Source organism: Tenrec ecaudatus, chromosome 6, assembly GCF_050624435.1.
Source record: "Tenrec ecaudatus isolate mTenEca1 chromosome 6, mTenEca1.hap1, whole genome shotgun sequence".
In the NCBI taxonomy this organism is placed as follows: Eukaryota; Metazoa; Chordata; class Mammalia; order Afrosoricida; family Tenrecidae; genus Tenrec; species Tenrec ecaudatus.
Window position 1 is genome coordinate 99,762,666 of NC_134535.1, and position 144,179 is coordinate 99,906,844.

A 144,179-nucleotide genomic window follows, 5' to 3' on the forward strand; every position below is an offset into this window, starting at 1 on the left:
AAGTCTGAAAGATCAGTTGAAACCTGTTCATCACGGTGACTCTACTGGTATTTGAAGTACCTGTGACATGGCTTCCAGCATCAGGATAACATATAAGCCATCACAGTACCACAAACTGACAGAGGGGTGGTGGATTGGGTCTGGCATCTTCATAATTATAGCCAGTCCTTTCACATGTATCTTTTGATGTGGACAAATTACATTTTCCAATCTTTCATGAAGAACTAGAACAAAAACAAATCCCCTAGTCTGGTATTATTCGCATATTTCCAACCAAATTGCTTTATCTAAACTTCCGTAGTATTGCTTCTCGGCCTTTTGGCTAATTTCAAGTGTAGTATATTTGAACTTCAGTATTGTAGCTGTCAAAGGGAAAACAAAAAGGTTTTCTTGAAATGTCCTTGGGTTGCATAGTAAAATTACTGTCTTTCATTACTTATATTATGTATAATAGATTAATGCATATAATACAACTTATAAAGGAAGATATTATTTATTTATTTTAAAATCATTTGGGGATGCTCTTATAGCTCTTATGACATTCCATACATCAATTGTATCAAGCATATTTGTTCATATGTTGCCATAATCATTTTCTAGACATTAACTTCCTATTTGAGCCCTTGGTATCAGCTCCTCTTTTTTCCCCTCCCAAAGGAGGATTTTATTTACATGTTTCATAGATTTGAGAAAATATCGATTGTTGATCATAGGGATGACAACTATGAGGTGTGAAGTAGAGGGTCACATTTCCCATAGAAATTACGGAAGAGGGGGAATCTCACAAGTCACAGTTGAACCTTACTCATTCCATGGATTGGAACAAATCATTCCAATTATTGTGAATCAGTGTTCTTGTGAATCAGTGACAATTCATTGTTGCATAAAGGTGTTTTGTTTATTGCACATTACTCAAAGATTTTGAAAGGTGGGTGAGGGAATTGCGTCATCAAAACTTTTTGAAAAGGAATTTTTTCCAGAGGTCAAGATTTTAAAGACTTTATTATTTAAAGTCTAGCAGGTGGATAGACAGTATGTCCCACCGCTCGATTACATATGCAACTGACTTTTTCTTTTATGTTTATTGTTTTAGTACAAGTGAGTCACATTTCATTTTGCTCCACTATATTCTGTGACAAATGAAAAGAGTATTATTGCTTTTACAATTTAAAAGATCATTATTAAAAGAAAAATACATGGCATGTAGAATCTGCATGCTGTTGAGTAAATGAGAAGGTAGACTAAAAGATAAAAAAGAATTCTGAGAAGAGAATAGTGTTCGCAGACACTGCCGCAGCCTCCTTGCTCTCTGACACCTCTAGCCCTCCTAGCTCCAGCTGAAAGAGAAGGGGGGTATGGGAGTACATGAAGGGGTGTCGCTACCATGGCTCCTCCAAATCAGACTGCCTGCAAATCAACCGGGGATAAAGCACCCAGAAAGCAGCTGGCTACAAAAGCCAGTGCGCCCTGAACCACAGGGGGAAAAAAACCTAATCGTTACAGGCCTGGTGCTGTGACACTTCATGAAATTAGACTTTATCAGAAGTCCATCCAATTTCTGATTCGCAAACTTCCCTTCCGGCGTCTGCGTGATAAATTGTTCAGGACTTCAAATAGATCTGTGTTCCCAGCGCACATCTATTGGGCCTTCGCAGGAGACAGGTGAGGCCTGTCTGGTTGGCCTTTTTGAAGACACCAACCTGTGTGCTATCCATGCCAAACATGTAACAAGTATGCCAGAAGACATCCAGCTAGTGTGCACCATACGTGGAGAATGTGCTTAAGAACCCACTGTGATAGGAAACATTTCACTCTTTAAAAAAAAAAAAATTCTCGTCTTCCTGTTATTGGTAGTTCTGAACATTAGACTTTTGCTTGTTTTTTCCCCATGGGATCAAAAAGGGCCTAGTATATGGTTGCTAATAGAAAAATAGGGGGCAGAAATCAGATATTGGCAGTTTTTCCATTTACATTTGTGTGTGAATTTTTAATATAAATGAAGGGACATAAAGCATTAATGCAAGTCAAAAGGTTTCTATGAACACATTTCTGCAGTTCAACTTTATAACAATTATAAATAAACCTGATACATTTTTCTGGACATTGCCAGCATGGGATTTTTTTAAAACAATTAAATTTCTTATTGATGGCAACTAAATGGTGTTTGTAGCATTTTTTTTGTTTGTAGCATTTTTATCATATAGTAGATACCATCTATTCACTATACTTTTCTAAGTTGTCCTACATGCAAGTACATGTTTTTAATGTTGTCTGTCTTCTGTGTTGTTCCTGTAAGTTCGCTATTAAAATACATGAAACTAAAAAAAAAAAAAGGATAAAAAATTACCAGGGTTAAAGAATGGTTCTTGAGGGAGGTAGGATTGTGTAAGACTTGAGGAATGGCTATCATGTAGTAAGGAGGAGAGAATACAGGTATGGCAGGGGGATGGCACAAAAAAACGTGAAATGTTCACAGTTCTGTTATGTTAAGGTGAGAATAAGGCAGTTTATCTCATGGGTAATAAACAGAAAAAAAGTAGAATATTCAAGGGGACTCTTAAAAGTGGATGGAAAGTTGCATTATCTTTCAATTCCATTTTCCAGGAAGTTTTTGAAGCTCCCTTATAATGTCGATATTGTAAAGAACTTAGAATTATGATTCAAGGAATCTTAGGCTTCATTCTGCAACATTCATAGACAAGTATGGGAACTGACTAGAATATCAACCTGCATTCACAAGAAGACAAGTTAGTGCAGAACTGGGTAGCTAAAATCAGGACAATAAGTAATATGTGATGTCTAAAATCCACAAAGTCAGATATGGTAGTTGACTATTCTAATTGGATAACTTATGATTAAAATAGCCATTTTGTTTAAAAGAAAAACATGATGTTTCTTTCCTTTGACTAAAAAAACAAACTGTATTATCTTATTTTAGAATTCAAGGCTTTTAGAATCTTTGTTTTTCATAGCTTATCATAGAGCACAGAACTTTTTAGCGGCCTAGCACACAGTTCCCAATGTCACCAGGGATCCTCAGTACAAACTTTTTGGAATATCAGACTTTTCAAGGCCATGATAAAACTAAAAATGAAAAACAAAAAAACCTCAATGACATCCCCCAAAAGGTCATTCTCCCCCATGGGAACCCTTTAGGGCAGAGTAGAAGTGCCCTGTGTGTTTCAAGTAACCCACTCTGCCACCAGGGCACCCTCAGCCATTCTATAGGATGAGCTCAATTAGTCCTTATGGTGACTAACAGACAGCAAGTTTCTTTCTCGTTGTATTATGCAGAGCACAGGATAAAACCTCAAACACCCCCAGTTTCACCTAACTCTCAGCAGATCCTCTGAGTGGCACTGTATACTGAATGGACACTGCTCAATTCTAGTAAGGGTGTGCGGTGCTGTGTGCACAGTGATTTGTAAGGAGAATTGTACAGTGCAAAATCTGCTCGTGCATACTTGGAAGTAGACAGCACAAAACTATGAAGCATGTTCCATCTAAAAGACGCTAGCTAATTAAGTTCAGAACACTGTGGAATTCTAATAAATCCAGCCTCATTGCTCTAGTTTGTGTCTTTGGCTGTAGCATATGAGGGGGATTATTTTTCAAAGTTATGTGTTTAAATTTTTTTACAAAGCAACCTTATCATCTGATTAGTACTCTCCATTACATTAATGTATTTGCCAAATCTGTGATTCCATACTTGGAAACATTGTTCAAACTCATCCATTTGGATGGCTAACAGAACCTCCCTCACCTTTTTCTTCACGTCTTCTGTGTCATCAAATCACTGTCCTTTCATGTCTCTCTGCCTCCAAGGAAACAAAAATAGGTCACAGGGAGTGAGCTCATGTGAGTGAGGTACATGAGGCAAGAGAGGCATGCTGTTTTTGCCAAAACCGGCATGTTGAGATGGCTGCGTGAGCAGGTGCATTGTCTGCTGGCAAAACCACTCAGCCATCTGCCACAAATCAGGCCTTTTGGTGGTAGACTGTCATGCAATCTTTTAGAACTCCTGAATAGAAAGCCTGATTAACAGTCTGACCTGGTGGAACAAACTCCAAACGCACTAGGAGTCGACATTTTCATCCACTCAGGAAGTTGACAGACGTCCAGAATGAGGCTTGTCAATGATCAACATTTAACCTGTTGTTGAAATGAGGAAACTGCTCATACACTCGAGTTTTCCCCATCCTGCTGTCCTTATAAACTGTCTTCAGCATCACAACAGTTTCTGCAGCACTTTTCCCGAACAGGAAACAAAATTTCACAGCCGCACATTATTCTCTTAAATCAGCATCACAAAAAAACGAGGTTCAAGCAAAACTACTTTCACAAAAAAATTCATTGTGACCAGAGAGAACCTTCCCAGGTGATACTAGTGGGTGCACTAATTCAGAGCAAGTTGCTTAATGCTCACCTAGTAGGGAAAAATATGAAAACTCCATTTTTTTTGGGGGGGGGTACCACCTCATAAAAAATCAGTCAGTATTTATGGCATCAAATTGCTTAGGACACATTGTGACCCCATAGGACAGAGTAGAACTGCTCCTTAGAGTTTCCAAGACTTATAAGACTACTTGTATATAGCATTATATAAATAGATAGCCTCATCTTCCTCCTGTGGAACAGCTAGTGGTTTTGAACTGCTAGCCTTGAGGATAGCAGCCTAATGCCTAAGCCTCAGTACTAGACCAGAACTCCTTAATAATGAACCAAAGTCACATCTAACATAGTCATATGCAATATGGAGAAGAGTCTATAAAGAAGGAGACCAGTCAGAAAACTACATCTACCTTCGGTTGAGGAACTAGGGGCATAACCTAAAGTCATGGTAAATTAATAGAAAAGAAAGAATTGACAGGATTCAGTGACTTGATTTTCCATAAGAAAAAAAGGGAAGGAGTATGCAGGGATACAAGTCTGAGCTTAATAAAATATCTGGAAGAAAAAAAATTAGCTGATCTTGGAAGACATTCATATTTTTAAGAGGTTATTTTAGAATATAATAGTAAGATCAACAAAATAACAATCTATAAATTATTAAGGGCTCATGAGGGAGGGGAGAGCAGGGAGGGAGGGGGAAAAAAAGAGGACCTGATACAAAGGGCTTAAGTGGAGAGCAAATGCTTTGAAAATGATTAGGGCAAAGAATGTAAAGATGTGCTTTATACAATTGATGTATGTATACGTGTGGATTGTGATAAGAGTTATATGAGCCCCTAATAAAATGTAAAAAAAAATAGTAAGATCATGAATTAAAAGATTACATAATGCCATAGTTTGTCACATATGTGGGGCAAAGCAAGAAGGAGAAGAAATTGAAAAATTATACTAACATTAACACTATTTATTTATAAATTATGTTACTATGAGTTATAATCATTTTCTTTATATATGTAGAGTTTCCACATTTACAACTATGAATATGTTATAATAAAAACTAGAAAAATATTTTTAGGAACCTTCAAACTCAAACTTACTGCCTTTCAATCTATCCCAACTCATAGTCACCCCATAGGACAGAGTAGAGCTTTTCATGTTTCTGAGCCTTTTCTTTTTTTTATTTTATTTATTTATTTATTTATTTTTTGAGCCTTTTCTTTTTAATCATTTTATTAGGGGCTCATACAAATCTTATCATAATTCATACATATATCCATGTGTCAAGCACATTTGTACATTTGTTGCCATCATCATTCTCATAACATTTTCTTTTTACTTGAGCCCTTGGTATCAGCTCCTCATTTCTTACCCTCCTTCCCCACCCTCCCTCCCTCCCAAACTCCTGATAATTTATAAATTATTATTTTGTCATGTCTTATACTTTCACCCACTTTTCTGTTGTCCGTCCCCCTGGGAGATGGTTATATGTAGATCCTTGTGATTAGTGCCCCCCTTCTTCCCTACCTTCCCCTTCCCCTCCTGGTATCACTACTCTCATTATTGGTCCTGCGGGGTTTATCTGTCCTGGATTCCCTGTGTTTCTAGTTCTTATCTGTACCAGTGTACATCCTCTGGTCTAGCCAGATTTGTAAGGTAGAATTGGGGTAATGATAGTGGGGGAGAGGAAGCATTAAAGAACTAGAGGAAAGTTGTATGTTTCATTGGTGCTACCCTGCACCCTGACTAGCTCATCTCCTCCCTGTGACCCTTCTGTAAGAGAATGTCCAGTTGAGGCTGTAAGTCTTTACAGGAGTAGAAAGCCTCATCTTGCTCCCTCGAATTTGCTGGTGGTTTCAAACTGCTGAATTTGCAGTTAGCAGACCAATGCATAGTCCACTGTGTCACCAGGCCTACTTTTATAAGCCTTAAGCACATGATCTTGCACAATCCATAAAGTCCCAATAATCTCTGTCAAAACATTGATAATTATCTATGCTAATGAGCTGGACTGTGATGGACAGAGAAATAGGGACTGTTTTAGGGTGCTAGACAAAAAGTTCATGAAAATCTTAAGGACATAAAGATATAATGTATTTCAGACTTGTTTTAGACAGTATTCCTAATTCCAAAACTAATTTCAAATGTGTTAGTGATTTTTTAAGAGGAGATACAAGTGCTCTGTTTATGTTTTAGCATTAATGATTATCCTGTCTCAAGTTGTGTTCAAACCTCAAGGACTGTTATGTTGTGTCCCCAAAATGATAATGTCAAAGCCTTAGCATCTGATATCTGTGAATATAACATTGCGTGGAAATAGGGTAACATAGGGTTGTGTCGTAACGCAGACATTCCTTATCGCTTGCACCGTCCCCGCAATGAATCAGAAGGCCAGCAGCTCCGCTGGAGGTGACCAAGAGGAGTCATATAAATGCAATCTTTCACTCAGCCAAGCATTTATTCCAAAAAAGAACAAGTTCCAAAATGAGAACAAGTCATTCGCCGCAGGATGGAGGAGACTTAGGGATATTACAATGCAATAGGGTTTTCATTGTTTTTCCATTTAAATCAGTTTATTGGGGGCTCTTACAGATATTAGAACAGGCCATTAATCAATTATATCAAGCAAACTTGTAGATGTTGCCATCGTCATTTTCAAAACATTATCTTTCCTACCATGATAGCCCTTATTCCACATTTTAGGGATCTGATATGGGGGTTCTGCCAGTTACTAAGTATGTCTATTCCAATGATGCATCTGGAACTGGGGAAATAACCACAGGATGGGTCCGGGGGCCCACTGGACCCACAGTGAGGCATACTTGAGCTAAAACTCCATTGATAACTTGACCTCCATAAGCCCCCACTCTGATTGGTGGGCCTTCGAAACATTTTGGGTCTCCTGGAATTAGTGTCAGTTCTGAGCCAGTGTCTAGTAATCCCTTATTATCACTTCTTTTCACCCCTTCTACCACCTTCCCACTCTTGTGAACCCTTGATAAATATATATACATACATAGATTTTTTTTTTCATATCTCACATGGTCTGCTGTATCCCTTCACCCACGTTTCTCTAGTTCGCCCCCTGGTGGGGGAGGAGGCATTAAAGAACCAGAGGAATGTTTTGTATTTTGTCAGAGCTATGCTGCACCCTGGCTGAATCGTCCCTTCTGTGTTACCCTTCTTTGAGAGGACGTCCAATTGTCTACAGATGGGCTTTGGGTCTTCACTCTGAGCCCTCTCCTTCACATTGATATAATGGTTTGTTTTTGAGCTTCTGATACCTGATCCACTTCTTCCATGTGGGCTTTGTTGCTTCCCTGCTAGATGGCTATTTATTTAATTGTGAGTATCAAGCAATGCCAGGTTATTAGAACAAAATGGTCTTGTGTTGAGGGAAGACTTAAGTAGAGGCTCAAAGTCCGTCTGCTACCTATGCACATAGTTTAACCTATGTACATTGACCAATACCCCTATCCTTACATATGAGTTTATTTATATATTTTCATGCTTACACTTATACCTCTAGATGTAGCTTTTACCTCCCAAGTTCTTTCCTCTATTTCTTTTTACTTTCTTCCTGCCCCACTATCATGTTCACCCTTCATTCGGCTCTCAGTAATTCCTCTCGGTTATTACATCTGATCAAATCCCAACTGGCACTCCACACCCTCCTAGCTGACGACTTTAGGTCCCTTGTTTTTCCCTTGTCCCTAAGTTTGTTGGCCTCCCACTCCCTCACCACCACCACTCCCCTTCTCCTCGTCTCCCATGCCCCCCCAACCCCTGGAACCATGGATCCTGGTGCTTTCTCCTTGGGATTGTTATCCTGCCTATCTCATTATAGATAGACATATACAATCAATTTTTAAATTTTAAATAATTTTATTGGGTAATTGTACAACTCTTAGCACGATCCATACAGACATCCATTGTCAAGCACATTTGTACATTTGTTACTATCACCATTCTCAAAATATTTGCTTTCAACTTGAGCCCTTGATATAAGCACCTCATTTCCCCCCTTTCTCCCCATTTCTCCCTCCCTCATGAACCCTTGTTAATTTATAAATTATTATTATTTTGTCATATCTTACATTGTCTGATGTCTCCCTTCACCTACTTTTCTGTTGTCCATACCCCAGGGAAGAGGTTATATGTAGATCCTTGTAATCGGTTACCCCTTTCTACCCCACCCTCCCGGTATAGCCACTCTCACCACTAGTCCTGAAGGGATCATCTGTTCTGGATTCTCTGTGTTTCCAGTTCCTATCTGTACCAGTGTACATCTTCTGGTCTAGCCAGATTTGTAAGGTAGAATTGGGATAATGATAGTGGAGGAGAGGAAGAACTAGAGGAAAATTGTATGTTTAATTGTTACTACACTGTATCCTGACTGCCTCGTCTCCTCCCCAAGACCATTCTGTAAGGGAATGTCCAGTTGCCTACAGATGGGCGTTGGGTCTCCACTCTGCATGCCCCCTCATTTACAATGATATGATTTTTTGTTCTTTGATGCCTGATACCTGATCCCTTCGACACCTTGTGGTCACACAGGCCTTTTGTGCTTGGCTAACTTTGCTTAGCATAACTTCCTCCAACTCTTCCCATGAGATGATATATGTCACGTGTTCATCGCTGCTTTTTTGGGATGTGTAGTACTCCATTATGTGTACATACCAGAGATTTCTCATTCATTTGTCAATTGATGGAAATTTAGGTTTGTTTCCAATTCTTTGCAAATGTGAACTGCACTGTGATGAACACGAGCGCAGATGTCTGGTGGTAGTCTGTTCTTACTTCTTCTAGGTATATGCCCAATAGGGGGATTGCTGGACCATATGGTAGCTCAATTTCTATTTGTTATAGGTATCGCCAAATTGATTTCCATAACCGCTGCGCCTACCTAACAGGACCACCAGCAGTGGATGAGTTCCTATCTCACCACACTCCCTCCAACATTTGTTGCTTTCTGATTTTTTTTAATTGGACTATCTTTGAATTTATTAGGTGGTATCTCATAGTTCTTTTAATTTGCATTTCCCTTATGACTAAAGATCAGGAACATTTTCTCATATGTTTACTGGTCATTTGGGTTTCCACCCTTGCAAAACTTCTATTCAGATCTTTTGCCCACCTCCTTAATGGGATTTTTTTTCTTCTTGTAAGCTAGCACAGTATTGCAGACTTTGGTAATAAGCCCTTTGTCTGATGTGTCATTACTACAGATGCTTTCCCAGTCTGTGGGCTCTCTCGCCCTATCTCTTTACATCATTTTATTGAGCGGGCTCTTACAAATCTTATGACAATCCATCATTCAAATGTTTTCAGCACACTTGTACATATATTGCCATCAACATTTCCAAAACATTTTCTTTCACCTTGAGTCCTTGGAATAAACACCTCTTTCCCCCTCCCTCCCCCATGCTCCACCCTCATGAATCCTTGACCAATTATAGATTATTGTTGTTATTTCATGTTTTACACTGTCCGTTGTCTCCCTTCACCCACATTTCTGTTATTTGTCCCACTTGGGGGAGGGGTTAATATATCCAATCTTGTGATGGGTTCCCCCTTTCCGGTCCTCCCCTCCCCCGCCCCTCATGCTATCGCTACTCTTTTCCTGAGAATTTATCTGTCCTGAATTCCATGTGTGGAGAGCTCCTATGTGTACCAAGGTGTGTACTATGGTCTAGCCAGATTTGTAAGGTAGAATTGGGTGGGGGTGGGGGGGAGGGAGGAAGCATTCCAGAACTAGAGGAATGATGTGTGTTTCATAGGAGCTATACTGCACCCTGGTTAAATTGTCCCTTCCTTGTAACCCTTCTGTGGGGGGCATGTCCAATTGATGGCCTTTGGGTCTCCATTCCAACCCCCCTGATTTACATCAATTTGTTTTGGATCTTTTGATACCTGATACCTAATCCTGTTGACACCTTACTATAACACAGGCTGGTATGCTTCTTCCATGTGGGCTTCTTTGCTTTCCTGCTACATGGCTGCTTGTTTAACTTGAAGCCTTTAAGAGCCCAGATGCCATATCTTTTGATAGCCAGGCACCATCCACTTTCTTCACCACATTTGCTTATGCACACATTTTTGTCTTCAGTGATCATGTCGTAAAGGTGATTATCAAAGAGTGCCAGGTTATTAGAACAAAGTGTTCTTGTGTTTAGGGAGGCCTTGAGTAGAGGTCCAAAGTCCATCTGCTATATTAATACTTTAACATATAAATATATGTACATTGGCCTCTATCCTTTTCATTATAAATCAATATACATACACACACAAGCCTGTAGCTATACGTCTATAAATAGCTGTTGCTTCTGACTTCTTTCCTCTATTTCCTTTCACCTTCCTCCTGTCCCACTATCATGCTCATCCTCCACTTTCAGTAATTCTTCTTGGATACACTTGACTTGATCAAACCCCACCAGGTCCCCTTGCCATCAATTTTAGATCTCTTGTTGTTTCCTCATCCTGTGGATTCTCTTATTACTCTCTTGGTGAAGTCTTTCGATGTACACAGATATTTTATCTTAAGTATATCCCACTGTTAATTTGTGCTTCCTCTGTGTTTATCCTTCCCAATTTCCTGTAGCCTATGTATTCCCTGTGCTAAGGTTCTTAGGTTTATCCCAATGTCCTCATTGATGGCCCTAATAGTTTGGGGTTGTTCCTCAAAGTCTGCTATACACCTTGAATTTATTCTTGTGTATGGAGTAAGGTATTGCTTTATTTTTCTATAGGCAGATATCCCTTTTTTCCAGCACCATTTGTTAAAGAGGGAGTCCACTTCCCATTTAATACTTTTTGGGTCCTTTTCAAAGATCAGTTGTCTGTATGCTGATGGTTGTATTTCTGAGTTTTCTGTTCTTTTCCATTGATCTAAGTATCTGTCATTATACCAGTACCATGCTGTTTTGACCACTGTGGCTGTATAACAGGTGTTTAAGTCAGGTAAAGCAAGCCATCCGACTTTGTCCTTCTGCTAATTCTGGGCTTCTTCCCTCTCCAAATGAAGTCAGTTTTTCCAATTCTTTGAAGAAAGGTGTTGGTATTTGTATCAGGATAGGTTTAAACTTATATAGTGCCTTGAGTAAGATTCACATCTTTAGTATATTGAGTCTTCCAATCCACGAGCATGGGATATTCTTCCATTTGTGGAGGTCAATTTTGGTTTCTTGTAATAGTGTTCTGTAGTTTTTCTTGTACAAATCTTTTGTTTTGGGGGTTAGGCGTATCCCCAGATATTTCAATTTGTGTTTGGCTAGTGTGAAGAGTATTGCCTTTTTAATCTCCTCTTCTGAAATCTTATCTGATGTATACAGCAATCCAGTAGACTTCTGTTTGCTGCTCTTATATCCTGCCACTCTACCATTTTCCTCTACAGCTGTGGTTCTCAACCTTCCTAATGTCACGACCCTTTAATACAGTTCTTCATGTTATGATGATCCCCCAACCATAAAATTATTTTTGTTGCTACTTCATAACTGTAATTTTGCTACTGTTATGAATCAGGTGACCCCTGTGAAAGGCCGTGACCCCCAGGTTGAGAACCGCTGCTCTATCACTTCCAGTGTGCCTATTGTGGAGCTTTGCAATATATAGAATCATGTCATCTGCAAATAACAATACTTTTACCTCTCCTTTCCTTAGAGGAATACATTTAATGTCTTTCCTTTGCCCTATGTTGTTAGCCAGGACCTCCAGTATGATGTTTAATAAAAGTGGGGACAAGGGGCATCCTTGTCTGAAACCCTTTTCCAGTGGGATTACTTTAGTCTTTTCTCCATTGACTATAACACTGGCTGTTTGTTTTTCATATATGGCTTGTATTATATTGATGAATTTTCCTTCCATTCCTAGTTTATGGAGTGTCTTAAACAGGAATGAGGTGTTGGATGTTGGCAAATGTTTTTTTCTGCATTTATTTTTATTTATTTATTTATTTTCTGCATTTATTGATATTCTGAATTTATTGATATTATCCTTTTTCTTGTCAATGTGGTGAATAATGTTGATGGACTATTGGATGTTAAATCATCCTTGCATCCCTGGAATGAATCCCACTTGGTCATGATGGATTAAACATTTTATATACTTTTATATTCTATTGGCCAATATTTTGTTATGGATTTTTGCATTGATGTTCATTAGAGATTTCAGTCTATAGTTCTCAATTCTTGTGGGATCCTTTGCCAATGCAAGAGTTTTCATTTTGTGCTAACAAATACATCTTAACTAGGGGAAGGATAGTCTTTTTCTGGAAATAAGGGTATTTCTTAGAATTAGGGTGCTTCCCCTTTTCAGCTCTTATTTAGTCTTACTTGAATCTGCCATGGCTTTAAGGTGTGTGTGATTTATTATGTTAATAAAGCAAGAAGTATCTTTAGGTAACTTAAGATTCCTATAATGCATGCCCAGATTTAAGAAGGCCCCTCACCTCAGTTTCCGACTTTGTGGTTTTAATTCTTTTTGTTTTTAATTGGTTAGACCCATGGAAAGTTATTTCTGGACAGAACAGCAGGTCCCAGAATTTCAATGCTCTGTACCTACCAGGGTGAATCCGAAGCTAATCAAAATGGTGTCCTTATAAACAAGAACAAGATAGATGAAGGAAGGTCAACCAGGTAAAGATGCAGCTATAAGCCAAGGAATGCCTACAGTTATCAGAAACTGGGGAAGACAAGAAAGGATCTTCCCCCTGGAAACATCAGAGGGAATTTGATCTGACTGACACTTGGCCTTGAGCCTCCTATTTTTTATGAGACAAGAAAATTGTTCTTAAAAGCCACTTAATTGTATCATGTTTTTATAGCAGTCCTAGAGATTAACCAATATGGCTAGACCAATATGGACCGAGGGGACCAGTCCTGCCACGTGACGTCAAAGACAAAGTTGAATGACGCCTGGCCCAGCTTCAAAGAAGCTGGACGGTGGGAGTTGGCTGCCCAAACCCGCTCTCGACATGTATTTGGACTTGTTTGATTGGCCTTGCCATAATTATTTGGAGTGCTTTTGTGCAAGATTCTAAAAAAGTTTATTGTCCTCTTCCCACGGTTTTTCCCTTTCCTAATCTTGGTTACCACATAGGGGGCAGAATACGGCATCCCCCTCCAGGAAATAACCCAAAGAGAAACAGAGTTCCTGACCCTGATTTACCTTATACAGGGACTTATAAAGAAAATGGCATAAGAATAGTTAACAAAGAAGGTGTACAAGTTCCTTTTAGTAGTTTAAGTTTTATGGAACGGTTAGCAAGAAGAGCGCCTCCGTGATGTTTGAAGTCCACTCAAGCAAAGCTACCTATTGTGAGGCAACTCATACCTTGGTGCAGAAAGACTTTTGGGAATTTAATTTATGGGAACTTAGTGGAAAAGTAAGAACAAGAAATGAAAGCCCTAGAGGAACAGCCTAAGAAAGAACAGAAAGAACAGCCAAAGCCTGTCAAGTAATTTTTGATAATGAAATGTATTAATGCTTTATTGATTTCATAGTTAGAACAATGCGCCCTAGTTGGATGAAGTATGCTCAGTTATTGTTAGAAGGTTTATGTCTATCACCCGTGTATGAGAAAGTTTTAGTTTCAAAATTTACTAATTTTTAACCAAGAATCATGATGTGATTGATGTAACTTGTTACGGTCTTGTGGCCTGAGAATTTCCTAATGTATGACCTCAGGCCATAAACGTTAAGCCCAGAAAAAGAATGTATAAGTTGAAGCTTTGCATGAATAAAATTGGAACAGTCACCCGCAACCTTTGAGTCGTGTGGTTTCTGTCTCCCACTCGCGTCGATGCCTTACCCACCTAGCAGGGGACCCCGACCTCATGCAGCTGGACCGCTGCAATGGACTTTTACCAAAATTATTCAAAGAAATGTTCAAGAAAAGAAAAAAGAAGTATCAATAATAAAAAATAGGAATATATGTTGTGGTGGTTACATAATCTGTTGTCAATGTTGATAGGATTAAGAGTGAAGGGGTGGAGTCTAGCCTGTCAATCAGGTCGTAGTTTGATGACCACATGTGGAGGCACTAAGGGGATAAATAGCTTCCTGGATACGAGACACACATTCAGTCCCTGTCAGACCTCCTCCTTGACAAGCCACATGGAGGCAGGCTGATGGCACCCAGAGCATCGGAGCACTCCCCCATGTGGAGACTCCTGCCAGTGCTGAAATGCTTAAAATACCACTCAATACCCAATACTCCCTACCCACTGACCTGTGATCATCCTATATTTGACATCATTGCATGTGTTTCATATGTCTGAAAAGGACTTTATAGATTGCTATGGGACATATGAGCTAATATTGGACTTATGGACTTACTCTGGACTGGGCTAGGATATTTTCTCAATACTCAATTGTTCTTGTATGTAACGCTCTTTCTTAAGCACATGAGTGTCCATGAATTTGTTTCTCTAGTCTACCCAGACTAATGCATATGTATAGTATTTTAAAAGCTTAAATAGAGTCCTATGAGATGTAATCAACTTGATGACACATAAAACAGAATTTTAAAAATAGATTTCATGTATGTTTTAGGATTATTTTATATTTAAGAAAAACATGGAGCACAATAATGGCAGGTTTTAAAACTCTGTAGTTGAGACATGGAGATTTAAAGAGGTAAAGCCTCTTGCTCAGGATCACACAGACCAGAATTCATATAAAAGTTTTCTGAGTGCTATGCTTTTTTTCTTATAGATTATTACTGGAAAAACCACAGAAATTGTACTTTGTCTATCAGATTAGACCTTCTTTCTACACTTACAGTTAGTCTGGTAAATATCCTTGCCACCTTTTCCAACATAATGACCAGACAAGCTACAAACACTTGCTGCTGTCCATCCTGTTTTAACCTAATAAACTCAGAATGTATGGAGTATAAAATATGAGGGGAAAAATAATTACTTTAAAGCACATTTGGTGTTCTAAATTATACACAATGGTTTGCCCATAAGTGTTTTCTAAAACAGAGTGCAAGAATAAAAATGTGTTAGGCTGGGTTATTTAGAAAAGCAAAGCCAGTGATAGAGATAGAGATACACAGAGAGAAACTTATATCAAGACGATGACTAATACAGCTTCAAAAATGGGTTAAGGTCAGTCCAGCCTTAAGTCCATGGATTAGATGGTAAGCATGAGGCTTCTCCTGACTTGAGTAGCTTCAGAGGCTGCTGAACCCAGGATTCTGTAATTGGAGGATTCTATTGGGTCACTTTTATTTAGAATGGGTATAAATAAGAATCTCTTCTAATCAGTTGTCCAAGTAACCGTCTTCCAAATTTCTTGGCATAGATGAGTGAGTGCTTCCAGATCTTCTTCAGCTTGTTTAAACCATTCAATTGCTATTCCATTAATTCCTTGAGCCTTGTTTTTGCCTAATGCTTTCAGTTCACCTTGAACTTCTTCTTTCAGCACCATTGGTTCATTATCATATATGCTCTCTCCTGAGATGGTGGAATGTCTTCCCACAGATGTAGTCAATTTGATTTCTATGTATTCCATCTGAACAATTCCATATGTATCATCAACTTTGGTTGAAAAGAGGTATTTGCTATAATGATGCTATTGGTTTTGCAAAATTCTACCATGTGATCTCCAGTTTCATTTCTATCAACAAATTCATATTTCCCAAGTACTGTTCCTTTCTAACTTGTTTCCAACTTCTGTATTCAAATTTCCAATAATCAATGCACCTTGATTGCAGGTTTGATCCATTTCAGACTGAAGATGTTTGTAGAATTCTTTGAGTTCTTCATCATTAACTTTTGTGGTTGGTGCATAAATCCGAATAATAGTTGTATTGATTGTCTTTCCTTGAAGGCAGATAGATAAAATCCTACCCCAGACAGCAATGTACTTCAAGATCGATCTTCAAACGTCCTTTTTGACAATGAATGCAATGGCATTCCTCTTGATTGTACCATTTTCAGAGTAGTAGACCATATGATCTTCTAAAAGGCCAATGCTAGTCAAGGTCAGCTCACTAAGGTCATGGGTATCGATCTTTATGCATGCCATTTTATTTTTGATGACTTCCAATTTTCCTAGGTTCATATTTTGTGAATTCCTACTCTAAGTAGACTTGTGCAGCTGTTTCTTCTTTCCATGCATTATGCCACATCAACAAAGGAATGTCCTGAAGGCTTCACTCTCACAGTCTTGACTCCATTCACATCACCATCGTCAACTCTACTTTGAGAAAGCAGCTTCTCATCCTCTGGCTCTAACTGCGACAATGTTCTGCTTCTATTGATTAGGCTGAAAACGTTTCCGTGCTCTGGGTAACATTTTCAACAGTTACTTCATCCGAGTGAGCAGCCTATTACTTCTTCATTGTCTGTTCTTAGTCTGAAAGCTCTGCTGAAACTTGTTCACTTGGGGGTGGCCCTGCTGGCATTGAAATCCCAGTGACATAGCTTGGAGCCTCACAGCGACACACAAGCCACCACAATATGACAAACTGACAGGCAAGTAATGGGTGACCTGAGTAAGGGGGTTATCTTACACCTTAATCTTCATACAACTGTTTGGCTACTCACTGTAGATCCCATCATGGAGTTGATTATATTATATTAGGTCACATCATGGGAGAATTACTAGGCCTCAATTGCCAATCCACTGAGAATCCTGACCCCACCTAGTTGACACAACACCCATCTATCAAAAAAGGTCTGAGATAAATAATGAAAATTTTACACGTGCATTACAGTGAAGAGTCTATATCCAGTAGGAGAATACTTTTCAATGTGTGGATCTCATACCAATCATAAATGGCTAAATTAAGAGAAATGGTTCTCTGATAATCAGGGAGAGGACTTAAAATGAGCTTCAGGCCCACCTAGTCATAGCTTCTAGTTTTCCTTTTATGCATCTTTAATATCATCTCTTGGGCTTGTTTCCAGTTGCTCTGATGAAGAAAGATGAGGCTATCTTCTCCTATAAAGATTTATGATCTTAAACCCTAGGGAACAGTTTTACACTGCAGTGCCCCGATGGAAGCTGATTAGTAGTAGCAAACAGCTCAGTTAGTATCGCACTCTCTAAAAACAACATTGCTTTCTCTGAAGTCTACAATAATGTCACAAAGAATATTCATCACAGGAAAGATTAAATGGACATAAGTTAAAAGAGGTATTGTAGCCAACTTAGAGCTGAATGTTTTATTGTTGTTTTTTAATTGGAGACTCTATCCTGATCCAGATCCCAACAGCATTCTTTAAAGAGATGGAAAAATGGATCACCAACCTCATATGGAAAAGAAAGAGGTCTAGAAGAAGTAAAGCACAACTAAAGGACAACTAGTAGGCCTCTCATTCTGATGTTAAAATTTCCTGCATCGCCAGGGGAGTCGAAACAGCTTGGCACTGGGATGTTGATAGACACATAGACCAATAGAACAGGATTGAGAACCCAGAAATAAATACATCCACCTACAGACGACTGGCTTTTGACAAAGAGACAAAACACATCAAATAGGGAATGTCCCTTCAACAAATGTTGCTCCTTTTCTGCCTTGAGTACTGCCAGGGCACCTGTGAAAAAGCCTGTGGTGAAGAGGGGTGGGGGGGGCGGTGGGCAGAGAAACAGGTTCTGAAGTTCACCCTTGTTGGCACTACCCCCTGAAAAAGATGGAATCATGGATGCTACCAATTTTGAGAATTCAAGAAAATATCAAGGTGAACAGGAAAGTTAGTCATCTCAGTGGAGGCGTTGTAAGCATTGAAAGAAGCAAGGGCAAGAAAACTATAATTTCCAAAAGGTGTTTGAAATATCTCACAAAAAAATTTGAAGAAGATTAATCTACGTGATTGGTTGTGTGTGTTTGCCAAGAACAAAGAAAGTTATGACTTAGGATACTTGCAGATTAAACAGGAAAAGAAGAGGAAGAAAACTCACTTCTTGGGAATATTTTGTATGAGTTCTTGAATAAAACTTGGGAACCAAAAAAAAGAAAAATGTTGGAGATAAAATTGGATTTCCATTTGCAGAAGAATGAAACAAGACACATACCTTACTGCATATACAACAACGAGCTGCAGACGGATTAAAAACCTAGATCTAAAACCTCGAACTATAATGCTCATCAGTGACAAAAAATAGGGGCCTAGTCAAGGACCACAAAACATGGCATAAACACACTATAATGGAAAGCACACACAGCAAAAGGCAAAATAGAGGACTAGGCTCTCCTACAAATTAGACAGTGAGGTGCATCAAAAATGTTCACTGAGAGGATGAAAAGAGAACCCTCAGACTAGGAAATAAATGTTGGCAATGATACATTGGACAAGGGACTAATTTCTAAAATCTATAGAAAACTTCAACAATGCAACCAGAAAAAGACAAATAATATCCCCAAATAGGGAGAGAATATGAACAGACAAGCCACCAAGGAAGACATTCAGGCAACCAAAAGTATCATGAAAGGCTCAACATCACTCGCCATTCAAGAGATGCAAATCAGAACAATGACTGTCTCACACTGGCATTCGGAGCAGCACTAAAGAAACAGAAACTGCAAATGCTGGAGAGGGTGCCAAAAGATTGCAACCCTAATCTGCTGTGGGTGAGACTGTCAAACGGGACAACCACTGTGGAAAGCAGTATGGTGCTTCCTAAAAAGACTGGGTAGAGAAACACCCTATGATCCAGAAATCCCTCCGCTCGATATATATCCTAAAGAATTAAGAGCCACAATAGGAACATATATGTGCAGACCTGTATTCACCCAGCACTATTCACAGTAGCAAAAGGATAGGAACAACTGAAATGCCCATCAGTGGAAGACTGGATCAATACACTTTGGTACATGCAATGGAATATTACACAACACTAAAAAATAATGCTAAAGGGGAGATACCACAATGATGAAGGTGGTTTCCCCAGGTGAGGCTTATCCATTGTACTCTGGAGATGCTGAGTCCTGCGATGTCTCCAGATGTGGGAAACATGACTGCATACTTGGTGGTAGTAAGGGACTGCATTTGTGCTGTCCCATTTTAAAACAAAGAAAAGTGAAGTTTTATTTTCTAATAATGGAGACACATAACCATGAATCTGGGAAGCATTTCATAACATGGGTGAACCTGGAGGACATTATACTGAAGGAAATTGATTAAAAACAAAATGGCAAATGTTGTATGAGACCAATTACTGTTTTTAATCGAGAAAAGGTTTACACAGAAAAAGAAACAGATTCTGATGGTTACCATGTGCCATCAAGTAGATCCTGACTTATTGACCATAAAGGGCAGGATAGAACCGCCCCCTGTGAGTTTCTGAGGCTGTATATCATAATGGAAACAGAAAGCCTCGTCTTTCTCTGGAGGAGCAACTGGTGGGTTCAAACTGATGACTCTGCAGTAAGCAGTCCAACTCAAAACCCAGCACACAACCATGGCTCTTATACCAGAGAATAAACCCAATCACTGTAGTATACTATGAAAACCACAGAAGAGAAGCCAAAACATATACACAGAGGAGATGACAAACAATGCCAAGATACTCCTGAGATTACCAACAAGGAAGTAAATCTTTCCTAATTGGTAGTCTCAGGAGTTTCCTGCAATTTTAAATATGTGTTTTATATATTTAGAGCTGGTGACCTGACTTAGAGTTTTAACCTCCAAAATGGTGAACAATAAATTCCTATTCCTTCACAGAAAATGTGATGTTTATATTACACCAGGACTAAATCTGCTGGTCTCCTAAAAGAGAAGTTCATTTTTTCTTTTTGCCATCTAGTCTCTTATCCAAAGCAATTCAACCTGCACTCCAGCCTCTTAGCTGAAACTGCCATCCTTATGTAGCATTTGTTTTCCTTGAATCTCCTTTGCTTTGACTGTGGTGACTCCATTCTTTTCTGGCTCTTGTCCTAACTCTCTAGTTCTTGGTTTTTAGACTCCATTGCTGATTGTCCTTCCCTTACCTCTCTTTAACCATTGACAATTGTACCATTCCATCCTCACCTCTTTTTTAATGATCCTAAACACTCCTCCTTTATAATTTTTTTAATTTTAAAAATTATTTTATTGGGGGCTCTTACAGCTCTTATACCAACCAATTGTATTGAGCATATTTGTACATATGTTGCCATCATCATTTACAAAACATTTTCTACTTGAGCCCTTGATATAAGCTCCTCTTTTTTCCCTTTCCTCTCCTACCCTCCCACCTTCTTGAATTCTTGATCAATTATATTATTATTATTATTATTATTATTATTGTGTATCTTACATGGTCCATTATTATTATTTTGTATCTAGTTTATAATTTTTAACAATGGTCTTAGCTACCATCTGTATGCTGACAAATCTCAAATCTAATACCAAGATTACTTCCCTGTCTTGATTTCCACACCATTGTAGTAAACCTGTGCCCCTCGGGTTTCTCCAGTAATAGAAGCATTGGCACAATTTGGAGGATCTGATAACTTCTGATTAGAAAAAAATGTTTTTTAAGTGTTCTAGAGAGATGTTTACATCCAAGAGCTTTACCCTTGGATAAAATTTTAACTTGGTAAATACTAGTACAAAGGCATGAACGAAAGTGAACAGAGCAAAGGCTTTCCCTCCCCAGAAGAAGTCATCAATCTGTCCATTAAGCCATTCTGTAGAGTTGCCTCAAAATAAAGAGTCAATGCTGACTCACAGTTACTTGATAGGATGGGCTAGAACTGCCCTGGTGTATGTCTGAGATTGTAATTCTTTCCATAAGCAAAAAAGCCCATCTTTCTCCCACGAAGGGGCTGGTGGTTTTGAACTGTTGACCTTATGGATCATAGTTTAACATATAACCACTGTGGCACTACATCTGCCATAATAAACTTACAAATTTCTCTGTCTGATAGTAAGGATACCTACATCCCTGGATTATGGGTAGAGGGAATTCACTGGAGGCTTAACCCATGAAAGGATACTGCAAATGGATCTGGAGCTGCCACTGTTATCCAGAGCCTTCTGCAAACCAGGTGTTCAGAATTTAAGCTCTGGTACTATTTCCATGTTCAGATTTGGATTTTACTATTTACAGTCCGTGAATCGTACAGGCTGGTGTGCTTCTTCCATGTGGACTTACTTGGTGACTTACTTAAATGGCTGCCTTAAATATACGCCTTTAAGACTTCTCTGGGGATGCTATTATTTCTAATAGGAAGGCATCATCTATTTTTTTGCCAGCTTTTGCTATAACATCCATATCTTCAGTGATGTCTTCTTCAAAAGGACAAGTATTAAGTAAGGTCATGTCATAAGAACTAACTGTTCTTAGATTGGGGCAACAATTAAGTGGGAGATGCAATTCCATTTATATATCTAGGTTTATGTATGTCTCTGGTTCATTTTAGAGGTATCTTTATTATTTTATGATAGAGAATATTATAACTCATTCCCATTGGGGCATAAGATAATTCTGGGTGCAGAAGCAAATGTGGTGAAGAAAGCTGATGGTGCCCAGCTATAAAAAGATACAGCGTCTAGGGTCTTAAAGGCTTGAAGATAAACAATCGCCATTTAGCTCAGAAGTAACAAAGCCCACATGGAAGAAGCACATGAGGTGTGCAATCACGAGGTGTTGAAGGGATAAGGTATCAGGCGTCATCAGAACAAAAAGTCATATCATTGTAAATGAGGGGAAGTGTGGAGTGGAGACCCAAAGCCCATCTGTAGGAAACTGGACATCCTCTTACGGAAGGGTTGTGGGGAGAGGAGCCAGTCAGGGTGCAATGTAGCAACGATGAAACAGACAACTTTCCTCTATTTCCTAAATTCTCCCCATCCCCCACTATCATGATCCCAATTCTGCCTTACAAATCTGGCTAGATCAGAGGATGTACACTGGTACAGATAGGAACTGGAAACACAGGGAATCCAGGACCAGTGGTGAGAGAGACGATACCGGAAGGGTGGAGGGAAGGTGGGGTGGAAAGAGGGAACCAATTACAAGGATCTACATATCACCTCCTCCCTGGGGGACAGACAACAGTAAAGTGGGTGAAGGGAGACGTCAGACAGGGCAAGATATGACAAAATAATAATTTATAAATTATCAAGGGTTCATGAGGGAGGGGGAGCAGGGAGGGAGGGGGAAAATGAGGAGCTAATGCCAAGTGCTTAAGTGGAGAGCAAATGTTTTGAGAATGATGAGGGCAATGAATGTACAAATGTGCTTTACACAATTTATGTTTGTATGGACTGTAATAAGAGTTGTATGAGCCCCTAATAAAATGATAAAAAATATTTACAGTTTCAGATACCCCCCCCCCCCAAAAAAAGATAATTCTGGTCTCATTAATTTAGTGAAGTGTATAGAATTTTTTAATAAATCATTTTATTAAATGTTATTTTCTCCTCCAGATTGCTTAATTAGCCTATCTTATCTAGATAGACCTGCAGAGATAATATGCACAAAAAACAAGACAGAGCAAAACAAAGCAGCAAATGAAAACAAAACAACAAAAAAAGAGAAAAACCTGTAAATAGTTCCAGGTCTGTTTGTTGACCTTTAGGAGTGTTTTTGGTCGAGTCTGATGGAGTGCCACACTCTGGCCCCAAAGTCTATTTTAGGTATTCCCTGGGGACTTCGTTGCTCTGGTCCCCTTGTTGAGGAAATGAAATTATCCAAGTGTAGGCTAGCTTTTTAGACCACAATACACGAATTGTGGACTTGCACATTTAAAACTCTGAAGTGACTGGACACTCTTCACAGGAACAATAGAGTTTGGTGAAAGGACATGTGGGGCACAAGCATACATAATTATATAGTTCAACTGGGCTGGGGCTAAAATAGGCTGTGGAAAACCAGAGTTTGAGATGGGCCTAAGTTTCAGTTTCTTGGAAAGGGCATAAGTTTCAGTATTGGGTTTCTGGAACAGACGTGACCCACTGCTTGATCTGGCCTGACCCGAGCTGACCAATGGGACACAGTGTCCAACAGCCTTTCAGCCAACAGAACTTTGGCGATCACTCGCCGTCGGCAGACCAATCAGGAGGACACACGTGACCCTACTGGCCAGTCACTGCTGGACAGGACTGGCACCAGAAATATTCTCCAATAAATTTAAAGAATAATAACCCTGAACTGCCCCTTGCTCCCTAACCCAATAAAAGCCTGGTGAACAAAGAACTCGGGCTGATTCCCGTTTGGACGCTGGGTCCCTGCTGCGCTGGGCCATGGAGGGAGGGAAGCCCTAGCTCAAGTTAGCAAATAAACTTTTGTCGCTTTTGCATCTCAACTGGTCATAATTCTTCCGTGTGCCCAAGTTGACCTCACGTTCCTATCCCCGAGTCCAACCGACAAAACTTTCAATAGCTCTCATTCACAAAGGCAGAACCATGCCTACCAGACTAGTATATGTCATAAAACAAGGAGAGAGTTGAAATAGTAAATATACAGACTTTGGTTTGAATCTCTTGCTAAATCACTTTTATGAGATCAAGTTCTGAGTCATGTCCCACAGGGTGTTCCTAACATAGTCACTGGATTCACATCCTGCATCTGCTGCCATTATAGCTACTCCTCTGGGCCCCATATTTCTACAGCACAAATGTGCTGTGAGCAAATTCTTGTAATACTCCATAATACTGTCATGCCCACTCATAGAAACCTACAGCTCATATGGACACAAGATCAGAAACTTTTGACACTTCCGTGTTGGCTCTTCTTCAAGAGTAAAAGCAGATGTCAGGAAAACATAATTCCTTTTATGTAAGTCTTATTTTTGGTAGTGAACCCACTGGAATTGAGACTGAGTGTCCAGACATCTCCACCTACTTGACTGTCCAGGGCTTCCATTCTATGATTGATGAAACAGTGTCTGTACCTCAAGTCCCTCTAGCCCAAGAGGCTGCCCAGAAACTACTCCATGCTGCTAAGTCCTTGTGTTTAAAACAGATCAGAGGTCACAGTAAGAAACTCATGTTTCACATATAAAAATTCTTACACATTGAAAACATTTAGTAGGCTCCAGGAGTTGGCAGAATACCAATTGAAACACTTCAACAAACTGACTCAGTGCTGGAGGCACTCAATCCTCTATGCCAAGTAATTTGGAAGATAGCTGCCTCGTCAGCTGACTGGAATAGATCCCTATTCATGCCCACTCCAATGGAAGGATGCAGGAGACAACTTAAAAATGACTGCCGCAGTACATTCAGAGGGAGCTGCCAGAAACTCAGGCCAGTTGCAGCAGAGGCTGTGGTATGAGGGACATCACTGCTGACGTCAGATGGATCTTGGCTGAAAGCAGGGAACAGTAGACAGATGTTTACTTGTCTTATTGATGATACAAAGGCTTTCAACTATGTGGATCTTAACCAAAAACAAATAGCACTGAGAAGAATGGGAATTCCAGAACACTCCATTGTGCTCATGTGATGCTTGTACACGGAGAAGGAGACAGTGATGAGAACAGAACAAGGGAATACTGCACGGTTTAAGATCAGGAAAGGGGTGCCCCAGCCAGGGAAACTCCCTTTACATTGGATGAGGCTGCTGTGGGCTGAAGGTTGTTACATTCTACCCTCAATCCTTTTAAAACTTAATGGGGGATCATGACATAGCAGTTACATTGTATCATTAGGTAACCAGAGAATCGTGGTCTGGTCAAGCAAGCATGTGTGGTGAGGGGAAGCACAATTCAATCCACAGCATCCAACACGTGGTCCTCCCAAAATTCACATTCTCACCATAGGCAGAGCACTTTCCTCTCATCAGGTGGGAGCATTGTGGTGTCGCATACTGTCATGAGAGCCTTATCACAGTTTTGTTTTGGTTTTTTTTGAGGAAAAGGAGATTATTAAAATTTGGACATGTGGATTTTGAAGTTTTTATCTTAGAACTTTAGATCTAGAAATGATACTGCTTTGCCTTTTAAACGGAGGGTGAATAGGAGTGACAAAGGTAGATGTATTTGTATGAGTAGGTAAATTTTAGGAGGACTACATCGCTGTCCTTGGAGCCAATCAGATGGCTTGAAAGGACCTTGATGAGACCCTTCCTGTGTATTGAATGCTGCTCCAATAGGTGTTCCTATTGACTTTCTGATTTCCCAAGACCAAGAAAATACAAATTACTACCCTAAATTTAGAGTTGTTCAGTTTGGGTTTCCTGCACTCTTCCAGACAGTCAAAGGAAGCTGGTACAGCTGTTTTAGTTTTGTTTTAAGCAAAATATCAATTGTGTAACCACAAAACAAATGTCTACTTTCTTCTCATCCATAAGGTCAAAGATGTGTGAATATTCATGGCATAATAATCCTTAAAACCCTTTTTCTCTAGATTTTATGGTCGGAAGTATCTATCAGCCTGACCCTCAGATACTTAGCAGAACTAAATCAAGAATTTCTTATCTTGAGGTTCTCACCAGCGAATGCTGTTAAATTCCCTGCCCGAAGAAACCACACCCTCTATGTAGAACTTCAGAGGCTTTGTAAATTGTTACGAGAACAGACTGCTTCTTCTTTCTCCTTCAGAGCTGCTGGTGGATTTGAACCACTGACGTTGTGATCACCAACCCAGTGCTTACCTGACAGCACCATTAAGTTGTTTCTAACTCACAGTGATTCTCCAACAGAACAGAACACTGGCCAGTCCTGAGTCATCTTCAGAATCATTGTTATGGTTACCCCCAGGTTTAATGGACATTGTAGGTGACTTGCCACATGCATTTCATCTCTCTCTCTCATTTTATAACAGTCCTGTGAAGTATGCCCAGGATAGGATCCATCAGTAATTGATGCAGTAAGTCATTCAAGGGTTGGCAGGCCTAACCTAATCAGGAAATCACATTTGCTCAGACACAGGGATTGGGTATATGCATATGGGAAGCATGAGGAATCAATATGAACAAGAAAAGGTTCCTGGAGATGTCTAAGAAAGTAGCTTTTTTAAACTTGGGAAACAATACTGTCTACTACAGATCACAATATTTTGATGAAGTTATCAAACCAAAAAGGTGTAACAAGAGAATCACAGAAGAGCCAGATTTAACTATTGATGAGCACTAACCCACCTATCTGTTTTTCCTTACATAAAAACCTTCCTTGTGGTTGAAAAGTCAATTGAGTTGAAAATCCTGTTTCTTTCTCCTAATATCTTTCTCACAGTTACATAGCAGGAGACACTCTCACCTAAATGGTAAATAAATGGTAGCTGAAGTGGTGAAAATGGTGAGTTCATCCAATAAGTTGTATGTAGACAGAGAACCACAACAAAGACCTTGGAAAGATAGCTGAGGAACAGTGATCTTTAAGCAAAAGAAGAGCTGTCAATGGACAATAGAAGGAACGGCTACAGAAATGGGAAAACCAGAGAGTGGGATGCTACAGAAGATAAATAAACAAACAAAGAAAAAGCTGTTGCCATCTAAGTGAATCAGAGACTCATGGTGCCCCCGTGTGCTACAGAGTAGAATTGCTGCATAGGATATTCTTGCACATTTCCAACCCTGTCTTCTGTGAGGCCACCGGGTGGGTTTGAGCCACCAATCTTTATGTTAGTGGTTGTGTTAGTCTGGGTATACCAGAGAAACAAATTCATAGATACTCATATGCATATAAGAAAGAGGTTTCTATACAGTAGCAATTGAATATTGAGAAAACATCCCAGCCCAGTTCAGATCAAGTCCATAAGTCCAATATTACCCATATGTCTGATACTAATCTATAAAGTTCTCTTCAGACTCATGAAACACATGCAATGATGCCTAATCCAGGATGATCACTGGCCAGTGGATAAAAAGTCTTTGGATCCAGTGGTGTTGTAAGCATCTCAGCACTGGATGGGGTCTCCACATGGCTCCTCCAGCACCCAGGTCTGCATCAGAGTAGGTCCATGTGGCTTCTCCTCAAGGATGTCTCGCAGGAAGTGAGGCTTGTCAGTAGAGAGTCTCCAAGGAAGTCAGCAGAGAAAATGTGTGTGTGTGTGTGTCTCCTGCCTCCAAGGAGGAAAATTCAGATTTCCCAAAATCCTCAGAAGAAAGTCATGCCCACACAGAGGCCTCATTGGCTATGATCCAATTGACAGACTATACTCCACCCCTTCACTCTTAATCTTAACAAGTCCCAAATTGATACCAGATTATGTAACTACCACAGTGGTCTAGCGCAAACCATTTAGTGGTGGATGATGCTGTCTATTCCATGTGGGACAAGTGAATCAGACATGAGGAAGTAAACTCCTAAGTAACCAACTCTCACTCACAAGAAATATTCTTAAATGAATGGGAACTTCCATTTAGACCCATATTGAGAGGTGAACCACATAAGGGTACTATGTCAAAGAAAGCAAATGGAACAACTCAGAATAGTTGTTTATGGAGCTTTTAGTCACCAAGTACAGTAACTACTTCTACACAAGGTGTATTTTCTCATGGACTCCTCCAGTAAGCCTGAGGCATCATTTTATTTTTTAGATAACGGTGAAAACTCATCTAAGTAAAAAAGGGCCTATCAGATTCTAAAGGACCATGTTCTTTCTGGTCTAATCTGTTAGAAAACAAAAAGGGGGCTTGTTTGTTCATCATGATTGACTGCACATTGAAGTGTGGAGCAACTGAGATCAGATTTGGATGCCCAGCTGAGAGGCTTATGGTTTATCTAGGACAAGCAACCTAACTTTTAGAGTTCCTTTGTCAAAAACTACTGAGAATGTCAGACGGGGATGATAGAGCATTTAACCAGAAAAGGGCACTAAGCAACTGCACACGTCACCCACTCTCAAAGCTACCCTGGATGTATCCAAACTCAGGACGTCCCAAGAACATCAGTTCCAACTGATTTAGGAGCTGCTTGGCAAAGAAAAACTAGGAGACAAATATGAGCACAGAGAAACATTTCAATTAGCAATGGAAGGAAACCAGTCTTTCAGAAGTCATGATTGACAAACAAAAGAGAAATTTATATCCCATATTATTAGATTATTATACAGCAGCTGGCACGATAAGGACACGCTGTTTCTTATCTTTGGGTTAGAAAAATAGGATAATCTTGTTTTCATGGCTATCTCGAGAGGCAAAGCCATCAGGCTTTCCTGTTAAGGCTTCTTAGAAGGTTCCTGCTATTCACCCTTTATCTTGGAATGCAAGGCTTTTAGTAATAGAAAATATTATGTGGAAACACTAGGCTGAGGACAAGGCATCACTTTCCCATTCTCCCCTCTTTGCTTGTAGTCTTATTTCACAGTGTTTCCTCTATCTTAGAACCCTCCCCATTTCCTACCCTAGGTATCATATTAGAAACAAAACAAAACATAAACCTTGTTTTATTGCTCTATGTAGGGTATATAAAAATTATCACCAGAATTACTGCCTTATTGCTATCTTAAATCATGCCATGAAGTCCTAGTGTGTCAATGGAATATATGTAAACTCAAACTCAGGGCCACCAAGTTGATTCCTACTCATTGCAATTCTATAAGACAGAGAATAAGTACCTCGCTCTGTTTCCAAGGCTATCAATCTTTATGGGAGCAAAGAGCATCATCTTTCTCCCAACAAGTAAGCCGGTGGGTTTGAACCAATAGCTTTGTGGTTAGCAGCCTAATTTGTAACTCACTATCCCATCAGAGCTCTTTAATAATAATATATAATGTATTATAATATAATAAATATCTATAAACATATACATATTTAGTGATAAAATTATCTTATAAAAGGCACTAGGTGAAAGTAAAGAGCAGAGGGACCTATTACCACTAAGTGTAAAGAGGAGAGTGAAGTGCATCCTCTGATCTCGGTCCGCTGCACTGTGAAACTCCTAGATCCAGGGGGAAGGCTGATGCCAAGACACATAGAGATGTCCATGGAATGCAGGACGTAAGGGCCTTTCCTTGGAGCCAACACAAAGAGAAAGCCTTCCCTGGGAGCTGGCACTGTGACCTGTGACTACGAGCACACCAATAAAGGTATGCATCGGGGTTATATTCTTCCATTATACTATTCAATCCACATGCTGTGCAAATAATCAGTTGGACTCTGAAGAAGGCAGTACCAAGATTGGAGGAAGGCTTATTAACAACCTGTGATATGCAGATAACACAACCTTGGTTGCTGAAAGTGAGGACTTGACGCACTTGCTGATGAAGATCAAGGGTTGCAGCCTTCAAGATGGATTACAACTCAATCTGCTGCACAAGATCTCTCGAAAGTGTTGAAAAGCAAAGCTATTACTTTAAGGAATAAGGTGTGCCTGCCAACAGCCATCGTATTTTTAATTGCCTCAGATGCATGTGGAAGTTGGACATTGAATAAGGAAGACTGAAGAAGAATTTGAGTGATGGAGCTGATGAAAAATATTGAAAGTACCACGGAATGCCAGAAGAACAAATGAATCTCTCTTAGAAGTACAGTCAGAAAGCACCTTAGAAGCAAGGATGGCCTACATTGGAAGGACATGTAATAAAGAGAGACCAGTCCCTAGAAAAGGACAAAATGCAAGGTAGAGTAGAGGGGCAGTGAGAAAGAGGAAGATCCTCAGCAAGCTGGATTGGCACAGTGACGGCAACAATGGGATCAAACATAAGAACAATGGGGATGGTGCAGCACCTGGCCGTTTTTCCTTCTGTTGCACATAGAGTGTCTATGAGTCAGAACCAATTCTACAGCACCTCACAACAAGGTGTTCAAACTGAACTGAAAAAAAGCATTGGCCAAAAACAATGCTCCAGGAATTGATGGAATGCCTGGTGAAATAGTCCACTAAGCTGATGAAGCACTAACTCATCTATGCCAGGAAATTTGGAAGACAGCTATTTAGCCACCTAACTGGAAGAGATCCATATTTGTTCCTATTCCAAAGAACTATGACCTAGTAGAATGCTCAAGTTATAAAACAGTATCATCAGTATCTTGAAGTCAAATTTTGCTGAGGATGACCCCAAAATGATTACAGTACCACACTGATGGAGTACTGCCATTAAGTTCAGGCCAGAATCAGAGGAGCACCTGGAACAAGAGATATCGTTGATGTCAGATGGATCTTGGTGAAAGCAGAAAACACCAGAAAGATGCTAATGTGTGTTTTACTGACTGTGCAAAGACATTCTACTGGGTAGATAATAACCAACTATAGACAGCCTTGAGAAGGGCGGGAATTCCAGAACACTTTATTGTGCTCATGTGGAATTTGTACTAGAGTCAAGAAGCAATTGTGCACATGGCCTTGCTCTATACTCACCTTCCTGAAGCAATCACGAAAGATAAGGGTGAGAGGTGAACACTGAGACACGGAACGGAGGTAGGATCGAGACAAAGAACGTGAGGTTAAGAGCGGCTTTATTAGGGCAGAGAAAGAGCTCCCGGGAGGGGAAGGAGAGTAGAGAAAGGGACAGGAGCATCTTGAGCTCCTGGGAAGTTCTGAGACCCAACGAGTTAGGTCAGGGAAATTGCAGCTGTTCGGTGAGGCGGTGGGAGATATATAGGGCTCGAGCTAAGGAAGTATACGTTGACAGAAGGGAGGGAGATTTTTTATTGCTTGCAGTTGCAGGGCCTTGAGTCACGATGAGACCCATGAGAAGTCATCTTGTTGTTCACAAACCTGCTCTGTGGAGTGATGGGAAAGGGGCTTACAAACTGGCTTGGGAAGATAAATTGCTTCCTGCGGAGCTGGGGAAGGGACTACACAAACCCGCCTGGAAAGATAAGCTCTTTGGAGAGTTGGGGCAGGAGTTGCATAGTTCCATGGGTCATCCATCCTTCTGAGAGGAGGGATTTGAGGTTTCATCTTCCTGTGGAGCCAGAGAGGAGGCGGGGGCTGCCTGGTCCGGACCCGGTTCACACAAAGGGTGCTACAGCAAGGTATGGTGAAGAAATCAGAAGGTGCCCAGCTATCGATTGGAATATTGTCTGGGGTTTTACAGGCTTATATTCAAACAAGCAGCCATCTAAATGAGGTGTCAACTAAGTGCACAGAGAAGAAGCACACCAGCCTGTGTGATCCAAAGGTGACTGTAACAAAACCCAAATATAATGAAGGGAAACATATCAGAGCTAAAATTGTGAACACCTAATCTGTAGAAGGTTACAGAGGACAGTGGGAGCCCAAAATCCATCAGTAGAGTACGTAGTCAGATTAAGTCTCTGGTAAATCCCCTCTGACCACAGCCAAGAGATGTGAACAGCTTTCCTATAAGACAGAGAGTATAAACTTGATTACAGTGGATCTAACTGTGATATAAAAGGATAACTTGACCAGCTGACTTCTCTCTTGACACAACATGGATTTGTTCTAGGCCTTTTCACTTATTACATGAAATTTCTTCTCTGACTTTTAAAATATTGCTGGTGGTCTTTTCTTTCTTACTCTTCACTTTTATTTCTATTTTTCTTCTGTTTTTAAAAAATTATTATTCTATCTGGTAGCTTCCTAGTTTATGGAGCACAGAGGAGTGAATGCAGAGACAATAACTGATGCAATGAACTATTGGGAATAGGAGGCAGGAAGAGTGAAGAGGGTTGGGGAGAAAACAATGAGTGTGGGAACAGGTCCTGCACCCGGGGGAATGAGGGAGACAGAGTCACCAACACATGCACACAGACTCGAGACCAGGCTCTGATGGCACAGACCTATTTTATTATTGTTTTTACCCAGTTTATATAGGGAGCATCAGCCAATCAATTGTTACCACGCTTACTTCCTGTCATGAGGAAGAGGCAGGCTAGAGCAAGCAGAGGAATGCGGAAGCTCACAGAGCTGACTTGTCTTGTGACCATGGTGTCTCACGGCTGGGCGAGAGCCATTGTACAGAAAGACAGTGTGCCGCTTCTCAGGCCCACTCAAGAAGGCTGAGCAGCCTTCTGCGCTTTCTATGCTGTTCCTCCTTTATACATTCTAACTCCACAGCCATCGTCCTCACATGAGAGGAGGGAGGGAACACAAGAATTTATTGTGACGATCTATATACAACTTTTTAAAAGTGACATAACTATGGAAATTTATGATATGTGAGTTTTATATAAAGAAAACTACTAAAAAAAAGAAGCCAAAGTTGACCAATGGTTATCGTGGGTGAAGGAGGAAGAGTTTTTTGCTTAAGGGACATTGACTTTATGTCAATGGTGATAGAGTAATTTGAAAAAGGATATCAATAAGTGGCTGCACAACACAAAGAGTTTTTGCCACAATATTTTAAAATTACACTAATAACAATAACTACTGGGGAAAATGTTCTAAAATTGATTGTGGTAATGATTGCACAACTCCTTTTGATATGATTGAACTATTAAATTGTATGAAGTGTGGATGAAATGGCAATAAAACATCGTTTTTTATTAAAGCAGTTATGCAAACAGAACAAAAGAATATTACATGGTTTAAAATTTAAAAGGGTGTGTGCCATTGTTATATCCTTTCACCATACTTTTCAGGCTCTATGCTGAGCAAATAATCAGAGAAGCTACATTATTTGAAAAAGAATGAGGCATTGGGATTGCTTTCTGAAAGTGAGGAGGACTTGAAGCACGTGTTGATGAAGATCAAGGATTGCAGTCTTTAGTACAAATTTCAACTCAATGTAAAGAAAATCAAAATCCTTACAACTGGACCAATAGCAGTAATATCATGATAAATAGAAAAAAAGTTTGAAGTTGTTAAGGATTTCATTTTGCTTGGATCCACTATCAATGCTCACAGTTAAAAAAATCAAACAATGCACTGCATTGGGTAAATCTGTTGGACCAGACCTCTGTGTTAAAGAGCCTGGATGTCACTTTCAAGGCTAAAGTACACCCAGTTCAAGCTTTTGCATTTTGAATGTGACAGTTGGACAATAATAAGGAAGACCAAAGAAGACTTGATGCGTTTGAATCACAGTGCTGTCAAAGAATATTGAAAGTACGATTGACTTCCAAAGGAGCAAACAAACCTATCTTGGAAGATACAGCTAGACTGCTTCTTAGGAGAAAGTATGGTGAGACTTAGTCTCAAGTGCACTGGACATGTCAGAAGAGAAGATCAATCCCTGGAGAAAGATGTCATGCTTGGTAGAGCAGAGGCGAAGTGAAAAAGAAGGCCTCAGTAAGATGGACTGACACAGTGGTTGCAACAAAGGGATCAAATAAAAGAACAATAGTGAAGATGGTGCAGAACTGTGAGGTGTTTCCTTCTGTCGTACAAAGGGTCACGATGAGTCAAAATGGATGCCACAGCACCTTACAACAACCACCTACACTCTGAGAGAATAGCCATCCACTTGTGATATTTTTGTTACAGCAGCACCAGGTAACTAAGACATCATCATTTCTCCAAACTCACTATCTAGAAATTAGCCTTGACTCATTTTCCCTCACTCTTTCCATTTCTTTTTTTCTTTTTACTTAATTTATAAATTATTTTATTTGGGGCTCTTACAGCTCTATAACCCATACATCCATTATGTCAAACTCAATTTTACATATGTTGCCATCATCATTTTCAGAACATTTTCTTTCTGCTTTAGCCCTTGGTATTAGCTCCTCTTTTTTCACCTCCCTCCTCCACCCTAGCACCCTCATGGACCCCTGATAATTATAAATTATTATTTCCATATCTTACATCATCCACTCTCTCCCTACACTGTTTCTATTGTTCATCTCCCTGGGGGGTGGGTTATATGTTGATTATTGTAGATGATGTCCCATTTCTATCCCTTCTCCCCACCCCATCCACTCACCCTCATGGTATTGCTACTCCCATTACTATTCCTGAGGAGTTTACCTGTCCTAGATTCCGTGTGTCAAGAGCTCTTATTTGTACCATTGTACATGTTCCAGTCTAGCTGGATTTGTAAGGTAGAACTGTGGTCATGATAGTGGGGGGAAGCAAGCATTAAAGAACTAGAGTGGTGTTGTGTGTTCCATCGGTGCTATGCTGCATCCTGGCTGACACATTTCCTCCTGGGACCCTTCTGTGAGGGAATGTCCAGTTGTCTACATATGGGCTTTGGGTTCCCTGGCTGACCCCCATCATTTGCATTAATGTGTTTGTTTGTTTTGGCATCCTTTCTATTTCTGTAGTTGTGTGTTTCTCAACTTTAATCCAACTCATAGCAATGCTTTCAGTGACTCTATAGGACCAAGAAGAATTACTTCATAGTGCTTTCAAGGCTATAAATCTTCTTAAAGATAATGATCCTAGATTCTTGCATGGCTTATGATTAAATAAACTCCTGCAAACCAATTGCATTAACCTTGCAAGAATGTTTCCTCCTAACTCACAACCTTCCTCTAGGTCTTAAACGCTTCCTCCCCCAACTATTATGATCCCAATTCTACCTTGCAAACATGGTTAGACCAGAGGATGCACAGAGGTACAGATGGGATCTGGAAACACAGGGAATCTACGACAGATGAACCCCTCAGGACCAACGGTAAGAGTGGCAATACCAGGAGGGAAGGGGGAATAGAAAGGGGAAACCGATCACGGGGATCTACATATAACCTCCTCTCTGGGGGATGGGCAACAGAAAAGTGGATGAAGGGAGATGCTGGGCAGTGTAAGATAAGATAAAATAATAATTTATAAATTATTAAGGGTTCGTGATGGGGGCGGGTGCAGGGAGGAAGGGGGAGGGGAAAAAAGGAAAATGAGGAGCTGATTCCAGGAACCCAAGTGGAAGGTGAACTTTGAGGATGAGGGCAACGAATGTATAAGTGTGCTTTACACAATTGATGTATGTATGGATTGTGATAAGAGTTGTATGAGCCCCAATAAATGATTTTTTTAAAGATTTTTAAAAGAATTGTGTGAATGAAAAATAAATATATTATCATGTTCAACCTTTAAAAAAATGTTTCCTCCTGTCTTAAATTTTCCCCTTGGGGGTGGAGGGAGGGGAAAAAAAAGAGGAGCTGATACCAAGGGCTCAATAAAATGTAAATGTCTAGAAAAGAATAAAGGCAACATATGTACAAACATGCCTGATGCAATCAATATATGGATTGTGACAGGAGTTGCAAGAGTCCCCAATAAAACGATCTTTACATAAATAAATAATTTAAAATTTTTTCCCTTTGACCACACTTTAAATTAACAAATGGCAGCTATTTAGCATAAATTGTGTCCTCTTCCCAAGATCTGCATTTCTAAGATTTATGAGTAGATTCTGTATGACTGTTCTTCTATATGTACTTAAAATTAATATATGATTTTTTATAAATCAGCTGTATATTCCTTCCTTTATCCTGAGATTATAAAAGGTATTTGGCTTAGTTATATAGTGTTACTATAACAGAAATACCACAAATGGGTGGACCTTAACAAACAGAAATTTGGTTTCAGGGGGCAGTAAGTCAGAATTTAGAAGTGCATGCTAGTAGAAGGCTTTCTTTCAGCAATCTCTAGAAAGTCCCTATCTCGGTTCTGGAAGACCCTCATGTACCCTGGCATCTCTCCTCCTCCTTCTCTAGTTCTCTTTGTGTGCTTGTTTAATTTCTTTTATGTCTCAAAAGAAACTTGATTTAAAAGAGATTGACACACTCTATGATAATCTTCCAATATGCTTCTGTCTGTTTGTCATACTGTGGTGGCTTGTGTGTTGATGTGATGCTGGAAGCTACGCAACTGGTGTTTCAAATGCCAGCAGGGTCACCCAAAGTAAACAGGTTTCAGCAGAGCTTCCAGACTAAGAACAGACCTGAAGAAGGACTTAGCTCCCCACTTCAGGGGAAGGAGCTGCTGAAAGCATGATGCATAGTTTTAAAACATTTTCAAATACTGAAAGCTTAAACAAAGGAAACAGAATATTGTTTGGAGGTATTGCTGGCAGATGGGCCCCTCATTCCGAGGAGAGCAGACCATAGTGACATGAGGTCCACATTCCTAGGTGGGTAAGGTTTATGGGAGCAGAGGACCCCACTTGTGGGGTCTTCAATTGCTGATGGAGCATGTCTCAAGGTAAAGAAAAACAGCTGCAAAAATCTTCTGATGATTGAAACTTAGCATGATTTTAAGAGTATTGGAATCAGCTCCTCATGAGGCGCTGATACCAAAGGCTCAAGTAGAAAGCAAATGTTTTGAGAATGATGATGGCAACAAATGTACAATGTGCTTGACCCAATGGATGGATGGATAGATTGTCATAAGAGTTATACAAGTCCCCAATAAAATGACTTTTTAAAAATGAGTATTGGAAATGGTCAAAAATGAAATGGAACACATGAAGATTGATATCTTAGGCATTAGTGAGCTGACATGGACTGTTATTGGCTATTTTGAATCAGAAAATCATATGATTACTATACTAGGAATAACACAATCAAGAGGAATGGCTTGACATTCATGTCAATAAAGATATTGCTAAATCCATCATGATATATAATGCTGTTTATGACAGGATTATCTCTATGCCTTCAAGGAAATCCAATCAATACAATTATTCAACTTTATGCACAAACCACAAACATTAGTGATGAAGAAATTGAAGAATTTTCGGTCTGAAATAGATCAACTATGCTATCAAGATGCAGTGATAGTGACTGGCAATTGAAATGCAAAAGTTGGAAACAAAGAAAAAGGAACAGTAGTTGGAAAATATGAATTTGTTGATATAAATGAAACTGGAGATCTCATGATAGAATTTTACAAGACCAGTGATTTGATCATAGCAAATATCTTTTTTCAGCAACACTAAAGGTGACTATACACATGGACTTCCCTGAGTGGAATAGAAAGAAATCAAACTGACTACATATGTGATAAAAGACGATGGAGAAGCTCAATATCAGCAGCTGAAACCAGGTTGAAAGTCAACTGTGAAATAAAACATCATTTGCTAATATGTAAGTTCTGAATAAAGCTGAAGAAAATTCAAACAAATCCAGGAAAGCCAAAATACAACCTTAAGTCTATCCCACCTGAATTTCAAGAACAGATTTGATGCATTAAACACTAATGATAGAAGAACTGAGGAGTTGTGAGAAGACATCAAGACCATCATTCATGAAGAAAGCAGGTTATGAAAGGGACAAGGAAGAGAGAAAATGACACCACCTTGCTTGTTAAAAGTGAGGAGAAATTGAAGCACTTGCTGATGAAGATCAAAGCATGTTGCCTTCAGTGTGGATTACAACTCAATGTAAAGACCAAAATCCTCACTATACTGATAGGTAACATCATGATAAATGGAGAAAAGGTTGAAGTTCTCAAGGATTGTGTCTTATTTGGATCCACAATCAATGCTCATAGAAGCAGCAGCCAAGAGATCAAGAGACATGCTGTATTAGGTGTATCTGCTGCACAAGATTGCTTCAGAGTATTAAAAAGCAAGATGTTTCTTTGAGGACTAAGGTGTGCCTGCCCCAAGCCATGGTGTTCTCCCCTGCATGATACGCATATGAAAGTTGAACATTTAATATAGCAGACCATAGAAGAATCAGTATTTTTTAATTGCATGCCCCAGTGTTCTATAGCACTTGGCCTGGGTCCCCAAGTACTGTTACTGTAGGGTTAACTCAAAACTAGGGTAAGAAAATCAGTCATGAGAATAACCAAAAGGACATAAACTCAGACTCTAAGGAAGTGCCGTTGTCCAAGGAGGACAGAGGCTGTCATGTCCCATGATGTAAATTGTACTCCTGGATGGGGCAGTCCTCGTTTCCTAAAGATAGGAATGGGACCAGAGAAATGTACTGATACCCAAAAAAGTACAAAAACCCCGACTACAGGAAATGGAAGTCTTGTAGATTTTATCCCACTGTCCTTTCAGATCTGTTAATAGAACATGCTGATTCTAACCATACCTCTGTGATTGGCTACAGCTTCTGGTGGCCAGACTCTTAGTCTAGTTACATTTTAAAGAATAACTAAGCTGGAAAACACTTAACACAATGACAGCCTTTAAACTAACCTATAGACTACTGTGAGCTGCCCGAGTGTGTACATCAACTGAAGATTGCCCAGTATTTGCCAACTGAGTAAACGTTAGCCAATCAATGTAACTGCTCCTGGGAATCTTCTGTTTGTTCTGTATCTATAAATTGGCATAAAATAATAATTTGGTGAGGTGAGCTTGTCTTTTTGGAGCGGAGACTGTGTGCAAGCAGTTGTTCTTCAGTAAACTCTACCCACTCATAATAGCATTTGTGTTCCTTTGCTTCTCCACAGCACCAAAACAAAGCAACTGCTCTGCAGCGAAACAAGAAGAGATCATTCCACCCGGGAAAGGTTCCCCCGTCAGAACTAGCTCTGGTTTGAGATCTTCCCACCATAACGTTCTCGCACTGTTGGATGTTAACGAAGTGGATACCCAAGGGAGCGTCTGGTGTCCATCACCAATTTCATGACCCAGCTTCGAACTCATTTTTTCAGCAATATCAGCGACTTCCTGGCACGCTCCACGACACAGCGCAACGAATTCGCAGCTCAGGATTCTGAGATGATCTGGAATCCCAGAGAAACCGCCAGAGCTGAGTTTAGGGCCTCTGCCCGCGAGGTAAATACAGAACTACCACTCCCGGCAGACACCACCAGCGTTTAGGGATCGTGTGCATTTTCCCCACCCGTTCACTCTTAAAAGGCTCCGCCTCTCGAGGGGAAGGGACTGGGGGGTGGGGTCAGGATCCTCCTCTTTCCCTCACGGGTCCCGAGCGCGGCCACGCCCCGGTCTCCAGACGAATACATAGGACGCGGAGCGTCTTCGTGTCGCGCGCGTGGGGAGAGTTCGCAGATGACCCCTGGCTGAGTTCCGGCGCTCCGAAACGGCGGAAGGGGCTGCCAAGGCCGCCGCGATGCCTCGCCCGCGGCGCGTCAGTCAGCTCCTGGATCTGTGAGTCCACCTGGCCCCTGGCCCCTTCGCGCCGACCCAACACCTCCTCCACTGCGCCCGGCCCCGCGCTCCTCCCTCCCCGCCCCTTTCCACATCCCGACCCCAGGACCCTCTGCTGCTGCTGGTAGTCTCGGTCCCCGGTTTGTCATCCCCCTGCTGAGGACAGTTAGCAGGGTGGGCAGATGGCCAGTGTGCGCCTTCGCCGTGTACCCCGGACGCCACCAAGACCGGAACTGCTGTCAGACCGCGACGGCGGCCTGTTTTTGATGGGCGCTGTACGCCCTGGTTGAACTAAAGGAAACAAAGGATGGGGCTCTCAAAAAGCCTTCTGCTGAATTCCACCCTGGTCTCTGTTACTGAACTGGCATAGTCATTCTCCGAGGCAGGATCTAGCACACCGATTAAGATTATGGATTTTAAAAATTATTAATAAATCGTTTTATTGGGGGCTCTTAGAGCTCTATCAACAATCCATACATCAATTGTATCAAGCATATTTTCACAAATGTTGCCATTACTATTTTATAAACATTTACATTCTATTTGAGCCCTTGGTATCAGCTCCTCTTCCCCCCGCCCTCAAAGACCCCTGATAAATGATAAATTATTATTTTCATATCTTATACCATCCACTAGGATGATGGATTCTTGATTGCAATATCTCCACTGCCAGCACTTCCATTCAACAATAAATTACTTAACCTTTCTCTGTGTCCAGGACCTCTACAAATGAGTAAAATAATAGTATCTGACTCCTGAAGTTGTAGTGAGAAATAAAATAATACGAAAGCCCTCAAACAGCTGTCTAGAAAATAGTAAGCCCTATTTAAGTGTTAAATATTATAATTACCATTTATTTCACTCTGGAAATTGTGCTTGAAGTTGAAGTTATGATGGAATCTGTTCTGTCCAGAAGTTGTCAGTCCAGTAATATTACACTTACTGCCACTGAGAAGATTCCAACTAGTACTGACCCTGTAGGACAGGATAGAACTGTGCTGTAGGATTTTCAAAACTGTTATCTCTAGACGCAAATGGCTCCATTGTTCTCCAGTGCAGCAGCTGGTGGCTACACGCGGTTCATCTCTTGATTAGTAGGCTTAGTTAGTACTTCGCCATCAGGGTACTTCCCAATAGTATTCCCATGGGAAAAATAGTTTAAGGAGAGCATTGCCCATCTCCTGAAGGCTTTCTCTAAACAGTTACTTATACCTGATTGACTTGGTGCTCTCAAACCACAGCCAGTTTTCATAAAGAGAAACTCTGTTGGTTCTTTGTAATAAACTGAAAGACTTGTTCATTGTTCAAAGAAAAAGATCCTGTTTTAGTTCTTGGCATGAATTTTTATCTGTCAGTAAAAGCAGTTTAGAACAGCAGTTAAAGAGCTTAACTAAGAAACAGACTGCCTGAGATCTATTTATATGTCTAACATTTATGAATGAGATTAACTTAAGCATATAATATAACCTGTATTTCGGTTTTCTCATTTTGAAATGGAAGGCAATGATAACATTACCTATGGTATTGAAACTATTGGGATTTAAATAAAAAATCACAACATGAAAAATAATTGCTTGATGTTCAACCATTTTAGGAGGTAGCATATAGTCAAGAGCCAAAGAGACTGAAGGAAGAAGTCAAAGTCGCATTGAAGGTACTGGCAAAAAAGCGAGGTTCCAGGAATTACTGGACTACCAGTTGAGATGTGGCAGCACAGAGGTGCAACACAGGAAACACTCACCTGTGCCAAGAAATTCACATGACAGCTGTTTGGTCAACTAACTAGAATAGATCCATATTTGTGCACATTATAAAGAAAGATGACCCAATTAGACACGGAAGTTATGGAACAAAGTCATTAATATCACATGCAAATAAAATTTTGCTGGCAATAATAAATAGTATCTGAACAGGGAACTGCCAGAAATTCAGGCTGAATTCAGAAAAGGATGTGGAACAAGTGACATCATTGTTGACATCAGATAGATTTTAGTGGAAAGTAAGAATACCAGAATAATGTTAACTGTGTTTTATTGACTATACGAAGGCATTCGACTGTTTAGACCATAACAAACTATAGATAACATTGAGAAGAATGGAATTTCTAGAACAATTCATTTTGCTTGTATGAAACATATATATAGACCAGGAGGCAGTTGCTTGAACAAAACTAGGTGATGCTTTGTCATTTAAAATCAGGTTGGTATCCTATGACCATACTTAATCAATTTATATGCTTAACAAATAATTCAAGAGGATGAAAAAGGACCCAGCATCAGAATTGGAGATTCATTAACAATCTTTGATATAAAAATAAGACAACTTGAGAAAATAAGGACTTGAAGCATTTGCTTATAAAAATCAAGGTTACAATCTTTCATTTGGAGTACACCTCAACATAAAAATAAAAATCCTCACATCTGACCCAATAAACCACATCAAGATAATGTAGAAAATACTGAAATTGTCAAGGATCTCCTTTGACATGGATCTACAATCAATGCTCATGGATGCAGCAGTCAAGAAAGCCAAATGTCTGTAAAAAGACCTATTTAAAGAACTTAAAGATAAAACTGTCACTTTGAGGATGAAGGTACAACAATGGTTCTGACCCAAACCATGGTATTTTCAATCACCTCATCTTCATGTGAAAACTAGACAATGAATAAAATAGACCAGAGAGGAATTGAAGCATTAGAGTTATGGTTTTGCCAAAGAATAGTAATATACCATGGGCTGCCTGGATAACAAAAAAATCTGTATTGAAAGAAACACATCCAGAATGCTCCTTGGATGCAAGGAGGATGAAACTTTGTCTTACTGTCTTGGATTATTAGGAGAAGCCAGTCCCTGGAGAAGAACATCTTGCTTGGTAAAGTAAAGGGTCAGCAGAAATGAGGAAGACCCTAAATTAGATGAATTGACACAATGGCTGCAACAGTGGGCTCAAACACAGTAACTGCTGTGAGGATAGGGGCAGAACTAGGCTATAGTTTGTTCACTTTTACACAGGGCCACTGAGTCTGAACTACTTAACAACATCTAGCAAAAACATTACATGAAAATCCCTTATGTGGTAGTTATGTAATCTGGTGTCAACTTGGGACTATTAAGAGATGGAGTTTAGCCTGTCAATCAAGTCGCAGCTTGATGTCATTTTATGAAGATAAATAGTTCGCTGGAGGTGGGACACACACTCATTTCCTATGAGGCATTCCTGTTACAAGCCATGTGGAAATACACTAATACAGCCAGAGCCCTGGAGCTGGAGGAGCCACGTGGAGACCTACGCCAGCACTAAGATGCTTCCACCACCACTGCATCCACAAGACTTTCCACCCACTGGCCTGTGATCTTCCTGCATTCAGTGTCATTGCAGGTGCTGCATGAGTGTGAAGAAGAATTTAAAGACTGGTAATGGACATGTGGGCTAATATCAGATTTATGGACTTGACCTGGTCTGGCTGGGATGTTTTCTTAATGTATAATTACTCTTTGATATAAAGTTCTCTTTTATACACATAAAAGCATCTATGAATTTGTTTCTCTAGTCAACCTGGACTAACACACCATAAAATGGTGCTTTGGCGCATATTATTCATTAGTTGTTTTCAATATTATTGAATATTTACCATATTTAACAGCAGTGGAATAAAAACTATGTTATCTAAATTCTGAGCTTTATTCTAAGGCTCAGTTTAATTCCTGAAGCCTCCCCGAGGTTTCCAGACAATTGATTCTCTGAACTCCTAAGGCTAGAATCAAGTCTTTGGTTTTTTTGTATCCATAGTTCTTTATTTGTTGGAATTGCTCACTATCCATTGTTAACCAGCTGAACAAGTGCTGAAAGAGCACATGTGGCAGGATATGGAAAGCTGCATAAAAAGGTATAGTCTTATAGGACTAGACTAAGATAAGTATATAAATTAATATAGATAAATAATATTACTAAAGAGGGATGGACAAAGTGCTTTCAATGAACAAGAACATGCTAGCTTTTCAAAGGGAGTTATATTTGAAGATTGATTACATCGGGCAGTTGCTTAGAGAGGAAATGTATCCAAAAAGGAGGGGGGTGATGTGGAGTGAGGAATGCAGTAGCTCCATAGGCAGTAAGGTAAGAAATACATGAGAAGTAACATCCCAATACTATTTGTATGATGAGAACGTGTGGTATGAAGAGTAAAATCGTGGTACACAGAGCTAGATAATTTGGACTGGGGAGATACTGAGAAAGCCTTGTTAACAAGAATGAAGAGAATGTTTTAGTGTGGAAACTATCAAAGGTTTTGGAAATGTACTGGGATTAGGGTGAATTTGGGAATGGAGAGACATACTTGGGAAACTGATAAAATTGTGGATAAAATTTAAAAGAGTCCAAAGTAGGAGATGAGTGAAGATGTTCAATTGTAGAATTATATCTGGTATGCAGGAGTTAGGGTCTCCACCACTAAGAGAGAGAATCTGGAGTGGTATACCAGCACAGATGTTATAAAAGTAAATAATAAGTACACATAGACCCTCGATGACATGGATTGACACACTGGCCACAACAGTGGGTGCAGAGACAGGAACAGTCGTGAGGATGGTGTAAGACTGAGCAATATTCCCTTCTGTTGTGCATAGGGTTGCTATGAGTTGGGGTTGACTCCGTAATACCTAACAACAACAGACAAATAAAAGAACAAAAAAGACAAGATAGTTAGAGACCAAAAAATAATAGATGAAAACTTATCTGAAAGAGTAATAAAATGAAGTGTGAATTTAATAAATAATCAAATCAAACACAGATTTTCAAACTGGAAGAAATTTGCCACATTTTAAACTTTATTAAAATTAAGTAAGGGTAAAATTCAGCTCAACTTTTATCAGCATATCAATAATGGATAAATTGTCCAACTAATGGAGTAGTGAAAATCCACATGAACAAACTGAATATGAACATACTATTTATAGCTACATGCTATAATGTAGATGAATATCACAATGCTGAGCAAAAAAAGCTGAAAACAACAACAATGAATGTACAAAGTTCAAAACATAAAACTAATTTATGATGCTAAAAGTTAGTGTGGTGTTTATGGTTATTCTAGTAGAGATTGAAAGGGGGCAATAAGCAGGATCCTGAGGTGTTGTTAATATTCTGTTTCTTACGTGGTAATGGTTATACGGTAATGGAATACTCACTTTGTGCTAACTTAATTAAGTACACATTCATGATGCCTATACCTTTATTAATTTAATTAAAATGGATATAAAATCATTTATGTGAATAATCAAGCTACAAACAGAAGGAATGTGTATCTTAAAAACAAGTGGTTGTCTACAATAGTAACACCAAAAAAAGAATTATCTCGAAAGTTCAAGGTTTTGATTTGAAACATTCTAGAATAATCATTTGGATAGATAGTGATTAGTTTTGGACTAAGTAAGTGTGCATGTGAAATTTTAAGGGTAGCCACTATACACATTGAAGCAAAATGAAAAACTTACAAATCAGTAAAGGAAAAGGGAGAAACTTAAAGAAGCATCAATCAGTGCTGTAGGCCAGAAGTAAGAGGGGAGGACAAAAAGAGGAAAACACTTGGTAAATCAAAATGGACAACATAGTTAGTAGAAACCAGTGCAAATATTTTCACAATTACAAAAATATCACTTTTCCAGAAAACAGATTTCAAATAGAACTTTAAAAAGATGTGAGCATCTGTGTGATCCAAGGATTATCAATGCTGGTAATAAAACTCAAATTTGGAGGAGGAAATGGCATCAGCTGAAATTCTGAACACCCAGTTTACAGCAGGTTATGGATGACAGTGCAAACCCAAAATCCATTTGCAGGTTCCCACAAGGATCAAGCGTCTGGCCATAATCCAGAGATGTGCATAGCCTTGCTATCAGAGAGCTTTGTAAACTCAATTATGCAGATGCAGTCACGCCTTATCATTTGATGTTTTAAATGTTTTCTGGTTTTTAATATTTTCTTTATTTTCAATTGAGCTTTTTCTTTGTTTTATTTTGTCATTATTTTTGTGTGTTTGTGTCTTGATTTTGTTTTGTGTGTTTTTCTGCATTTAAAATCCAGAATAGGTAAATCTCTAGGGCCAATACTGGATTAATAATTATCTAGAGAAATGGCAGCAGTGGTTGGGGAAAAGTAGGGCCTAACAAGAACTACAAGAAAGAAGAAAATATTCTAAAATTGATTATGGTGATGATTGTACACTCTTTTTAATATGGTTGAACTGATGTATGATATGTGGATTATATGCTGATTTTAAAAATACACTAAAATAAAAAGATATACCTAAAATACAGTGACCAAAAGATTTTAAAATAAAAGAATTTTAAAAAATTATTTTATTGGGAGCTATTACTGTTCTTATAACAAGATTTAAAATATTTTATGTTAATGCTAATGAAAGTCATTAGAGAAATATTAAATTCTGAATCAAATTTAGTGTTAAACAATATAAAAAGAAATATAACTTAATGATAAATGAATAGTCCATAAAATATAATTATTATAAATGTTCAGTGAACATTATAACTATAGATCTCTTATTTGTCAGTTTGTCATACTGTGGTGACTTGTGTGTTGTGATACTGGAAATGATGTATTTGAAATACCAGCATGATCACCCAAGGCAAACAGGTTTCAACAGAGCTTCCAGACTAAGGACAAACTATGAAGAAAGAAAGGGCTGTCCACTTTGAGGAATTAGCCACTGGAAACTTTACAACTAGCGCAGAATATTGTCAGATACTAAAAGCATGAATAGCAGCACACCTTGTCAGATACAGTGTAGGAAGATGAGCCCCTCAGGTCAAAAGACACTCAAAATATGACTACCGAGTGCATCATAATGGATGGAGTAAAGTTTTCAGGACCTTCCTTTGTTAATGGGGCTCTACTCAAAATGAGAAGAAACAGCTGCAAACATCTGTCAATAATTAAAACTTGGAATGTACAAAGTATGAATTTAGGAAAATTGGAAGTCATAAAAAATGAAATGGACTACATAAAGTTTGATATCCTAGGCAGTGAGCTGAAGTGGACTGTATTAGTCACCTTCAATCAGACAATCTTATGGTTTACTATGCCAGGAATGAACAGTTTAAGAGAATGGTCACATTCATGGTCAAGAAGTACATTTCAAGGTCTATATTGAAGTACCATGCTTTGACATGATAATATCAATGTATATACAAGGAAATCCAGTTAATACAACTAATATTCAAATGTACACACCAATCACTAAATCTAGTGATGGGGAAATTGAAGAATCCTACCAACTTCTGCACCTAAAAATTAATCAAACTCATAATCAATATGCATTGGTAATTACTGGAGATGACAATGTGAAAATTGTAAATAGAGGAAGAAACAATAGTTAGAAAATATGGCCTAGGTGATAGAAATGAAGCTGGAGATAGCATGATAGAATTATGCAAGACCAACCACTGCTTCACTGCAGATACCTTTTTCCAACAACATAAGCAGTGACTATACATGTGGAGTTTTCCAGATGAAAAATACAGAAATGAAATGTACCACATCTCTGGAAAGAGACAATGGAGAAAATATCCACAGCTAAAATTAAACTAGGGGTTGATTGTGGAACAGTCCAGTTGTTCATCTGTAAGTTCAAGTTGAACCTGAAGAAAATTAAAGCAAGTCCACAAGAGCCAAAATATGACTTTTATTATCTTTCACCTGAATTTTTACAATATCTCAAGATCATATATGACTCATTGAGCATTAATTTCAGAAGACCTGAAGGACTTTGGAATGATATCAAGAGCACATAATACATAATGGAAACAAAAAAAGATCAACATGAATGTCAGAGATACTCTGAAACCTGGTCTGAATCATAGAATAGCTAAGACAAATGGAAGAAATGATGAAGTAAAATAAATGAACAGAAAATTTCAAAGATTAGCTCAAAAAGACAAAGTATTATAATGAAATGTGCAAAGATACAAAGTTAGAAAACAAAACAAAAAAAGAACATGGTCAGTATATCTTAAGGTGAAAGAATTGAAGACAAAATTCAAGCTTTGAGTTGCAATATGGAAAAATTCTGTGAGCAAAATATTGAGGGATGTAGGAAACATCAAAATTTGGAAGGAATGCACAGTCATTGTACCAAAAAGAACTTAACGAAATTCAACCATTTCTAGAGGTAGCATATGATAAAGAACTGATGGCAATGAAAGCAGTCTAGGCTGAACTGAAGGCATTAGAGAAAAACAAAGCTCCAGAAATTGATGGAATACCCATTGAAATGTTTCAACAAGCTGATGAAGCACTGAAAACACTCACTCACTTATGCCAATAAATTTGGAATACAGCTAGCTACATGGCCAGATGAATGAAAGAAATTCATATTTGTACATTATTTCAAAGAAAGGTAACCAACAGAATGTGCAATTTATAGAATAATATCATTACTATCACATGCAGGAAAAAATCACTGAATATCACTTAACAATTGCAGCAGTACATGGAAAGGGAGTTACCACAAATTCAGGGATTCAGTAGAGCATGTGGAACAAGGGATATCATTGCTGGTGTCAAATGGATCTTAGCTGGAAGCAGAGAGTACCAAAAAGATGGCTCCTGGTATTGACTATGCAAATGCATTCAACTGTGTGGATCATTACACATAATGGATGGCATTGAGAATAATGGGACTTCCAGATCAATTAATTGTGCTCATGCAGAAGCTGTACACAAATCAAGAGGCAGTTGTGCAAACAGAAGGGAATACTACATAGTTTAAAATCAGGAAAACTGTATGTCAAAGTTGTATCCTCTCATCATACTTATTGAATCAGTATATGGAGCAAATAATCCGAGAAGCTGGACTATATGAAGCACGTGGCATCAGAATTGGGGAGAGGCTTATTAACAATCTGATATGCAGATAACACAACCATGCTTCCTAAAATAAGGAAGACTTGAAGCACTTGCTGATAAAGATCAAGGACTGCAGTCTTCAACATGGATTACAACTTAATGCAAAGAAAACAAAAATCCCAATAACTGGGTCGATATGTAACATCATGACAAACAGAGAAAAGAGAAATTTCCAAGGATTGCATTTTGCTTGGATCCACTATCTGTAATCATGGAAGCAGCAGTTAAGAGATTAAAAGATGCATTGCATTGGGTCAATCTGCGTAAGACCTCTTTTTTTTAAAAAAAAAAAACTTTATTAGGGGCTCATACAACTCATCACAATCTATATATATGCATACATCAATTGTATAAAGCACATCTGTACATTCTTTGCCCTAATCATTTTCTTTCTTTCTTTTTTTTTTTTCACAAGATTAAAGCTTGTAGTTAGTTCAGGGATCGTTTGCTGGCCCTTAGGAGCGTTTTCCAGTCCAGTCTGTTGGGCACCACACCCTGGCCCCAAAGTCCACTTTCAGCATTCCCTGGGGACCTTGCCACTCCATTCCCTTGCTGTTCCGCTGCACTCCCCAGTGATTTGCCTCGGTGTGGTGGGATCAGGTCAGGTGCAATTCCCACACTGTGTCTCCGGTGCAGTCCCCTCTATCGCCCTTAGTCACTGATTGGCATCATTTCTCATAGTGGGGCCAGCCATGTTGTTCTCTCTGTGGACTGGCTGCTCTACTCAGGAACATCATCCTCACGGCCTGGTGGGCCAGGCTGTGCTCCACTCTCTCCTCCTGTCCTTTCATCTGCTCCCGTGTGCTCTGATCAGATATGTCCATCTCCCGGAGCTGCAGAGTCAATGTAGTCCTTTGGAACAAATTCTTTTCGGGGGAGGGGCAGGAATCCACTTAATTTATGGTGCTGGGGCCAGCCTCCCAGACCTGCCCTAATCATTTTCAAAGCATTTGCTCTCCACTTAAGCCCTTTGTATCAGGTCCTCTTTTTTTCCCCTCCCTCCCAACTCCCCCCTCCCTCATGAGCCCTTGATAATTTATAGATTATTATTTTGTCATATCTTGCCCTATCCGGCATCTCCCTTCAGCCCCTTCTCTGTTGTCTGTCCCCCAGGGAGGAGGTCACATGTAGATCCTTGTAATCAGTTCTCCCTTTCCAACCCACTCACCCTCTACTCTCCCAGTATCGCCCCTCACACCCCTGGTCCTGAAGGTATCATCCACCCTGGATTCCCTGTGCCTCCAGCTACTATATGCACCGGTGTACAACCTCTGCTCTATCCAGTCTTGCAAGGTAGAATTCGGATCATGGTAGTTGGTGGGGAGGAAGCATCCAGGATCTGGGGGAAGGCTGTATTCTTCATCGGTGCTACATCGCACCCTGACTGACTCATCTCCTCCCCTAGACCTCTCTATGAGGGGAACTCCAGTAGCCGACAAATGGGCTTTGGGTCTCCACTCTGCACTTCCCCCTTCATTCACTATGGTATAGATAGATAGATAGATAGATAGATAGATAGATAGATAGATAGATAGATAGATAGATAGATAGATAGATAGATAGATAGATAGATAGATAGAGATAGATAGATAGATAGATAGATAGATAGATAGATAGATAGGATGATGCCTTATACCTGATCTCTGGCACCTCATGATCGCACAGGCTGGTGTGCTTCTTCCATGTGGGCTTTGTTGCTTCTGAGCTAGATGGCCGCTTGTGCTGCATAAGACCTCTTAAAATGTTGAAGTGCATGGATGCCACTTTAAAAATTAAGGTGCCTTACAATGACCAATCCATTCATTCACTTTTCTGTAGTCCTCCCCCCTGGGAGGGGGTTATAAGTAGATAATTGCGATTGATTCCCCCTTTCTTCTCCGACTCCTGGTAAGAGCTGTATGAGTCCCCAATAAATGATTTTTTTAAGAGAAAAACTACAACACCTTACAAAAATACAAATAACCCAATCAAAGTAAATAAACAAATACTAATGTTCACCTGATCCAAGTCATAGCATGTTCAATTGCTTCATATGCATGTGAAAGTTGGAGATTTATAAGGAAGACCGGAGAAGCATCAATGCCTTTGAATTATGGTGTTTGGGCAGAATATTGAAAATAGCGTGGACTGCCATAGGAATACATAGTCTGTTTTCAAAGAAGTGCAACCTGAATGCTCCTTATAAATCAGAAAGGCAAAACTTTGTCTCACGTACATTGGACATGTTATCAAGAGAGAACAATCCCTAGGGAAGACCATCATGCTTGGTAGAGAGAGTGGCAGACAAAAAAGGAAAGTCTTCAAGGAGATGGATTGACAGAGTGGCTGCAACACGGACTCATGTATAGGAATAATTGTGAGGATGGCGCAGGGCCAGACAGTGTTGTGTTCTGTTGTACATAGGGTTTATACCAGCAGTTCTCAACCTGTGGGTCGCAACCCCTTTGGGGGGTCAAACAACCCTTTCACAGGGGTCAGCTGATTCATAACAGTAGCAAAATTACAGTTATGAAATAACAACAAAAATAATTTTTTCCTTTTCCCCAACAGTTTTATTGGTATATAATTAACATATCATATAATTAAATAGTTCAATCACATCAAGAAGAGCTGTATAATCATCACCACAATCAATTTAGAACATTTTTCTTAATGTACTCCTTATTATTAACTCCCCATTTCACTCAACCTGCCCTGTCACACACAAGGAACCAGTTACTGTCTCTATTGATTTACCTACCCCAAAAGTAATTTTATGGTTGGGGGTTCACCACAACATGAAGAACTATATTAAACGGCATTAGGAAGATTGAAAACCACTGGTTTATACATATGTACAAAAAAGAAAATTTTCATCAAGGATAATTGATAAATTCATTCATGGTAAGATATTTAAAGCTCTATTCTTACATTATATCAATACAGAAAATAACTTGTTATTAATGGATCTATGCATTAGCAGCAAACATGATAAAATCATGGATCCGAAATTACACTCACTTCCAAGATGACCTAAAGTCATAGTGACCCTCTAAGACAGAGTGGAAGTGTTCCAGGGGGTCTGGAGACTGTAAATCTTTATGGTAGCAAGCAGATAGCCTCATCATTCTCTTTCAAAGTGGCTGCAGACCATTCACTTAACAGCCTACTGTCCTACCAGAGCTCTTTAACTTCATGGGCATGAAGTACAAAATCCTTCACAGTAATAGCTGCCTCTTTAAAGAGAGTGAGGTTATACAAAGGAGATTTTTAAATTTATCTGTAATACTCTCTGTCTCAAGAAATATGATAAAATAGATACATTTTAAAACTTTAAGTTGTAGGTGCATGTTTTTTTAAATGATCTTTTTTAGTATGTTTGAAGTACTTTCTAGAAATAGATATCTAGCAAAAACTAATAACAAAAACCCTACTTCATAAAATTATTGTAAACTAAGAATTCTATAGACTTAGTAGAAAAAACAAGAAAATAGAGGAATTAAATAATACTACCAGTAGACAAATTATACATAAAATATATTTGTGTGGTATGTACATTTCACAAACAGAGATTTTTATGAGCACATGCGCAAGAAAAAAAGAACACTGTCTTTTAGAGAATATAGAGTCTCACTTTGAGTAAAACATACAAAGTTAGTCATGTCCTGTGTCACTTGTAGTAAAACATACAAAGTTAGTCATGTCATGTGTCATACCACAAGAAAACCTTTACAGATTTTTAAATGAAGATATACCTTCTCATTAACAATGAACAATTAACAATAAAATTAGGCAAACAATAACACAGTGTTAAAAACTCTTAGTGGAGTATGACTGGAGGAGTTTGGGGAGAAAAGATACCCTTAAGCTTTGCTGACAGAAATGTGTTCTATTAACATATCCAACCAAAAGAGGAAGTGGAAAAATTTTAATTGTGCTGAAATTTAAATGCATTCTCTTGTTTATTCATGAAATGTAAACTCTTGCCTACGTGGGGATATTCATATACAAAAATTAAATAAGAATTTATTTGTTTAAAGTGTGAGTTCCTCAGACAGTCAGGTTCACGAGAAATGTTGGTTAGGTGGGTCTTGGAAATCCTTAAATCACTTTTCGATTGTTGCCTTCCCTACATTATACAAACACTCAATAGTTAGTGGATCGATTGCTTTTTCTTTGATATGCACTGTTTGAGTTGTCTTTTGTTACAATTCTTTCTCTAGTGATTTCATTGCCCATATAAATCTTATAAAAATAGAGAAAATAAATTGGCAAGATTAAATACAAACTAATGAGCCACGGTTGCATGTTTATTTGGGAATATATGACAGAAATCCTAGTAGTAACTCTTTCTTAGAATTAGAAGCTTTTTCAAATTCATGTTAATAATGAGGTATGCAGGGTCTAAATGTACATGGCAGTGTGCTGTATTCACAGGTTCTTGCTGAAGGCTGTTTGAAGCAGGGCACGCACCAGACACAGTTCTGATGGCGTGATTAACAAGTGTTTATTGCTTACAGAATAAACAAGATAGGGGAGCAGCAGAACAGCAAACATTCACATCAAACAAGTTCCCTGGAGTTAGGCTCTACTTAGCACCATGAAGAAGGATGCTGGTGCCCCTCTTTTCCAAAGTTTATATCCTTAACAGCACAGTCATGTCATGCACCAAGTAACTGTGCAGAGATCAAGTAGAGGAAAGGAGCAATAAAAAGGGGAACAAAAGGTAAAAGAAAGTGATGAAAGTGGAAGACCTCCTGCAGGTACTGGGCATGATTTATTGTCCCCATTTAGGGTTGGTGACTGTCTCCAGGTAACCATTCTGGGTTTACCAGAGTCAGGACCCACCCCACTTTCCCTGTTACCAAAGTAAGCTTCCCACTGAAGGCTCCTTCCTACTCAGTAAGAATAACAAAGCAGGGACCCAAGCTTACTGCTTAAGCAAAAAGATTTATTAGAGCGAGAAGCATCTTGCAAGGGGAGATAGGGAGGGCTTGAGACAATGCAGATCATGTCTCTAAGAACAATGGAAAAGGAGGGGTTTTTAAGGGAGCTTAGGTGGGAAGGACAGAATGTTTGATGAAATGGAAAATTCCAGAAATTGAGTCCATACAGGTGGGTTACAATAATTGGGCACTTGTTCGGCAGGTGTTTAAAATTGGGACTGCAACAGAGGCTTCTGAGTAAGGTATCATTATGTATTATGGAATGGTGTAATGTGTCAGACAGGCGATTCCTCAGGTTCAAGTTCTCTACCTGGATATCCTTTGCTCTTGGATTCAACTGAGCTCACAGATGTCTGGTCTACTCCTACTCCAGTGTTCAGTCTGACTTGACCAAATGCTGCAATGCTGCAACCCACTATGCTAAAACACATTATTCTTACAGGGGAGGGGGGGCTGAATTTTTCAAGTGCAAAGTTAGCTGGAGATAGGCTATGATTAAGCTCATATGTGTTGTTCTGGGGAAATTCCTAAAAGCCATCTGAACTTCAGCCTTGGGGGCAGAGGAATCCAGCCTCTTTCCTAACTTATGTGAGCCCCCACTAAAATAGAGGAGGTCTGAATTTCTGCAGAGGACAATCATCTCCCACTAGGCACAGACTTTATTTTATGTCCATGAGTAACTGTTATGTCTGTTAGTAGCTAGGAGACCTTGAGAGAGATCTAGCATACGCATACCTGTGCACCTTGGTTACAGCGAAAGCATACTGTTCATTACTACAGAGATGAAACTGTAAATATTAATATAAAATATATACCTGTTTAAGGGCTAAGTGCTAACAAGCATTAAAACAAGTGCTATGAACCAGTACAATTTAACTTACTGTATTGTATTTTTATTTCAGATGCCTTTGGTGCTTTGTGAAGAATATTTCCAGATATATCACAGATATTAAGCCTTTGCCTCCCAACATAAAAGATAGACTAATCAAAATAATGAGCATTCAAGGGCAGATAACAGATTCAAATATAAGTGAGGTAAGAGAATGTATAACTTAAACCAATCATAGTATGTTTTACTAATTGTATTGATGCCAGGAACAAGGTTCAGGATTGCCTATAATTGTTTCAGGTAAAGACAGAGACCAGGTTTGTTCTGCAAATTCAAGACAGTAGGAAACAGGTTTACTACCTCCAACCCACTTCGAAAATCCAATAAAAATCAAGCAAATTATAAACACAAACTGTGTAATAAAAAAGCATGTTTTGCAATGCTCACAGGAAACAAGCTATGTGGCAAAAGCATGTTTTGCCATGATCACAGGAAGCAATTATCTGTACATACATTTTTCAAAGCATTACATTTACTAGACCATGATCCATCATGCTCCACTGCCTATCTAAACGAGGACTGCTTCATGCCTGGCTACCTTCCTTAATGGCCTTGCTTACACATCCCTGAGACCATCCTTACTGATTAAACTTAAAGGAATTTTTACTGCAAGCAAGGGGACTAGTGCATGCTGCTATAGAAAAGTCCATTTCGGACTTCTAAAACATGAATCTTAATTATATTTCTAGTATTTTGATGAGGATGTGGTTTCAGATATTTGGAGCAATTGTATATAGTAGGATTAGTTAGCATTATTAAACATCATAAAGTGTCCGTTTCTTTTTTCTCAAGGTAACAAAACGGTCAAAAACAAAACTCCCAGAAATGTTTCAGTTAATTCCTTTCTCTTTATGGTACCAACACCCTTAAATATTCATCTTCTAAAAACATATTTATTTTTGCTTAAGACTCCAAGAAATGCACGTTGCACTGCCTGTAGTCCCATCCATAAGCCGAACATTCCTGTGTGTAGCAATGCCGTGTGCTGTAAGCTTGGTATCTTCTGTTTTATGATACACAGTTGGACCCTGGACCTCAATACTAATCCAGTCTAGAACGAATGTTGAGATGTGATACAATCAAGTTCTGAATCATTTTTTCTCCATAAGAAATAACTGAAAACATTAACCCATTCTCGACCACCAAGTTTTTGCTCTAACCTTGCCTTTTTATACAAAATGTTATGCAGAAATGTCAAAGTAAATAAGTTCAGAGTTAAATGATACAATTTAAATAAGAAACACAACATTAAAAGGGTTTTTACCAACTACAGTATGGCCCACACCTTAGGATTGATAAGCATCTGGATCTGTGGACACCGATATGGAGAGGAGGTATGGAAAGAGTCATTTTGGGGAAGGGGAATCCCCTCCCAGGAAAATCATGTGGTAGCTGCTTTTCAGGAGTTTTTCCCCTTCTTTGTCTTTTTCGACTAGGAGCTGGCTGTCTTTATAAAAAAAAAAAAAAATCTGTCTAATATGGTCTGTTGGCATTTCCTTAACTGTTTTCTTTCTTTCTTTTTTTAAATGATTTTATTGGGGGCTCATATAACTCTTATCACAATCCATACATACATCAATTGTGTAAAGCATATCTGTACATTCGTTGCCCTCATCAATTGTGTAAAGCACATCTGTACATTCGTTGTTCTCAAAACATTTGCTCTCCACTTAAGCCCCTGGCACCAGCTCCTCATTTTTCCCCCTTCTTCCCCACTCATCCCCCCACTCATTAACCCCTGATAATTTATAATTTTTTTGTCATATCTTGCTCTGTCCCATGTCTCCCTTCCCCACTTTTCTGTTGTCCATCTCCCAGGGAGGAGATTATAGGTAGATCCTTGGAATCGGTTTCTCTTTTCTACCCCACCCAACCTCCACCCTTCCCAGTATCACCACTCTTGGCACTGGACCTGAAGGGATCATCTGTCTTGGATTCCCTGTTTCCAGTTCCTATCTGTACCAGTGTACATCCTCTGGTCTAGCCAGATTTGTAAGGTATAATTGAGATCATGATAGGGGTAGGAGGGGTAGGAAGCATTTAGGAACTAGAGAAAAGTTATATGTTTCATCGTTGCTACACTACACCCTGACTGGCTCTTCTCCTCCCCGCGACCCTTCTGTAAGGGTATGTCCAGTTGCCTACAGTTGGGCTTTGGGTCCCCAATCTGCACTCCCCCTCATTCACAATGATTTGATTTTTTTGTCCTTTGGTGCCTGATACCTCATCCCTTCGACACCTCATGATTACACCGGCTGGTGTGCTTCTTCCATGTGGGCTTTGTTGATACTGAACTAGATGGCCACTTGTTTACCTTCAAGCCTTTAAGACCCCAAACGGTATATCTTTTGATAGCCAAGCACCATCAGCTTTGACTTGAAGAGTTTTTTAAGGGGCATGAGTCACGATAAGACTGGTAACTCTGGCCTTTTAATGATTTGGATTTTTTCTCTATATTTTCCTTGTTCCATCCAGGAGTCCTGATCAGAGTAATCAGTAGCAGTAGCTGGGACCATCTAGTTTTTCTGGTGTCAGACTAGTGGAGGCTGTGATTATCGTCATCCATTAGTCTTTTGGACACATCGTTTTTAGTTTTGTTTTGTTGAGTATTTTATTTTCTTCACTCATCTTTACTCTGGTTAAGGAGAGACCAATAGTTGTGTCTTATATGGCCACTTGCTAGCTTTCAGAAACCCATTCACTACTCACCGTAGTAGGATGTAGAATATTGTCTTTATGAATTGAGTTATACCAGTTGACTTTGATGTCCCTCAAAACTGTCAAGCTTTCCCCTGAAGCTCTCATGCCCAGCAACTCATTCCCCCAACTTGTTTTGTTATGGGTAAGAAGTTTGCCTAACTTTGCCCCTGTTCACTCTATCTGCATGGATATGTGTACAGCACATTTGCTTATGTAGAAGAATCCTCTGCCCAAACAACATACTGTCATGAGTTTCTTAACTCTATGTTCCTGTTTTGCAAAGCATTTTCTCTCTAATAAACTCTTTGTTTTTAGTTTAAACAGGCTTTTTTCACTATGACAAAACACAATACAAATAGTAACCTACCCCAAAGTTTTAAATAACTCATTAATAAAAAAGAAGTAGCAAGAATTCCAAGTCCCTGCAGTTGCTATGTTATAGATGTAAGTCTATCCAGAGATACCTTCATAAAAGGGCCTAGTGATCCACCTCTGAAAAATGAGCCCTTTGGCGTACAGTTCTACTCATATGGGCCCCCATATGTCAGAATCAACTGTGGCAGCTGGTGATTTGGTAGCAGGAATGCAAAACTAGCTCTAAAGAGAATTTTAGTATCTATCTACATATACATACACAAACAATGCTAAAAATATTTCTAAATTAGATTTTTTAATTGATCATATTTTACAAGTCTATAGAACTAACCTCTGAGGCTATCTTCTTTGCTGGATGGAAATCTTTGCACCATGACAGGAAAATGAGTATTTGCATTTTATTAGTTTTCTACCAGTTATTCTCTCACTTTATCAAATTGAAAAGCAATTAGAATCTGTACACTTGACTTAATAGTAGAGGCTACCCTTTAAGTATGTTGGTTGGGAATTGAATGCAGGTCTTCCACATGTAAATTGAAAATTCTACCACTGACATCCCTAAAGCAACCTAAGTGCTCAGTTGAGATGCGTGCTAATGTGGGATGCATTATTAAGCTATGGCACATGGATAAAATGGAATAATAATTTATAACAAATTGCTTCTAAAAGTATTCTTTTATAGTATATACATATAATCTAAACCATTTTCTTTAGAGTTTTTATAAAAATTCAGCTAAAAACTAAACAATCCCTATGTATAGGTAATTATAATGGTTAAAAGTATAGGCTTTGGAATCATAAAGACCTACATTCAAATTCCAGTTCTGCTTCTTAGGGCTCAGCATTGTGTTGGCTACTTAAGGTTTCTTTTTCTTTTCTTTCCCATCTCACCTGCCTTCTGATTTCTGATTTGAAGCAATCACTACCCTTTTCATCTCCTTTGATTGATTGTTTTGAGGAGTATCTTTTTAGAAGTATTATTGTTTACTTTATAGGTCTATTATTTGGCTTAAAGGTGAATTTAGGGTGTGGGTTCAGTTCTAGGTATGGATTAGCCTCAAGGATTCCACTAGTCTTTATCAAAACAATGTCTAGTCTTTTTTATGATCTTAGATTTTGTTCTGTATTTTTCTCCCACTCTGTCAAGGGCCTTTCTAATTTGATCCCCATCAGAGCACTTGGGAGGGGTAGCCAGTGACTTCTTCAGGTGTCAGGCTAGGGGAGGCTGTGGGTCATGTAGCTCACTAGTCCTGTGGACTAATTATTTCTATTAGTTGTGCTTTTATTTTTCTTCACTCGTTGCTCCAAGAGACCAATAGCTGCTTGCTAGCTTTTAAGACCTCACTTGTTATTTGCCAAAATAGAATATAAAACATTGTCTTTATGTCTGTTGACCTTAATGTCCCCCAACACTATGGACCTGAGTCTCCCAACCTAAGGACTCATTCTCTTAGGATATTTGGTTATGGTTAAGAAGTTTTCACAACTTTTCCCCCTGTATGCTCTACTATATTCGATGATATATTTCATTAGCAGTATAATAAAGAAACCCTGGTAGTTAGTAGTTTCATGTTGGGATGTGATCTGCATGGTCAGCAATTCAGAACCACTGGCAGCTTGAAGGGAGAAAGACTTGGCTTTCCGCTCCTATGAACAGTTACAGTGTTGGAAACTCACAGTGGGGTTGCTATGAATCAGCACTGACTTGATGACAATGAGTTTTGTTTATAGGTAAGTAAACTAAAAAACCAAAATCATTGCCATTGAGTTGATTCCTACTCATTGAGACCATATAAGAAAATATAAATGTAGAAATATCCTGTCAAGCTTTTAATGTTTCATGGTATAGCCCCATTCTTCTTTCCACCCCATTCAGTTTGCATGTCTATGCATCTACTCCCAGATTATTATCATAGGAATGTATAGAAGATAGTACTTACTTCTACTACCTTGTGTTCATGCCAGTGTCTTCCTTTCCCTTCATCGTATTTTGCTGACCTCTTGTTATTATGTATTGCTTTTCCCTTAACCCAAGTAATATGTGTCTGCCCTTTGGTTATGATTTTCCTTCCTTCCCCTCCCATCCCTGGTAACCATCAAAGAACACTTCTGTGGGTAAGCCTTTTCCTGACGGTTTATAATATGATCTGAAGCAGTTTTTGCCATTTTGTGATTTGTTTCATGCAGCATAATAATGTCCTCCATGTTAGCCATGTTGTTTGTGGGTTCATCATTATTCTTTAATATTCTGTAGCATTCCACTGTACGCACATATCATAGTGTTTTCATCCACTTATTTGTGGATGAACACTTAGGTTGTTTCCATCTTTTTGCTACTGTGAATAGTGCTTTGATGAACATAGGTGTGCATATATTTATTTGTGTCATGGCTCTTTATTTCTTTAGGATATGTGGTAATTAGATATTATGTCAACTACACCCCTGGTTAGGGGTGATCAATCTGTCAATCAGATCACAGGCTGATGATGCCTCCTTAGCAGTGTGGTCTTTTTATAAGGGAGAAACGGGGAGCTGCCATCTCTCTCTCTGCCCCTTCACCTTCTTGCATACGGAGATTCCACTAGGACTGTTTGCCTCCAGAAGCAGCCCCATATGGGCTGCCCAACTCTGAGACCTTTCAGTGGCCTGCCATGTTTCCACCAACTTTGGGTCCATGCAACTCTGCACCCACTGGCTATGATCTTCCTCATGCGACTGCACCTGTCTGTGTCATGGACTTGCAGCTGCATGAGTCAGAAGATGTCCTGGCTTGCATCAGACTTACGGACTCAAGTTAGACAGACTGGGCTGGGGTGCCTTCTTGATATAAGACTGCTTCTTTATAAAGCTCTTTCATATGTATATTTCAGTGTCACTGGCTTTGTTTCTGTAGACAACCCAGCCTAACACTGGATGTATACCTAAAAATGGGGTTACTAGATCATATGGCATTTCTATTTCTACCTTTTTAAACAATGTACCATACTGTTTTCCTTAGTAGCTATACGGTTTTATAATCACACCCACAGTGTATGAAATTTCTAATCTCCCCACATTTTTACCAGTATTTGAACTTTCCCTTATTTTTGATTATTGCTATTACTGCTTGAAGGAACCTTGGTGGCATAGTGCATTTCACATTGAACTAACAACACAAAGCAGCTTTGAGCCCCCCAGCCACTCCATGGCATTTTAAGTAATAACAACCATAAAGGACAGGGTAGAGCTGCCCCTTATGGTTTCCAAGTGCAAATCTACAGACAGCTTCATCTTCTTCCTGCAGAGCTGCTAGTGGATATGAACTACTGTGTGTAAACAGCACCACCCTCTCTTGGAGAAGTGTTTTGATGCATATGTTTAACCTATAACTTCATCTATTTTATGCTGTTTGTGAATTTGTAGTTATATTTCATAGATTACTTATGCTAAAATTAGTCCCCCTAAACGTCCCCTATTTTTTCTACCATCATCTTTATAATTTTAAGTTTATATTTAGATATTTGATTCATCTTGAGTTTACGTATACGGTGTGATGTACGGAGCCTGTTTTCATTGTTCTGTAAATCAGTAGCCAATTTTGCAGACACCATTTGTTAAAGAAACAGTATCTTGCCCATTTAATGTATATCAACCAACTGCACATAGGTGAATAGATCTTATTTCTGGGTTCTTAATTCTGTTTTGTTTTTCTTAATTCTTTTCTATTGGCCTGTGTATCTGCTGTACCAGTACCAAGCTATTTTGACTGCTGTGACAATATAGTACATTCCAAGGACAGGAACTGTGAAGCCTCCTACTTTGTTCTTTACTTTCCCAGGCTATTTCTTTTCCAGGTGTAGTTGATGATTAATTTTTCCATCTCGGTAAAGAATGCTGATGGAGTCTGGATTGAGATTGTATTATATCTTTATACCACTTTGAGTAATGTTGACATTTTCACAATGTTAGTTCTTATCCATGAGCATAGCATGTTCTTTCATTTATGTGTACCTTTTTCGGCTTCTTGCAGTAGTATTTTGTAGTTTTCTTTGTATGTCTTTTACAACCCTGCTTATGTGTATTCCTAAGCACTTCATCTTTTTGCTGTCTATGAAAATGGTATTGCTTTCCTGGCTTCTTTTCAGAGCTCTCTGTTAGTGTGGAGGCCTGCCACTTTGCTGAATCCTATTAGTTCCAGTAGCTTTCTTATAGAATCTCGGGGCCTTTTATAGAATCATATCATCTACAAATAAGGATAGTTTTACTTCTTCCTTGCTAATGTGGATACGTTTCTTTTTTTCTTGCCATGTTGGTTTGGCTAGGACTTCTGGTACAATTCTGAATTAAGAGTGATGATGAAGGGCATCCTTGCCTGGTTTTCATTCTCAGTGGGAATGATTTCAGTCAATCTTTGCTGAGAGTAGTGTTGGCTATTGGCTTTGTATATATTCCCTTCTAAGAAATATCCTATTTGTTTTGTTGAGTGTTTTTACTCAGAATGGATGTTGGATTTTGTCAAGTGCCTTTTCTTCATTGATTGATATGTTCATGCAGTTCTTGTCCTGTGGTTTATTTAAGTAATAGATTATGTTGGTTGATTTTCTAAAATAGGACCATCCTTGTATACCCAGTGTGAATCATAATTGTCAGGACGTATTTTTTATATGAGATTAGATTCTACTGGTTGGATTTTGTTAGGAATATCTACTTCTATATTCATGAGTGATATCTATAATTTTATTTTTAGTGGTATCTTTGCCTGTCTTTGGTATACAGTGTATGCTTAGTTCATAGAATGATTCCAGGAATATTCCATCCACTTTTGGAACAGTTTGAGTAAAATTGGTGTCAGCTCTGCTCTGAATGTTTGGTAGCATTTCCAGGATAGCTATCTGATTCAGGGTTTTTTGTTGTTGGAACATTTTTTTCATTACATCTTCAAATTCTCCTTTTGCTATGAATCTGTTCAAATTTTCTACCTAAGTCAGTTTTATTTTATATAGGTAGTATGTTGCTGGAAATTTGTGAGAATACAGTTCATGATGTTGTTTGGTGCCATTGAACTAGTTCTGACTCTCAGCAATTCTATGTATAAAACAAAACAGTACTGCACAATCACTGCTTTTTTTTTTTTACTCATTTTATCGGGGGCTTTACAACTCTTATCACAATCCATGCATACATCCATTGTGTCAAGCACATTTGTACATTTGTTGCCATCATCATTTTTAAAACATTTTCTTTCCACTTGAGCCCTTGGTATCAGTTTCTCATTTTTCCCCTTCCTCCCTCACAAACCCTTGATAATTTATAAATTATTATTTTGTCATGTCTTACACTGTCTGGCATCTCCCATCACCCACTTTTCTGTTGTTCATCCCCCAGGGAGGGGGTTATATGTAGATCATTGTGATCGGTTCCGGTTCCCCCTTTCTACCCCACCTTTTCCTGACCCTCCTGGTATTGCCACTCTCATTATTGGTCCTAAGGAGTTTATCTGTCCAGGATTCCCTGTGTTTCCAGCTCTTATCTTTAACAGTGTATATCCTCTGGTATAGCTGGATTTGTAAGGTATAATTGAGATCAGGATACTGGGGGAAGGGGAGGAAGCATTAAAGAACTAGAGGAAAGTTGTATATTTCATTGGTGCTATACTGCACTCTGGCTGGCTCATCTCCTCCCCTCGACCCTTCTGTGTAAGCAGATGTCCCGTTGCCTACAGATGGGCTTTGGGTCTCCTTTCCGCACTCCCTCTCATTCACAATGATATGATTTTTTGTTCTTTGATGCCTGCTATCTGATCCCATCAACACCTCGTGATGCTGCTGTGCTTCTTCCATGTGGGCTTTGTTGTTTCTGAGCTAGTCACTTGTTTACCTTCAAGCCTTTAAGACCCTAGATGCTATATCTTTTGATACCTGGGTACCATCAGCTTTCTTCACCACATTTGCTTATACAACCATTTGTCTTCAGTGATTGTGTCGGGAACGTGAGCATAATGGAATGCCAGTTTAATAGAACAAAGTGTTCTTGCACTGAAGGAGTACTTGAGTAGAGGTCCAATGTCCATCTGTTACCTTAATAATAAACCTATAAATATATGTACACAGATTTATTTCCCCATTATATATATATTTACATATGTACATGACTGTATTTAGACCTCTATATATGTCCTTTGCCTCCTAGTTCTTTCCTCTATTTCCTTTTACTTTTCTCTTGTCCCACTATCATATTCAGCCTTCAATTGGGTTTCAGTAATTCTTGGTTACCTTGCCCTTGATCAGGCCTACTACACCCTCCTCGACATTGATTTTGGATCACTTGTTGTTCCTTTGTCCCTGGGTTTGTTAAGACCCACTTCCTTTCCTCTCCTTCCCCCTCTCCTATCTTCCCCCTCACCCCACCATGGAACCCTGGGTCCTGTTGTTTTCTCCTCTAATTGTTTATCCTGCCTATCTTATCTAGATAGACTTGCAGAGATAATAATATGCATAAAACAAAGACAGAGCAAAACAAAACAACAAACAAGGGGGAAAAGAAAAGCCTATAAATAATCCAATGTCTGTTTGTTGACCTGTAGGAATTTTTTTCTGGTTGAATCTGATGGGTGGCACGCCTTGGCTCCAAAGTCTATGTTTGGTATTATTTTGGGACTTCCTTGCTCTGCGCCCTTGCTGTTCTGTTGCACTCCCTCAGTGTTTTGCCTCGGTGTTGTGGGATCAGATCCACACAATTCCCGCACTGTGTCTCCAGTGTTGTCCCTGTAGAGCTATGGGTCAGTGAGGGATGTTATGTCTCCTAGTGTGGCCGGCCATACGGTCCTCACTGTGCTTGGGATGCTATGGGCTATTGTCCTCAAGGCTTGGGGGGCCAGGATGTGCTCTACTCTCTCTTCCTCCCCCTTCATTTGCTCCTGTGTGCTCTGATCAGACATGTCCCTTTCCCTAAGCTGTAGCTTCAGTGCTGTCCTCTGAAGTAAATTCTTCTGGGGGGTGGGAGGACTGTCCATGTAGTTGAGATTAGGGTTGACCCCTCGCTTCATGCTGGTATGTTGCACTCACTTCTTGGAGCACCAGGTTGAAGTCTGGTCCCTCTCCCTGTGGAGAGATAAACAATATCCTCCCCTTGGGTGGATTAGTGACCTGTTCCCTTGCTACCCATGTCTTTTTCCCCACCCTCTCCTTTTTAGTTGGCTACCATATATACCCCTGGATTTGGTTTGCCCCCTTCCATACTACCTGGACCTCACCCCAGGAATGTCTATATACAGTAGCTTTTTCCCTATGCCCCTTTTGCATGTTTAAGCTTACCTCAGCAGACTCATGTTGAACTTGACCTACAATCATTACTATGTTTAAGCTCATTGTTGCAACCACTGTGTCAGTCTGTCTAGATGGTAGTCTTTCTGTTTTCTTGCAGACCCTCTACTATACTAAGCTTTATGTCTTATCCTTTTTGATAGCATGTCCAAATTACATGAAGCAAAGTCTTACCATCTTTAATTCTGAGAAGCACTCGAGGTTATACAGCTTCCGAGACAACTGTCCTTATTCTTCTGGTAGTCTGTGGTATCTTTCATACTCTCTACCAACACTGATTCAAAGGCTTCAGCCCTTCTAGGGCCTTCCTTATTCATTATCCAGCTTTCTCATGCCTATGAGGTAATTGAAAATACCATGGCTTGGGTCAGGTTGACCCTCTTTGTTTTCACCAAGCAAGGTTGTGTCATTTGTATATTAAAGGTTATTAGTGAATCTTCCTCAAGTCCTCATGCTGGGATCTTCATCTAGTCTAGTTTCCAGATTATTTCCACAACATACAGATTGAATAAATATGGTGAAAGATTATAATCCTGATACACACTTTTCTGATTGTGAACTATTCACTTTCCCTTCTCTTCATGTTTCTGCATGAGCACAATTAAGATCCATTTCTCACAGTGTTATCCATAATTTTTTTATGAGCCACAAAGTAAAATGCACGGGTAAACATCTTTTTTAGTATGCTCTAATTTAAGCAAAGATCCATCTGACTTCAGCAATAGTATCCCTTGTTCAACATTCTCTTTAAATTTAGGTTGAATTTCTGTTAATTCTCTGTCAATGTACTGCTTTAACAGTTTTTTTTATTATCTTTAGCAAAATGCAAAATAACTTTTTTTGCATTTTGGGGGGTTACCTTACTTTGGAATGAGCATAGACATGAATTTCCTCTCGTCAGTTAACCATATTGCTGTCCTCCAAGTTTCCTGTCAGATAGCATGAGCATTTTCAATGTTGCATCTGTCTATTGAAATATTATACAAGTGGTATTCATTCCATCAGTTTCTGGAGCCTTGTTTGGGGCAATGTCTTCAGTGTTGCATGGACTTCTTTCAATATCATTGGTTTTGCTCATATGCTACCTTCTGAAATGGCTGAGTGCTGACCAGTTGTTTTTGAGCTAGTGACTGTATTCCTCCATGGTAGTATTTCTTTTCATGTTTTAATTATTTTATTGGGGCTCTTACAGCTCTTATCACAATCTCCATGGTAGTATTTTTTGTTTTGTTAGTATTGTTCTTTTTGTTTCATTGGGATCTGTTGTAACATTGCCCATTTTATTTATCTGTTTCTCGCATCTTTGCCCTCTTTTGTTAATTTGGTCAGTGATTTGTTGATTTTATTAATCCTTTTATAGAACTTTTAGTTTTATTGATTTTTTTATTGTTCTTCTGATTTCTCTTGGCTTCTGATTTTCATTATTTTATTTATTTTTTATGGTGATGGTGGATTTTAAAAAATGTTCTTATTCTATTTGCTGGAGTTATAAGGTTAATGTGTTCATTTTAACTCTCTTTTTTATATGTATGCTTATTGTTATAAATTGATGTCTGAGAACTGCTTTTCATAGGCCTCAAACATTTTTAGTACATTGTTTTCATTCCTGTTTGATGCTAGGAACTTTTTCTTTTTTCACTTTAAATTTCTTCTGTTACCCAGTTCTTTTTAAGTAGGATATTCAGTTTGCATGTAATTTTTTCTCTCATTCTTTCTGTTAATGATTCACAGCATTGTGATCTGAAAAATATGCATGGTGTTATTTCAATTTTAAAAAATGTATTGATGCTTGCTTGACTTAAAGTCTATTTTGAAGACTTATCCATGTGCTCTGTAAATGATTAAGTACTCTTGTGTTGATGGGTGGAGTGTTTGGTGTATGTCTGTGAGGTTAAATTGGTTGATTGTGTTATTTAGATCCTCTGTATCTTTTTTGAGTTTCTTTCAAATTGTTCTGTCTCTCATCAGAAGGGATATATATTAAAAATCCCTTACTAGTATTGTGGAGTTGTCTGCCTCTCTTTTCAGTTCTGTTAAAATTTGTCTTGTGTATTCTGGAGTTCATTCATTGTTTGTGGTGTAGTGAACAAGGTCAGCAGTTCAAAACCACTAGCCACTCTGTGGGAGAAAGACAAAGCTTTCTATCCCAATGTAGAATTACAGTCTCAGAAACCCACAGGGATTGTTCTCCCCTACCATACAGGGGCACCTTGAGTGAGGATCAACTTGATGGACGTGAATTTGAGTTTTTCAGTTGTTGGTCATAGTTATTTATTATGGTTATGTACTCTTGTTGAATTGACCCTAATATCATTTCTTAATGCCCTTCCTTGTCTCTTATGCTGGTTTTTGCCTTAAATTTTTCCTACTTCATAAGAAATTAATATTGTCACTTCTGCTCTTTTATGGTTATTGTTTGAGATGTATGTGTGTATGTGTGTGCAGTGTGTGTATCTATATATACAGATATATCAAAGAGTAGAATATTTACATATACTATGTATTATAATCATGTTCTGTAATAGAAATATATACATATATGTATATTAGAATTCTACTCTGGGATCTCATTGCATTTATACACATCTAAATATCCCATTCATTGATTTTTAACATATTTTTAACTTTGTGTCTTAAGTTATGTCTCTTGTAGGCAGAATATTGTTAGGTCATGGTTTCTTTTTTCTTTTTTAATTCCTACAGTACTCTCCATATTTATTTTTAATTTAAAATAGAGGTAACTTCCATGACAAATTTATTGTGTTTTAATGAGCAACAACAACAACAAAATCAGGACGGCAAGCTATGAAGTATGCAGATTGCATATATCCAAAATATTGCTAGCATATTAACTAATCCCCCAGAAAATGTGTTCATCAACATCATGAAAGCACTTATTAATTCCCCACATAACTTACATTAATTCCTAATTAGTAACTAAAACTGTCAAATCCAACTGGGAAAAGCTGTACAAATTAAAATAAATGAATTATTAGCATTAGTCACCAATAAGGAAACAAAAATTGCTTCTCATTACATAGTATAGGGTACTACTAATATTCATAATGGCTTTAATTATGGTTAGTTTAACAAATGTATAATAATTTTCTTGTGTGTGTGTGTGCTACTTTTTTCTTTTTAATCATTTTATTAGGGGCTCATACAACTCTTATCACAATCCATATATGCGTCCATTGTATCCATTGTGCCACTCTCTTTCTCCTGCCTGGTACATTTAACCCATTGACCTTCCGTGTAATCATTGGTCAGTGTTGACATATCACTGTTGTTCTGTTGTGCTGTTTTTTGTGGTGCTGGTAGTTTCTTTGTTCACTACACTTTTTGTGCTGACTTCTTTTTGTTTTGTGGATTTTCTTTTCCCTTCGTTACTGTTCTTTGTTTATTGAGTCAATGATTTTCTTTTCTGTCAGATTTATTAATTTTCTATGTCTACCCTGATATTTATCCTTCATCTTCCTAAATTTAAAACAATCTGTTCTGTCTTATCACCTTGACTTCCTCTCCATCTGGAAGTGCTGTCACTACAGGATTTGTTTCCTGTTTTTGTTTTAAAGTTATCATTTGCAGATTGACATCTCAGGTTCTTTATTTTAGCTCTATTTATTCTTTTTTTTTTCCTTATTCTTGATATATTTTCATCTGGGTTGGTTTTGAGTGAGGATGTCATGTGTTTTAATCTCAAGTTATTGTCCAATCTTGGTACTCTGCCAAAGGGCTCCCTAGTATTTTTGTGGGTTTTTTGTTTCTACAAATTCCCTTAAGTTTCTGTTTATCTGGAAATATTCCAATTTCACCATCTTATTTGAAGAACAATTTCACTAGCTATATAGTTATTGATTGGCAGTTTTATTTTTCTTGTCAGCATGGTTCCTGGCAAGAAATTCAAACTTAATCATTTTTAATTGGGAGTTAATGCATATATTACTCCACAGTTCAGTGACATCAAGCAGTATTGTGCTATTGCTACCACAAGCAGTTTCCAAACACTCTTTTCCTTCCTGGACTCCTTGACATCCTCTCCCTTTCCCCATCCCCCACTCCACCCCCAAAACCCTTAACTTGCTGTTGCTATAGGTTCAACAATCCTGGGTTTCATATACTGAAAAGCATATAACACAATTTCAAAAGGGTGACCCCCAGTGACATTACACCTCTGAGATTAAACCCTAATATGAACAAAACAAAAATACAGAAAATGTTGAAAACCAGATCAGGTTCAGCATGTATCAGAGGGGGAATCAACTGACAAAGTTGTTTGTTTGGGTTTTTTTGTCACTTTCCTTCCAACCCTCAATTATGGATATAGAGAGATCACCAGAGGCTTATTTCCTATGTAGTTCCCACAAATGTATCTAGGTTCCCACTGTCATCCACAGCCTTCTGCAAACTGGATCCTCACAATTTAGGCTCTGATACTAATCCCTCCTTCAACTTCAGATGATATAATTTACAATCCTTTGGTGACTGATAATCATGTGTATCTCCCTTGTGGACTTAGTTGACATCTCACTTAGATGGCTGCTTGTTTGGAGACAACTCTTTAACTCTATTTTACCTGATAGCTGGGCACCTTCTAATTTCTTCACTAATTTTGCCATAGCAACCATATCTTCTGTGTTCCCTTCCTGAGGGTGAGTATCGAGCAGGGCCGTGTTGTAAGAACTAATTGTTCTTAAGTTGGAGCTAGGATTCAATGGGAGCTCAAAACCCATTCCTGGATCTATGCTTTATTTTGTTTGTTTGTTTGATTTGCCTGTGGCTCCCTTTCAAAACCTCCTTGTTAATTTATTATAGAGAGTCTTACCGATCATCCTCCAGGGCCATAATGATCTTCCATTATATTGTCTTTGATTAGCCCTTGGTTCTAATTTTTTAAAGCCCTATTGAGGGAGGGATATTGGGCCAGTGTAGGCTAACTCCATATTATCACAGTACCTTTATTATGAACTTGTACAGAATCAATCCTTTCATGGCTGGATGCTGTTTACACAAACAATGGTGTTAAATGTCAGGGAAATTTACAGTAACCATCACTAAGAACATCAGTCCCAGGTTTGCCAGAATAATTCCATGAAGTTACCGTCTGTGCCCCTCACCTAGGATGAGTGCTCACTTTGTCTCAGGATGGCCACCCTGGCAGGGTGCCCCTACTTTGTCTTTTCCCTTTGCTGTTTCCCATCAGTTTCTTCTTCCAGTTGGTGTTTATGGATACTTATACATTATTTATACTTCCATGGGATGCTCAGGGTGCTGGAACTGTCTTCTCTTGTCAGTTTCACATAGCTTCCCACCAGGTCTTGTTATAGAGAGATAATGTGATGGTCAAACGCTATTTGGCCAGAAGTTACTGCTTCTTCTCTTGGTACCTCATTTTCCTCATTTATAAAATGGCAGTGAATACGCTGCTAAGGGGTGTATGTGTGCATGTGTGTTGTGTTTGAATGAGAAAGAATGAATTAAAAGACAGTGCATATAATATACTTCTCCTTGCCATCAATCTCCCTGCCAACTCGTGATGACCCCGGAGAACAGAGTAGAACTGCCTCTGTGGGTTTCTGAGACCTTCACGCTTTACATGAGTGGAAAGCCTTCTCTTTCTCCCACATGTATATAATATACTCAATACCCTTCCTGGCAAGGACCCAATAAGCCGAGTTGTTCTGATCATTATCATAATTTTCTCTATTGCCTGAATAATGTTTAATAAGACATTACTTTAATATTCAGAAAAGTAAAAAAGTAAAGCTTTTAAAAGTAAAGCTCTCTCTAATTTGGAAAACAATAAAAGAAAAATACTGCCAAGAAGTGAGTTTAAGAAAGGCCTTAAAAAAATGGCCTAAAACTCAAAATACTTAGACTCAAGCGAACACTCAATAATTTTGAGTTTGTTCATATTAGCGCCCCCAAATAAGAATGAAGAATGTAAATCTTTTATTTTTACTTTTTATTTGGAATTGAGTGAAAGTTTAGTTTTCCATTTAATCATTCATACACTTTTTGTTTTATATCATTGACTACAGTTCCTACAAGGTAATATCACCTATTCTACTCCTCTGTATTTCCAATTTTGATTGCTCCTTATTCCTGATGCCTTCCTGCTTCTGAACTTTGTCACCGGGTCACTGCTGCTCTTTTTAATCTCAAACGGTTGCTTATTCTACGGAGTGTGTATGTCCTTAGCATTACTGTTCACTTTATAGACTTGTATATTGTACAGCTGATAATTGAGCCATGAGGGTGAGTTCTGTTGCAGGCCTGAAAAGTAACTAAGGGCCATGGTCATGACCTGGGAGGTTTTATCGGTTTGTTTTTTCCTTTTTGAAAGAAGACTGCATGGCATCTCTTTATTTCGTTCCATGCATAAAAATAGAGACAAAATGTTGATATTGACATGTACTTTATAATAAAAGGATACCTGTAATTACATAGTTCAAACTTTAAAGCCTGCTATTGAATTGAAAATGTATCTGAGAGTCAGGGACATCTTAAAATTGAAGCTACGTGCCAAAAGTCATAGTAAGGAACAGACCAAGTAGCCAATACTTCAGGTTCATTTACTCTAAAAATCTGTTTCCCTGTCCAATACGTAGCTACTAGCCAAGTGTAGTAAATGAGCACTTAAAATGCAACTAGTCCAAGGTGATGTTGTGTGTATACACACACATATACATACATACCATATATATATCATATATATATCATATATGTGTGTGTTTCTTTTATCGCCAGTAAATCTGGCCTTTTTATGACTTAAATTCTGTTCCACATTTTTCTCCCACTCCATTCAGGACCTTCTACATTGATCTTTTTCAGAGTGGTCAGCAGTAGTAGGTAGCTAGATACCATGTGGTTCTAGTTTTATGGACATGGAAGCTGAGGTTTGCATGGCCCATTGGCTGTTGGACTAATTATTTCCATACATTTTCAGTGTCCTGTCATCTTCTTTGCTGTGGACGGGGAAAGATGGGCCTTGGGTAACCACTCACATGCTTTAAGACCTCAACCGCAACTCCCCATAGATTGTCTTTGTGGACTAGGCTATGCCGCTTACTTTAGTGGACTCCAAGATGAGCTCCGAAGTCCCTAGGCCCATTCCCTGGAGGTATTTGGTTCTGGTTAAGCTGAAGAATAGATATATTTTACATTCTTCAGGGTATATGAAGAAAGATGATGCTTACCCTATTAGTATTTGATATTCTATTTGTAATTAAAGACATACCTGCAGAGCCAAGAGACACATAAATATAATATTAATAGGAACTACCCAAAGAGAGTAATCACCCACTGCCTTATTTATGCTTCCCAGGTCTAGTGGGTCTTTATTTGGCACCAGCTGTCTCCACAGTGTGTGGGTCACAAATGGAATTTTGGAGGTATTGAAGGCTGTGCCTCCAGCTGGAGGTAGGCTTGGTTTTGTTCAGCTTCATATATTTTTTCAGCTTAATATATTTGTATTTTTTGACATTTTCCATCAGTCACTTGGTTCAAAGCTCGTGATCAAAAGGAAATAGCAAAAATTGAATTTTTAATAATCATTGGTATTTATAGAAAAACTTGTTTTCAAACCCCATTTATTACAGATTTTACATCCTGAAGTTCAAATTCTAGATCTACAGAGCTGTGATATTTCAGATACTGCTCTCCAGCACCTGAGTAACTGCAAAAAACTAAAGGAATTAAATTTAAATTCTTCGAAAGAAGACAGACTTTCTATAACATCAAAAGGTATGTGTCTTATTCTAGGTTCTCTAAAGGAATGAAATCCACGAAAAATATATGAATGAATACACAGGGAGGCTGCAAAAAGTTTGTTAGAAAAGTTGCATTTGTTTTAATTCTGTTTTGCCGTGAACCTTTTGAAGCTCCCTCATATAAAGAGAGCTTTACTTCAATAAAATAGTTCACTGGAAAATGTCAAATCCATGAGTCAGGCAGCAAACTTGAGGCCTCTGCTGGTACACAGAGTTGTAGATTTTGGCTAATCTGAAGTCCACAGATCAGGTAGTAGGTAGACACTTCTGCAGGCTTACATCTAAAGAACATAGGTCAGGTGACCAAATAGGATCGGAAGAGAAAGAGAGTGGGTGCACACATACACACAAGCACACACATGCTTTGCCAAAGCAGCACTCATTTTTATGCTGGAGGCAGGGTATAACTATCAACTGCTTGGCTAGTAAGTTCAGATCAAATCATGGAAAGTTATTATATTAATTGTACTGTTATGTTACTATATTATATTATTATATATTACATTGTGAAATAGTGATTACACATTGGTCTGCAAACCAGAAAGTTAGCAGTTTGCTATTTTAAATAATATGTTACATTATATATTATAATATTATAATACCCAGTACAGTGCTAAACTATTGAGAATTATAGCCTCGCCACCCTCCAGTGTAATTTTGGAGCAAAGATGAAGAAATATTCCAAAAGTATAAGAAACTGTGCAAGAAATAAAATGTTATATTTATCAATAAATATTCAGACTAAAATAAATTTAGAATTCTTACTTAATTTTTATCAGTGATGAAAGTTTAGAAATAAATTGGGTATGTCACAATTTTTCATTTTAAATACATTTAGAATACTGAGGAATCTACCCATGTTTATTTTAACTTGTGTAGTAAAGCAAACTGACCAGTGCATACTTTTTAGATGCAATAAACTGCAGAGCATTAGTTACGTCAGATTAAGTTTATAAGGTACTTTCTTAACAGTTGGTGCTAAGCCTAAATATGCAAACTAATATTTTTACTGTTACTTTATATAGAATAGTGGATGGTAACCATTTTTTAAAAATACAGATATTCCTCTTACTAATTATTAAGAAAGAGAAGTGATATGATCAGTTAGGTTTCTGGAAAAGGTTTAAGGGTAGTTACTTACATTTTTGCATTCATCTTGGTTAGCAAGTTAGGAATTAATAGCGTAGCAAAGAGGTATAAAATTTTTAATGTTAGGGAGGGGGGAGGGGGAGGGAGGGGAAAAAGAGGACTTGATGCAAAGGGCTTAAGTGGAAAGCAAATGCTTTGAAAATGATTAGGGCAAAGAATGTACAGATGTGCTTTATACAATTGATGTATGTATATGTATGGATTGTGATAAGAGTTGTATGAGCCCCTAATAAAATGTTTAAAATTTTTTTTTAATGTCTACATAAGTATTAGCTGAAAAGGACTTCCAACCAAGACTCTGTGAATAAGTTCTTTCTTGAGGTAGAAAACAATACAATAGACTACTCATGAATTTACTATCTTCCTTTTTGTATATTTTCCCATAGAGTTTTCTATCTATAAATAATGCTATAATGTTTATTCATGACTGAAGAGCCCAAGAGCCCTGAAATACTTTATTTTCGGAACATAGTGTTACATTCCAGTCTCCCATGTACATTTATATCAATTGGATTCAGAGACTTCTCTTTTCTTGGTGCTTATTAAAAAGCAAAGCGTGGTCCAGGCCAATAGGGAAGCAGCATGGTGACAGAAAGGAATCCTTTGAGTTTGAGGGCAGTCGAGGGGAAAGGGAGCTTACAGAAGAAGAGGCATCATTTATAAGTGTGAAGGCCACTGCTTACAACATTTGGGCAATTTAACCTTTTATTTCCCTTCACAGTAGCCAAGAAATTTAACCTAACTAGTTGAGAACTTCGCTTAACCAAAAGGGAACCACCTACTGTTTTTTTTATCAAATTTGGTTCTAAATTGACTTTCCATAAGTTGGAGATATTCTGAAGAATATACCACAAGTTGTAGAGAGAATTCTTGAAAAATTCCAGAAGAGTTTTAAATAATGACAGCGTCAAGAGGAAATTGTTGAAAATTAACAGGAAAAAGCTACTATAGATCCAATGGGATGAATGAGTACTGGTGATGGCTAAAATGAGAAACGGTGGCATTCTTTATGTACATACATAGCTTATTAATATATAATTATGTGTACCCCTCCCCCCAGGAATAAAAGCTGTGGCTTCATCTTGTTTATACCTACATGAAGCTTTTCTGAAAAGATGCTGCAATCTCACTGACGAAGGAGTCCTTGCTCTTGCACTCAATTGCCGGCTACTCAAGGTCATTGATCTAAGTGGCTGCTTAGCTATTACTGATGTGTCCTTACATGCATTAGGAGAAAACTGCCTCTCTTTGCAGTGTGTTGACTTTTCTGCTACACAGGTAAATATAGACTTGAGACATATAGACTGTGTGTATTTATCCAGTGTATTTCCATAGCACGATGAATGCTTTATTGTTATTAAAATTGTTCTTTAATGCTTCCTCCTCCCCTCCCCCAACTATCATGACCCCAATTCTACCTTACAAATCTGACTAGACCAGAGGATGTACAATGGTACAGATAAGAGCTTGCAACACAGGGAATCCAGGACAGATAAACCCCTCAGGAACAATAAGGGAAGTAGCAATACTAGGAAGGGAACCTGTGGGAGGAGTAATGGTGAACTGATCACAATGATCAATGTTCAGCCCCCTCCCAGGAGAATGGACAACAGAAAAATGGGTGAAAGGAGACAGCAGTCAGTGTAAGCCATGGGAAAAAAATAATTTATAAATTACCAAAACCCATTTGCAGGATCTACACAAGAAATAAGCCTCCAGTGATTTCCCTCTAACCATAAATGAAGGATGGGAATAATGTGGCTGTCCAACAGGAAGAATTGGAGAGACAACTACAGATTAAAATAATGAATCTAACTTGGAATGGTTAAAATATTTTCATGTGACTTCCCCTCTGATGCACTTTGTGCTTTATCTGGTTTTTAATATTATTTGTATTTCTTTCATAGTGGGGTTTATCTCTGTTATATTTTGTCATTGTTGATAGCCTCCTTGAATCTTTGTTATGGGTTCTTCTATGTTTTGTTTTGTTACCGGAAACCCAGGATAAGTGATTCTATAAAGAACTAGAATAAGGGTTCCTTGGGGCACGGTGGCGAGAATTGGTAGGATAAGAGAAGCTGGTATCAAGAAGTTTAAGAAGGAAGAAAATGTTTTGAAATTGATTTTATTAGCAATTGTATAATATTGTTTGATATGTTTGGATTATGGAATGGTATGACGTCATGATTAGCTCCTAACAAAATTGTTTGGGTGGGGAGAGGTTGGTAGTTCATACTACCCAAGGCCTCCATGAATTGGAATAAACTTGAGGACACTTGTGGGGGAAAAATGGTTGACTTCGTGCTTTGATGGTTAAATAATTGCAATATAGTTTAACACATTCCCCTCGATTATTGTAAGTAACAGAGGTGAGCCTTATGTTTAGTTATTTAGTTAAAAGCCTGTTTGCTCCCTGAGGACAATATAACTAACCACTCTAATGATTTCTAATTCTCAGAACAATCTACTGCCCTCATCTCCACTGATGCGCTTCTTCTTTTCCTTCTTGCTTAGGTATCGGACAGTGGTGTGATTGCACTTGTCAGTGGGCCTTGTTCCAAGAAATTAGAGGTAATTAAAAAATATTTATCAAGATTATGGTAGCTATAATTTTACATTATTCTCAGATTATTTTTAAACCTATCAGGCAACCAGCCTTATTTTTAATAAAATAATAATTTATTGAGCTTTTATTAAAAGTTTACATGGAAAATTGGATTCCTAGTTAATAATTTTTATACATACTACCCAGTTAGTTAAATTTTCACCATTCTATTTCTGTTATGGTGGAGCTGCTTCCATCAATTCAACTTTTGTGCACCCCACCCCCAAACCTGCTCATCTTTGCTTTAGGATAAATGTTGACCATTTGGTTTCACAGAGATTTTTTTTTAAGAAGCATAATTCTTAGGGGTGGTATTAATTTATTTTATGAACCAGTCTGTTATTTAGCTGAAAGATGACCTCCAGGAGCATTTTCAGCTCAAAATATAAAGGATGTCTCAGGGATTCCTCTGTTCTCCACAGTAAGTCTACCCTTTTATTGTTTTCAGGAATCAGAATTTAGGTCTACACTTTCTCCCCTTCTATTAGGAACTACCTGTTGTGTGTCTGGTAAAATAATCACGTAGGTCTTCTGATTCTAGGATAGATGAGGCCAGGATTCATATGGGCAGTTAATCTTTCATCTTTAGGATCTTAGTGTCTTTCTCTTCTGCTCCAGATAAAGTAGCAATTAATGCCTTATTGTCAACTGGGTATTTCTGTAGATTTTTTTTCTCTGCTATCTCTTTATTCTAGAGAGCAGCCGTTTTCAACCTGTGGGTCGTGACCTCTTTGGGGGTCCAACACCCTTTCACGGGTCACCCGATTCATAACAATAGCAAAATTACAGTTATGAAGTAGCAACGAAAATAATTTTAAGGTTGGGGTCACCACAACATGAGGAACTGTATTAAAGGGTCACAGCATTAGGGAGGTTGAGAAGCGCTGCTCTAGAGGAAAGAAAATTTAATAAATTTAGGAGACAAAATTTGTTTTAAGATGAAAACTTACTTTCTGTGTTAGACTGGGTTCTCTAGAGAAGCAAAACCAATAATCGGTAGGTAGGTAGATTAAAAAGATAGAGAAAAAATAAATTTACAAGAAAATGGCTCACTCAATTGTAGAAGTGGGTAAGTCCAGTCTGGAGCAAGGCTATTTTTAAAATATTAAACTAGAGGTTCTCCTGACTCACAGCCATCTACAGTAGCTGTGGGAGCTGATGAACAAAAAGACCAAACAGGAAGACCATAGGCTGGTGGACACAGAGGAAAGTGCATCCAAGGTCAACAGGTCAGGTTTCTGTCTGTAGAGTCCAATACATCTAAGGATGGCAAGTCAGATGGCAGGCAATAGGGTAGACCATTGATTCAAGATGCTTCCCTAGCACATCAATGTAGGAAATAGGCCACACCCACTAGGAACCTTCCTTCCAAAGGGAGTGGCATTCCAACTCTCATCTTCTCTCAACTGCTTGGCTGCTTACAACAGGCAGATCTTATCATGGAGTTGATTACAGTATGTTAGGTCCACATCATGGGGAATTACTGTATATACTCGAATATAAACCAAGTTTTTCAGCACATTTTTAATGCAGTTTTTGTGGTAAAATTAGGTGCCTCAGCAGATATTCAATATTCAGGTTGGCTTATACTCTACTATTTACGGTATTACTAAACTGCTGAGAATTCTGACCCAGCCAAGTAGACACAAACCTACTATCTCACTTTCCCATTGAAGTTTCTATTCTATTGAAAAAGTGATAGCGTCTAACAGATTTAAAGATACTCTTGGTAAGAAGATTGTGAAAATTTATCAATGTGAAGTGATAGTCTTTAAAATTTGCCTGTTTGATATTTCTAGTAGGATACCTTTTTCTCTTGTATCCTAGTTCTCTTAAGAGCCACACTGTACAGCCATGTAAGAAGATTTCAGAGATATCAGCCTTTGGATTTGACTGATATTTCCTCCTCTATCTTATTTTTTAATAGGAAGCCTTTTACCCAGAATTGGAGTTTCTGCCATTCCTAGTTGATAGCGGTTTTTGTTTTTAAGTCTTACTTAATATAACCACACTTTATGACAATAAGTCACATCAAATTCTTGAAAGTAATCACTTTTGCCAGAATATTTCCCCTTGAATTATTGTGGCTCAATGGCAGTGCGTTCACGTGATTAATCATTTATTGAAGGTATCTTTTTCTTTTCATTTTATTTGATTTAATGATATTAAAAGTACTAAAGATTGACCTTTACCATATTTTGACTTACTATCATTAGTGTATTTAATTTTATCACAAGCAGTATCTCTTAACTACATTAAAGACATTGATGATGGAGAACAAACAGTTTGACAGGCACATGATGATTAACCCAAACCTGCTACTGTGGAGACAGTTCTGACTCATGGTAATCCCATGTGTTGATAAGGCTTTGTGCCCTTTGTGAAAAGATTTTCAGTAGGGGTGGAAGAAGAGGGGAGGGAAAATCAATAACTAGAGGGCAGACATGTATTAACTTGAGATGAAGCAAAGGCAATAAATCTATAACAAAGGGGGGAGGGACTCAGCACAGAATGATCGAGGCAAAGGAAGACACTGAGAGGAGCACAAGAGTTAAAGACAGCAAAGGTTAATGCAATACTGTGCATTCTGTACATAATTCTGCAATAACAGTCATCTTCATAATCTATGATTGGATACATTGATGCTCAATCTGAACAGGGGTAGGGAAGAGAAGGGGACTCATATCCACAAATAAGATTGACAGAAGAAATTTTGTCATATGTATTTATATGTACTGCAAATATATCTATGAATATAGTAGGACATATAGGGAACAAAGTTAAGAAAAGTTCTTAGCTGTAATCATAACCTTCAGGAAATAAGAACCTTGGCCGGGGGGGGGGGGGGGCCTCAGGACCATAGTCACGGGAACACTAAAGTCAATTGCTACAACATGGCCCACGAAGACAATGTTCTATATCCTACTTATAGTTACAACTGGGGTCTTAAAATCTGTGAATGCCATCTACGGCGAAAATTATTGGTTTCTCCTATCTGGAGCAAAAAAAACGAGTTAAGGAAATCAAAGGCACAAGGAACCAATGTGCCCAAAGGACTAAAGCACCCTATGAACCTTAGCCTCTATGGGCCTGGGACCAGGGGACTAAATGGTAACCAGCTGTCACACCAACTGATCTGAGCGAGATCGCACAGGAGGTCTTGGCAAGAAGTGGGGCTGGGGATGGAACAAAACTTAAAACAGGCCAGGTTTATCGCTCTGGTTGTGACTATGGCCTTCAGACACTCTTCAAACCTGGAACTGAACTCATGCCCACGGCTCAACTAAGCAACATGCCTAGACCATGAACAGGAACACCAGGGAGGTACACACTCATTCAGAAACAATCAACCCTCTGAGCTCAAAGGGCAGCATTTGCCCTGGAATACAGCTCCGAATGCAGGAAAGGATAGAAAAGAAGGCAAAGGGAAATGGTAAACCAGGGAGGAAGCGGAAAGAGAACTTGTGGCTTGTGGGAATTACAGTGTAACAAAAAATATACATTAATAGTTGAATGGAAAACCAATAAATTTTCACACTGTTCACAATTCTTTTTAAAATGTGCTTTGTCCAATATTGGCCCAGAAAGGCAAAGATCTACACTGGATCTTCCAAACAACATTTGGGCCTACATTATCCTCTGGAGATAATAATGTACTTCTTGGTTTAGTTGGTTCATTTTTGCTAGACCTGTTTGAGCTTCTGATTAAGGCTCTCTTGGGCCATTCTTTTTTCTTTGTTAACATCAATAATGTTCCATAGTTCCTTTTATGTTAAGGGTGTGTTTACATTTGGGATTGTTTGCTTTTCCTATAATTGCTATGTAAACTAATTTTGATACTGAGCTTTATGCTTTACACTGGAATTTGCAAATATTTGACCACTATTTCTGGTACAGACGCTACTGGTATTACTTTGTTATTGTTCATGTCACTATGGTTTGGTGCAATCAATAAAAAACTGCTATTTCAACATTTAAGCTGAGACATAATTTTACCTAATCGCGACATGCTGGGTATGTCATATGTTTAATAAAGACACCCAAAAGTCTGCAAACCAAGTTGATTTAGTCCAAATTGATTTTAATATTTGCTAAGTTTGGGTATAGTTCTCCAGACAATATTAGGAGGATAAAGGGATAATGACAACACAAAGGAATCAAACATAAATTTTCCTTCTGGAATCTCCAGACTAATTTTAATTTTCCCACGTTAAATTCCATTAAAGACTGATGATGGAGAATAAATATGTAGGTGGAAACAAGATCAGATACTAATTAGAATTGAGGCTAAACTTTGCGATTTGCAAGTTTCAGTGAAGCAGGATGTTTTGGTCTGGAGTTTTCTTGAGAAAGTAGTGCATAGTTATTTCTATCTTCTCAAGTTGCCTCCAATTTGAGTAGAAATTGACTCTGTGTTTTTTTCGTTTAACTCTAACTTGGGCCCAGCTGAAGTACTCTAGCCGGGGTGAATAGGGACTGGGAAAAGCCTCCTGAGGAAAAGGAGAAGGTGGGATATAAAACAGGCTTTTCCCCAGCTTGTCTCCCCCAAATATATGTCAGACCTAGGACACTGCTTGCAACTAATGGTAAATGATTGTCAAGTTATCTCCCTGAAGGCATTAGTCATCCAGAGCAAGCAGACTACTGTCTGATCCACCTCAGGTGGGGCTCGCTCCCTGCTGTTAAGGACAGTGGATTCCTTTCCCTTCAGGGAGCAGAATAAATCAAACTACCAGGTCATGAACAATCAAGGTTAGGCTGCCATCTTGAATCTAGGATCTGCCCATTTTGACACATGTGTAACCTAATCCCTCCTCTTCCTGTAGTGTGTAAAACCCTAGATCAAAAAAATAAATAATTAAAAATAAATAAAAACCCTAGATCATCCCCTTTTGCTGTATTGCCTACGGTTCAACCCCTTCCTGTGACGTAGGTAGTTACCTGTAATCAGCGGGCTTACACGCCCCCAAAGATATATAAGCCTTGATTAGAAATAAATATCTCCTTGGGCTCCTCTCCTCCCCTCTCCCTCCTTACCTTCTCCCTCACTCTCCTCTCCTCCGCCCATGCTCTGCGCAGAGCGTGGACCTGGCTGCTGAGATCATGGCCATCCAGGAGGTGAGCATGCTACCCTAAAATGTGTCTGATTCCTTTATTTCACTCTCTCTCCTATCTCTATTATTCTCTATGACTTCACTATAATCTATATATATTATAGCCATACAATCGCACCTATGGACCCATGATAAATTGTTAGGGGCTAGTCTCCCCTGACAGGAGAATCCAACTAGCTGAAGAAAATTGAGTCACTGAAGTTTTAAAGTCAATAGATGAAAGGAACAAAGGCAGCAGAAAGTAGTACCAGTAGATTAGAACAACAAAGGAAGGTCTCATTCCTTTGTTGTTTGGATCGATTGGTACTATCTTTGTTGTTATATCATTATAATTACTTGTGGAATATATTTTTCCTCAATTTTAAACTAATTTCAAAATTAGTACAGCCAACAAAGCATACTTATTTCAAAACATACAGAAAGTTATAGAACGTAATCAGCAGAGACCTATACACCCATCATTTGCATTTTAACATTTTCTGTATTTATTTCCATTCATTTTAAAATTAAAAGTTACATCTAAAGCCACCACGTCTTCCTTCAATGATAGCTGATGTCCTAAAGCTAACTATGAGGGAGTACCCAAAAAGAGAAAGTTTTTTTTCTCTGTTTCAAAGGACTCTCCATTACACTTAATACATTTATCAAATCTACTATTCCATTCTTGGAAACATTTTTCAAACTCATCTGCTTGGATGGCTGAGAGCACCTCCCTCATTTTCTTCTTCACCTCTTCTATGTCATCAAATTGCTGTCCTTTCATGTCCCTGTTCATTCTCAGAAACAAAAAGAAGTCCTACAGAGCAAGGTCGGATAGTAAAGTGGGTGGGGCAAGAGACACCTGCTATTTTATATCCAAAACTGGCACACTGAGATGGCTGTGTAAACAGGTGCATTCACATGATGGCAAAACCAGTCCCTAGTCTACCACAAGTCAGTCCTTTTTTTGTCACACACTGTTAGCAATCTTTTGAGAACCTCTAAATAGAAAGCTTAATTAACAGTCTGACCTGGTAGAATGAACTCCAAATGCACTACCAGTTAATATTTTCGTACGTCAGAAATGTTTGTCATCAGTGGGCATTTCACCTTTTTGGAAATGAGAAAACCACTTGTACACTTGAATTTTTCCCATAGCTCTGTCCTTGTAAGCTGTGTTCAACATCACAACAGTTTCTATGGTATTTTTCTCCAAGCAGGAAACAAAATTTCACAGCCACATGCTGTTCTCTTAAATCAGCCATCACAAAAAACAAGATTCAAGCAAAAATGCTTTTATAAAAAAATTCACTGTAGGTAGAGAGAACCTACCCAGGTTACACCACTGGGTGGACTAACTCAGAGCCACTTGCTTGCCTGGAGGGAAAAAAATGTGTACTTTGAAACCTCTCCCCCCCCCAGTGGAATTCTTGGGGGGGGGGTTGGTGCCCCTCATATGTATCTTTCTTGCATGCCTAGATACTTTTTCTATATATGGATCCACAATCAAGGGAAAATATTGTTTTGTATGTTTTTTAATTTGTGCAGCAGTTTCATAGTATATGGATTCTTTTACAATTTTTTAGTTCATAATTATTTTTTTATTTCAAGCTTTATTGAGGCATAATTTACATATAATAAAATCCACCCATTTTAAATATGCTGTGTGATCGGTTTTGGTTATTGTTATGCAGTCAAGTAACAATTACCACAATTAAAATATAGAACACATTCCAGATGAAAAATAAAACACAGAACTTTTTGATCACCCCACAAAGTTGCATCCTGTCTCTTTCTAGTGGTATGAGTTACGCACTGGGCTGCTAACCACAAGGTCACCAGGTGGAAACCACGAACTTCTCCATGGGAGAGGGAGAGTTTCTGCTCCCTAGAGATTTACAGCCTCCGAAATTCACAGACAGTTCTACTCTGTCCCAGATGGTCACTAAGAATCAAACTGACTAGAGGACAGAGTTGGGGTGGGGACCTATTTTGGTTTTGGATTTTAGAGTCTATAACTCTTCTGACATTCAGTCAAGCCATTATTGACTTATTTTCCATGATTATAATACTGCCTTTTCAGGTATCTTATATAAATGGAATTACATGTAACCTTTTAGTTTCGCTTCTTTTCCTTTCTTAATTTGCTAACTAATGCTCCTTAGCATGTATATGTCATCATTTGATTATGCATTCACCATTTCATGGACATTTGGGTTCTAATTTGAGGCTGTTCTGAATAGTACCATGGAAATTTGCATGCAAGTCTTGTATAAATATATGCTTTAATTTTTCTTACATTACTATAAAAGAGTGCACTTACTGGGTAGGATACTCAGTACATTTTGACAGTTTTACCTCATTATATTAATAAATCATCATTTATTTACTAACCTTCCACTGTTTACTGTTGGACATAATATTACAATGGGCATACTTATAAATTGTTTCCTTGTGCACATATAATGCATAAGAGTTTCTCTACAATGGGCATCTATAATTAGAATTTCTGGGTTCTAGGTTATACTCATCTTCAGTTTTACTAGATACTGCCATATTATTTTATAAAATGACAAGGTATTTAATTATCAAAGCTACTGTAACTTCTGAATTGCTACAGATTTAATAGATCCTTTCTATGTCACTTTCTTTTTTTGTTAAAACAGCTTTATTGAAGTATAATTATAGAAAGCATTGCAGATACTTAAGTGTGTATATTTTCTTAACTTTTGACATATACCCATGGATGTTTTTCTTATATGTAGGTATTTGATCCTTTTGTATCACAGTATTTTAAAAAACTTTTTCGTACTATCGTCATCAACTTTTTTTTGTCTTTTTTAAACAGCAGATTCACATGGGACATTGTGTGAATCTGACGGATGAGGCTGTGGAAGCTGTCCTTACTTGTTGCCCTCAGATATGTATATTGCTCTTCCATGGATGTCCTCTGATAACAGGTTAGTCTGCTAGCCTACTTGGCTTCATCTTTGACAAACTGTGTGACCTTGAGGAAACTAGTTACTTATTCCGTTTCTTGGTCTGGAAATTGGATATAATGTAAATTGGATATAAGCCTCTATCATGGCTTATTCGTGATGATTATGTAATAACTATGTGGTGACTCACACATGGTTAGGGTTGAATACCGCTAAGTGTTAATCCTCAAGAGATGGGGTATAGGTAGAACCTCCAGAGAAAGAGTCTGTATATTGCAACTTAAGACATGGTCGAGCCCGCTAGAATAGAAACGACTAAAACAGTTCTGACATTACTGAGTTTCTTAGTCAGAGGTAAGACAATTATCCCTCCCTGACCAGTTTTAGAAGGATCAAAGAAAGCAAATGCTCTCCAGATTCCTTCTTCCCTTATCCCTCAAACCTAAATAATGGTCTGAGTGGCTAAAAGGGGAAAAAAGGGCGAAAAGTAAAACTGAAGTGGAGTCGATAGTGACAAAGAAGTTCATTGAGCCAATTAGAACATATTGTGTTATTTTCCCCATTAAAATCTTGTTTTGCTTAATCATCAAAAAAAGAAGAAAAAGCAAATGGAGCCCTGATGGCATTGTGTTATGAGTGGTTGCTAACTACACGATCAGCATTCTGAACACTGTGTCAAGGGAGAAAGATGGCGGCTTTCTGCTTGCATAAAGATGTGTAGCGTTGGAAACCCACAGGGTCGGTTCTGCTGTCCCACTCTGAGTCAGATCGACTGGGTGACAGTGAGTGAAAGAAAGCAAACATAAATTTGTTGTTAAAGTTGTATCATAAGAGATATCCTTCTTTAACACACTAATTACAATATTGTTTTTAGATGTCAGAATATACTTGTAACCATTTTAATCTCAAGACGAAATCATTAAAATAACAACAGCCATATAAACCTCAATCACAAAGGCCATTCCCATGCCTGTGGCCAATTAAACATGACTGGTTTTCTTTTCTATAGAAGCAAATTACTTTATATATATGATTATTTATCCAGGTATAGCACCCGAGTATATATTTAAAATATATAAGCTAATTCATAATATTAAGAGCCTTGTCTTAATCATTTCCTACTTTAAGGATCTCTTGTTTGCTCAGTAGACTTTCAAATTAATATATTCAGAAAACTGTTGAGAGAGAGCTACGTGTAGAATGTTTATGGAATTACTGTATTGTTCCATCTGTAATACTCTATAAAACCCTTGATATACTCTCGTCTGTGCCTTATACAATATAGTTTATTCTTTTATCATTGACTATAGACCATTTCTTCCTTGGTCCAAAGGATTTTGTGACTCTAGATCTCAGTCTTTTTGTAGTACAAAGGAAGGAGTGACCAAAGACTGACCCACACTCCCCTAATCCTGGATCACCTCCAATGATTAGGTTAAACTAGCTTCCTTACAAGAATACAAATGGTATTTACTAGTAGAAAAGAACATCAACTAAAGGAAAGAAAGTGTAAATGTGGGTGAAGGGAAGACAGTACATGGTGTAATATAAGAAAATAAAAAGAATTTATAAATAATCAAGGGTTCACGAGGGTAGGGGGATGGAGAAGGGAGGAGTAAAAATGAGGAGCTGATCCCAAGGGCTCAAGTAGAAAGAAAATGTTTTGGAAATGATGATGGCAACGTTAGATCTCTCGGGGGAGTGATATACCTCGGTCCTTGGCTCCGCGTGAGAAAGAATTTACTCAGAAGCCTGGTTTGTGATCCCAGTGAGTTTATGAAGAATAGTAGCAGTTTCAGGTTCTACAGTAAATGGAACACGAGCCAGACAGAGTCTGCGGCACAGTTGCAGGACTGCAGCCCCGCCGCTCTGGACCTAAGCCAGCCCGGCTGTGCTACTCTGCGTAGCAGCCAGTGGGATACTCATCGACCCCATTGGCTGAATCAAATTCACCTGGCTTAGATGGGCCAGTCCAGGTGTAATGCCCACCTAGGTGTGCCACCCCTTCCTGGCCAGAAGCTCGAACCTCTGAGCATGCATAACGGACACCCCAGTCCCTGTGCTCGCTACCTAACAGCAACATATGTACAAATGTACTCAATACAGCTGATTATGGATTATTATAAGAGCTGTAAGAGCCCCCGATAAAATGATTTCTTCATTTTTTAAAAAGGAAGTTTACATATTATAAATAAACCTGGTATTTGTGAGGCCTGACTAGCTGAAGAATTGTCTCAAAACAGAACTAGCTCCCTTGAGAGCAGTGATCTAGCCTCATTTTTAAGTGTTACTTTGAAAGCAAAATGTGCCTATGGCTTATTCTTTATAAGAAATAATGTTCTAGAAAAAAAGAAATGTTCTGATGACATTAACCATGTTAACATGATGCATGTTTTTCTCCTATAGATTTCACATGTTATATGCTGCATGTTGTGAGGAATTAATTACTGTAATGCTGTTTACGTCCAAATTGGCAGTCTTTTTCTATCTGGCAGCCGTCAGGAGGACTCCAGCCTCACTCTAAAATCCCCAGGCCTTGAAAACCATTGAGCAAGGTTTATAAAGACAAAAGCCGCATTCTGTTTGGCAAGCAGGAAGGATTGATGGTATTACATTTCTTTCAGCAGGCAGTTTACAGAAGCGAAGATAAGCATTTAATCTTTCTAACTTTGTGAGACAGGGTGGACTGGGATAAGGGCAAAGGGCACATTCTGAGAATAGGAGGATGTTGACATTTGAGAAATAATTCACGGCAAAGCACATGTTGAGGCAGTGACGGGCATGGGTAAGAAAGAGGTTGCATGCTTTAGGGAGGAGAGAGGCCTGGGCGGCATTTTAAAATTCTACAATGGAGTCACGCAAGTCAAGCTCAGGAGAGCCCCATCCATATATGTCCCCATTATACACTTACATTGGCAATGAGAAAATGTTGAATTATTTGTAGTTCTCAGTAATTGGGATAACATCTTACGGCAGCATTCTGAAGTGGGAACCACTTAACACGCTTAAAAAGTACTGAAGAACCTAAAGAGCTTTTATGTGAGCCGAGTTTGTAATGTTTCCTGTATTAGAAATTAAAACTGAAAAAAGTTAATGATTTAAAAGAATAATCCCATTACGTGAAGAGAAATATATTAATCACCTTTTCACATTAGTATGGTTAATCTTTGATATTATCCTAAAACTCATCAAGTGGTAATTTCTTAAAAGCCAGTTACCGTGCAGAAACGGAAGCCTTATCAATGACCTTTACATATACTTAAATTCCAGTCCACTACTCACTGCACTTTAGGAGGGTCTTTTACCAATGTATGATTTTGTAATCTCACGCACTGGTTAATATGGAAAACACTAGTTCTGTGAACTGTGCACATCTCCCAAATGTCACATTTCAACACTAAGGGGGGGGGGAAGTTTTTGTATCACTCCTGTCTAAAAGAACAACCAATAAATGAGGTGGGGACCACATCTGACCTCTGCCCCCTCTCCCACAGTGATTAACATCATCTGCCCAAGACTAATTGCTGTGAGGCTGAGGTCAGAAATGCCGCAAGCCGTTTTTGGTTTTTTTTTCCTTTTCGTTGTTGGCGTCAAATCAAATTTGGCGCAGTGGCTCCAAACTCAGGGAAGCACTGGGCTTGCTGAGAGAAAGAATGACGAGGCATGGGAAGTGGAAAAAAAGCCGGTGAGAAATGACATGCTGCAGCTGAGAGGGGAGAAAAGTGATTTCTGGAGTGGTCTAGGGCAGGGATCAGCTAACTTTGCAAATAACTCTTCCATCTCAAAAGTTATCCAATCCTGTCACAGTTTATCCTTTAATGTTTTTCTATTTTACTTCAAAGCCACAGTTTGCCAACCCCTGGTCTAGGACACAATCCAGGCTGGCTAGGCAATGGATAATTGATAGCGGCAGGGCTTACTTTTCCTGATGGGTCTCAATAATATCTACCCTGCCAGGTACCAAATGCCATGTGCACATAAATGAAGAGACAGTTTAGGGTAGAGAAGAGATTAAACCTGGATGCTTTTTTTAAAAGGTTAAGGGTTCTATGCTTATATGACTGCATTGCAGATATTGAATGCTAAAAGGGTTGTTAGACTTACCAACTATAACCTTATTATAAGCTGGGACGCTCTCGTGGTGTAGTGGTTACATGTTGGGCTGTGATTGGTATTGTCAGCTGTTCAAAACCACCAGCCACTCTTGGGAAAAGAAAGGACCTTCAGTTACAGTCTCAGAAACTCACAGGGGCAGTTCTCCTGTACTGCTGAGAATCAGTATTGACTCAATGGCAGTGAGAGACTTGAATACAGCCTTGAAAATCTATGGAGGAAATCTGAACCACACCCAGAATCTTCTCTTAGGAAATTTGTATTTGCTTAGCCAAACATCCACTGAGGGTGGATTTACAAGCTGTCTAATCATAATAAGCATATTGATTTCCACTGCACACGTAAGCCTATTTTACAATACCTTGTTGAGAAACATTCAGAGAAACATAACCTTTAACCTTTTAAAAATATCCAGTTTGAATCATCTTTTCTCCAACCTTGAACTGTCTCTCCGTTTATGTGCATGTGGCCTTGGGCCTGTGGCAGGGTGGATTTCACCCAGTTGTGCTTTCACTTTGTTTTTTAAACTCCTTGCCATAAGGTCAGTTTTAACTCATAGTGACCCAACAGTGCAGAGTAGAACTGCCCCGTGGGCTTCTGAGACAGTAAATCCATACGGGAGGAGAAAGCCTCATCTTTCTCCCAAGGAGTGGCTGATGGTTGCAAACTGCTAACTTTGTGGTTAGCAGGCCAACACATAACCCATTAGGCCCCTAGGGCTCCAGTTGTTAGGTGATGTCAAATTGGTTCCAACTTATAGTGCCCGTATACACACAGAACAAACACTGCCCAGTACCGAACTATCCTCACAGTCTTGGTTATGCTTGAGCCTATGGTTGCAGCCACCATGGCAAGCCACCGCTTTGACAATCTTTTTTGCTGATGGTCCACTTTACCAAGCACGGTGTCCTTTTCCTAGGACTGGTCCCTTCTGACATGTCCAAAGGACGTGAGACGAAGTGTCATCATCCTTGCCTCTATGAAGAGTTCTGGCTATTCTTGCAAGACAGACTGGTTTATTTTTCTAACAATCCACTCAATTCACTGTCATCGAGTCTGTGCTGACTCACAGGGACACTATAGGACAGCGTAGACCTGCTTCTGTGAGTTTACAAGACTAACTTTTGAAAGGAGTAGAAAGCCCCATCTTTCTCCCAAGTAGCGGCTGGTGGTTTAAAACTGCTGACAGCCCAACTTGTAATCACTATACCACCAGGGCTCCTTTAATAGTCCATGGTATTTTCTATTATTCTTTGCCAACACCATAATTCAAATTCATCTGCAGTCTTCCTTATCCATTGTGCAACTTTCATATACATATGAGGTGATTGATAATACCGTGGCTTGGGTCAAGTACACCTTAGTCTTCAAGATGACATCCTTCCTCTTAAATGCACACGAAATCTGTGCAGCATATTGTTTGATTTCTTGACTGCTGCTCCCATGTGTATTGGCTGTAGATTCACGCACAGTGAAATCTTTGATATTTTTGATATTTTCGATCTTTTCTCCATTTATCATTATGCTGTCTATTGGTACAATTGTGAAGATATTTGTTTTCTTTACTTTGAGTTGTAGTCCATCCTGAAGACTGCAGTCCTTGCTCTTTATCAGCAAGTGCTTGAAGTTCTCTTCACTGGCAGCAAGCCTGGTTGTGTCAGCTACATAACCACAGTCTTCTTCCAACCTTGATGCCACATTCTGCTTCATATAGTGCAGCTTTTCAGATTACACAAACCCATCAGGAAAAAATTGGCCCAGGCCCCCTATCAATCATCTTTAGCTTAACCAGCCTGGATTTTGCCCCAGACTTCTCCAGAAGGGGTTTTTCTCTCCTTAGCTGCATTTTTTCTATTCCTTTCATATGCCTTTTGTTACCAAAACAGGTAACAAATAACCAAAATAAACATCTAAAAACATGTAAAATTTTCAGCTCTTGTGCCCCTTCATTTTTCCTTTTACAAAGTCCCATGTGCCTGTAAGTATGGAACCACTTTAACAAATCCAAATTCTGATGCCAGGTGTAAAGGGGAAACAAGTGTGGGGATGACAGCTGACCGCTTCTAACTTTTCAGAGGGAAGGAGACACAAACTCCACATCAGCAGCACCCAAGTCCAGTTCCTGAGGCTGAGGTCAGACAAGCCTTGCCCTCCAACCTTCTTACCAGTTCTGACACCAGTGTCCCTCCCGAGGCATGCTCTACTTCTCAGCTGGTTTTGAAAATTCATTGCAATGGTTTTGATAATTCACAGAACTCATGAACATACTAATGATTATGGGGTTTATTAAACTAACGAACAGATTACAAATACTCAGCATATAATTATTCAGATAGGACTTCTTTGCCGTTGTGCGCACGGGCAGGCCTCTCTCTGGTCTATGGCCTCAGCCATGCAGCCCCTTGGTGTCTGCCCTGCGAGTACAATGTTACAAAATGCTTTCAGGATTGCCCTTAGCCATTCATGAAGTCCCTCTCGGAAGCTAGAGACTAAGGATAGGTCCTCCCTTAATCCTGAACTCCCTCCAAAAGGGAGTGTGGCCGTTGTTATTGCTAGCTGCCAACAAGTCTGTTCCAACCCAGAGAGACCTTTTGGACAACAGAAGAATCATCTTCACAATTGTTCCTCTGTTTGTTGCAGCCACTGTGTCAACCATCTCATGTAAGGCCTCCCTCTCGTTTTTCTCTGCCCCGACGTTACCAAGCATGGTGTCCTTCTCCAAGGACTGGTCTCTCCTGGCACATCAAAGTACAAGAGACCAAGTCTCGCCATCTTTGACTCTACAAAGCACTCTGGCCATACTTCTTCCAAGACAAATTTGTTTGTCCTTTTGCCAGCCCATGGTATTTTCTTTTATTTTCTTCTTTCTTTTTTTTTGTATTTTCAATATTCATTGTTGGCACCACAATTATAGCTTATGAATTAATGGCTGGAAGGGCTATAGCCATTTATTGATACCACCTCAGTAACATAGCACTATTGTGAATTTTTATGTCTGGGCTGTTGTCCATGGGGGAGCTAGCAAGCTCCAAAGCCATTTGGTTGTTAGTATCCAGAGATAAGCCACATACACACACACACACACACACACACACCAGCAGCAAAGAGTTAAGCCACAGTTTTATTACAGCATAGAATCGCTTCAAAAGAAATGAGTTGAGAAGGGACCACCTTAAAATAAGATACACTTGGTCATTGTGAGATGAGAAGGGACACCGTAAGTACAATAGGATACCCCCTCATGTTTCTAGGAAAGCACTTAGAGAGTTTTTATATGACACTTTCAAATGGGAAGGGGTTGCTGCTCTACAGATGGTCAAGCAACTTTCTAATTAGCTACTCAGTCAGCCTTGGGTCTTACGCATCAATTATTTCAGTTTTATCTAATGAACAGAGACAGATCTATTACAAATGCTTTACGCTCCTCCGGGTCAGCATGTCTCAGAATGTGTCAAGATTATCTCCAAGTACAGTCCTGCATCAGGACTTTCACTGGGTCCTGGCTCCAAGGCCAAGGGGTTTGCCAAGCCAGTTCTCAACAGAGTCCTTATTTCACAGGGTCCTGTGTTCATTCCCTTAGCAGGCAGGACTGAAGCCTCTGGTCTGTCCCTGACAACTACAAGGAACATTAATTTATCAAAGGTTTTACTTATCAAAGATTTTTATTAATTTATGGAGGAGCAAACCTGTGTAACTGTTTTTACATATATTCTCCGGTTTTTAAAAACCTTTTGTAAAGTGGGTGGTTTGGATAGATCATTTTTCCATCCAATCATGAACATATTATTTCATGTCTTTGATTGTAATCACAACATTGTAACATCACTTATCCCACTTCTTCCCTGTATTTTCTGTTTTAAGTTTCCTTTCCCCTTGCTTCTAAATTTTGTCTTTGGTTAAATATTGCTTTTTTTTATATATCTCAAATGGTCGATGAGTCTCAGGCGTGCATACCTCCCTGGTGTCCTTGTTCCCCGTATTGTCACTGCCATCAAGTCAATGCCATAGCATAGTCACTCTATAGGACAGGGCAGAACTGTCCCTGTGGGTGTCTAAGACTGTGACTATTTACAGAAGTAGAAAGACCCATCTTTCTCCCACAGAGCAGCTGGTGGTTTCAAACTGCTGACCTTGCTCCCTTTATAGATGTATCTGCTGTTTGGCTGAACATTGAACCGTCAAATCCGTTTCCAGACCTGAGAGGTGTGGAAGGCTGTAGCTCAGGGATTCCACCAGTAAGCCTGGTCTTTCTGAAGATTTAGCACCGAGAGCCCCACGAGAAAGTACTCTTAAGACCCAAGTGACTTGCTTCAGTGTTTCCCATTGACTCTTTAACTTAGAAGAGAACTCTTTGTGCTTACTTTTTCTAAATCCTACAGTATCTGCTTCCTCAGTCTGCTTCATTCATTCCTTTCTAAACCTGCATGGCAGAACTTCTTTGTGTCAGATACTACAATGAAGCATTGAAACTTTGTTTGTAAAAAAAATTGCACCGTCTCACTTTTTTATGGTTTTTTTTAAATGTCTAAGTTATATTTTCCTTGATATAAAAAATAATTGTTAAAAGTTTATGGTGCCCATAGCTTCTTTTTTGTTACTGGTGCTCTACAATCCCTTGCCAGGAATCGCTTTCAAAACATGATTGCTATTTATATTAGTAATAAATTTTTAGAGTTGCTAAAAAGTTAAGGAGCTCTTGTAGCAAGAGTTGGTTATGTGTTGGTCTGCTAACTGCAAAGTCAGAAGTTCCAGTACAGCAGCCACTCTGGTGAAGAAGCATGAGGTTGCCCCCTTGAAAAACAGGGAGGCAGTTCTGCTGTCCTATAGGGTTGCTGTGAGCTGGACTCAATTTAATAGCAATGACTTTGGTTTGGGGGGGAGGGGAAAGTTCCTTAGGAGTCATCTCTACAGCTTCCTCATTTTAAAGATAAAGGAATAGATAAAGTAGATTTAAGTGCCTTGCCACAGATATTAGAAATAATAATTAACAGAACTGGAAGTCAAACTAAGTCACTTGATCCACAGGAGACAGTTTCCTGAACGATCGGTGTACAGTAGGGTAATTACAACTAGAAAAGGGAAGGAAATGGGATGGTGACATCAAACATCACAAGTATGATCTTGAAGGTCTTTTTCAGCCCCAAAGGCCTGTGTTTCCATAACTATCCTGGAAAGGATCTTAAAGTACTTAAGAAAGCCCACAATATAATCCCGACAGCATAATTAACCCACAAGCATTGAATGTGCCTGCTATTAAAACCCACAGGCCCTATATATCCTAACTGTATTTTACAGGAAGGTGCCCTAACAAATTGTGAGAAGTGTAATACTGCCATCTAGCATCAAAAAAGTTAATTTCATAAGAATATTTTGTATGTTAACCAGAGAGGCCTCATAATATGATTAGGAAGTATTTGGCTACTTACTATTCAACAGAAAATGGCCTTCTTAATTGTGCCCAACAGGGAATGCCTAGAGAAAAGTGACAGAAATGTAATCAGAAAACAAAGACTTGTATGTAATGTGTTAAAGAAAATCACATAAGAAAAAGGTCAAAATAATCCTGTAAAATAAAATTTAAAATTTTTAAACCCTAAAATTTCTGTAATCAGAAAGTAACCCAGACAAATCTATATCATAAGAGATGCGTGCAGGGGCACTGAATTATTTAATGTGTCTCTTCTGACCAGAGTGTTTCTGTAACTCCCACCAAATGCCTTTTTCTTACACTGCTCTAGGTAAGAAGGTGGGGAAGACACTGACAGGATTCACCTGTGAGTAATTGTTAACAGCCTTCATTAGATTGCCATCCTACTAACTAGGTAGAAAATGAAGGGGAAAAAACATAGGGGGAGGGGAGACAGAGAAGGGGGTGTGGGGTTAGATGTTGGGTTACTACCACCAAGAGCCAAAAACAAAGTGTATCCTCCATGATCCAGAAGAGAGTTTTAACTTGGGAGGCGCTGCCAGACCCAGGAATGAGCCTGAGGTGGTAGCCCTCCCAGCCCAAGAGCAAGCAATGTGGGGGAGCTTTGGGGCAGGAGCCCGGCTTGGGGAGTGGAGCACCCCGGGAGCCTGACCCCGGAGTCTGAGCTAAATGCCTTCCTTCGGGTTGAGGCTGACCGCAGAAGGGCATGCCCTGTGGGCATCATTAGTCTTGAGAGAACTTGGTGACATTATTAGGTTTCTGGGGTGCTTTACCTCGGCTCTTCTCAGCGCTGAAAGAATTCACGCGGCAGAAGCACTTTCGCCATCCAGGTACCTTTTATGAGGGAAAGGGGTTTCAGGTGCTACTTCTCAGAGAGCACACGCTATCTCTGGAAAGCGTGCAAGGCCGCACGGTGGGGGCCGTGAGAAAGTTTGCGACTGAAAGCGGCTCCTCGAGCCACTTCAGGGGAGCGCGGAGGAACACGTGGAAGGAGCGCGGCACGACACGTGGAAGGAGCGCGGAGGAACACGTGGAAGGAGCGCGGAGGAACACGTGGAAGGAGCACGGAGGAACACGTGGAAGGAGCGCGGAGGAACACGTGGAAGGAGCGCGGAGGAACACGTGGAAGGAGCGCGGAGGAACTCGTGGAGGAACTCGTGGAGGAACACGTGGAAGGAGCGCGGAGGAACACGTGGAGGAACTCGTAGAGGAGCGCGGAGGAACACGTGGAAGGAGCGCGGAGGAACACGTGGAGGAACTCGTAGAGGAGCGCGGAGGAACACGTGGAGGAGCGCGGAGGAACACGTGGAGGAACTCGTGGAGGAACTCGTGGAGGAACACGTGGAAGGAGCGCGGAGGAACACGTGGAGGAGCGCGGAGGAACTCGTGGAAGGAGCGCGGAGGAACTCGTGGAAGAAGCTCGGAGGAACTCGTGGAAGGAGCGCGGCCCAGGACAGTGAAAGCCAGAGGGCGGAGCTTAGGGTGCGCGTGCGCGCATGCGGGAGGAGTCTCACCCCACCTGCGAGAGCGCACTCAAGGAGAGGAGAGAGCTGCCTGGGATTCTAGGATTCTAGGGGAAGGTGGGAAGCCAGGATGCAGTCAGGAAATGATTTTATGTAAGCATTTCTGACAAGGTTATACAAAAACAGCTCAGAAGTCATAACTGGCCACCCTAACTTCAAAAAGGAAAATCCAATTCCTTACAACCCCAAGGCCATTTGCCACAAGGTCAAGTATGCCTTCACCTTCCATCTTTCTTGTACACTGTTCTGACACCAGCCGTTCCTCCTTTGACATGCTACTTTTACCTTTCCGCTGGGTTTGATGATTTCTTGCAAAGGTCACATAGAGCTCACAGACATGCTCCATAATCAAGGGCCGTTATTAAGGTAGGCAACAGGTTACCACAAGCCAGGATCAGAAAATATTAAAGATGCAGCCACCAGTCCCACAGCAACAGCTCTCCTCGGCCAGTAGCCAAGTCGCTCTAGTCCTCAGCCTCTCAGCCACATGGTTCTCTGGCCTCTGCCCACTGCTCTGTCTCAACGTCTTACTGGTCTGCAGGTGGCATTGGGTGTGCTGCCTCCGCCCACTTCAGGGAGGGGCTGCCAGTGTGTTCCTCTGGTGACTCTTCCTTGATGGTCCTGGGATTCTCTCTCCTGTTTCTGAGACAGCTCTCTCATATGGAGATGTGCTTTTTTGTTTTTCACCCAGGAAGCAAAAGGTGGTGACTTGGTTCACATCCTCTAGTAAAATGGAGACTCAGACTGTATCCCACTTTTATCTTGTGTATTAGCATAACAAAGAATTCCCTCCAAAATGGCATGGGAGCTAGAATTTATAGTACATTGCAAAAAAAAGATTATGCCTAAAAGGGCTGTACTAATTGACTACATCTCAGGTAACTAAGGAGTTGTCAAAAGTAAGAGACCCAAAAAAAAACAAAAAAAGTAAGACCTGACTCTCCAGTTACATAGTATTTTGTTGTGATCTTTCTTTTTTATTATATTTTTGTTTTCCTTTTTTATTATTTTCTCTAAACCATTTTAGCTCTTATATTTAGGCAATCTATCTTTTAATTAATTTTCATATATGAGCGGGCTTCAGAAAATTTGTGAAAAATGAAATTAAAGAGAATGGACTTTTTTCCTCAAACGTTTTAAAGACCCTTATACAATATGAGTAAAGGCCCCACTTTATTCTCTTGCGTGTGTTATCCAGTTGTCCCAGCACCACGTGTAAGAGATTGGTTGTTCTTTCTTCATTGAATTGACTTGATACTCTTGTCAGAAATTAGTTGGCCACAAATATATGAGTTTACTCTAAAGCCTCAATTGTATTCCATTGGTCTTTGTGCTGGTCACTCTGTTTTGATTACTGTTGACTTGTATTAAGTTTTGACATTGTTAATGTGTGAGCCTTCCTGCTTTGTTCTTAATCAAGACTGGCTATTCAGGAACCCTTGTATTTCAATGTAGGTTTGAGGATCAACTTTTCCATTGTCTGCAACCAAAAAAGCTGTCGAAATTTTAATAGTATTTTCATTGAGTTTGTATATAACAGTGGCTAACGTGGACACCTTTACATATTAAATTGTTAGGTTTCTGGGATGGTTAATACCTCCTCGCTTCTTGGCTTCTCATACTGAAAGAATTCACAGTGAAGCCCATTTTGTAATCCAAGTGGGTTTTTATTAAGGACAGGAGAAGTTTCCCATGTCACAGTCTTGAAAGGGTCCTCGCTACCCTGGGAAGCGTGCCAAGATGTGCTGAAGCCACGCTGGAGTTCACAACTGGGCTCAAACAACCATGTGGAAAAGAGCACACATGTGCGGAACTGTGGGCGGGGATCCTGGGTGGCCAGAAGCCCAAGAGCCCTAGAGGCTTAGAGACTGGGCCCTGAGAAGGCCTGAAGTAGGCCCTAAGGGGGCACACCCAGGCGGCACTAATGCACCCCACCCTCCAACCTGCAGGGTAAAACAGAGGCCTCTCACAGCCAGGATTTCAAACCTCTGGCTGGAGAGGCGTGGTTGATGGTATTGGTTGACCCCATTGCCTGAGCTAAGCCCACCTGGGTGATGTCATGAGCCTGGGCCTAGTTTGAGCACCCAGGTATACCTCCCACCTGGCTCAGGCTTGAGTATGAACATGCTCAGTTTGGTGTCTTCAAAGCTGTTCAATGGTTGCCTGATTTCTTTCCAACCTCCTTTATGGGGCCTTTGCAGGTATGGGAGGGACAACCCCAATCCCTAAATCTAGCTACCTAACAAAATCTTCCAATCCATGAAACAGAATATCTTCCCATTTGTGTAGGTCATCTTGGATTTCTTAGAAACCCTGGTGGTGTAATGGTCACAAAATGGGCTGCGATCCACAAGGTAGTCAAATCAAAACCACCAGCAGCTCCTCAGGAGAAAGACTGGGCTTTCTACTCTCATAAACAGTTACAGTCTCAGAAACCCACAGGGGGTCTCTATGAGTCAGCACTGACTCCATGGCAGTGAGTTTGCTTTGGTTTTTTTGGCTTGACTTATTTTATGGTTTTGGTTTTGGATGCTTAAAATATAGCTTGAAGATAAAATTGAAAAGCTAATAATTACACAACTCAAGTCATCTCCCTTTGCAGGTCAATCAAGTACTTATTGTATAATATTCATTGTTAAAGAAAAGATTTTGGAGTAGGTTTTTAAAGGTCTTATCTCAGTAGGATCTATCAATGTGTTTGTTACAGAACACTGAATGCATATGTGCACAGATTTGCATTCATGATCGTTACAGCTGGAGAAACAGCCTCAGTATGTGGATCAGGAGAGACATAATGCAGGCAGACAGAGGGTCAGCTATGGCTTAAGTCACTCTGACCCCCAGTTATATACTCATAGACAATCAAAGGGGCTTGCACAAGTGGTGTTTACAATGATTTAAATAAAGATCAGAGCAGAACCTTCTTGCAAAACAGGATCTGGGCTAGTTCTGTTTTGCATCTGGGTATCTTTTTTTTTGTTTCTTTAATTGAAGTTTAATGTTTATACAATGTTAATTATATTTTAGCTTTAAATATATAAAGTTCCACTAACAATGCAGGGCAATTTAAAAGAAGACAATATAGTTTTGTAGAAAGTATAAGATTTGTATTCATTTTAATCTGTCTTAAATAAGAATTCTGAAATAAACTTTAAGAGTCATTTAGAAGTCCCTGGGTGACTGGACGCATTTGTCAGCTCTGCTATCATCAGAAAGTTGGCAGTTGGCACCAACCAGGCACCTTGGAAGCCGGCCTGGCACTGCTGCTGCACAGCCCCAGCCGTGAAGCCCTGCGGAGCAGTTCTGCGCTCCACACATGGCGCCACCGTGAGTCTGAGACCCGACCGCAACACTCGCCCTAAGAAAGGACAGGGTCGCCACGCAAACCATTTTTAGCTAATGCACTCCTGTTGTGCGCTGCTGAGTTGATTCCAACCAATAGTGAACCCATGTGTCAGGGTGAAGCTGCCAGAGAGGACTCCTGGGCTGTAATCTCTAAGGGGCCAGACATTTTCTCCAGCGAGTGGACGGTCGGGTCCAAATCACTGGCCGTGCAGCCAGCAGCTGACACTTAACCATTGTGCCAACAAGGCTCCTAGATAATGAATTAAAGGATCATAATAGGTACATTGAAAAATGTCATATTTAATGACCCAGACCTTTCGCCCCACTACTAGGGCCTGGGGTCGGGGAAAGGCATGAGAATTGCTAGTGGCCTGCTGTTGCAGCTGGGGCCCGCAGGAGGGTGGCCAGTGAGTCCCATAACCTTCTCGTGAGATGGGCGTGGCAGGGAAGCCCCTTTGTCCTGTGAAACTTCTGTCACTACTGCGGCTCAGATGCCACAGACTCCCCCTCTAAGATGTACTAGATTGTTATTTTGTTTGGGGAGGGGCAGGGGTTAGTTTGTAAAATCATGTTTACTTTTTTAAAGTAGAAATTGTCATTATCTAGTTACATCTTAAAACAGTAGTCAAAATTCATGAAAAACAATGCCTTCAATACTACATTAGCAGCAGAAACTGCTTATTAATTAATATCCTCTTATGAAGTCCCAGTGATCTACATAAAAACAAAGAGAACAAATAAGACCTATTCAAAACTAATAAGAGAGTGACATGCATAATTAAACAAATAATTACCAGATATGAAACAGAAGTTTTACCAGGTGAGGATGTTCACTGAAAGTAGATCACTTGTAACCTGGATGACCAGAAGCTGAGAGGTTTTGCTTTTAATTGAGGACTATCCAAGTTAGGTTAACATTTCTGGGTGCAACATAAACTTACTACTGTATACTTTAAAAGGATTATTCCAGTTGCATTTTCTCACATTGTAATTCATCCTCAGGATTTACAGTACTGGCAGTATTGTTATGTGGATTGTGTGTGTGTGTGTGTGTGTGTGTCCGCGTGTCCACCAAAACCCATGATCAGATATGTGGATTTTCTTCGATGTCTTCATTTAATCCACTTGGCTCCTCTTTCTGATCCTCATTTGTATTAGCCTCTTCAGCAGTTGGTGCCTCAGGTCTGTCTCTTAGCAAGTCATTGCCTAAGGGCTGGCTGCTCTTCTGTTAGGCTTCTACTTGGCTCAGAAGCAAACCTCTCACTTTCAAGTGTGTTCATCAAAATGTCCCTGGTTTCCAAGACACTCAAAGCCACATCAAATAAATCAAATGAGAAGTTTCCATTCAAAGGTGACCTCCGGGAGTTAGCCAACATTCAATGTCTCTTGGTTGCAGTACAGCATATAAAGCATAAAATCACAAGCAGGTTGGGGAGGACTTTACCCAATCAGTCACTTGCTCGCTCGCTCTCTCTCTCTCTCTCTCTCTCTCTCTCTCTCTCTCTCTCTCTCTCTCTCTCTCTCTCTCTCTCTCTCCCTCCCTCCCTCCCTCCCTCCCTCCCTCCTTTCTCAGGGTGAAAAGGTTTGGGTAATTTCCCAATTTTGCAGTTGTTATGATGTGGTGTTTTTCACCACTGTTGAGTCTAAACCCAGTCACCATAACCGGGGAAGTCCAACTTAGTTAAGAATAAGCAAAAATTACAGAAGCAAAGTTTAGCTGGTTAGTTATTAAACACTAGGGTATTTCAATAAAGGGATTTAAATCAGTGATAGATATATCATGGTCACTATTTTCCTCTATTTCCTCTTTTGAGTTTTGTCTTATCAAACCCTCCCCCGGGTTGCCAACCCTCTCTCTGAAATTGGCCTCTGAGCATCCGCTTGGGAAGGTTCCTCTGAGCTGCTCTCGCTGCAGCCCGGGCGCAGGTGCTCTTCCCTGACTCTTCAGTGAGCCCAGCAGTTTCACTGTCTCCTGCCCGGGAGAGGCTGGACGTGATGAAGGAGGAGACATCTTCCACGTGCTCATAACCTAATATCTCCATCAGGCCATCTCCTTTGGTTCCAGCATCTTTTCCTGATGCACAGGAAGAAAAGTCTTTTGACACAGCAAAGAGCAGAGAGCAGTTGTTCAGTTCTACAAATAACAAACAAACAAGCAAACTCACTGCCATGGTGTCAGTACTGAGTTCTAGTGACCCAACAGGACAGATAGAACTGCCCCTGTGAGTTTCCGAGACTGTAACTGTTTGTGGGGGTAGAAAGCAGCCCCATCTTTCTCCCAGGAGCTGCTGGTGGTTTCGAACTACAGACCTTGCAGATCGCAGCCCACCATGTAACCAACATGCCACTAGGGTTCCTCTGTAAACCAAAAAAGTCTCACTGCCATCGAGTTGATTCTGAATCATAGCTTCTGCAGTAGATGATAACAAATCTTTCATCCAATTTTGCATTTTAGGCACTGAGGGTATGGGACCAAATAGTATGTAAGATTGCATCAGAAATACCACCTTCCTATCTGGTTTTGACCAGATGTGAGCCGAAGGGCTCACTGTATGCTCCTTGTTGTTACTGAGCCTTGCTTTCTGTGTGTTGTACCTAGTGAATTCCAGAAGGCCTGGCTGGACCATAGCAGCAGAACCCATTCATTCAGACTTGAAAATTATATTCTTACAGATACTTATCACTAAAAGCATTAAGCCAGAATTAGAGTATGACAGTACTCTATCATGCTATTCAGTCATTTGATCATAGAATCCGATTGTTTCCTCATCTCCAAGTGAACTGTCACTTTGTCCTTGTCACATGAGAATAAGTAGTAGCTATCAAAGTGAGCACTAAGGCTAGAGTTGGTATGCGACAGTTTCACTAATCTGAGGCCAATGTCACTACATATCTATCAAGTGCTCTTTTTAGAAAAGATGATTCTTTGCTCTGGGGTTGGTATCTTTTCTATTTTAATATTGAAATGTCTTTTCGTAGTTGTATGATAAAGTTAGTTGATGTTTTTGTTTATGTTCATTTTGCTTAAAATAAAAGCGTGTCTGTGAGTTTTGAGGGAATCCATTGTGTGGATATACCAAGTGTATTAAACCATTCATCCATTGAAGGACACTTGGGTTGTTTTCAGTGTTTAGTGACTATAAATAAACCTGTTGTAAACTCAAAAAATAAAGATATACAGCTTTGGAAACCTTAAAAAATAAAATATAGTAGCCTTACGTTGGGTTTATATTTTTCACCACCACCACCACCCCCTTTATAAAATTAGTGTGTGGAATCTGTAATTCTAAAAACCACTGAACTAGAGAATTTCCAAGGCTGGGTTGACAAAAATGCAGGTACATACAACATAGGTCCTGTCTTTAGAACAAGTTTGTCACTTACGAAATTCTTACATTTTTATCATTATTTTTGCTAATTCATAATATTAAAATATATTATAAGTTGACTTTAAAAAAAGATGAAAACCACATTAAAATCATTCTATACAACTTCGTTGAAAAATGGAAGCCATCTAAATGTCCAGTGATAAGGACTGGTTAAATTATAGTACATTCATATAGTAGTCACCGCTTTAAAAAGTCATGCTTTATTGATAGCAGTGTATGACATGGTCACAACAACTGCTCAACTACAGGTCACCGCACCACGTCTCGGTAACTGTTCACTGCCCAGCCTCTCCGGGCATACTGCAGCTTCCCGCACTGCTGGCGGTCTTGAGCTCAGTTTCCATGTTGGTAAACAGTACCCGCGGCAAACACCGTCAGTTGCCCCACTTTAGTCTGTCATCTTTTCTTTCCAACACCCTGAATGATGTATCATTGAGTGGTAAAGTGACTCCCATATTCTCTGAGTATTGAAATTACAGAGAAAACAATAAATGACTATTTTTTAAAGTATTAGTATGAGATGTGCACTCCTGTCAACAGGGAGAGGGCTTTCATTAATTAAATGTTTTATTTGGTTTTGTACAATGCATTATATATTATTTCACTTGATTGTTTAAGAGAACCATTTAAGATATATAATAGTTATCATTTCCATTTACAAATGAGGAAACTAAGTATTTTTTTAATAAATCATTTTATTGGGGGCTCTTACAGCTCTTATAACAATCCACATATCAATTGTTGTGGTAGTTAATTTGAGAGTAATAAGAGCAAAGGGGTAGAATTTAGCCTGTCAATCAGGTCGCAGCTTGATGACCTCATTTAGAGGCGCTAAGGAGATAAATAGCTCGAGAGGCAAGACACACACTCACTCCCTGAGACATTCCTGTTGAGAAGGCACATGGAGCTACCCTCGAGCCCTGGGGATGAAGGTACCATGTGGAGACCCCTGCCAGTGCTGAGATGCTTCCACCACCACTGAATCCACAATATTTCCCACCCACTGGCCTGTGATCTTCCTGCATTCAGTGTAACTGCATGTGTTGTGTGAGTCTAAAGCAGATTTATACATTGCTATCAGGCATTTGGGCTAATATCGGACTTATGGACTTGATCTGGACTGGGCTTGGATGTTTTCTCAATATTCAGTTGCTCTTGTATATAATACTCTCTCTATATATATATATATATATGAGTGCCTAGGAATTTGTTTCTTTAGTCAATTCAGAATAACACAATTATATCAAGCACATTTGTACATATGTTGCCATCATCATTTTCAAAACACTTTCTTTCTACTTGAGCCCTTGGGATCAGCTCCTCTTTTTTCCCTCCCCACTCTTCTGACTCCTTGATAAATTATATTATTTTGATATTTCACACGGTCTGCTGCCTCCCTTCACCCACATATTTCTGTTGTTCATCCCCCTAGGGGGTTGGTTATATACAGCACTCATTGTGATGGGCTCCCCCCTTCTCTTCCTTTCTCCCCTATTCCCCCAACTCTCATGCCATCACTGCTCCCATTATTGTTCCTGAGGGGTTCATCTGTCCTGGATTCCATGTGTCAAGAGCTCTTATCTTTACCAGTGTACATGTTCCGGTCTAGCAAAACTAATTATCTTTGATGACTGTGAATTATGTATTTTCTTTGTTTTCTTTTGTAGATCATTCAAGAGAAGTCTTGGAACAATTAGTAGGCCCAAAAAAGCTAAAGCAAGTGACATGGACTGTGTACTGATGCTCCTGAAGCCTACTAAACTGCGCTCTTCATACTACTTTCCCAGGAGACAACAGTCTTCAGAGACTGGCATTCTACTTAATTTAACATTACTGTATTATAACCCTCAGCTAACCAACTAAATCCCAATATTACATGCTTTGTGCTTTGACATTACCAGGCACTTAACCAGGCACTTAAACATGCGAAAGTGCTATTATTCCATATTTGTGTAATATGTCATTGTTTTTAAAGGGTAATTCTAGCATGACTTCTGATCTATTGGGGAGGGAGGATTATGTTTTATTTCTTAAATAGCAAGGTTTAAAAATTACCTGTTTTCTCTTAACATTGCCTTCCCCTTCCTAGGTATTGAGTTGTCAAAGAGAATCTTACCGTGTAGATGACCTTTAGAGTTCTAAATAAAGGTATTTCTTAAAGCATAGTTGGCTTTCCTAGATATTTTCTGGCTCCTACCTTCTCGGGGTATTTAACTGCCCATTTTCCAAGAGCAAAGCTGAATATCAGACTTGGAAATTGATGTCATACCACATCTGATATCACTAAGGCCCTGGTCCAGCCTCGTATTTCAGTGATCTTCAGGGCGCTTCTTCCCAAACCCGAGCTGTTCATCCATGAACTTTCTCACTTGGCAAAAGGGCATTTAGAAATGTCTTAAAATTAGTTGATGCAAAATATGTCAGAGTTTGTACTCTGACACTATATTGGTTTCACACTGTACTGTTTCAAATGAAATGTGTTTACTCTTCTGTAATTGCAAAATTGCCTGAAGTTTTTACTGTGCTTAACCTACCCCCAGATCCAGCATAATCCCTGCCCATGAGCCTGTTCACTGGAACCCTCTAAATATTTCCTCTACTGACTGTGGTGGAGGAATAAACAAGCTATAGGGTACGCTTACATTGATTGTGCATGGTTAGGGGTTGGGGCTTATATAGCCAACTCTTGTCCTACTTTTAATTACTTAACAAATGTGGCATCTTATCCTGTAGAAGGAGCCCTGGTGGCGTAGTGGTTATGCATTGGGCTGCTAATCACAAGGTCAGCAGTTCAAACCCACCAGCCAATTTCAAAGGAGAAAGACATGACTTTCTAGCCCATAAAGAGATGCAGTCTTGATGTGATTGAACTATTTAATGACATATGTGACTTCTATGCCAATAAAACTTTAAAACAAAAGAGTTACAATCTGGGAACCTCACCGGGACAGTTCTACCCTCTCCTATAGGGTCGCTCTGAGTTGGCCGCTACTCGATGGCAGTGAGTTTAATGTAGACATAGCTCTGTGGCACTGCGGCGGTGGCTCCAATGGATATATGTTTACGTGGGTAAGGCCTGTTCCACCTGTGACATTATTCTACAGTCAATAAAACTTAATATTGAATAACTAAGAAAAGCAATAGGCCCCTGACTCGTAAAACTGTTTTAAGACCTAATGTGCAATGAACCTTCTGAACGGGATGTAGCTTCCTAAAGCAGATTGCAGTTGAATCTTCTTGTATTTTTATGATTGTTGTACTATTCTTTACCACCCTGTTTAAAATGTCAGTACCTAATCCCCACTCCCAATATTCCCTTTCACCTTAGCCTGCTTGTCTCCTACCATCTGAAATCATTTTTATTTTTTATTGATTCTTTTTTGTTTCCTAATTCTAAATATTAGCTCCTGAAGACCAAGTTTTGTCCCTTTTGTTCATTTGTATCTCCCAGTGCCTTGAACAGTGCTGATATTTAATAAGCCCTCAAATATTTACTGAATTAGTGAGTAAAAAAAGAAGAAATTCGTTCTGGCAGAGAGCATCCAAGGGTGGCGCTGTGTGATAAGCTGTGAGCTGCTAACCACAGGGTCTATGGTCCAAATCTATGAGCTGTTCTTAAGGAAACAGATGTGGCTCTTTGTTCCTATAAAGATATGTTTCATGGTGAGAGTGGCGATATCGGGAAGGTGGAGGGAGGGTGAGGGAGAAAGGGAGAACAGATGACAAGGTCTACATATGACCTCCTCCCTGGAGGACGGACAGCGGAAAACTGGGTGAGGAAGATGTTGGATGGTGTAAGATATGATAAAATAATAATTATTTATAAATTATCAAGGGGGAGGGGGGAGCGGGGAGCGGGGAGGGAGGGAAAAATGAGGAGCTGATACCAAGGGCTCAAGTAGAAAGGTGTTTTGATAATGATGATGACAACATGTAAGAATGTGCTGGACACAAATGATGTATGTACAGATTGTAAAAAGAGTTGTATGAGCCCATAATAAAATGATTTTTTTAAAAACAGGCAAAAAAATAAGAAGGTTGTCTCAGAGCCAATTTTCAGCATGTTTTGCTGCCAGCAAACTGTCCAAAGAACATCTAACCTGTCTTTAGAAGGGAGAAAAATACAAATTATAATCTTAAGTCACAAACATGATAACACATAAATTTTAAAAGGTATGTTTCATTTGAAGTTCATTTCCAAAAAATATTTTTTGTTTCTTTTCAAAGGTTTTATTGGCATATAAATCAGATATCATACAGTCCAATAGTTCAATCCTATCAAGAAGTGTTGTACAACCATCTCCACAATTTGAGAACATTTTCTTCATTCTCATCATCTTTTAGCTCTCCATTTTCCCACCTCTCCTGCCATGCCCCCAAGAACCATTAATCCAGTTACTGTCTCAATAGACCTACCTGTCCTGGATTTCATAAACAGAAAAACATGTATAAACAAACAAGTAAAAACTAACAAGAATAACAAAGTGATAAAACAAAGAATAAAAACTGATGACCACAATCATAAAGAAAGCAGAGATAAGGTAACCAAGAGGAATTACTGAAACCCAAATGAAGACTGAGCATGATAGTGGGACAAGAGGAAAGTCAAGGGAAGTAGAGGAAAGAGACAGGAGGCAAAGGGCATTTATAGAGGTCTAAATAAAGGCATGTACCTATGTAAATATATGAGGATGGGGAAATAGATCTATGTGCTTATAGGTTTAATATTAAGGTAGCAGAAGGACATTGGGCCTCCACTCAAGTACTCCCTCAATGCAAGAATACTTTCTTCTATTAAATTGGCATTCTATGATGCTCACCTTCCTGCAAAGAAGGCGAATAAGCAAATGTGGTGAAGAAAGCTGATGGTGCCCGGCTATCAAAAGATACAGCATCTGGGGTTTTAAAGGTTTGAAGGTAAACAAACAGCCATCTAGCTCAGAAGCAACAGAGCCCACATGGAAGAAGCACACCAGCCTGTATGATCACGAGGTGCCGAAGGGATCAGGTATCAGGCATCAAAAAACCAAAAATTATATCATTGTGTGCTCACCTCCCTGATATGATCGCTGAAGACAAATGGATGCATAAGGAAATGTGGCAAAGAAAGCTGATGGTGCCCGGCTATCAAAAAGATAGCATCTGGGGTCTTAAAGGCTTGAAGGCAAACAAGCGACTATCTAGCTCAGAAGCAGCAAAGCCCACATGGAAGCACACCAGCCTGTGCAATCACAAGGTGTCGAAGAGTTCAGGTATCAGGCATCATCAGAACAAAAAACCTTATCATTGTGAATGAGGAGGGGGAATGTGGAGGGGAGACCCAAAGCCCATTTGTAGGCCACTGAACATCCCCTTACAGAAGGGTCTCGGGGAGGAGATGAGCCAGTCAGGGTGCGATGTAGCAACAATGAAACATACAGCTTTCCTCTAGTTCCTGAATGGTTCCTCCTCCCCGACTATCATGATCCCAATTCTACCTTACAAATATGGTTACACCAGATGCACACTGGTACAGATAGGAACTGGAAACAGGGAATCCAGGGTGGATTATCCCTTCAAGATCAGTGGTGTGAGTGGCGATACTAGGAGGGTTTGGGGAGGGTGGGTTTGAAAGGGGGAACCGATTACAAGGATCTACATGTGACCTCCTCCCTGAGGCACGGACAACAGAAAAGGGGGTGAAGGGAGACTTTGGACAGGGCAAGATATGACAAAATAATTTATAAATTATCAAGGGTTCATGAGGGAGGGGGAGCGGGAATGGAGGGAAAAATGAGGAGTTGATGCCAGGGGCTTAAGTGGAGAGCAAATATTTTGAGAATGATGAGGGCATTGAATGTACAATGTACTTTACACAATTGCTGTATGTATGGTTTGTGATGAGTTGTATGAGCCCCTAATAAAATGATTTTAAAAAGGAAAACTTAAAATAAAAAGCAGAGAATATTAAAAACTAGAAGAAATCTAAGTGGATCAAACGGAGATCAAATGATAGGGTGCTGAATTTTAACCTACCTGTATCTGCAACAATCCACTTGCCAATGCTTTCTGCGTTATTGAAAAGCTACTGACACCCTGGCCCATGGTCAGAAAGGATTCCCCAAGAGCTTAATCCACCTTACTGCTTTCTTTGTATATGATGTCCTAGGGAGACATGTTAGGGGCGCACAAACTGCTTGACCAGAGACTGAAAGTAATTCCCTTAGGGAATTAGCTGTGCGTGGGACTAGAGTCCAGGTAATCAACTTTCTCTTGTAGTTTAGGAGGCTAGAAGTCTGGATCTGAGGAAGGATTTCGCTCTCCGGAGGAAGGCCCGTCTCTTCAACCTTGGCTTCCTGGTTCCTTGGTGATCTCCATGCGTCTTGGCACATTTATTTTACCCTCTCTTCTGCTCCTCTAGTTGGCTTAACTGTTTCTATCTCAAAAGAAATTGACTCAAGACATACTCTCCACTGATATTGGCTCAGTAACATTCCCAAATGAAATTATAACCACACGCACAGCAGTTAGTTTTGGGGGGGACACAGTTCAATCCATAGCAGGTGGCAAACAATATACATTCTTCTTTGCAATTTTGTTTTTTCATTTGCTAGTTTTTATTGATACACACATATAAGATCCTGATAACCTGGGGCATGCAAATGAGACAAACCACTTTTTAGCTAAGCTTGGTAAGCCATAAAGAGGTATCATAGAATATCTAAGAAAGTCTACAGTTTTCCCCTTGATTGTTAACTCAAGCTCTAACTAGTTACTACTGATTCTGTGTCAGAGTAGAGCTGTACTACACAGGTTTCAATGCTGTTTTGTCAGCAATCACCAAGCCATTGGGTTTCTAAGGAAACTATAGAAACCAACTGCCACTTCTTCCAAGGGGTAGCTGGTGGGTTCACACTACTGACCTTTCAGTTAGCAATTGAGTGCTTAACCTCTATGTTACCTATGTTAAGGAGCCTCTGGCTGGGCTCAAACCTCCAACTTCTGGGCTAGCAGTTGCACATGTTAACCAACTGTACCATCCAGGGACAATTAAGGCTCTAAACCAAAAACAATCCTACTGCCATAGAGTGAGTTCCAAAGAAGCAGACTGCCACATCTTTCTCCCACGGGAGTGCTGGTGGGTTTGAACAGCTGACCTTTTGATGATCTCTTTAACCACCGTGCCTCCACAGTTCCCTAATTAAGGTTCTGCTGGTACTACATGTTATATTAGGCACCTGGCACATCCTTTCACTTAATGCAAAAATGCTTTGAAGTGAGGTTTAGTGAGTGTTATTACCATTCTTCAGACAAGGAAATTAAAGCTTGGACAGTTTAGCCTTCAAAATCCCAGCTAGAAAGTGATAGAGCTGCCTAACTCTAAAGCCCTGGGATAATGTATCTTATCAACTTCATAGTTTATATTCACAGATTTTTTTAAATACAGAATTCATCTATATTTTTAAATTTTGTTTTATTCCAAGACATCATAGTTGTTCTCAACTTTAGAAACAGGTTCAGGCACAATTTTCCAACTTCTCTCTTCTACTTAAAGTTACATGTCATCACCACTAGGTGATGTGCCATCATATTCCTACTGCAAAAAACTGCAGAAACAGATTTGTGTAATTGGCCCAAATGGAGATGCAGACGCAGTTCCACAACAAAGACTGACAAAGTTTGGAAACTTGACTTGCCACTTAACAGGAATGAACAGCCTGTAACTGGAGATGATCCCTGACAGTGGCAATGTTTACGGTTAAAACCAGACACAGCTAGATCCACACGTGGGAGCACTTGATGACCTCAAGGCTGAAATTCCCACACTACACTTGTTGTCAATCCATTGTTGTCCTGCCTGGCAGGCTCCGGAAGTGAATATTCGACCACTTTGTGCAGTTGATTCTGAATGCTGTGTCCACTGAACTGGGGTCGCCCTGGATCACCAATCAGTATTTGAGTTTTGTGAGTCCGAAAGCATTTCTTCAACCATTGATGAAGAGTGTCTGCAAGGTCCTGGTCATAAAACATATCTCCAAGGACAACAAGGTCCCATGTGTCTGGTTTCAAATCCAAAATGTTTCTGGTTAAAATGGGAAAAGGATTCAGCTGGTTCAATTCACAGTTCAGTGTAATGGCCATCCCTGCAACTTCAATAAAAAAACAAACACATAAGAATCAGTGCACGCCAGGTCACTATAGTTCTTAGTGATTGGTTGGAATAATTTTGAAATTTTCCTATCAGTATCTTTCTCTCCCCTTTTGGTTGAAAATTGTTTTTCAAAGAAGCCTACAGGTAATGTAAATATAATCTTTTTAATGCCAATTCCAAAATCAAACAATAAAAACATCTTGGAATATTAAGCTCTCAGGGACTCTGCTGATCTCAATAGCCAGGAACTTTGGTTTGTTACAGCTACACGGGAGCCAGTGACACAGGTGTTGGGCTTGAGAAGGCAACAACTAGTTAGAAGGAGGCCCCTGAATAAAATAAGGATTTCGAAAGGGACCATCGGTGAAAGGGTAGATGAGAAAAAAAATTGGTTTTTAATTCAAGCTTGAGCTCTAATGAAATAAAAACCTTCCCCCAATAACACAGGCCTATCGTCCCTTGCGTCTTGAGAAAAATAAATACTGCTGACCTATTTCAGGAAATTCCTAGTCAGAAATGACAGTTAGTGGTCCCAGATTGGCTTCACTCTGGGATGCCTGGCAGAAACACATGAAAATCCTTGAGAGTAAATGAACCTTTGACTCAGGCAGGCCTCATCGGATTCCCACAGAGAATGCCCCTCACTCAACATTTAAGCTCACAACCTCAGGATACAAAATACACACGGCCATAAGCTGCCCTTTGATGACAATAGTGCATGTATTTCCTGGCAGGGAAAAAGGCAGAGAAATGAACTTTAATATGAAATCCTTACTAGGGTCTATGTCATTGGCCAAGATCCTTGATGCCCCACTCATTTTAGCAGCAATAGCTGTCGCTCCACATCCACTTCCAAGATCTAACACAGATTTTCCTCTGACAATGTCAGGATTATCCAGAAGATACCTAAATTAGAAAGTGAGAGAGAGAGAGATGGGAGAATTAGAACGATTGCAGGGCGAAGTACAGTAAGAGGTGTCAAAATAATAATAATTAACAATGTCTTAGGGCTGGCTAGACAATAAAGTAGAGGAACCTAGTTGAAGAACTCGATCCAACCTTGGCAAGTATTGGGGCTGGAGGGAGACATAATGTCCATCTTCAGAGCTGGAGAAAATGGAGTCATCTGGTCTTTGCTCTTCAGCAGGTATAAACAGCAAGCCATTCCACTCAACTGAATAATCATGCCTTCCAAGTCCGCAGAAAAAAAGGATTGAGTACTTCCTCTCCAAAGCCAGTCTCACTGCCACTGAATTAATTCCAAGTCAGAGACCCTACGGAACAGAGTACAACTACCCCTTTGGGTTTTGAGATTTTAAATCTTTATGGGAGCAGACAGCCTCATCGTTCTCCCATTGAGTACTTACTTTGATCCAGAAATTACCACGCCAATGGAATACAAACTGAGAAAAATGATCAGGGCTCAGCAGGCTAGTTCTCAAGTCCCTGGTCTCCTTTTGACTGTTCACCATAGAGTGATTCTTACTGGTTGTATGAGTTGCATTACAACTTCTCTGCTAATGTACAACTAATGTCCAGTTTGATCACAAAATGTAGTCCAAGGACAGCTAGTTACCAAAGAAGTGAAGATGGGTGGGATAACATTGAAGTCCTAAGTGTTAGCCAACACTTGACCTCAGAACTGGAAGTCAACAGAGTAGGGGGAACCACGGTGAAGGAGGAATGCATGTACATGATTAAATGTCTAAAGAGCCAGTTGCTACTCATCTTCAGCTTGCTGCTGCCCCTCAGAGATGCAGGGTTATCAGATCTCCCTGTTTTTTCAAACCAAATTGATTTTTACATGAAATTTCTCACTGCCACTAAGTTGCCTCTGCCTCAAAGTGGCCCTGGAGAGCAGAGTGGAACTGCCCCTGTGGGTCTCTGAGACTGAATCTTTACCAGAGTCTCCTTTCCCCTCAGAACAGCTGGTGGTTTCCAACTGCTCCTCTTGTCCTTAGCAGCCCAAGGCCTCATCCGTGCTGCTACCAGGGCTGCTGAATGTTAGCACGAATTCAAAACCACCACCACGCAGTTTACAAATTCAGGCCAAGCAAAACATATCTGCGGTCACCTATTTCTACCTTCTGATTCAGTCTGTTGAAAATTGATCATGTTTCCATTTAGATTTGACAAAGAGCCATTCTAATAGATACCACTTAAAACTCAGCATTTAAAAAAATTGTTATGATGTAACAAATTAAAGCTTGAAGGTTTGGCAACACCACAACCAGAGTTGGAATTGCTTAGTAGCACCTGGAAAGCTTTTCTGCCCTTGGGATTCCCCATAAAGATCTATGCCTGTGCCGAACATTTAAAACAGCATACATTACCTCTCAAGGTCAGACCATCCTTGTGAAAGAGAAGCCTTTATCTCCTTTGTCTTCAGAGCCCCATAGCCTCACAGCATTGAGCAGATTGAGTGAGTCAGCTGTCAAAGGGCAAAGACCAGGCTGAATACTGGTCGCCCCTGCCTGTGTTTCAGTAGCTGAGTCTTCATAAAAGCATAGCATGGATACGTGAAACGTCCTAAGAAGACCTTTGCAGTTAAGGAGGGTGGGGAAGGGGGCCTTAAAAAACCTCAAGTGCAATAAACCCAAAGTAGGTCACTTAAAAAAAAAAAATCCAAGTGCAGGGTTTCCTGAGATGAGATTCAGGAGCAACTCTCTCAGGCCTGACCTAGAAAAGCTGAAGGAACAGTGGGTGTTTAGGTCCCGCCTGAGGGAACCTGAGAAGCCGGCACTGGCCAGACATTATGGCCCTTAAGCTTGAGAACATGTGTTTTCTGTACCATTCATCACTCTGTAGAATCTTGGCGGCAGATGACCCTAAGACAGCGGTTCTCCACCTGTGGGTCACAACCCCTTTGGAGGTCAAATGACCCTTTCACAGGGGTCGCCCGATTCATAACAGTAGCAACATGACAGTGATGAAGTAGCAATGAAAACAATTTTATGGTTGGGAGGTCACCACAACACGAGGAACTGCATGAAAGGGTCGGGGCACGAGGAAGGTGGAGACCCGCTGCTCTACGATTTCTCTTCAGGAGTAAACTACTTTGGGCAAATATCTTGAAAAGCATGGCGTAGAAGATGTAACTATGCAACAAAACAAGAAAGAAAGCAAAAAAAGTTCGTGTAAATCAGAAAAGAAGTATTTTGCCTTTTGCTGTGTTTTTTCCTTTGTGAACAGGGAGAGGAGAATGAAGAGTTGGGTGGGAGATGAAAAAAGAACACATCTGTGAAAGACCCCGTTTTTAATGAGGGTTGTACCTGGACAGGGCTTGGCCTCCTGGCCAGTAGACAGCCCAGTAGGGATCACTGTAGGGCCACAGGTCAGCACGTTCCCACCAGAACTTGCATCTGGGAGTCAAAAGCCGCAACTGGATCTCAGGGGTGAGGCTGCCACGCCTGGTGACTTCAGTGTTCTCCTCCAGAAAAGCTTTCATTTCAGGGTCCAAAGGGCATCGAACTCCTCGGCAAGGGTAGTGGCCCCAAGGAATCAAGGGAAGATGGCGGCTGCTCGCAGCCCTCAGAAGACGGCAGCAGTTCGTGGGAAACAGTGCAGATACTTTCCAATGGAGGCTCAAAGCCATCAGGCGTCTTCCAAAACGCAGGTTTGGTTAGAATCACTGTTGAGAAGGGTTGCCCCTCGTGGGAAAGGAACAGGGGCCTGGCTCCTGAACTGATGTCTGCAGGGCTCTCTGGGCGTCTAAAAACAGAAGCAGTACTGAAAATTCCAAGGCAGACCAACACTACCAGATCCTATTACAAGATTAAAAAATATATATGACAGGGTACGTTCTGGATCTGACGATTCACAAGTTCAATTCAGACAAAAGCTCGGGGCCATCCATTTAAGGAAGCCCCTGAAAAGGCATCTTTGTGGCGCTGGCAGGTGAAGCGTTGAGATGGCGGTTCAAACCTACCAGCTGCTCGGCAACAGGCCTCCTCAAACTACCGCCCGCGGGCCACATGCAGCCCGCCTAGGACATTTATCAGGCCCACCGGGTGTTTTTGCCCCATTTGTTTTTTTTACTTCAAAATAAGTTATGTGCAGAGTGCATAGGAATTTGTTCGTAATTTTTTTAAAACTATAGTCCGGCCCTCCAACGGGTCTGAGGGACAGGCCCCTGTTTAGAAAGTTTGAGGACCCCTGGATGAGGCTGTCTGCTCTCATAAAGACGCATACAGGGGAGCTGTAAGTGGAACCGACTCAATCGATGGCTGTTCGTTTGCTTTTTCTTAGGAATCTTTAAAAGATTGTAATTTTACAAAGGAATCCTTTCAATAATATATTTTAAGAGCAGTTATATAAACAATGGATTTGAAGGGAAATCCTCAGAAATATGCCTGTTGCATGAAACAAAGTACACCTTTAAAGCCCTCGCATACATACATTAAACAAATCACGGACCTTTAAGCAAGCACTGTGCTTGGCAACTGGGAACTCCTGTCCTCAGGACGCTTATAATCTAATGGTGGGATAGCACAGTTAACAAGGCAATCAAGCCTTGAGGAAGTATAGACAAAGATTGGGGAGTTACATTGCAGCTGTCTGCGGGGCAGAGGTTTACACATTATACCGTATTTCAATAAAAGATTGTTGTGTCCAAACATCAAGGTAATCAATCTTTAAAATCAAATGTTGAAGAAAGAAACATAACAGCAGGATAAACTATCATGCCAAATCTCTTTCTATAAACATTTCTAATGATTCAACTTAATTGACCAAGCCTGAGCTGAGAAGGCTTGCTCCAAGTGGGGCACCACCTACATAAGAATACGTAGTAGTGAGGACCAGCATCTTTTCTTTAATCATTTTATTAGGGGCTCATGTAACTCTTTTCATAGTCCATACGTACATCATTTGTGTCCAGGACATTCGTACATATGTTGCCATCATCATTCTCAAAACATCTGCTTTCTACTTGAGCCCTTGGTATCAGCTCCTCATTTTTCTCCTCCCTCTCCATTCCCCCCTCCCCTGAAACCTTGATAATTTATAAATAATTACTATTTTATCATATCTTACACCATCCGACATCTCCCTCACCCAGTGCTCCGCTGTCCATCCCCCAGGGAGGAAGTTATATGTAGACCTTGTCATCTGTTCCCCCGTTCTCCCTCACTCTCCTGATATCGCCACTCTCACCACTGCTCCTGAGGGGTTCATCTGTCCTGGATTCCCTGCATTTCCAGTTCCTATCTGTACCAGTGTACATCCTCCAGTTCAGTCAGATATGTAAGGTAGAATAGGGATCATGATAGTGGGGGGGGGAAGCATTTAAGAACAAGAGGAAAAATGTATATTTCATTGTTGCTACACTGCACTCTGACTGGCTTGTCACCTCCTCCCAGCCCTTCTGCAAGATGTCCAATATCCCCCAGATGGGTCCTGGGTCCCCACTCTGCATTCCCCCTCATTCACAATGCTATGATTTATTTTTATTTTTTAAGGACCAGCATCTTAAACACTAAAACTAAACCGAATTATGTGGGCCCTCTGATCTGTTCTATATAAATGCCCTAAATGGTCTTAGTCACCCAGAAGGTATCCTGGTGGCACAAGGGTTAAGCAGTGAGCTGCTAACTGGAAGGTTGGTTTGAAGCGGGTTTGAACCCACCCGCTGCTCCTCATAAGAAAGACAGGGCCACCTGCTTTCCTAAAGAGGGCAGCCTGGGAAACGCCATGGGCAGTTTCCTTCTGTCCACAGGGCTGCTATACAGTGGACCTGACTCAACAGGTCAAAACAGTCACCCAGGTACCTCCCACACAAACAAAACCTCACTGCCATTAAATTGACCAAGACTCAGATGCCCTCAAGGAGCCAAGCTGGTGACATACATGAGGGTGGCAGACTAGTGATGAGATAGATAACAGAAGTATTCTCTCTCTCACTCTCATCGAGTCAAATCCAAGTAAAAGTGACGCTATCAGGCATAACAGAACCGCTCCAGGGGATTTCTGAAGCTGTCACCCTTCAGGGTTGTAGGAAGCTTCTTTCTCCCACGGAGTGGCTGGGGGTTTTGAACTGCTGACCTTGTAGTTAGCAGCCCAGTGCAGTGTCAAAAGTCCAAAGGGCCCAGTAAACCGCTGCCCTTTATTTACAGGAAGTCAGACAGCCTGATTTCTCAAGATAACTCAGAATTACACATGTTTATGTGTTAGCTCCCACCTTTTAAAGCCAGGCTACCAACTCTAGGTCCAAAGTGCTACTTGTCGGCACTAGTGTGCAAGCTGGTAGCCTTTCCGTGCGTGTTAATTATTCTACCATTAGGCACTAGAGCTGCGGGGGGGGGGGGGGGGGGTGGCTAACCAAGAGGTTGGCCACTGGGCCCCCCAGCGGCTGCGGGAGGGCGATCTGCTATCTGCTTCCATAAAGACTACAGCCCCGGCAGCCGTGGGGAGCGCTTCCCGCTGTTCTAACTGGTTGCCCTGCGTCACAACCCATAGCCGTGGAAGAAGACACTGGCTGCCGACCAAAGGGTTTGCAGCAGCCTGGCATCACGTGGCACGAATGCCCTTAAGCGGTTGTTCTGTTCGCGGCCTCCAGGCGGCTACACAGTACAACTGCGCCGCCGGGTTTGCGTGGCCGTCATCCGCACGCGAGCAGCTCGCCCGGGCTTTCTTCCACAGCGCGGCCAGGGGCTAAACCGCCCACCTTTCCCGCAGCCGCCGGCCCGGACCCCGCGCAGTTAGGCTGCTCCTGCAAGTGGAGGCTTGGACAACGGCGCGGAGCACGGACGAGCGTGGGCGTGCCGCCTGGACTGACGCCCTCCCCTCCGAGGGCTCCGAGCACCAGGGACGCCTGGGGAGCACGAGTGTGACATGCGGGGAGGGGGTCTTAAAGGGACAGGCGCGGGGCTCCTCTTCTTACCTGCCGTCTCCAGCGCCGCGCTCGGACACACAGCGCGGGTCCCGCCCCTGCCCGGCCGCGCCTCCTCCCACCCCGGACACGGCCTCAAAGGGCGGGAGAGCCACGCCCACGGGCCCCTGCCCTCGCTGCCAGAAACCCAACTCCGCCAGCAATGCTTCGTAGAACTGCCCCTGCGGCTTGCAGAGCTGGCCCTCCGTACGGAAGGAGACAGCTGGCGCTCTGGAGGGTTGCCGGACCTTGCCGCTGCCCAATGCTTCACCGACCGCCGGGGTGGAATCAGACCCCCTCCTGCGCCTCACCTCCACCCGCTTAACGTCCTTTGAAAAGCCTTCCCCAACAGCCCAAAGCACAGACTCGTTGTGTGATCTCAAGCCCCAAAGCCAGAGGGACTCCCTTTATCTGTTTAACTTCCTATCTATATTTATCTATCCCATGCATCTATCTATCTATGTATCCCATGCACCTCTCCGGGTTTCTTTTCTCCATCTTAGGATCTGGGACCAGAGCACAGGATGAGGTTGGGGGTGTTGGGATCCACCTACCTGCAAAGAAGAAGAAAGGAAGAGCAAAGAACAGAACTCCCGTGTTGGCGAAGGCCACGGAAGCCGCTGCGGGCTCCTTCCGTCTGGAACCTCAGAATCAACTTGAACTCACTCATTGCTATGACGTCACCGCTGCCTCCTAGCAGAATAGAACTGCTCCTCTGGGTTTCAGAGCTGATAACGCTGGACAGCAATACAAAGTCCCATCTTTCTCCCTCAGAGGGGCTGGTGGTTTCAAACGACTGATCTTGCCGTTAACAGCCCGACACTTAACCACTACACCGCGTGGGCTCTTAGAATAAACTTGGAATTCCTCAAATCAACCTGGTCTGTCTTCAGCTGAAACAGCAACAGGTGACCTTGGACTTGATGGCACCTGACAGCAACAAACGTGTGGTTTGCAGCCGCTGCCTCTTCCTTGAGTTACTGTCTTTCATCAAGCCGTCTGTCTGATGAAACTAAATGTTGCCAGGTTCGATGCCGTCTCCATGATCGCTGATAGAGGAGCCTGCTGTTGGGTCTGGGTTGGTGGCAACAGCATCTGGGATTGGCTGTCACCGGTTCAGCCAAAGAGAAGCCAGGATGATTCCAGAAACAAGAAAACAGCGGGATTTGCTACCTCCAACCTGCTCCGCAAATCAAGCAAGTTATGTCCCCCTAAACCACGTGACCAAAAGTAGGTTTTGCCATGATTAGAGAAGCAAACGACTAGCTGCAACACGTTCCCGAGGGTTGGGTTTCTCGTGAGTTTAACATGTACGGGCCGGACATCCCTGACTTCGCAGCACGAGCCACTGCTGCTCCCAGCCGCCTGTCTTACTATCTTCCTGAATCCAAAGCCCAGATCGCCCGGCTGAGCTGAAAAGGAATTTTTACTGCAAGGCAGGGAACTGGGACATGTTGCTCCGGAAAACTCCGTTTGGGATTTCCAGTCATCTAAATCTTAGATGATGTTAAATGTCTAGTATTTTGATTAACAGCGTCCCTGCATCATTCCAAGAGCTAGCCGCGTCACACCAGTTGGCTAATGGAAGAGTTAGCGCTTCCGGAGAAGTGTGGGAATCTTCAACTCACTTGGACCGGCAGTCATCTAGGGATCGTTAAGCTTCCAGTGGGCCAAAATTGGCTTGGAGCTAAAATGGTTATAAATAAATAAACCCCAAAAGCAACAGAAATCTCAACCTGCAAATAGCAGTTTCCCTCCCACAATGTTGTCACACACTGGCCCGCGAAATTAGCCCGTAGGGATAGAATTCAATGACCTTGAATTGTCATCGGGCTGTACCACTTTTTACAATATCCTTTTCCCAATTGTTTGTACCATCGTTCCCATAAACTCACTGCCTCCTAAGCTGATCCTCTAACCTTCTGAGGGCTGTTGTCTATTTGGTCACAACCAAGTAATTCTTTCTGCAAGCACAGGACTCAGAAAAACATTCTTTCCTGGGTCTGCTCAACTGTGGTTTGGTATAAAGATGACTTCAGGGACAGTTTTAGTTTAGCGTTTAAAGATTGACTCAGGGAAATAGTTTCAGGGGGCTGTCAAGCGTCAATGACTCCAGAAAGTCTGGATTCCATGAGAAAGAATCTGTCTAATCATTTTCCAAAATGATTGTCCATTTTAACCTATCCCCTCCCATTAGGTGTACAAGCTCCAGTCTTTTCCTCTCCGCCCTTCTTGGAGGTGTGAGGTGCTGTCTGAATGTGGTGGCGTGTATTTGTATTTCCACATGGTTATTGAACGGTACCATTTTGCCTCTTTTATTTATTGCTGCATTTTCTGCACATAGACTACTAACTTAATCGTGAAAGATTGCCCTGGAAATAGAGGTGTTAGCTGTAAGGATATCTGCAGTTAGAATTTCTATCTAAAAAGAAAAAGGAAAAATAATCTGTCTAACCATTGTCGAGAAAAACCTGTGCCCCACGGAGGGTGAAGCATCATTTGACACACACCCGCTGGGAGGTTTCTAGCAAGATGGCGCATTAGGCTGACCCACTACGGAGACCTGCTCCAACCACAGCACAAGAGGCCAGGTAAAGCAGAGGATGGTAATCCTGGGAAGCTGGGCTTCAGAGAAACCATAGAAAAGTGGGTTGAATACCAACTAGGCCAAAAAGCTGAAATAAAGGAACCAGAAAAGAGATAGATGGCTCTATGTTTGGCTGGCCCGAAACAACAGGGACATAGCCAGGTCCACTGGCTCAGGACCAGCACTCGGGCCTAATACAAGAAAGCAGCCTCCGGGTCACCCCCCAAACTCATCCACCTGGTGGCCAGGCACAAAGCCACCACCCCCACTAAAAGCAAGTGAGTTCTACAGCATAGACCAGCCACCCTGGGTGGACAGGAATTCCTTTCATAACTACCTGCCTTGTTTTCAGCTACCCAATGGACTCTAAAGAGCTCCTCAGGGAGCCAGCACCCTGACCTTGGAGCAATCCCAGCCTATACAAAGGCCAAGTGAATCTAGCCCCACCCCAGACCCCCGCAGGGAACCCATCTAAGACCAGCCTCCCACCCTCCAGCCCTCCACCCTGTGAGCCCATACCATGCATCCCAGCCTGCATCTTTTCTCTGTGTCCCCTTCCCCCACCCCAACAATGTCTCCTTTCCTTGTTTTCTTTTCTCTCCCTTGTTTTTATCCCTTTTCCCGTATTTCTCTTTCCTCCTGTTTCTCTGTATGCATTTCCCTTAGTTGTTTTCCTTTACCATTCTCTTTTCTCTTGTTTGTTTGTTTCCCCCTCCCTTCTTTTACTTATTGTATTTTTCCCCTTTTTGGTCAGGGGAGGGCTCTACCCTAATTTTTATTTCCTTCACCCTACCCAACACACTTTTCTTTTTACTTAGCACACACGCTCTGGGTCATCTGATTCGAGTTCTTTAGGAATTCTTTGACAACTTTAATGGTTCTAGGCAAAGAGTCCTGATGACGTGGCAATGGTTAAAGACTGGCCCCTCGCCCAGGGTTTGAACCCGCCAGCCAGGCCATGGGAGAAAAGACAAGGTGGTCTGTGCCAGCTACATTTAACTGGAAATTCTACCTATAGGGTGGCTATGACTCAGAATCAGCTGCACAGCAATGGATTTGGTTTGGTTTGGGATTAAGTAGATGTCTATACAAAAACAAAGCAAAGCCAGCTCTTTACAGGAGTAGACAGCTCCATCGTTCTCCTAGAGAGAAGCTATTGGATTTGAACCACTGAGCTTGCTGTTAGCCACTGTTATATTTAAAGCTTATTGTGCCAACCTGGCTGATAAACACATGTGGGGTTAATTGAAAGGCAAAGAGAGAAATGGGTTGGTGAGCCTCACCTTTCTAGTTCTCGGGTCTCTTGCTTTCTGATGGTCAGACCAGGGTGCAGCTGCCTTAACCAGTTTCCTGCTTCAACAAGCAAATCTCACTTCCTGCAAGACATCCCTGAGGAAAAGCCACATGGACCTACCCAGATGCAGCCCTGGATGCTGAAGCAGCCATGTGGAGACCCCTGCCAATGCTGAGGTGCTTATACACTCACTGATTCAGCTTTCCTTCTGCAGTCGGCGTCACTGCGTGTGTTTTGTGAGATGGAGGACTTTGTGGATTGGTGTCGGACATATGGGCTAATGTTGAACTTGTTGGCTTGGGCAGCACTGGATTGGGATGTTTCTTGATGTGCACTTACCCTTTACATAAAACTCTCTCTTATACATATGAGTTTCTGTGGATTTGTTTCTCTAATGTACCCAGACTAACACAGCTACCTAACCCTCAGCCAACAGCACCACTAAGGCATGTCTAAGGCATGTACCACCCCGTCTGTCAGTCTGTCATACTGTGGATGCTTGCATGCTGCTGTGGTGCTGGAAACCATGTCACAGGTATTTAAAAAACATCAGGGTCGTCCAAGGTGAAGATGTTTCAGCAGAGCTTCCAGACTAAGAACAGACTACAATGGCAGCAGAGGCTGCCCATTCTGAGAGATCAGCTACTGAAAACTTTATAAATGGTTGGAGAGTTTTGATAGAAATAATGCCAGAAGATGAACCCCTGAGATTGTAATGCATTTGAAATTGGACTAGGTACACGCTACCCCCTCAAAGGAGAGTCAGCCATTATGGTGTGGGTGGAATAAAGTTTCTGAGACCTCCATTTGCCAAGGGGTATGACTTCCAAATAGAAGAGGTAGCTGCAAACATCCACTGATATTCGGAAGGTGGAATGCAGGAAGTGTGAATCTAGGAAACTGGAAATGCTATGGAATACCTCAAGATCAATAAATATCCTAGAGATTAATGAACTGAAGTGGCTGTTTTGAATCAATCACCAGGAATGACCAATTCAAAAGAAATAGCTTCACTTTCATTATCAAAAAGAACATTTCAAGACTGATCTTGAAGTATAATGGCGTCTGTGATAGGGTAATATTTATACATCCACTAAAAGATCAGTTGATATAAATATTATTCAAATTTATGCACCACCCACTAAAGCTAGTGATGAAGAAACTGAAGAATTCAACCAGCTCCTGCAGTCTGAAATTGATCAACACAGAGACTACAATCAAGATGCATCAACAAATATTAGTGATTGGAATGCAACAGTCAGAAACAGAGGAAGTATCAGCAGCTGGAAAAGAGGGCCTTGGTGATGGAAACAAAGCGGAAGACAGCATGATAGAATAGTGCAAGACCAACAACGTCTTCATGGCAAATCCCTTTTCAGCAACAGAACTATACACATGGCCCAGAGGGAATACACAGGAATCATATGGACTATATGTGGGAGAAGTCAATTTGATGGCAAAGCACAATATCAGCAGCCAAAGCAAGGCCAAGGAGCAGACTATCCGTTGTCACATACAAGTGCTGGTTGAAGATAAAAACACACCCACAGGAGCCAAACACAACCTTGAGTATATCCTGCGTGAATTTCAAGAACATCTCAAGAATAGATTCACCAAACATTCATGACAGAAGACCTGATGAGCTGTAGAGTGACATCAAAAATATCATACATGAAGAAAGGAAAAGGTGATTCAAAAGAACCATTTCTCTGCTTAATTCCATCATTGTTTGGGGCCACTTGTTTTTGTTCTGATTTGGTTTGATATGTTTTTCTGTATGTGAAACTCAGGATAGGCAACCCTACAGAGACCACTGCTAGATTAATAGTCTTAAATGGAAGTGGTCGGTGAGGTGGGCGGGAAAGGGAATGCTTTCAACGAATACAAGAAAGAAGACCCAGCCTACCACTGAGAGTACTGGTAGTTGTACAACTTTTATGAATGTGATGAACCATATCATAATGTGTACTGCACATCAGTGAAACTTAGAAATAAAATACTTTTTCATAAGAAAGACAAGTGTATGCCAGACGGGACTCTGGAACTTGCTCTCCACTGTAGAGTAGCTAAAGCACATAGAGGAAATGAAGAGGTAAATGAACGGAAAGAAAAATTTCAAAGGGCAGCTGGAGAAGACAGAGAAAAGTATTACAGTGAGATGTGCAAGGGCCTGGACTTAGAAAGCCAAAGAGAAAGAACACACTCAGCATGTCTCCAGCTTAACGAACTGAAGAAAAAATGCAAGCCTCACGTTGTACTACTGACGTATTCTATGGGGAAAAAAGATCGAATAAAAACATCAAAAGATGGTGAACTTGGAGGTGGGGAGGGAATGAGAAAAGAGGAGCTGATACCAAGGGCTCCAATAGGAACTCAGTAAATAGTAAATGTTTAGAAGATGATGATGGCAAAAAGAAAATAATGATGGTAGCATATGTACAAACATGCTTGATACAATCGATGCATGGATTGTTATAAGAGCTAAGAGCCCCAATAAAATGACCTTTTAATTAAAAAGAGATGATGATGATGAAGAGATACACAGAATCACTGTACCAAAAAGAACTGGTCAACATACGATCATTTCAAGAGGTGGCATGTGATCAAGAACTGATGGTACTAAATAGAGAAATTCAAGATGCCCTGAAGACATTAGCCAAAAAAATCAACTGAAATGTTTCAAGAAACTAATAAAGTCCTGGAAGCACTCACTCATCTATGCCAGGAAATTTAGCTACCTGGCCAACCAACTTGAAGGGAGTTATATTTGTCCAAAAAAGGTGATCCAACAGAGTGCAGAAAATATCAAACAATGACATTAATCCCAAGTGAAAATTTTACCAAACATCACTCAACAATGGTCACAGCAGCACATCAACAGGGAGCTGCCCAAAATTCAAGCTGGATTCACAACAGGACCCGAAATGCGAGAAAACATTTATTAGTGGCATGGATCATGGCTGAAAGCAGAGGATACCAGAAAGATGTTCACCTGTCAGGGGAAGCCAGCCCCTAATACATGGGTCTGGTAGGTGCAATTGTACAGTGATAATAAGTAAAGATCATAGTAAAGTTATAGAGAGCATGAGAGAAAGAAGAGAGTTATTGAAATAAATGGAGTCAGACACAATTCATGGTAGCATGCTCACCTCAGCCCCGCTTGGTGGTCCACATGGAGGGGGAGAGAGATTTAATGCTAGCCCAGGCTTTTTATATTCTCTGGGGATATGCAAGCCCCCTAATTACAGGTGAGGACCAACGTCACAGGAAGGGGTTGTGCTATAGGTAACAGTAATGAGGGGGTGGTCTAGGGAAATACACCCAATAGGAAGAGGAGGGATTGGGGTATACATGTGACAAGATGGGCGGATCCTAGATACAGGATGGCAGCCTAACTTTGGATGTCACAGATCGGTTTGGCCTGTTCCCTGGCTCAACTGATAGAGACCACTAATCCATTGTCTCTAGCAGCAGGGAGCAGGCCCACCCCTGTGGTGTGGGGAGACAGCAGTCTGGCAGGGACTGCCTTCAGGGAAGATGCCTGTGAGCATCTGACCTCCCCCCACATTCACCTGTGTTTTATTGCCTGTGCAGACACATTCCACTGAACTATGTGGATCATAAAAATTCCAGAACATCTCACTGTACTCATGTGGAACCATTACAAGGACCTTAATGACAAAAGGCCCAATGAGCCATAGAGTGACATCAAGAATATCATACATGAGGAAAGCAAACAGAGATTAAAAAGAAAGGACCATGCCTCTGTTCCATTGTCCTTGGGCCACTTGTTTGTGTTCTGCTTTGGGCACTGCTCCCACCCAGGGAGGGGAACCCAACAACTTTGCTCCACAGTTGCTGTTTTTTACATTTGTGAGTTACATGTCAGACCATCAACTCTGCATTCAATAGTTCAAAGGACTCATCAGCACCATACAGCACCCCCAGGCCCACCCCCACCCCACACACCATAGTCTATCCCATGCCCCTCTCCTGGTTTCTCTTCTCCATCTTATAGATCTCTATCCTTCCTTTCACCCAAGTCAATACTCGTCAGCCTTCTGGTTCGCTGCTTCATCTTCCCAGCCTTGCCTGTCCTCCCTTGGGACCCTCCAAGTTTATTCCATTTGCTATCTATGTGTGTGTCTTGGTCTTTATCTTTATAGGAGTCAGGCTGCTAACTGCAAGGGCAACAGTTCAAAACCCTGAGCCACTCCTCAGGAGAAAGACAGGGCTTTCTACTCCATAAAAAGTTACAGTCTACACACAGTCTAAACCCACGTCATGCATATCCCAGGGACAAGCAGATGGATTCTGGGCACCCACTGAACTCTAGCCCTAATCCAAGAGCAGTTGGTTCTGAGAAAAATGGCCGTGCTCAATACTCACCTGCATGAAATGATCACTGAAGATAAGGGTGCTACAGCACAGTGTGGTGAAGAAAGCACATAGTGCCTGGCTATCAACCAGAATAGTGTCTGGGGACTTAAAGGCCAGTATTCAGACAAACAGCCATCTAAGCAAGAAGTCCACTAATCCCACATGGAAGAAGCACACCAGCTTGTATGATCCAAAGATGACAATAATAAAATCCAAATCTGATGAAGGGAAAAGTATCAGAGCTGACATTGTAAACATCCCATTGGAGGGAGGTTGTGGAGGACACTGGGAGCCTAAAACCCATCTAGTCAGATTAAGTCGCTGGCAGATCCCCTCTAGCAATACCCTTACTATGTGGAACAGCCTTACCATCAAACATAGATCATTGTAATCCTGATTCGGCTGGATCAAGTTTCACATGTGGTCAGCTGACCTCCCTCTAGACCCAACCTGAATTTGTTCTAGGTGCAAGGACCTCTCACTTGTTCATGACAAAAACTTCTTCCCTGCCTTTTAAAATAATGGCGGTGGTCCTTTTTCTTACTCATTGTATTTTTATCTTTAGATTACTATTTTTTCTCCTTACCACTTCATTTTGCTTTTGTTTTTATTGTTTCTGTTGAGTTTACCAGTTTGTGACGAGCAGGGGTGGATGCATAGAGATAATAACTGATGCAGAGTTTGTAGGGGATGTGGGGGAGGGATCGGTGGGGAGGGGGAGAAGATTTGAGGAGTAAACCATAAAGGTGGGAGGTGGGAAGCTGTTATATATTGTTATAATATATAACAATAAGGGTTCCAAGGAGGAAAGGGATAAAAGGGGAGCTGATATCCAAGAGTTCAAGAAGAAAATGTTTTGAAACTCATTGGAGTAACAATTACCCTATATACTCGTGTATAAGCCAAGTTTTTCAGCACAAAAAATGTGTTGAAAAACTGGGGTTTGGCTTATACACGGGTCAGTGGCATGAATGAATGTCATCTGGTCAAGCCCGACTAACAAAAGGAGGAAATCTCATGAAGCCTGACATAGAGTTAATAGCAAAGTAGGTTCGAGATGCATGGGAAGACATTCCAGAAGACATGGTGCGACGTGCCTTCCAGAAATGTGGTATTAGTAATGCTATGGATGGCAGTGAAGACTGCGCTTTGTATGAAAATGACAGCAGTGATGGTGATGACGGCGATCTCAGTGAGGACAGCGTCTATGATGACCTCACACCAGCTGAAGCTCTGCATTGGGATACGGATGATGATGATGAGGGATCCAGTTTTGAAGGATTTTTAACTCTTTACATTTTAGCTTGGTTGCTGATTGAGCTCAGGGAACAGTACTCTTAAGGTATCATTGTTGATACTTTATTGTTTTTGTTGAACCTATTTTCCACTTACTGTGCTGGTTTACTAATGTTAAATGACTTGTCCTTTTATTTATGATTTTAATTTAAAATAAATATTTAAATACATTACCCCACTGATGTCTCAATTTTTAGTAATTTTGTTTTCATTTGTTTTGATTATTGAAACTCACCAAGAGCTTCTGCATTTTCCACCCTAGGCTTATACTTGAGTCAATCAGTTTTCTGGTTTCCCAGGTAATAATTAGATACCTCGGCTTGTACTCGGGTCGGCTTATATTTGAGTATATATGGTATATAATTATGCTTGATCCATTTCAGTTATGGAATATTATGACATGTGTAAGAGCTCCCAATAAAATGATTTTTTTTTAAGTTACAGTCAGCCTCGGCTCTTGACAGTGATGTCCTTCTCCCGGGACTTGGCGTTCCGGATAACAGGTACACAGTACTTGAGAGAAAGCCTTGCCATCATCGCTGCTAAGGAGCACTCTAGCTTCCTTCTTCCCTGGCAGTCCAGGGTCCTTTCGATAGTCTCTGCCAGCACCACAGCTCAAATCCATCGATTCTGACTCAGTCTTCCTTATTCAATGTCCAACCTCACATGCATATGAGGTGATTGAAAATACCCAACTTGGGTCAGGCGACCCTTCATCCTCCACATCACATCCTTGCTCTTCAACACGTGAGAGAGGTCTGGGGGCAGCAGATTTACTATCATGTCTTGTCTGTGAAATGAGATAAAGAGGTGTCTATTTCCTATGGTTGTGGTGAGGATAAAATGAGCCGGTGCAAATAAAATGTCTTAAAGCAGGGCCTGGACATAAAATGCTTCAATAAATGTTAGCTTTGAGGAGTTGTTCAAACCTACTGCTGTTCCGAAGGAGGAAGGTGAGGCTGTCAGGTCCTGTCAAGATCGACACCCTCAGAAACCGTACACCGGGTTGCTATGAGTCAGACTCAGCTCGATGGCACTGGGTTTGGTTTAGGTTATCATCGTGACCATGATTTGAACTATTAACAGGTCTCTCTGCCTGCGTCCAATCAGGCAGAATTCCCATACAGTTAGCACAGAAAGCCTCATCTGTTAGCTATTTCAGGAATGGGAGCTTGGTCTTTATGCAGAAGCTTTGTCATAGCTGGGGCTTAGTCCCCAAGCCCTCAGACAACAGGCCCTTAAGCCATGCTCTCACTTACGTTTGCAGGTTTTCAGCTGAAGAGCACATTTCCGGCGCTGCTGTTGCAACAGCAGGAAAAGACAGCAGACCAGCGATGAAAGTGTCACCAGTAGTTTTTAAAATTAACTGGAGAGTAGAACAGGCTTGGTCCTAAAAAAGGACAGAGAGGAATAAGGAATTTGTGTGAGAGGACAAGAGCATCTGGGTGCTGAAGAGGTGATGCTCTAGCCATTAGAAGGGCGTGTTTTACCAAGAGCCGTAGGAGGCTTTTCGCCCCAGCCAGGAATGAAGATGGTTTCGCACCAGTAAGCGGAATTCAAAGATAGAGACACTAAGAAGTCAACAGGAAGATCCTCCCACACACACACACACCCTTAAGGACATGTGCGCATATATGAGAAGGGGGCAGGGGGCTCTTCAGAATGGAATGAACTTTAAGGAATAATAGGATGGAGAATCTTCCAATAAAGTAATTAATGAAAGAAAACCTGGTAAGCAGCCCTTGACTCCCGCATTCCAACTGTCGGGGCCCCTGCATTTCTACGTGGCTCCTTCAGTAAACATTAGTACCTGGCAACAGATGCAGTTAAACCTTAGACAGAGGTGCCTCCAGCCAACGGTACAATATGCCTTGTTGGTCTGACACTAAACGCCCACGTGACTTTATACTCTGCTCTGCTTTCCCTCATTGTTTTATTTTTAAAATACAGTAAATCAGGGAGGAAAATAAAAAGTACAGGTAATCTGCAGGCCACATACCTAGACTGCACCTGCGCCAGAGAAGACTCTCAAAGGCACGCGTGCTACATCCCGTCGAACGTCAAGTGCGGAAGCAAAGAAGGGAATGATAGAAACATGCACCAACTACTAGAAATGTGAATCTGAAGGTCGTGATGTAAAATTAAGGATTTCACTATCCACCTTAATGCTCTGGACGTGGCAACCTCATCAGACAGCACATTCAGACAGCACGTTCAGACAGCACGTTCACATCGCTCCTCGGCCTTTGGCAAAGAGCAAGCATAGAAACACTAGTCCGAATCGAGGGTTGTTGTCATTAGGCGTGGCCCAGCCGGTTCTGACTCCTGCCTATGGCGTCTATGGACAAGAGAATAAATCTGACCACTCTCACGCTTAAGCCTGTTGTTGCAGCCACTGTGTCAATCCATCTCCTTGACCCTTGAAGTCATCTTCTCTTTCAATGGCCAAACATGAAGTGCTTTCCCCTGGACTGGTTCCTCCTGATAATATATTCAAAGTATGTGAGACTAAGTCTTACCTTGCTAGCTTCTAAGGAGCAATTTTTGGGGGGTGGGGGTGTCTAAGACGTTACATTTATTGGTCTCCCCCCGCCCCCTTTGAGAATTAGATGTATCGCCACTGGATTATAACTGAGCCATTAAACTTGCACCCTTGTCTACAATCACTCATCTGTTTTCTTGATGATGCTGAGGGACTGGTTGTTCCTGCAGAGGTTCAAGGGAAAGGCCCTTTGAGACGTGTGCAGGTTCCTTTTGTGTAGCAAAAAAAAACTCTCTTAACACTTTCATCTCGCACAACGTTTACCTTCCTACGATTCATGGTAACTGGCTTGGCTTTGTTTTTAGGTTTTTTGCCTTCCTGGGTGAAAGACATGCCTGGCCTTCTGCCCACTTAGTTCGTTCTTGGCCATGGTCTTTGGTGCCCATGTGCAACTGCTCAAGACCCAGGTGACGCCACTGGCAGGATCCAGCTCTAAGGAGCACTTTGGTTGAACGTCTTCCAAAACGGGTTTGTTCCCCTGGCAGCACTTTCAATATTCTTCCCAACACAATAATTCAAACATATCAATTCTTCTCTTGTCTTCCTTGTTCATTGTTGAACTTCACATGCATAGAAAGTGATTAAATATGCCACGGCTTGGGGGAGGCACACAGCTTAGTCCTTAGAGTGACGTCTTTGCTCCGTAAGATGTCGAAGAGGGCTGTTGTAGCAGATGTGCCCCATATCGTAGCTTGTTCGGCATCTTCACTGCTGCTTCTATGAGCTTTGATTGAGCGTCTGAGAAAAATGAAATCTTTGATGATTTTCATGGCCCGCTCCTGATGCTTTGGGCTGCGATCCTCGAGGTCAGCGGTTTAAAACCATCAGCCACTCTGCAGGAAAAAGACGGAGCGTTCTACTCCGGGTAACATGAGGCTCAGAAATTCACAGGGGTGGTTTTACCCTGTTCTATTGGGCGCTATGAGTCAACATCAACTCAGGGGCAGCAACTTTGGTGGTTTTTGTTGTTGCTCCTGTTGGTAGAATGGGTTGATAATCATGAGGTTAGGAGGTCAAAACCAGCAGCCGCTGGGCAGAAGAAAGATGAGGCTTTTTATCTAATGCAGAGTTACAGTTTCAGAAACCCACAGGGGCTGTCCTCTAGGGTCACTTGGCGTGTTGACTTCAGGGCATTGAGTTTTCTTGAGTATAAAGTGTTCCCTATATTGACCCCTAGAGGTCAGCATCAGCTCACAATAGCCCAGATATCGGCGCTGCTGATGGAAGGAGGAGCATTTCAGTGAGGTTTGGGAGGGGAAAGTAACCTGCTGTTTAGGGCAGCAGTTCTCAACCTGTCCATTGCGACCCCTTTGGGGGTCGAACCACCATTTCACAGGGGTCGTCTATGACCATCGGGAAACACATCTTTCCTACGGTCTTAGGAACCTAGACACTGCTCCTCTATCCGTTTCCAGGAGGGTCTGCCACATGCAGATCCGCTCACATACAAGTATGCGGCATGAAGACCGTTACCCACGCTACACCATGCTGTAGGGCAAAATTCATTTACTTGCCATTAAAAATAAACATTTCACCATATATAATGACATATTGTTTTTGTGATTCATCACTATGCTTTAATTATGTTCAATTTGTAAGAATAAAAATACATCCTGCGTATCAGATATTTACATTACACTTCATAACTATAAAATTACAGTTATGAAGTAGCAATGAAAATAATTTTATGTACTCAATTACTCCCTCAATGCAAGAATACTTTCTTCTATTAAATTGGCATTCTATGATGCTCACCTTCCTGACACAAATGCTGAAGACAAAGCAGGTGAATAAGCAAATGTGGTGAAGAAAGCTGATGGTGCCCGGCTATCAAAAGATATAGCATCTGGGGTCTTAAAGGCTTGAAGGTAAACAAGCGGCCATCTATCTCAGAAGCAACAAAGCCCACATGGAAGAAGCACACCAGCCTGTGTGATCATGAGGTGCCAAAGGGATCAGGGATCAGGCAGGCAGCATCAGAACAAAAAACCTTATCATTGTAAATGGGGGCGGGGGGGGAGTGGAGTCGAGACACAAAGCCCATTTGTAGGCCACTGGACATCCCCTTACAGAAGGGTCTCAGGGAGGAGACGAGCCAGTCAGGGTGCGATGTAGCAATGATGAAAAATACAACTTTCCTCTAGTTCCTAATGCTTCCCCCGCCTCTCCCCGCCCCCCACCCCCAACCCACTATCATGACCCCAGCTCTACTTTACAAATCTGGCTAGACCAGAGGATGTACACTTGCACAGATAGGAACTGGAAACACAGGGAATCCAGGACAGATGATCCCTTCAGGACTAGTGGGGAGAGTGGCGATACTGGGAGGGTGGAGGGAAGTTGGGGTAGAAAGAGGGAACCAATTATAAGGATCTACATGTGACCTCCTCCCTGGGGGACAGACAACAGAAAGTGGGTGAAGGGAGACATCGGACAGGTCAAGATATGACAAAATAATAATTTATAAATTATCAAGGGTTCATGAGGGATGGGGAAATGGAGAAGGAGGGAAAAAACTGAGGACCTGATGCCAGGGGCTTAAGTGGAGAGCAAATGTTTTGAGGATGATGAGGGCAATGAAAGTACAAATGTGCTTTATACAATTGATGTATGTATGGATTGTAATAAGAGTTGTATGAGCCCCTAATAAAATGATTAAAAATAAAATAATTTTATGGTTGGGGTCACCACAACATGAGGAACTGTATGAAAGGGTTGCATCATTAGGAAGGTTGAGAACCACTGATTTAGTGCATTAACTCTGTGGAAACTTACAAATTAGATATTCTAAACTAGAGAAAGCAGGAGATGTCCGGCTATAATTAGGCTTTTGCTGCCTCATTAATATAAGAGGGTAAGGCAAAAACTATTACAGCAAAATTATAAAAACCTCTATTAAACAAAAATACCAAAAACGCCAACTATCATGATCCGAATTCTACCTTGCAAATCTGGATAGAGCAGAGGATGTACACTGGTGCATATAGGAGCTGGAGGCACAGGGAATCCAGGGTGGATGATACCTTCAGGACCAGGGCTGTGAGGGGCGATACTGGGAGAGTAGAGGGTGAGTGGGTTGGAAAGGGGGAAATGATTACAAGGATCTACATGTGACCTCCTCCCTGGGGGACGGACAACAGAAAAGGGGGAGAAGAGAGACGTCAGACAGGGCAAGATATGACAAAATAACAATTTATAAATTATCAAGGGCTCATGAGGGAGGGGGGAGCTGGAAGGGAGGGGAACAAAAAGAGGACCTGATGCAAAGGGCTTAAATGGAGAGCAAAGGCTTTGAAAATGATTAGGGCAAAGAATATACAGATGTGCTTTACATAACTGATGTATGTATGGATTGTGATAAGAGTTGTATGAGTCCCTAATAAAATATTTTTAAAAATACCAAAAACGTGAAGTTATTGTTTCTCAACATCTCCTCCATCGAGGTCTGCATGCTTCTAAAGGCAGTGTTTTCACCTCTCACTCTTTCCTGAAGCGTTCTCCACTCTTCTGAAGCACACGGCGTCAAAGCAGTAGGTCTGGCATCCTTGAAGGATCAAATTGTGTTCCTTTGAGTTTATTTTTTAATGTTTGGGGAGCAAAAAGAAGTCCAGAGTGAGTGGGGTAAGATTTCCCAGTGAAATTCTCATAGGAAATGCTCATTCCCAAAGAAGGCTCCAAGAATGAGCAGGTGCGTTTTAGTGGTGGGAAAAATCCCTCAGCACAACTTGCTTGTCCCTTTTCGCACCAGAGCAGTTCTACTTGAAAGCAAAAGAAAACCGTCCTTGGAGTCAGTCCGTTGGTCAGCCTGTGTCCTGGAGGAAATCGATCAAAAGGAGCCCCTTTGAAATCAAAATGACCGGTTTTTTTTTTTGAGGACGCCTTAATGAAGCGATGTGTATGATCAAGGTGATTCTGCTGCAGCCACCACAGGGCCCCTGGCGCGCTTTACATGTTGTGTTTGGGACACACCCCTTTGTAGATGAATTGAAACCCAGGTAGCAAACCTTGTGAACCAGCCTCATGCGTTATAGGGAGGGATGGACTCTCACTTGTCCAATGCTCTCAAGAACCTGCAGAACTATTCCTGTGCCGACTTATCTCCAGTTGTTCTACCTGCTAAAGGAACGAATCTTTCCTCTCTGAAGTCTGACACACCCCATCTCAGGAAGGGCCTGACCTCTGATTGTGAAGCCGCACTTAAACCTCTATCTTCCTAGGCGTGGTTCATGGGCAGACAGGAGTGGGGTACTACACTAAAATGAGCCCTCAGTCAGGAAAATGGCAGCCCTCTAGCCCCCACGCAATTGCCCTGACTGGGCTCCGCGTGAAGACACACGGACTGCTTCGGGACGGCTCTGCCTTCCCCTTCTATTGCACTGATGCTCCGGAGCAGTTTGCTACTCTCCTTCAGCGTGCTGCCTCTTCCTGAGAGAATGTGCTTCCTTGATGAAGGCTTGGTCCATTTAGGAGTCCCGGAGTGGTGCCGTCAGGAAGGCACTCGGTTATTTTATTTACTTATTTTTTGGGGGGGTACTCAGTTATTAACCAACAGGTTGGAGTTCTTAGTTCCCCCAGAGATGCCTTGAATGATCTCCTTCTCAAAGATCATGCCGATCTACTTCTCAAAGGTAAGCCATTGAAAACCCTTAGGAGCACTGTTCTATTCTGACATCTGGGCCATGGCTTTTAGGTTTCTTGAAGCCATGGAAAGGACGGTGGGGCTACCTTTAGAACATTGGGCTGGAAACCTGGCACTGACTACAGGAGGTCTTCCTGGGCAGCAGAAGGCTGGCAGGGACCTCGCATCCCAGGGTCTGGCTCTTCTCACCATGGCCCACAAGCTGACCTGGCAGTGCACAGCGACTGACCCTTACCCTTCCACTCCCTCAAGGACCACTGCAATGTATCCGACCATCCGGGACAATGAGGAGCACCATGGTGGGGTCAAATGATTAAATGGAAGGTTTTATGGCGGGAAACAAGAGTGCAGATGGCCTGTCCCTCTTTCAGGTTGTTTGAGAAACGCTTAACGTTTATTCTGAAGTGAGAGACAGAAGGAAGCAGTGGGGTTTGCTACCACCAAACGGCTTCAAAAACCCAGTAGAAATCAAGCAAGGTATAGAACCTAAAGTATGTGACAAAAAGCAGGTTTTGCTGTGATGATGGCAGGACCCCAACACATGTGACAAATGTAACAGTTCTCACGGGACACAACTGACATCTCAATTTCTCCAGGGACACACCCAGGGCCATCCACATTCCTCCAGGGGTTATCGGACCACTGTCAGAAACCACCAGGAGCTGAGGTCTCAGGCTCCATGTTTATCTAAATGACTTTCCTGGCCTCCTTCCTGATTAAAAACATTCCTTTTGATAGCTGGGCACCATCAGCTTTCTTCACCACATTTGCTTATGTACACGTTTGTCTGCAGTGATCGTATCAGGAGGGTGGGCATCCACTGATATGATTTTTAGTTCTTTGATGTCTGATAACTGGTCCCTTCTACACCTCATGGTCAGACAGGCTGGTGTGCTTCTTCCATGTGGGCTTTGATGCTTCTCAGCTAGATGGCCGCTTGTTTATCTCCAAGCCTTTAAGACTCCACACGCTATATCTTTGGATTGCCGGGCACAGTCAGCTTTCTTCACCACATTTGCTTATGCACCCATTTTTCTTCAGCAATCGTGTCAGGAAGGTGTGCATCTTGGAATGCCAATTTAATAGAACAACGTGTTCTTGCATTGAGTAAGTGTTTGAGTGGAGGCCCAGTGCCCATCTGCTGCCTTAGTACTAAACCTATAAATATATTCACATAAATCTGTTTCCCTACACTCAATAAATATATTTACATATGTACATTCCAGTCTTTAGACCACTATAAATACCCTTTGTCACCTAGTTCTTTTCTCTATTTCCTTTTACTTTCCTCTTGTCCCACTATCATACTCAGCCTTCATTTGGGTTTCAGTAATTTCTCTTGGTTACCTTGCCCTTGCTGAATCCCTACCAGCCCACTAGTGTCTGGGGTCTTAAAGGCTCAAAGATAAACAAGTGGCCATCTAGCGCAGAAGCAACAAAACCCACATGGAAGAAACACACCAGCCTGTGTGACCACGAGCTGTCAAAGGGATCAGGTATCAAGCAACAAAAAATCATATCATTGAAAATGTGGGTGAGTGCAGAGTGGAGACTCAAAGCCCATTGGTAGCCAACCAGACACCCCTTACTAAAGGGTTGTGGGGAGGAGATAAGTCAGTCAGGGTGCAGGGTAACAACAATGAAACATAACTTTCCTCTAGTTCTTAAATGCTTCCTCCCCACCACTATCATGATCCAAATTCTACCTTACAAATCTGGCTAGACCAGAGGATGTACATTGGTATTGATAGCAACTGGAAACATAGGGAATCCAGGACAGATGACTCCTCCAGGACCAGTGGTGAGGGTGGCGATGCTTGGAGGGTCGAAAGAATGTAGGGTAGAAAGAGGGAACTGATTATAAGAATCTACATATAGCCTCCTGGGGGAGGGACAGCAGAGAAGAAGGCTGGGGGAGACAGAGAGTGTAATATGAGACAGAATAATAAAAATTTATGAATGATGAAGGGTTCATGAGGTAGGAGGGAGTGGGGAGGGAGGGGAAAATGAGCAGCAGATATTAAGGGCTCAAGTAGAAAGCAAATGTTTTGAGAATGGTGATGGCAACAAAGGTACATATGTTCTTGACACAATGGATGGATGTATGGATTGTGATAAGAATTGTATGAGCAAAAAAAAATTTTTTTTTAAAAAAGAATTGTATGAGCCCCCAATAAAATGATTAAAAAATTAAAATAAAATGATTTTAAAAAGAAAAGAAAACATTCCTACTGATTAAGCTTAAAAGGAATTTTTACTACAAGGTAAGGGGCTATTACATATTGGATTTTTAATGAACTGAATCTTAACTTATGTTACATTTCTAATGTTTTTACTAACAGTGGGCAAACTCTCTCCCTGCCCCCTCTATCAGGAACTCAAGTCATTTAGGTTATTTCAACAAATGTCTACACCAGCCCATTAAGTATGGTTTTCTGGTTAATTTCTCAGGGGCACAGTATTTCCAAGCAAGGGGAATACCATTTACCATTGGGTCTCCTAGATGTTACAGTATGAATGTATTTTGTTGCCACCTCCTACATCTCGATGTATATCCCAATGCCCATCTGTCACTTTGTCATACTGTGGTGGCTTATAGGCTACTATGATGCTGCACATTACACCACCAGTGTTTCAAATACCAGCAGGGTCGCCCGTGTACACAGGTTTCTGCAAAGCTTGCTGGCTAAGACAAACTTAGAAAAAACAAGTGATAATCTGCTTCCAAAAATTAACCAATAAATGCCTTTAAAAAATCATTTTATTGTGGCTCGTACAACTCATCACAATCCATACATAATCCATTGTGTCAAGCACATTTGCACATTTGTTGCCATCATCATTCTCAAAACGTTTTCTTTCTATTTGAGCCCTTGGTATCAGATCCTCATTTTCCCCCTTCCCTTCCCTCCCTCATGAACCCTTCATAATTGATAAATTATTATTATTTTGTCATATCTTACACTGTCCAATGTCTCCCTTCACTCACTTTTATGATGTGCATCCCCCACGGAGGAGATTTATGTAGATCCTTATAATTGGTTCCCTCTTTCTACCCCAACTTCCCTCCACCCTCCCAGTATCGCCACTCTCCCCACTAGTCCTGAAGGGATTATCTGTCCTGGATTCCCTGTGTTTCCAGTTCTTATCTGTACCAGTGTACATCCTCTGGTCTAACCAGATTTGTACCAACAAATGCCTTATGGATTGCAACAAAATATTGTCCAACTAGACTCAAACATACCAAAGATCCCATTGAGGAGATGAGCAAAAGACCTGAACAGAAGTTACACAAGGACAGAAATCCAAATGGCTAATAAACATGAGAAAATGTTCCCAATCATTAGCCATCAGGGAAATGCAAATTAAAACAACTATGAGATACCACCTAACACCCTCAAAGAGAGCCCAATTAAAAAAATCAGAAAGCAACAAGTGCTGGAGAGGGTGTGGTGAGATAGGAACTCTCATCTACTGCTGTTGGTCCTGTAGATACGGGCAGCCACTAATTGATCTGGTGATCCCTCAAACAGATGGAAATTGAGCTACCATAGGACCCAGCAATCCCCCTACTGGGCATATACCCAGAAGAAGTAAGAAACAGACCAAGACCAGACATCTGCGCTCCAATGTTCATCACAGCGCAGTTCACAATCACGAAGACCTGAAAACAATCTAAATTTCCATCAACTGCTGAGTAGATTAAAAAAGGCATTTATAAAGGTATAGGTATGAACATGTAAATATATTAATTTATAATAATAGAGATAGAGGTCAATGTACATATATTTACATATTAAGATAGCAGACGAACTTTGGGCCTCTACCCAAGGCCTCCCTCAACACAAGAACACTTTGTTCTAATAACCTGGCACTCTTTGATACTGACCTTCTCAACATGATTACTGAATGCAAAATGAATGCCTAAGCAAATGTGGTGTAGAAAGTAGATGGTGCCCAGCTATCAAAAGATACAGCATCTGGGGTCTTAAAGGCTTGAAGTTATACAAGCGACCATCTAGCTCAGAGGTAACAAAGCCCACATGGAAGAAGCACACCAGCTTGTGTGATAACGAGGTGTCGAAGGGATCAGGTATCAAAAGATCCAAAACAAACTATTATATCATTGTGAAAGATGGGGGTTGGTGTGGAGACCCAAAGCCCATCTGTAGACAATTGGAGACCCCCCCACAGAATGGTTACAACGAAGGGACAATTCAACCAGGGTGCAGTATAGCACGAAACAAACACACATCAGTCCTCTAGTTCCTGAATGCTTCCTCCCCCCCCCACTACCATGACTCAGTTCTACCTTACAAATCCGGCTAGACCAGAGAACACACATTGGTACAGATAAGAGCTCTCCACACATGGAATTCAGGACAGATAAAACTCTCAGGAACAGGTGGAAGTATCGATACCATGAGGGTAGGAGGGTGGTGGGGGGGTGGAGAAGAAAGGGGGAACCCATCACAAGGTTAGATATATAGCTCACCCCCCAGGGGGACGAACAACAGAAATGTGGATGAAGGGAGACAACAGACAGTGTAAGACACGAAATAACAATATATAAGTGATCAAGGGATTCACAAGGGTGGGAAGATGGGGGAGGAAGGGGGAAAAAAAGAAGCTGGTACCAGTGACTCAAGTAGAAAGGAAATGGAAAAAAAAGTAGAAAGGAAATGTTGATGGCAACATATGTACAAGTGTGTTTAATACAATTAAATTATAGATTGTTACAAGCTCTGTAAGAACCCCCAATAAATGATTAATAATAATAATAATAAAATTGTCTCTGCCACAACCGTTAATCATTATTTATTTCCAAAAGGAACTTCTTGTTACTATCTGTGGGAAACAGAAAGATTTTTCCCAGGTTATCTCCCCCAAATATGTGCCAAACTTAGCTGCTTGCTACACGTGGTAAATGACTGTACACTTGGAGGTCAACAGAAGTAATCAAGGGCCATTCTCCCTAAAGCTTATCAGCCATCTAGAGCTATCAGACCGTATAGTCTGTCCCACCCTCAGTAAGGCCCATTCCCTTCTGATAAGGATAGTAGTTGAGTATTTCCTTGTAGAAGAACCCAGAAAGGTCAAGCCCACTCAAGGGTGACCAAAGTTAGGCCGCCATCATGAACCTAGGGCCCGCCCTTCTTGTCACATGTATGCCCCTAGCCCCTCCCCTTTCTATTACGTGTACACCCCTAGCTCATCCCCTTCAGTTATGCTTACGCCCATTGTATAGCCCCTTCTTGTGATGTGTTTGGTTACCTGTAATCACCCCCCTAAGATATAAGCCTTGTTTAGCAATAAATGTCTCTCCCCTGCCCTCTCAGCCCGGCCGTGCTGTGTGCAAACCTGCCTGTTGAGATCATGGCCGTCCAGGAGGTGAGCATGCTACCATGAAATATGTCTGGCTTCTTTATTTGACTCTCTCTCCCATCTCCCTATGGCTTTATTATAATATTTATATATCTCAACCGTACAATTGCACCTACCGAACCCGGGATTGGTTGTGGGGGCTGGCCTTTCCCCGCAATTATCCATTCCATCTTTCCATTCAACTCCGCCATCTTGGCTTCTGTGCAATTCCTAATAACACAGAGAAATGAAATAAAATATCCACAGGTTTGTAACACTATCAAAAGCACTTCAACCTTATTTAAATAAGTTGTAACTTAATTTTGAAAAATTTGTATTCTGATTATAAGCCACCCTCCACTGATTGAAAACTATCGCTAAGTCTACTCCCTACCTCCCCATAACTTCCACTTAGGGCTCAATCACATTACAGTTGCAACCTACAACCACTGCCAGTGTCTTACTGCCCTACAGCTGCAAAGCTGCAACTCTCTCAAAAACAACAATAATAATGTTCCCAAATTCCTAACAAATACTAACCTTCAGAATGACAGGTCAGAATTCCAAGACAGTCTCAGGAATTCCCTAAACTGTATGTCTTCTAAAAATACCACTAATAACCTTTCTGTTCTTTATTCATTATTATATCTTTCTGAAACAAATGTGTTTACTAATGATAAAATATCAAGTTTAAGACTATTGTAGCCTATCGTGAATTCTCAGACACGGAGCCAACATTGCAAAAACCATATCCTGTGTCACTGAGTCAATTTCAACTCATTGTGACTCTAGGACAGAGTAGAACTGTCCCACTGGGTTTCCAAGACCCTATGTCAACCTTTATGCAAACAGATTGCCTCGTGGGCTTTAACCCCTGCAAGACCGGGATCCCTCAGGAAATGTTCTAAACTTCACCTCACCCACTGCCAGAAAGTCCATTTCAACTCACAGGGACCCTATCAGACAGAGCAGGGTTTCTGAGTCTAGAAATCTGAGGGCAGGCAGCTTCACCTTTCTCCCAAAGAGTAGCTGGTGGGTTTGAACTGTGGACCACTGAGGTCAGCAGCCCAGTTCTTACCCGCCACCCCAACCCCACCACCAGGGCTCCCAGTAAACCTGAATAGGTAATACGAGGCTATCAGAAGATTCGGCTCTCCCAGCAAGGTTAATAGCACCACACAGCGTCATGTGAAAAAATCGCCCATTGAAGGATTCATTTTGCTTCATCAACGTGTTATTTCTTGAAACCCCCTCGCAGGCTGTGTATGCACATACATTTACACATATAGACTTACAACACATACACTGTGCTGTCCTCATCTGCAAATGGCCAGGCAACAACCCCAACCACAGTGCTGCCATGGTTATCTACAAAATGCATGCACATTTATTGATATCAGCGTAAACAAAACCATCTGGAAGGAAGCATACAAAAATGATAATAGGGCTTGTTCTAAGGAAGGGAGATGAGAATTTGAGTGGGAAAATTGGGAATTGTAAGCACTTGAAATGGTAAGCCCTATGCATTTCTGAATTTCAACTCTATCTATCTATCTATCTATCTATCTATCTATCTATCTATCTAACGATGAGTTGTTTCTGTAGGACCAGGGAGAACTGTCCTTGTGGGTTTCTGAGACTGTAACTGTTTACGGGAGTAGAAAGCCCAGTCTTTCTCCTGCGGAGCCCCGGTGGTTCCGAACAGCCGACCATGTGGATGGCAGCCCAACATGTAACCACTCCACCATCGGGGAAGAGTACCTATTATTTTACTGAATAGTACAGACTTTGTGTTTTCTAAAATAACTTCAAGACATCTAAGAAAAACACGGATAAACTGACCTGATAAAGATCATTTGTTCCATAGCAAGTGGCACTAATGTGCCCCAGTGGCATCGCAGGAATTCCCTGGCACGTTGATTGCAGCAGGTGTGAAGTACAGGACAAAGTCGTCTATTTTCACGTTGGTCATGAAAACAGACACCTAAGTGGTTGTCCTTAGTCTGATGCACCAGCCTGTGTGTAGTTGAGTTTCATAAACACGGTAAGGGACAAAGTACATTCCAGCTGTGCCCTGCTGCTGGTATGACTTCACCTGGGCCCCAGCCACGAGTGGTGACATGGGCACCTGTCTGTCGACAGGAAAAGAAGGCTACAGCCAACCCCATGGGCTGCCACCCGGCCATGAGCTTGGCTCCGTGCTTCGCTCCATTTGACACAGGTTGCTGTGCCGACACAACCACAGCAACCAGAAGACCCTGGAATCTCGGGGGGCAGCAGGGTGATGTTAACAGGAAAGGAGCAACTCCAAAACAGCAGGTGAGGGTGGTTTCACAACTAGAAAAATGCCATCAGGTCACCGATGTGTCCATCCGACGTGTCCATGTAGGCACTTGAATTGGTGTTGTTTTTGCGATGTGTATTCTTAACAACACATACATAATTTTTTTAAACTGTGACTGTCAATTTTCTGCATTTCAGTTAAGGTTTTATTTTTTGTGGGTAGTGCTTGCAGACATTCATAAGAACAGTCATTTAACTGTTTTGAATGATTTTTTCCTTTGTCTCAGGGCTTACACATCAGTTTAGGAGTAACTCAGGGGAGCGAACAGTAGGAGAGTGACCCAAGGAGGTCTGTACCCCACAGATAGAACCCACTGTGCCAACAGGGGTCTCTGCTGACACCCTCTCCCACAATCACCACTTGCCCCCACCCCATGTTCAAGTATCTGAGGAAACCACAGGTGCTGGGGAAGCCTGAGGCTTACGGTTTCCCTGCTGGTGACTGTAGTTGAAAACACGAGCAACCTTTTCACTGTGCGAACTATGCACCCAATCTCCAAGGAGAGAGCGCCTTCTCCAGTGGCTGGGACTTACAGGAGGGGACTGGTGGTTTTGAAGGAGGCCTGCTAAGCAGAAAGGGGCAAGCAATGCCTTTGAGTGGCCTGCCCATGAACCGTCTGTGTTGGACTCCTGCTATTCTGTCATAAAACCACCAGGGGAAGCTCAAGAACGTAGCAAGTTCAGGCTTATTGGACTAGGGGTGAACCAGCTCAACACCAGCAGGTTCACTAGCTATATCGAAATACAATTAGAGAAACTAAGCACCCTTAAGAACCCTGTGGCCTGAGGATAAAAGATAATTAGTCCAACACTAAGGAGCCCTGGTACTAAATGAGCTAAGGCCACTAAGGAGCAAGGCGGGCAGTTCAAATCCACCAGCAGCTCTGAGGAGGCACCTATGTAACAATCTAGTCTCAGAAAGCCTACAGAGCCGTTCTTATCTGTCTTACAGGTGGCAGTATGTTCCTGGTTGTTAGATTGGGTCCCTACATAGTACAACTCATGTGTTCAACTACTGACCAATAGGTTGGCCTTTGGGGGTCTTCCTTGAGGTACTGCCAAAGAAAGGGCTGGCAACCTCCTGGAAAAACAGCCAGAGAAAAACCTATGAACCACAAACCAACACTGAGATACATGGGGTCCAGATGGGTTTGTGTTCAATGATCTTGGGAGGGATTCCCGTGGAGTGAGGATTACTTTGAACTGGATGCTATCAGGAGCAATGTGATGCTTGGGCATCCTAATGCTCGAGTGGCAGGAACTGAGCAAGGCTAAAACTGTCAGTCACTCATAAAGTATCAGCAGTTCCTCATCTAGCCAGGAGAGGGGGATGTTTGGTCACTTCTGAAGGTACACACGTCTGTTTTGTGCAGAAGACATGATTACAGTGATTTTTTATTTTTGCTCACTCCATGCAGTCAGAGTGACCTTGGGTGACATTGGTGCTCTGTGGAAATCGCTTCTGTTCAGCAGGTGGACACCTTGGCCTGGCGGTTGGGTGCTAGGTCCCTGACTTTTTTCTTTTCAGATGCTCCCAGTCCACCGGGTAATAAGCCATACAAAGCAGCACCCCTGGGAGCCCTGGCTTTGCCTGTCAGCTCTGCCATTCACTGGCTGTGAGACCTTGAGCACCTTACTTCATTTCTCTGTGCCTGTTCCCTCACAGAGTTATGAACAGTACCAAATTCTTGTGGAAACTGGAAAAAGTAAATGAGCTAACACCTGAACAGTGCCTATCATTTGCTGTTGTAATTCAACCCATGGTGACCCCACGGGAAAGCGCAGTCCAGAGGGTTTTCTAGGTTGTAATCTTTATGAAAACAGATGGCTACATCTTTTTTCCTGGGGAGTGGCTAGTGGGTTTGAACAGCTGACCTTTTGGTTAGTTTTCAAGCCCCTAACCATTGTGCTACCAGACTGCTTAAACAGCGGTTCTCAACCTGTGGGTTGCAATCCCTTTGGGGGGTCAAACGACCCTTTCACAGGGTCGCCCGATTCATAACAGTAGCAAAATTACAGTTATGAAGTAGCAACGAAAATCATTATATGGTTAGGGGGGTCACTATAGTATTAAAGGGCCACAGTATTAGAAAGGTTGAGAACCACTGACTTAAACTTATATGATCTTACCCTTATAATCACTTGTCTGAGGACAAGGTTTTTTGGCCACTGCACCCAACCAAGAGCCTGAAGATTCAATATTCAGTTTCTACAAGGATTCTGCTAACAATGTTCCAGGATACGAATGCGGCCTGCCAGCATGGGGAGGGGAGCCAATGGAGGCGCCTGTGGGCTTGGCCCCTATACCAGGTACGTGGACAACTGCCCCTCCCCCCAGAAGAACTTACTTCAGAGGATGGCACTGAAGCTGCAGCTCAGGGAGAGGGACATGCTCATCTGTAGGCACTGGACACCCCCTTACTGAAGGGTTGCAGGGGGAGGAGATGAGCCAGTCAGGGTGCAGGGTAGCAACGATGAAACATACAACTTTCCTCTAGTTCTTAAATGCTTCCTTCCCCCACTATCATGATCCCAATTCTACCTTACTAATCTGGCTAGACCAGAGGATGTACATTGGTACAGATAGCAACTGGAAACACAGGGAATCCAGGACAGATGACCCCTTCAGGACCAGTGGTGAGAGTGGTGATACCTAGAGGGTGGAGGGAAGGTGGGGTAGAAAGGGGTAACCAATTACAAGGATCTACATGTGACCTCCTCCCTGAGGGATGGACAACAGAAAAGTGGGTGAAGGAAGACATTGGACAGTGTAAGATGACAAAGTAATAATAACTTATGAATTATGAAGGGTTCATGAGGGAGGGGAGGAAGGGGGAAAATGAGGAGCTGATATTAAGGGCTCAAGTAGAAAGCAAAAGTTGATGCTTTTAAAATAAAACGATTAAGAAAACAAAAGGTCACAGCCTATGCAGGCCTACTCCGCAACTGATTTTGGATTTTTTTTGTTTTGTTTTTAAGGGCCGCTATCACTCAGAATGCATTGGATGGTGGACAGTGGCAGGCGCCGTGGGGTTAAAAAAACACAGCACTCATCAGTTTGTCTCCCTTAGGATCCATTTAAATTTGTTCTCGTTTTTTAATATTTTCTGCTTTCTTTTCCATTGAGGC

General features: G+C 40.8%; 2 protein-coding genes and 1 non-coding gene across 3 annotated transcripts; 2 read left to right on the forward strand and 1 right to left on the reverse strand.

Annotated features, from left to right (window-relative positions):
• Nucleotides 1-19,240: 19,240 nt before the first annotated feature.
• On the forward strand, nt 19,241-19,403 carry LOC142451947 (U1 spliceosomal RNA). Its single transcript, XR_012785043.1, has one exon. It is a non-coding gene; the product is annotated as a U1 spliceosomal RNA (small nuclear RNA).
• Nucleotides 19,404-38,951: 19,548 nt separating this feature from the next.
• Nucleotides 38,952-103,771, forward strand: AMN1 (antagonist of mitotic exit network 1 homolog). Its single transcript, XM_075551908.1, has 7 exons — nt 38,952-39,137; nt 53,888-54,020; nt 71,852-71,996; nt 74,232-74,449; nt 75,686-75,742; nt 83,718-83,829; nt 103,274-103,771. Exons 1-7 carry the CDS (start codon nt 39,100-39,102, stop codon nt 103,345-103,347), a joined length of 777 nt encoding a protein of 258 aa, XP_075408023.1. The 5' UTR covers nt 38,952-39,099; the 3' UTR covers nt 103,348-103,771.
• Nucleotides 103,772-105,856: 2,085 nt separating this feature from the next.
• On the reverse strand, nt 105,857-116,702 carry ETFBKMT (electron transfer flavoprotein subunit beta lysine methyltransferase). The gene is made up of 4 exons (XM_075551907.1): nt 116,618-116,702; nt 113,010-113,448; nt 110,513-110,643; nt 105,857-109,735 (listed from the first exon to the last, which is right to left on the reverse strand). The coding sequence occupies exons 2-4, from the start codon at nt 113,330-113,332 to the stop codon at nt 109,392-109,394; spliced, it is 798 nt and encodes a 265-aa protein (XP_075408022.1). The 5' UTR covers nt 113,333-113,448; nt 116,618-116,702; the 3' UTR covers nt 105,857-109,391.
• Between the last annotated feature and the right edge of the window lie 27,477 nt (nt 116,703-144,179).

Bases quoted from the DNA above. Each gene is read 5' to 3' on its own strand.
- AMN1 (XM_075551908.1), top strand. From the start codon at position 39,100: ATGCCTCGCCCGCGGCGCGTCAGTCAGCTCCTGGATCT. The intron at 39,138-53,887 runs GTGAGTCCACCT...TTTTTATTTCAG, and splicing joins GTCAGTCAGCTCCTGGATCT to ATGCCTTTGGTGCTTTGTGA. The intron at 83,830-103,273 runs GTTAGTCTGCTA...TTTCTTTTGTAG, and splicing joins TGGATGTCCTCTGATAACAG to ATCATTCAAGAGAAGTCTTG.
- ETFBKMT (XM_075551907.1), bottom strand. From the start codon at position 113,332: ATGGCTTTGAGCCTCCATTGGAAAGTATCTGCACTGTTTCCCACGAAC. The intron at 110,644-113,009 runs GTACAACCCTCA...TTTCTAATTTAG, and splicing joins GGAGGCCAAGCCCTGTCCAG to GTATCTTCTGGATAATCCTG. The intron at 109,736-110,512 runs GTAAGGATTTCA...TTTTTATTGAAG, and splicing joins GGCCAATGACATAGACCCTA to TTGCAGGGATGGCCATTACA.